General features: G+C 52.5%; 21 protein-coding genes across 38 annotated transcripts in view; 9 read left to right on the forward strand and 12 right to left on the reverse strand.

The window, feature by feature from the left end:
• Nucleotides 1-8903: 8903 nt before the first annotated feature.
• Nucleotides 8904-19416, forward strand: LOC117654444 (venom acid phosphatase Acph-1-like). Its single transcript, XM_034401079.1, has 7 exons — nucleotides 8904-9218; nucleotides 15475-15576; nucleotides 15647-15898; nucleotides 16189-16380; nucleotides 16829-16952; nucleotides 17375-17574; nucleotides 18541-19416. The coding sequence occupies exons 1-7, from the start codon at nucleotides 8919-8921 to the stop codon at nucleotides 18682-18684; spliced, it is 1314 nt and encodes a 437-aa protein (XP_034256970.1). The 5' UTR covers nucleotides 8904-8918; the 3' UTR covers nucleotides 18685-19416.
• Nucleotides 19417-19498: 82 nt separating this feature from the next.
• On the reverse strand, nucleotides 19499-20979 carry LOC117654445 (probable chitinase 10). Its single transcript, XM_034401080.1, has 3 exons — nucleotides 20861-20979; nucleotides 20166-20382; nucleotides 19499-19954 (listed from the first exon to the last, which is right to left on the reverse strand). Exons 1-3 carry the CDS (start codon nucleotides 20865-20867, stop codon nucleotides 19663-19665), a joined length of 516 nt encoding a protein of 171 aa, XP_034256971.1. The 5' UTR covers nucleotides 20868-20979; the 3' UTR covers nucleotides 19499-19662.
• A 980-nt stretch (nucleotides 20980-21959) lies between these two features.
• On the forward strand, nucleotides 21960-29362 carry LOC117654442 (mucin-2-like). 2 transcript variants are annotated; one of them, XM_034401074.1, is made up of 5 exons: nucleotides 21960-22088; nucleotides 22476-22683; nucleotides 22764-22999; nucleotides 23357-23616; nucleotides 23833-29362. In XM_034401074.1, the coding sequence occupies exons 1-5, from the start codon at nucleotides 22082-22084 to the stop codon at nucleotides 29266-29268; spliced, it is 6147 nt and encodes a 2048-aa protein (XP_034256965.1). In that variant the 5' UTR covers nucleotides 21960-22081; the 3' UTR covers nucleotides 29269-29362. The 2 variants fall into 2 exon arrangements, with proteins under 2 accessions (XP_034256965.1, XP_034256964.1); XM_034401073.1 differs by having other exon boundaries at nucleotides 23357-29362.
• Nucleotides 29363-39796, reverse strand: LOC117654443. 3 transcript variants are annotated; one of them, XM_034401076.1, is made up of 8 exons: nucleotides 39614-39796; nucleotides 37835-38070; nucleotides 35804-36043; nucleotides 32515-32811; nucleotides 31546-31698; nucleotides 31023-31206; nucleotides 30726-30892; nucleotides 29363-30408 (listed from the first exon to the last, which is right to left on the reverse strand). In XM_034401076.1, exons 1-8 carry the CDS (start codon nucleotides 39777-39779, stop codon nucleotides 30136-30138), a joined length of 1716 nt encoding a protein of 571 aa, XP_034256967.1. In that variant the 5' UTR covers nucleotides 39780-39796; the 3' UTR covers nucleotides 29363-30135. The 3 variants fall into 3 exon arrangements, with proteins under 3 accessions (XP_034256967.1, XP_034256969.1, XP_034256968.1); XM_034401077.1 differs by lacking the exon at nucleotides 32515-32811 and having other exon boundaries at nucleotides 30136-30408; nucleotides 39614-39794; XM_034401078.1 differs by lacking the exons at nucleotides 35804-36043; nucleotides 37835-38070; nucleotides 39614-39796 and adding an exon at nucleotides 34097-34551.
• A 4210-nt stretch (nucleotides 39797-44006) lies between these two features.
• LOC117649465 (acylphosphatase-2) lies at nucleotides 44007-46226 on the reverse strand. Its single transcript, XM_034392305.1, has 3 exons — nucleotides 45920-46226; nucleotides 45624-45750; nucleotides 44007-44307 (listed from the first exon to the last, which is right to left on the reverse strand). Exons 1-3 carry the CDS (start codon nucleotides 46020-46022, stop codon nucleotides 44193-44195), a joined length of 345 nt encoding a protein of 114 aa, XP_034248196.1. The 5' UTR covers nucleotides 46023-46226; the 3' UTR covers nucleotides 44007-44192.
• A 1551-nt stretch (nucleotides 46227-47777) lies between these two features.
• Nucleotides 47778-49599, reverse strand: LOC117648589 (protein dpy-30 homolog). Its single transcript, XM_034391160.1, has 4 exons — nucleotides 49448-49599; nucleotides 48828-48869; nucleotides 48347-48489; nucleotides 47778-48264 (listed from the first exon to the last, which is right to left on the reverse strand). The coding sequence occupies exons 2-4, from the start codon at nucleotides 48861-48863 to the stop codon at nucleotides 48150-48152; spliced, it is 294 nt and encodes a 97-aa protein (XP_034247051.1). The 5' UTR covers nucleotides 48864-48869; nucleotides 49448-49599; the 3' UTR covers nucleotides 47778-48149.
• Nucleotides 49600-49667: 68 nt separating this feature from the next.
• On the forward strand, nucleotides 49668-53672 carry LOC117653526. The gene is made up of 10 exons (XM_034399264.1): nucleotides 49668-49765; nucleotides 50096-50303; nucleotides 50388-50603; nucleotides 50684-51178; nucleotides 51278-51532; nucleotides 51621-51735; nucleotides 51815-52041; nucleotides 52131-52378; nucleotides 52470-52750; nucleotides 52850-53672. The coding sequence occupies exons 2-10, from the start codon at nucleotides 50121-50123 to the stop codon at nucleotides 52999-53001; spliced, it is 2172 nt and encodes a 723-aa protein (XP_034255155.1). The 5' UTR covers nucleotides 49668-49765; nucleotides 50096-50120; the 3' UTR covers nucleotides 53002-53672.
• A 71-nt stretch (nucleotides 53673-53743) lies between these two features.
• LOC117653533 (protein LTV1 homolog) lies at nucleotides 53744-56448 on the reverse strand. Of its 2 annotated transcripts, none has more exons than XM_034399283.1 (10): nucleotides 56288-56448; nucleotides 56008-56154; nucleotides 55566-55775; nucleotides 55385-55475; nucleotides 55145-55301; nucleotides 54862-55057; nucleotides 54649-54777; nucleotides 54383-54565; nucleotides 54049-54291; nucleotides 53744-53972 (listed from the first exon to the last, which is right to left on the reverse strand). In XM_034399283.1, the coding sequence occupies exons 1-10, from the start codon at nucleotides 56288-56290 to the stop codon at nucleotides 53859-53861; spliced, it is 1473 nt and encodes a 490-aa protein (XP_034255174.1). In that variant the 5' UTR covers nucleotides 56291-56448; the 3' UTR covers nucleotides 53744-53858. The 2 variants fall into 2 exon arrangements, with proteins under 2 accessions (XP_034255174.1, XP_034255167.1); XM_034399276.1 differs by having other exon boundaries at nucleotides 54862-55060.
• A 239-nt stretch (nucleotides 56449-56687) lies between these two features.
• Nucleotides 56688-57959, forward strand: LOC117653560 (transcription termination factor 4, mitochondrial-like). The gene is made up of 2 exons (XM_034399335.1): nucleotides 56688-56840; nucleotides 56930-57959. The coding sequence occupies exon 2, from the start codon at nucleotides 56942-56944 to the stop codon at nucleotides 57854-57856; it is 915 nt and encodes a 304-aa protein (XP_034255226.1). The 5' UTR covers nucleotides 56688-56840; nucleotides 56930-56941; the 3' UTR covers nucleotides 57857-57959.
• A 330-nt stretch (nucleotides 57960-58289) lies between these two features.
• On the forward strand, nucleotides 58290-59894 carry LOC117653578 (vacuolar protein sorting-associated protein 28 homolog). The gene is made up of 5 exons (XM_034399369.1): nucleotides 58290-58513; nucleotides 58603-58666; nucleotides 58734-58929; nucleotides 59000-59101; nucleotides 59179-59894. Exons 1-5 carry the CDS (start codon nucleotides 58504-58506, stop codon nucleotides 59446-59448), a joined length of 642 nt encoding a protein of 213 aa, XP_034255260.1. The 5' UTR covers nucleotides 58290-58503; the 3' UTR covers nucleotides 59449-59894.
• A 165-nt stretch (nucleotides 59895-60059) lies between these two features.
• LOC117653566 (ubiquitin-conjugating enzyme E2 J1-like) lies at nucleotides 60060-62636 on the reverse strand. The gene is made up of 5 exons (XM_034399348.1): nucleotides 62310-62636; nucleotides 61976-62181; nucleotides 61693-61883; nucleotides 61508-61622; nucleotides 60060-61429 (listed from the first exon to the last, which is right to left on the reverse strand). Exons 1-5 carry the CDS (start codon nucleotides 62347-62349, stop codon nucleotides 61136-61138), a joined length of 846 nt encoding a protein of 281 aa, XP_034255239.1. The 5' UTR covers nucleotides 62350-62636; the 3' UTR covers nucleotides 60060-61135.
• A 165-nt stretch (nucleotides 62637-62801) lies between these two features.
• Nucleotides 62802-65989, forward strand: LOC117653544 (probable ATP-dependent RNA helicase DDX28). Of its 2 annotated transcripts, none has more exons than XM_034399308.1 (13): nucleotides 62802-63010; nucleotides 63091-63200; nucleotides 63293-63425; nucleotides 63505-63641; nucleotides 63775-63954; nucleotides 64031-64234; nucleotides 64314-64461; nucleotides 64547-64653; nucleotides 64740-64859; nucleotides 64982-65139; nucleotides 65270-65453; nucleotides 65557-65709; nucleotides 65809-65989. In XM_034399308.1, exons 2-13 carry the CDS (start codon nucleotides 63126-63128, stop codon nucleotides 65905-65907), a joined length of 1698 nt encoding a protein of 565 aa, XP_034255199.1. In that variant the 5' UTR covers nucleotides 62802-63010; nucleotides 63091-63125; the 3' UTR covers nucleotides 65908-65989. The 2 variants fall into 2 exon arrangements, with proteins under 2 accessions (XP_034255199.1, XP_034255189.1); XM_034399298.1 differs by having other exon boundaries at nucleotides 62809-63010; nucleotides 63293-63421.
• On the reverse strand, nucleotides 65904-67286 carry LOC117653573 (radial spoke head protein 9 homolog). Its single transcript, XM_034399358.1, has 5 exons — nucleotides 66928-67286; nucleotides 66706-66847; nucleotides 66478-66633; nucleotides 66250-66349; nucleotides 65904-66178 (listed from the first exon to the last, which is right to left on the reverse strand). Exons 1-5 carry the CDS (start codon nucleotides 67152-67154, stop codon nucleotides 65994-65996), a joined length of 810 nt encoding a protein of 269 aa, XP_034255249.1. The 5' UTR covers nucleotides 67155-67286; the 3' UTR covers nucleotides 65904-65993.
• A 103-nt stretch (nucleotides 67287-67389) lies between these two features.
• On the forward strand, nucleotides 67390-94583 carry LOC117653509 (E3 ubiquitin-protein ligase HECTD1). 4 transcript variants are annotated; one of them, XM_034399243.1, is made up of 26 exons: nucleotides 67390-67557; nucleotides 68531-68582; nucleotides 69076-69215; nucleotides 80036-80270; nucleotides 80595-81172; nucleotides 81688-82052; nucleotides 82137-82482; nucleotides 82589-82730; nucleotides 83944-84114; nucleotides 84192-84426; nucleotides 84780-84782; nucleotides 85692-85867; nucleotides 85948-86115; nucleotides 86192-86554; nucleotides 86637-86765; nucleotides 86845-88530; nucleotides 88612-89293; nucleotides 89479-89648; nucleotides 89774-89902; nucleotides 89992-90261; nucleotides 90369-90499; nucleotides 90583-90833; nucleotides 90914-91121; nucleotides 91454-92468; nucleotides 92788-93029; nucleotides 93288-94583. In XM_034399243.1, the coding sequence occupies exons 3-26, from the start codon at nucleotides 69076-69078 to the stop codon at nucleotides 93568-93570; spliced, it is 8118 nt and encodes a 2705-aa protein (XP_034255134.1). In that variant the 5' UTR covers nucleotides 67390-67557; nucleotides 68531-68582; the 3' UTR covers nucleotides 93571-94583. The 4 variants fall into 4 exon arrangements, with proteins under 4 accessions (XP_034255134.1, XP_034255114.1, XP_034255124.1 ...); XM_034399223.1 differs by lacking the exon at nucleotides 84780-84782 and adding an exon at nucleotides 85083-85118; XM_034399233.1 differs by lacking the exon at nucleotides 84780-84782 and adding an exon at nucleotides 85083-85118 and having other exon boundaries at nucleotides 89479-89636.
• Nucleotides 94584-95030: 447 nt separating this feature from the next.
• LOC117653551 (galectin-4-like) lies at nucleotides 95031-97935 on the reverse strand. Its single transcript, XM_034399322.1, has 4 exons — nucleotides 97793-97935; nucleotides 96801-96860; nucleotides 95627-96364; nucleotides 95031-95433 (listed from the first exon to the last, which is right to left on the reverse strand). The coding sequence occupies exons 2-4, from the start codon at nucleotides 96828-96830 to the stop codon at nucleotides 95197-95199; spliced, it is 1005 nt and encodes a 334-aa protein (XP_034255213.1). The 5' UTR covers nucleotides 96831-96860; nucleotides 97793-97935; the 3' UTR covers nucleotides 95031-95196.
• A 2420-nt stretch (nucleotides 97936-100355) lies between these two features.
• LOC117654123 (uncharacterized MFS-type transporter C09D4.1-like) lies at nucleotides 100356-105101 on the reverse strand. 2 transcript variants are annotated; one of them, XM_034400317.1, is made up of 8 exons: nucleotides 104546-105101; nucleotides 103422-103646; nucleotides 102700-102841; nucleotides 102177-102391; nucleotides 101987-102090; nucleotides 101540-101650; nucleotides 101021-101299; nucleotides 100356-100958 (listed from the first exon to the last, which is right to left on the reverse strand). In XM_034400317.1, exons 1-8 carry the CDS (start codon nucleotides 105065-105067, stop codon nucleotides 100943-100945), a joined length of 1614 nt encoding a protein of 537 aa, XP_034256208.1. In that variant the 5' UTR covers nucleotides 105068-105101; the 3' UTR covers nucleotides 100356-100942. The 2 variants fall into 2 exon arrangements, with proteins under 2 accessions (XP_034256208.1, XP_034256207.1); XM_034400316.1 differs by having other exon boundaries at nucleotides 100356-101299; nucleotides 104546-105097.
• Nucleotides 105102-106101: 1000 nt separating this feature from the next.
• Nucleotides 106102-108821, reverse strand: LOC117649187 (circadian clock-controlled protein-like). Its single transcript, XM_034391691.1, has 6 exons — nucleotides 108695-108821; nucleotides 108337-108426; nucleotides 107961-108099; nucleotides 107757-107890; nucleotides 106772-106921; nucleotides 106102-106463 (listed from the first exon to the last, which is right to left on the reverse strand). The coding sequence occupies exons 1-6, from the start codon at nucleotides 108774-108776 to the stop codon at nucleotides 106315-106317; spliced, it is 744 nt and encodes a 247-aa protein (XP_034247582.1). The 5' UTR covers nucleotides 108777-108821; the 3' UTR covers nucleotides 106102-106314.
• A 609-nt stretch (nucleotides 108822-109430) lies between these two features.
• On the reverse strand, nucleotides 109431-120717 carry LOC117651009 (ral GTPase-activating protein subunit beta). Of its 8 annotated transcripts, none has more exons than XR_004588078.1 (28): nucleotides 119994-120230; nucleotides 119713-119914; nucleotides 119540-119566; nucleotides 118867-119031; nucleotides 118565-118798; nucleotides 118218-118478; nucleotides 117601-117807; nucleotides 117033-117134; nucleotides 116759-116908; nucleotides 116385-116677; nucleotides 116078-116308; nucleotides 115830-115983; nucleotides 115630-115752; nucleotides 114462-114614; nucleotides 113439-113579; nucleotides 113125-113351; nucleotides 112941-113048; nucleotides 112644-112854; nucleotides 112327-112558; nucleotides 111939-112236; nucleotides 111675-111845; nucleotides 111467-111599; nucleotides 111156-111392; nucleotides 110761-111090; nucleotides 110531-110681; nucleotides 110302-110418; nucleotides 109999-110206; nucleotides 109431-109893 (listed from the first exon to the last, which is right to left on the reverse strand). XR_004588078.1 is itself a non-coding variant. In XM_034394722.1 (28 exons), the coding sequence occupies exons 1-28, from the start codon at nucleotides 120527-120529 to the stop codon at nucleotides 110089-110091; spliced, it is 5049 nt and encodes a 1682-aa protein (XP_034250613.1). In that variant the 5' UTR covers nucleotides 120530-120717; the 3' UTR covers nucleotides 110065-110088. The 8 variants fall into 8 exon arrangements, 6 of the variants coding, with proteins under 6 accessions (XP_034250605.1, XP_034250613.1, XP_034250621.1 ...); XM_034394722.1 differs by lacking the exon at nucleotides 109431-109893 and adding an exon at nucleotides 120494-120717 and having other exon boundaries at nucleotides 110065-110206; XM_034394714.1 differs by having other exon boundaries at nucleotides 109431-110206.
• A 62-nt stretch (nucleotides 120718-120779) lies between these two features.
• On the forward strand, nucleotides 120780-122476 carry LOC117654386 (ethylmalonyl-CoA decarboxylase-like). The gene is made up of 5 exons (XM_034400989.1): nucleotides 120780-121050; nucleotides 121142-121322; nucleotides 121408-121641; nucleotides 121730-121959; nucleotides 122040-122476. Exons 1-5 carry the CDS (start codon nucleotides 120979-120981, stop codon nucleotides 122268-122270), a joined length of 948 nt encoding a protein of 315 aa, XP_034256880.1. The 5' UTR covers nucleotides 120780-120978; the 3' UTR covers nucleotides 122271-122476.
• Nucleotides 122461-123931, reverse strand: LOC117654388 (fas apoptotic inhibitory molecule 1). Its single transcript, XM_034400991.1, has 5 exons — nucleotides 123853-123931; nucleotides 123407-123493; nucleotides 123166-123310; nucleotides 122940-122989; nucleotides 122461-122857 (listed from the first exon to the last, which is right to left on the reverse strand). Exons 2-5 carry the CDS (start codon nucleotides 123470-123472, stop codon nucleotides 122708-122710), a joined length of 411 nt encoding a protein of 136 aa, XP_034256882.1. The 5' UTR covers nucleotides 123473-123493; nucleotides 123853-123931; the 3' UTR covers nucleotides 122461-122707.
• A 3797-nt stretch (nucleotides 123932-127728) lies between these two features.
• Nucleotides 127729-130468, forward strand: part of LOC117654385 (protein turtle-like) — a 90772-nt gene continuing 88032 nt past the window's right edge. For both annotated transcript variants that reach the window (XM_034400987.1, XM_034400986.1), the window contains exon 1: nucleotides 127729-128242. The gene's annotated coding sequence lies outside the window, so the exon portion shown is untranslated. The remainder of the gene's footprint in view (nucleotides 128243-130468) is intronic.

A 130468-nucleotide genomic window follows, 5' to 3' on the forward strand; every position in this document is an offset into this window, starting at 1 on the left:
GAAAAATGTAATGAAATGGTGAGATTCGATCCCCGGACCCCGTCAATGGGATCTCACGACTTTACACTCTCGGCCGCCACGGCCCATGATATGTGGAGCGGCGTGAGGTGGGTTCTTAACGCTACAGGACTCGACCGACACGGTCAAAATTTCGCAAGAAGTTGGGGGAGTCGAACCGCCGACCCTTGCACTCGGAATCGACGCCTCTACTCTCTGGACCACCACGTCCCACGCTCGGCGTGGGTTCTCGTTCACGGGTTTGAACCGCACTGGGTGAGGCAGTAAAATTAAATGGAAATATTTGTTAGGAGTCGAACCTCCGGCATGGGGCCTGTTGCCCACGGCTCCGCTCTGATGGCCTAAAACCCCCCACCCATAGGATAGCAAGTCGAAAAAACTTTAGTGACGCTGGTATTCGAACGCCGGCCTGCGGTTCCTCGGTCCCATGTCTCTAACCTCTCGGCTATCACAGCAGCTGTAAAACTCGAGGGAAGCTTTGTTCCTATCACAGGTGTAGCCGTGGGCAACAGGCCCACATGCCGGAGGTTCGACTCCTAACAAATATTTCCATTTAATTTTACTGCCTCACCCAGTGCGGTTCAAACCCGTGAACGAGAACCCACGCCGAGCGTGGGACGTGGTGGTCCAGAGAGTAGAGGCGTCGATTCCGAGTGCAAGGGTCGGCGGTTCGACTCCCCCAATTCTTGCGAAATTTTGACCGGGTCGGTCGAGTCCTGTAGCGTTAAGAACCCACCTCACGCCGCTCCACATATCAGGGGGCCGTGGCGGCCGAGAGTGTAAAGTCGTGAGATCCCATTGACGGGGTCCGGGATCGAATCTCACCATTTCATTACATTTTTCGACTGCCTTCCTCCCACTGCAACTCAAACCCGTCGTACAACACTCGGCCGGACGTACAGCGTGATAGCGTAGTGGTCAGAGTCACATTCACCTGGCCACTCCGCTGTGGGTGTCTAAAAAGCAATCCGCTTCGCGGGTTGGCCTCGGCACTGGAGCGATGGAGTATTCGATCCATCAATCCAGACCACCCGGTGTGTGGTTGCGGGTGGTGCCTCCTCGATTTGTCGGGGAGGCGATGATAAGTCCTTTGAAGCTGGCCTAAAACGCTGTATGTTCGGTACGGGAGCGCCGGACAGTGGGGGTACCATGGGGTACACAACCAACCCTACGAAAACAAGAAGCTCCCACCAAACCTCTTCTCTGTCTGTTTTCTCTATTTTCTATCTCTGTCACCCCACGATCGCCGGCTGCCCCCATAAGGCGGTCCTTCATGTGTAAGAAGGCAATAGCGGTCCTACAGAAGCTGAACTATGCGGTAGCAGTTTAAAGCCTGGACACACCGGTTCCCATCCGAACACCGAAGTTAAGCAGGCGGCTCGAACCCCCATTGCGGGGGGGAGAGGGGCGTAGGGTTCAAATTTTTTACGTTTTATTTTAAACCAAACTTTATATGACTCCCTCGTGGGGGACCATGTGTTGTTTGTCGAGTGTTGAGGGGGGAGGGGGGTGAGGCGGTGGTAAGGTCGGACAAAAAGAGGTCGTAGAAAAATATAACAGCGGGAAGGAGGTCGGACGAATTTCGGCAGGTCGGACAAAAAGAGGTCGTACAAACGATGTAGACCCCCAAATTCCCATGAGGGTACAGGACTTGAACTGAACGTGTGACCCCACTAATGGATTCCTCGTTCGGAGAGCAATCCATTGGTGGGGTCACACGCTCGGTTCTAGTCCTATTTGGCGACTCTGGAGCTCAAAACGCGACTAGAGTTTTGGCCGCCTCGACTGTGCGCTGTGCCGCCCGACAGGAGAGTCGCGCGTATTGCCTACCCCGGACTTCACAGGCGGGAGGGTCTTCAGCTATCTCAGTGTAACCCGTGCCCTGGATGTTCCCCTTTCAATGGGGTGAAGCAGCGTTTTCCATTATCTGTGGCTGGTCCCCCCTCCTCTCCTTCTCTCTCTCTCTCTCTCTCTCTCTCTCTCTCTCTCTCTCTCTCTCTCTCTCTCTCTCTCTCTCTCTCTCTCTCTTACAGAAACAGTGGCGGCGGCAGCTAGTAGATTTGTGTTCTGTGTGACCCAGGCGGTAGGGGTGATATCGCATCCGACGTGTCCTTTACAGAACACCTGCTGCTCGCTCCAACGCATTCTCCTTTCACTAGACTCTGTCTCTCTGTCTCTCTCTATCTCTCTGTCTGTCTGTCTGTCTCCGTCGCTCTGTCTCCCTCTTTCCAGCCGGGCCTTGCATCAGCAGCAGTGGTGTGTGCATGTGTGTGGTTTGTTTGAATATTTCATGATAAGCTTGTCAGAAGCACTCGAAAGCCGGCATCTGCTTCGCGCTCCAGTCTACCTCCTTCTCTCTCTTCCGTCGTGGATCCTGGAGTCTGATCCGCGTCACCGCATCGTCTCTCTCTCTTTCTCTTTCTCTTTCTCTCTCTCTCTCTCTCTCTCTCTCTCTCTCTCTCTCTCTCTCTCTCTCTCCCCTCCCCTCCAACCCTGGGGGGGTCGAGCCGGGTTTGGAGCCGGGAAAACCGGGAAAGGGTTTTGGGAACGGGCGGGCCGGGCCCTTTCCCCCAAAAAACCCAAACCAGAGACTTGGGGCGGGTTGGCCCGACCGGGCCCCCCTTCCTTCCCTCGCCGGGGGCCCCCGGCCCTTTTAAAACAGGTGGGGCCAAGGGGGCTTAAATCCCGGACGCGTTTTGAGCTCCAGAGTCGCTAAACGGGACTCGAATCGAACGTATGACCCCACCGATGGATTCCTCGTTCGGAGAGCAATCCATTGGTGGGGTTACACGTTTCGTTCGAGTCCTGTTTAGCGACTCTGGAGCTCAAAACACGTCCGGGATTTTGGCCGCCTCCACCGGTCTTCCGGCCCACTGTGTGCCCGCCGCCTAAACCAGCCAAATCAGTGTTGCCACATGAGTGGGAGAGGATCCCCACGACGCAGCGGGGTCGCAAGGGTTGCCAACCTCAGCCTGCCCGGCTTCGTTCTCGAGGAGTTGCCTCGTGGGCAGGCTGAGGTTGGCAACCCTTTCGCCGCATCGCGGGATTTTTCGGCTTCTTGTGTAGGCAAGGCTTGGCGGACAGACGGATAGACAAGACAGACAGACAGACAGACAGACAGACAGACAGACAGACAGACAGACAGACAGAAGACAGAGCCTCTTTAGCATATTTTTCTAAGTAAATAAATAAGGTAAGGGTGGAAATAAAGACTCCGGACAAGCGGCGTGAGGAAGGGCAGGGCGGCACACTGTGAGCGAGAAGCTAAACAACTCCGACCGCCCAATAATAGTAGCGGACGGGCCAAGCTAAGCTGCATAGCCCGCAGCCTACCCGCAGCTAGCTAGCGCCAGCCGCAAAGTTTCTTTCAACTTACAAAGGTGGAGCGGAACAAAGAGGAAGAAGGGGGAGAAGTGGCCCTTTTTACGAGATCTTTCGGCCCTCGCAACAAAAGCCTCCCGGTAACGAAATTAGTGCCCTCCTGCATCCCGTGAAGGGCTCATCGCTCTCTCTCTCTCTCTCTCTCTCTCTCTCTCTCTCTCTCTCTCTCTCTCTCCACACGCACACATTGTCTCACTCACACAGCGCGTCCCGGGCCGGGACGGTTTGTTGGAGTCTAAATCGCCTCCTCTCCAGCAGGAGAGGTATCGCTCCGTCCTTCTCGCACCCCTGTGAGGCGCCCTGTGAGTGCGAGGGAGACAGCGCGACGAAAGCTCCTCTCGCAACATGAGCCTGCTGGACGCTTGGCGCACGTAATGCAGTGTCTAGGAGTGGCCCAGGGACCAGCGAGAGAGAGGCAGGACACACGGGACAGCATTTGTCGTCCAAAAGAGTTTAGAGGTCACAGCCATCCATCACAAACGCGAGGTCGGTGCAACAGAGCCAGCCGAGGCCGGGCGAGGCCGAGCAAAGCCGAGGCCACGCGGAGGGCCGAGGCGGAGACTGTGAGACTGTCGCGGCCAGAGGCGTGGCAGAGGCCGGAGGGATCTGCAAAGGATTCACCGAGTCCTTGGCGAGCATAATGTCCAGGACGGTCCGGGATGCCCCCCATCCATCAAACGACAGGCAGAGATAGACAGTTACACGGGCCCCGGCCGGCCTGCCCATGGCCTGGCCCGCCCCTTGGTCCGACCAAGACAGGCGCTTGACACTTCGGACCCGGATTCAATCCCGGGTTTTTCCTCCTCTTTTCTTCACTTTCTGAGTGGCCCCGGTGAGTTGCACCGTGGGCCAGAAGACCGGTGGAGGCGGGCAAACCTCTTGAAGCGTTTTGAGCTCTCAGCACGTTACTTGCATAAGTACTGACAAAATGAGCAAAAAGTCAATAACGTGCTGAGAGTGCAGAGTCGCTAAAAAAGGACTCGAACCGAACGTGTGACCCCACCAATGGATTGCTCTCCGAACGAGGAATCCATTGGTGGGGTCACACGTTCGGTTCGAGGTTTTGGCCGCCTTCACCGGTCGTCTGGCCCACTGTGAGTTGGTCGGAAACCATGATGTGGCCAGACGGTGCAAACAGGCAGGCGGCGCGGTCGCCAAACAGCTTGCGCGGTCTGGCCTGCTCACTCATGCCGTCGCTCTGTCTCTCTCGCACTCGCGGGGCGCTCCGTATGGGTGCGAGAGAGACAGAGCGACGACAGGGAAGCGACGCGCGCACCACTTTGGCGGGGGCGGCCGCCACTGAACTACGCAAACAAGTGGACGCGGGACGACGACGTACTCCGGCAGACAGTGTCTCTCTCGCACTCATGGGGCGCGCCGCAAGGGCCGCAAAGGCGCGAGAGAGACAGAGAGGGCAGAGCGAGACGCAGCGGCTAGAGGCAGGACGCGCGCACCCTCGGTGAAATTAGCGCTCCGAGGTAAACAGGCTAACTCGCCCTTCCGCACAATCTCGCACACACACACACACACACTCACACACTCTCACACACTCACAGACACAGACGGGACCTCACTTGAGCGCACACACACACACACACACACACACTGCACTGACTTCCGGCGTCGCGTGTACGGTCCTGTACACACGTCTCATCGTCGCACCTCTCCCTCAGGCATCCTAGGAGACCGGGCTAAATCGAAAAAGTACAACGGGTCAAGGCTTAAAACCTAAGTAGATAATTTTTTTCTTACTTTTTTTCTCTTAATTTTTGAATGTTTGCTGCACCGTAGCAGATGTCCAAACAACAACGACTTTCCCCTTCTGCCATTTCTTTTTCTTTTTCTAGTGACCGGGGAAGGCACCGGCACCGGCCGACGACGCGAGACGGACCGCTGCTGGCTTAGGTGCACCACAATGAGCAAACACACACCAACACACACAAACACGTCGACAGCTGTCCAGGTGACGCTGTGCAAACGGTGCGAACGGACAGCCAGTGCGGCTCCGTCTCCCTCGCACCCTCACGGGGAGCCCCGTGAGTGCGACAGAGACAGAGCGACGACACGACCCTTCTGCACCGCCCCGGCCATACCCCGCGCCGCCAGAGGCTCTGGCCGGCCGGGGCATCGCCGGCGAGGTCCAGCGCGTGGGGTATTGACGCAGCTTCCGCGGGCACGGCAGCGCGACGGACTTAATAGGTCAATTTGGATCCTATGGGAAAACGGTCGTCTGCGTCGTTGGTGTTCTGAGTAACGGCTGGGAAGGGGAAGGGGGCAATCTATAGACTGGGGGAAAATTTCATCTCAGTTAACACTACAAAAAATCAACCAAATTCAAGTTGGGTTCCACTTTACTGTTTTACCAGGGCAGTGTTTCAATTTGCGGTCGTGACATACACCACAGAGTCGGAATTTTGTCCGGAACAAAGTTGGCGAAAATGGTGGAGAGCTCGCAAGGGAGCCTACTGTGCTTGCCAGGCACGGAGGCCGGCGATGTTACCGGCCGAGCCGAGCCGAGCCGAGCCGAGCGGGAACGAGATGAGAAATTCCAGCGCCATCATCGCCGCGGGGGACGGAGGGACCCTCCTTGACCTTCTGTCTCTTTTCCGCATTTTCACTTTCCTTTTCCCTCTCCCTCGCGCCTCCATTTTCCGTTTATTTCTTTGATAAGAACGCAGCGGCTAGAAGTCCAAGGGGAAACACGTGTCAAAAATCATGCCTGTCAAAAACTTATAACACGAGAACAAGTTATCACCCATTTCCTTTTGGTGCCATCTTTTTCGTAGACGTTGATTCCGGTCTTTCAAATCTTGAAATTCTCAGGGGTTTTGAGCTCCAGAGTCACTAAATGGGACTCGAACCAAACGTGTGACCCCCACCAATGGATTGCTCTCCGAACGAGGAATCCATTGGAGGGGTCACACGTTTTGTTTGAGGCCTGTTTAGCGACTCTGGAGCTCAAAACGCGTCTAGAGTTTCGGCTGCCTCCACTGGTCTTCTGGCCCACTGTGCACTGGTCAACTGGACTGCAGGGAATCGTGAGAGAAAGAGTGGAGCTTCTGTCGGGGATCGAGTGCAGGTGCGTTCGCCGATTGCTCACCTCAAGGGTCGTATCACATCGGGCCGAGGCCTACGAATGGCTGCCATCTATGGAGTGAGCCGGTCCGGGCCGAGCCGAGCCGAGCCGGGCCGGAACGAACGAGCAGACGATAAATCGAACTCGAAATCGCGATGTGTTACGCAGGTTGGTTCCAAAAATGGGGCGTTTTTTCTTGGCTCCGTCTACTGGTGAGCCATTGCCCGGGGGCTGGACGGGCCGCCTGCCTGCCTGCCTGCCCCCTCGTCGGGGCATTCCCTGTGGGGCGAGACTGAACGGGGAGCACAAATCTCGATCTGTTGCGCGCTGCTCGCGCAATAATGGAATCCTCGTGTCGGACCGTGAAAAGTCGCGCACACGACTTTAGACAACACGGAAAATTCAGTACCTGGTTTTCGGCAGGAAACTCTCTGGAAATCGTTTATGTCTTGGCTGTCCCTGCGAAAACCAGAAACCGTAGTCGTAAAACTGCGGCCGGATAATCAGTCGAAAAATCAACCGGAAAATCACTGGAAAATTGACCGAAAAATCGATCAGAAAATCAACCGGAAATCGACCGCAAAATCAACTGCAAAATCGACCGGAAAATCAGTTGGAAAAGCAACAGGAAAATCGGCCTTGTTGGCATGAGCGTCGTTCGGCGGGCCGCAGGATGCCGTGCACGCAAGTACGGTCGCTGCGGCACCAATCAACTCACTGGAAATAATTGAACGAAAGTCAAATCCCGAAACCTGCCGGCACGCCCCGCCTGGCTCCGCCTGGCCGGCCACAGTCGCTCTAGGACATGCCGCCCATGTAATTGTCTGTTTAGTTTTGTTCCCCGCTGTTAAATCCTCAACTGCGTGTTCCACAAATGTTGCGTACTTCTCTCGCCGTCTTTTGTTTTTACTTCTTTTCCGTTGATTGGCTCAGCGTTTGATCGTGTGCGCCGCAGAATCTCTCTGTCGAAACGGATCCGGAAAACTGCCGCAAAAGCAGGACACGGCTTTTCCGGGCCCGTCGGTCGCCGACTTTTCCGGTTCAGTCCGGAATTTCTTCGGCGATCGTCGAAAGGCACCCGCCAATTTGGATGGCATGCCGCGGTTTGGACGGCCGCTGAAGGTGACTGGGAACGAGGCGCGCGCCGCGCACGCCGCGCACGGGGAGCACAGCCATTCAGCGATTCTGGGAGGGAGGTCTCTCTCTCTCTCTCTCTCTCTCTCTCTCTCTCTCTCTCTCTCTCTCTTCTCTCTCTCTCTCTCTCTCTCTCTCACACACACACACACTCTCTCTCTCTCTCGGGACGTGAGAGCGAGTGGGAGTGACACACACACACACACACACACACACACAGACAGAGAGACAGAGACAGACAGAGAGAGACAGAGAGAGAGACAGAGACAGACAGAGAGAGACAGAGAGACAGAGAGACAGAGATCCAGGGAATCAGTCTGCTGGCAGGCGTTCGAGACACCTCACACCGTTCTGGCCAGGGAGCGACGTTTTTGACGAGTCATGACTCGAGTTAAACACGACGACTAACTTGTGGAACTCGTAATCGTTCCTTGCACGCGCCTCGCCCCGGCAGGCCCGGCAGGCCCGGCAGTCGAATTTAGACTTTCGTCCCGTCTCTTCCCTTGAATTTGAGAGTCTGGCGCGGTTCAAGGCCCGCAGATCAAGCCCGACAAAAAGAAAAATATTTTTAAAAAATGCACGCGCTGCCAAAGTATCTAATCAGATGAAAACAAAAATTTCGAAGCCTTGCTGGGGGGCCGGTCCAACATTGACCCCAATTTTGGCACACTAAGGGGCCGATTGGCGCCAAGCAACGCCCTTAGCGTTATCGCGCAGCCATCGGTAAAGCAAGGCCTTCGCCCGCCTTGGAGCAGAGACGGCCGAGGCCCACCCTTCCCTTGCGTCTTTGAGAACGCACACGCCGTGGGCACGCCGACTGCAGCTTGTTGTTACTGTTGTTTGTTGATGTTATTTTCGTCGTCGTCGGCTGCACCAGTGGCCGATAGATGTTGCAGCATAACACGGCGACCGAAGGTGCGACCCGCAGCATGCGGGGGTGGTCCGCGCGCGCTGCCCTTTCACCCTCGCGTGTGTGTGTGTGTGTGTGTGTGTGTGTCTGTGTGTTGGTGAGTGAGTGCATGTGTGTGGTTTGCCGCACACGTCTCGCTCGTGTTATCACATTGGACCACACACTCACACACACACACACACACACATACACACACGAGCCCCCCCCTTTTTTCATACACACGTACACACATTCGACACTCACACTATCACAAACGCCCCGACACAGACACCTGGTGGTGGTGGGGGTTGCCGAATGGCGTTGGTTGTGGCTGTGCACGGCGTGGCCGGTGGCGGCCGGTGGCGGCCGCGGACCCCTACAGTGGCCCGCATGGCGGCCAGCGCGGCCAGTCGTACAGGCATGGCCCGCGAGTCGACAGCAACCTCCTCGAGCGCGGCTCTGTCCCCGGCGGCGTCGTCGTCGTCGGCCTCGGCGTGCTCGATGTCGCCCGGACGGCGGGGCCGCGGCGGCGCGCTGGCCGCCGTCGTGCTGGTCCTGCTGCTGCTGGGCGTGCTGCAGGCCGCGCAGGCCGCCGCCAGGATCCGCGACCTGGACGACGCCCTCGTCGGCGACATCAAGGACCTGAAGGACATCCGCGACAACCGGGTCCGGCCCGAGCAGGGCGGCCACAGCAAAGACGAGCTGCTGCTGGTGCACGTGGTGAGTGCGTGCGCTCTCGCGCCCAAACTTCCATTCATTCGCGCCCAAACTTCCATTCATTCGTGCCCAGACTTCCATTCATTCGCGCCCAAACTTCCATTCATTCGCGCCCAAACTTCCATTCATTCGCGCCCAAACTTCCATTCATTCGCGCCCAAACTTCCATTCATTCGCGCCCAGACTTCCATTCATTCGCGCCCAAACTTCCATTCATTCGCGCCCAAACTTCCATTCATTCGCGCCCAAACTCCCATTCATTCGCGCCCAAACTTCCATTCATTCGCGGACAAACTTCCATCAAACTTCCATTCATTCGCGGACAAACTTCCATCAAACTTCCATTCATTCGCGCCCAAACTTCCATTCATTCGCGCCCAAACTTCCATTCATTCGCGCCCAAACTTCCATTCATTCGCGGACAAACTTCCATCAAACTTCCATTCATTCGCGGACAAAAGTCCATTAAGTGGCGGACAAACTTCCATTCATTCGCGGACAAACTTCCAGTCATTTACTAAACTTGAATTCACTCACTTCGCTCTACTGACCAGACTTCCACTCATTAATCAGCTAAGGTCCCACTCACTGACCTGACCAAACCTCCTCTGATTGGCCAAACTTCCATTCATTAACCAAACAACTTTTCATTGGTAATACTTCTATTCATTAACCAAACTTCAATTCATTAACGAAACTTGCAATCATCGCGATTCAACAATTCATACATCAAACTTACCTTACCATTATTAATTCATCATGTGGCCGCATGTGGTCTGCGCTGGACCTTTTTCATTTGCCGGATTACCACCGATCGTGAAACTCGCCCCTTTCGTCGTCCAAACTTAACCGTGTTGAGCCACTCCGACGCGCTGTCTCTGTCTTGCCCGCGGCGTCCGCGCACCTTCCATCCCTGCTGCTCCCTGCCTGCTCGGTCGCATGGCCCAGGCATGGCCCGCTCACCGGTGCAGCCGTCACTCAAAGCCAAGGCCCGCGCGAGTCTCTGTCGCACTCGCGGGGCGGGCCGCGGCGCGCGGTGGGTGCGACAGAGACGGAGGCCGCGCCCGGCCACGGTCCAGTAGAGGCCCATTGTGCTGGACGTGAGTGGGCGGGCCGGGGCGGGCCGGGGCGGCCGGAGGCAGCGGGTACTTTGCGGCTGGATTCCGACTCACTGTGTGTTTTGCGCTCCGCCTTTTCGAACCGACGACGGCTTCATTCGCGGACTGTGGCGAATCGAGAGGATCGAAAGAATCGAGAGGATCGAGCATAAAGGATGAACCGCGAGATTTGAGCCAACCTTGCACATTCCTGCGCGTGCGCGCGTTCATGCGTGCGCTGTGTGTGTGTGTGTGTGTGTGTGTTGTGTGTGTGTGTGTGTGTGTGTTCGTGTGCATGTGTCCATGTACGTGTGTGTGTGTGTGTGTGTGTGTGACAGGTATTATCACTCTCGTGATAGTGAGAGTGTGAACCCGTCCCTAATTAGATTCTCGGAGTAGTTCATGTCTAGAGATTGTGACGTCTGGCCAAAGTTCGGCGCGTTGTCGAGAGTTTCAGTATTGTGCTCGTTTTTAGGTTGGGGAAGTCACGCGCGCGCTTCGAACCGAGTGAGAGAGGATGGGGAGCCTCTGTCGTGGCGATTGGGTTAGGCCCATAACTAGCAGTGTCGGTACGGAGCCGACTGGGGGAAAGAGAGACAGAGAGAGGAGAACTGTCCCCCGATAACAAGAAGGAGAGGGAGAGGAACAAGGAAGAAGAGGGACGAAAACGATGCGCCATGCACAAACTATTCAGTTGTTCGAACAGCCCATTGACAGGCAGACGACTCGCCCGCGCGTCTGTCTGTCTGTCTATCTGTTTGTCTGTCTGTCTGTCTGTCTGTCTGTCTGTCTGTCTGTCTGTTTGTCTGTCTGTCTGTCTGTCTGTCCGCCTGCCCGATCGGGTAAACACGAATGTAGTCCAGTACACTACCCCTGATGGGGCACCACGGGTTCTCGCAGGTAGTTGGTTAGTGTACCTCAGTCAACCACGAGCGCGCGCGGCGAAGGACGACTTGCACTTTTTGCAGCCTGCACTGTGCGACTCCAAATTCGGGACGAGTCATTCCAATAATAATTTTGCAGCGTTAAAATTCACACGATCGGGGGAAAAAAGTGAAAATTAATCAAAGCCCTGGCGGAATTAAACGGATGGTATCAAAATTGAGGGCATCATGAGATTTTGGTTCTTCGGTCGAAACCCGCGTACTTAGCAAAATTCGATTTTAGAATCTGCGTCGAATTTCACTCTTATTGCCACACGCCACCAAACAAACACAAACACAAACAAACAAAAACACACGCGTGTTGTTCTGTTCCTTCTTTTACCAGTCTACCTGACGGCGCGCTGTTGTTGGCCCGCTTGACTCGCGGCTCCGCTCGGCGGGCTTGGCCGGTCGCTCAGCGGGCTCGTTGGAGGTTCGTGCCCCCCGCTATCGTGCACGCTAATTCCTCCCCCGCGGGCGTGATGGTTCGATGTCTCGATGCCTGTCTCGATGCCTGTCTCGATGGCGCGGCGATCGCGCCGACAGTTTCCACGGAGAATCGGCGCGATAAAGATATCGGCTACAGGGGCGTCCCGCGACTCGCCCTCCTGATGACGGACGTGGCGCGTGCCGGCCGGCAGTCGCGCCAACCTACTGCACTGCGAAAAAAAGAGAGAAAAAAGGGGGAAAAAGAAAAAAAAGGAGAAAAGCAGAAACGGAGAAGAAAGAAAAAGATCGGATTGTGTATCAGCCGATTCGGGCCCGCTCGTATTTTCGGAGAGTTGCTGCCATTTTCGTCGTGACGGCGCGGCACACTGTATTGTGCGTTTTAATGTGACAAAAAAGGACCGCAATGCGCGCTTATCGACGCTCGGAATCAAAACAGGGTGCGAAGAAGCGGACGAAAAAAGAAAAAGATGACCAGGAAAAACCTGGTAGTAGGCTCTAGAGATAAGGAAGTAATCGAAGTCATGCACCAACTCAAATAGTTCATCACGACCAACCAGACTACATCCTGAAAATAAGTGCCTGAAAACAACACTCGCAGCTCGTTACTTATTTTAGTCGGTAAATTTCTTAAAAATTCGTAAGCGGTTCTTCACAAGACACAAGAAAACGTGATACGATTGCACAAATAACTTGTAAAACTAAAGAACAAGCTGAGCAAAAAATCCGTTTTAACGCGCTGAAAGAAAGGTGGTTCTTGGCGGCACTCAGACAAAAGCTTGTCATTCGTTACTGCGATTCGAGATTGAGGGATTTCCTCTTCTCAGAGTCATGATCAGCACTTGGCTTGCCAACACCTGCCGTCGCCCCACCTGACTTGACAGGCGAGGTGTTTGCGTTCAGGTGCTCTGCTCTTCTTTGTCGTTCTTTGCGGCGCGGAGTGAGTACACACAGACACTCCGTGTGCACCTCGGTGTGCACTCTGTGTGCCGTCGGGGCAATTAGAAGCTACACTGCCAAGTCGCAATGCGCGCAGCGAGCTCGTCTGTCTGTCTGTCTGTCTGTCCATCTAATTGGTAACATCGAATCACCGAAACGACGGCCAGCCGAGGAAACCGCACGGGTGCACGCACCACACACACACACACACACACACACACACACACACACACACACACACACACACACACACACACACACACACACACACACACACACACACACACACACACACGTGCGCAAGCACGTGCGCGATACAGACTTGTCCAAAATGTGTGAGAAAGAGAATGTGCATGTGTGTGTGCGTGAGTGTCGGAGTATCTCGTTCAGTCCAGCCGCAGCCGACAGTCGTCTTTTGCACGTTGCCTAGACACCGCGTCGTCTGGCGATGACGCAACGTCACGACGTAAACTTTGACATCTCCCCCTCCTCTCACCCCTCCGCCGCTCGACAGTCGTCGACACCCCCACGCCCGTGTCTCGTGATAAGCGGCTCGAACCGTGTCCGGCAGCTCAATGAGTTTGCATCACTCCACGCGACGCGCCCGCCGCGACTACAGCCCCCCCCCCCCTCCCCCTCGGGGGTTCCCGCCGCACCAAGCAGCACCAAGCAGCACCCCGACCCCGGCAACGCCAGTGCAACGCCACTGTCTGAAAACCGAGACAGCCCGGCAGACTGCTTCCGAGTAAAAGTGGCTTTTTTTGGGGTGTGTCTCGCTCGCTGTTCTCACGCACTGCTGGCCAGAGACACCAGAGGACCGCAGCGGCGCCAAATTTCTTGACGCGTTTTGAGCTCCAGAGTCGCTGATTGGGACTCGAACCGAACCTGTGACCCCCACCAATGGACTACTCTCCGAACGAGGATTCGATTGGTGGGGTCACACGTTCGCTTCGAGTCCTGTTTAGCGACTCTGGAGCTCAAAATTCGTCTCGAGTTTGGGCCGCGCGGTCTTCTGGCAAATCCACTGTGTCGCTTGGCGTTCCGCAGGGCGGCAGAGAAAGATAGACAGACCGTGGCGGAATCGGCGGGCAGAGCGTCTGGCACGACGGGGCGCGATATTGGGTCCAAACGCGGAAGCAGAACGAAAGAGGGGGGGAGGGCACGTGCCTCAGCGACGAAAGTGTACCATGGCCAGGGGTGTGGACCACCGCCTGAAAAAATGGACAAACACAGTTCGAGAGAAACGAAACTAGCAGGGAAAGTGGCAGGGCAAAGGGGAAGCTGATGGGGGATGGTGGGTGGGGGAGGGGTGCTGGAGAAAGGCGTCGCAACGCGTCGCGCATACCTGCGTGGAACATCACCCCGCACACACACACGAACAACGCTCTCACACACACACTCACACACAGAGAGATATGACCGCACAGCACGGGCGACCGCACGCGGTGAATGTGTGGTATTTGGATTCTGGCCATTCTGGCTCGCGCTAGTTCGGACTGGTCCGGGGCTGGGCGTGCCACCGGGGCGCGGCGCGGCGGGGCGGGGCGGGGCGCAGCGGGGCGTGGCGCGGCGGGGCGGGGCACCGCTGGACCAGACAGAACACGCGAGTGCTCGCGACCGGAGGTCACGCCCTGCTCTGGACGGTGGCTCAACTGCGCACCTAACTGAACCACCCCCTTTTCCGAATCCCCTCCCCCCAATCCCACCTAACTGGACTTTCCCTCAGCAAAGTCCCAAAACCCTTGTCTGTCTTCAATATCCACGTGACTAGCGGTGCTCCAACCACTCCGACCCAACTAAAAGACCTAACCCTTTTGAAAGTCCACTGCGCCCCTGCACAGTAAATGTCTTACGGTGAAAGGCTGCACCTACATAATATGGTGGAGATTTTCTCCATAATACCAACGAAATTCGTGAAAATCTCCATAAGGTACAGTGAATTCTCGATGGCATGTTACGAAGTCAGCTGCACCACCATAATATGGAACATTTTCACCATAATATGGAGAATCTTCACTGTAGAACATTTAGAGTGTGGCATGCCTTGTGCAATTCAAGTCGCAGAGGCGAGGCGATTTCTTCACCCTGACTGGTGGCGTCGCCGCGCCGCCGTCTGCGGAATTGAAAAATTATTGCGAATATGAAAACACCCCAAGATTATTGACCTGGGAATGGTCAGTGGAAAATAACGACACCAGCGCGGGGCAGTTTTGTTGTTGCTTTTTTAGTCGCCTTTTTCTTCGTCGCGAAAGAAAAAAAGAGCAAAAATCGGGGCAATCTAATTCGGGCCGTCGAAACGGGAGCCGTGCTGTAACCCGGTTGAAATTTTCCACAACGGTCGTGCACCAGTTTTTTCCGACAAGCGGGGGCCGGTGGGGGTTATCGCCGAGAGGACAATTGCAGGCAGGGCTGAGACGGCTGAGACAGAGACCGCTCGATGATGAGGGTTCAAAAGAGACAGAAGACCGCGGCGTGCCCGATCAATTTAGCTCGCCGGCTATTTCAGATTGCGATACGGGATTCTCGGGACGGATTTATTTTTAAGAAAGGCAGCAAGGGACTTCCTCGCGCCTCGACTCAGTTTAACGAGGCTAACTCGCTGCAATTATCATCAATTGCGGCCCGGCTCATTCGTCTAGACACGCAGCCGTCAAAATAGAGCAAATAAATCGAAACGCGCTATCGGCCTATCGAAGCGTTTCCCCACCAAAACGACGTCCCCGTTGGCTATCGCTATTCCTTGAAACTTTGATACAACCGTTTTCCTTTTCCCTTCCCAAATTATCACTTCCTCTAGCGATACACGCGGAATCAAATTTTCCATCACTCACTGTCGTTTTCTTCTCTGTGCAGATGTTCCGGCACGGTGACAGAACCCCGGACCCGCCCACCTACCCCACGGACCCCTACGGCAATTTCTCATACTTCCCCTTCGGCTGGGGAAACCTTACTCCGGTAAGTCCGAGGACCTCAGCAGCGCTCGCCAGCGCCGTTCTAACCTCCACTAACCTCAAAATGGTCCCAGGCCGGCCGCCGCACGGAGTTCCGTCTGGGCAAGTTCCTCCGGCAGCGCTACGAGGACTTCCTCGGCAGCTACCGGTCCGGCGTCGTGTACGCGCGCACCACGGACTGGCCGCGCACCAAGGACTCCATGGCCCTGGTGCTGGCCGGCCTGTTCCCGCCCGCCAAGCAGAACGTGTGGGGCCACGACGGCGAGGACCTGGGCTACCACTGGATGCCCATCCCCGCCGACACCAAGCCCAGGGACCAGGACAAGGTGCGTGCCCCGACAGCGGCGCGGCGCGGTGGAGGCGGTCAAAATCCCTTGACGCGTTTTGAGCTCCAGAGAAGCTAAGTGGGACGCGTGTGACCCCACCGATGGACTCCTCGTTCGGAGAGCAATCCATTGGTGGGGTCACGCGCTCGGTTCGAGTCCTGTTTAGCGTCTCTGCAGCTCAAAACGCGTCCAGAGTTTTGGCCGCCGGCGCCGGTCTTTTGGCCCACTGTGAACGCCGAGTCCGACTAACCTCAAAGCGCCGCCGTCCCTGACGCCATTGTCCGTTGCAGCTCCTCTACATGTGGGACGTGCCCTGCCCCGCGTATGACAAGGAGTTCCAGGACGTCCTGGCCTCCCAGACCTTCCAGAAGCAATTCCGCGGCAGCAACGAGCAGCTCATCAACTACCTGCAGAAGTACTCCGGGGCCCAGATCAACACGCCGGAGGACGTGTACAACATCTACCAGGCTCTGCTGGGTCAGGTGAGCAGTGCGGCGACGCGACGGAGGAGTCACGGGTTCGACCACCACCCCAGCAATCATGAATTTCGCATGCCTTGCCTAGCGAGAAACCGTTTGCTGAGAACGTCAGGGCGCGACTCGGAATCTATTTCTGGTCCGCTTTTCCTTCGAGACAAACATGCAACGGCATTCCGTCGGCAGTGCCACACCGCCAGTGCACGCCGCGGAGGTGTGACGTGTGATAACGGAGAGAGAGAGAGAGAGAGAGAGAGAGAGAGAGAGAGAGAGAGAGAGAATGCCACCCACGCGGATGCAGAGTGCCACCAGTTGCGCTCTCTCTCTCTTTCTCTCTCTCTCTCTCCCTCCCTCCCTTTCTCTCATCTCTCTCTCTTCTCTCTCTCTGTCCCTCCCCCTCCCTCTCCCTCTCCCACTCCGTTTTCGTTTTCAATTGAGTCTCGATGTTTCACAGAGCGGGTTCAACCTGACGCTGCCGCACTGGACCAAAGAGGTCTTCCCTGACAAGATGAAGCCCCTCACCGCCCTCTACTTCGAGGTGGACTCGTGGACCCGGAAAATGCAGCGCCTGCGGGCAGGTGAGACAGAGAAAAAGAAATAGGAATCGGGGCGGGCGCGAACTTCAAACTGCAGAGGAAATGTCAAACACACGGTTCGCGGCGAGGTAGGCAACCCAACGCGCTTTGGACGGGAGCGCGATGGAGTGCGTTGGGTTGCCTACCCTGTCGGCGAAGTTTGCCGGCGTTGCACAGTGGGCCACAAGACGGGCGGAGTCGGTCAAAGTTCTGGACGCGTTTTGAGCTACAGTGTCGCTAAACAGGACTCGAACCGAACGTGTGACCCCATCAATGGATTCCTCGTTCAAAGAGCAATCCGTTGGTGGGGCGACACGTTTCAATCGAGTCCCATTTAGCGACTCTGGAGCTCAAACCGCGCCTGCACCGGTCTTCTTGCCCACTGTGCACTGTGCGTTGCTCACCGTCGCGCTGTCCCACCACAGGCCCGCTGCTGAAGCGCATCCTGCACACGTCGGTGTCGCGCGCCGAGTTCCCGGACCGCAAGCTGTACCTGTACGCCGCGCACGACAACAACGTCTCCGCCTTGCTGCGCGCGCTGCAGGTGTGGCAGTCGTCGCTGCCGCCCTACGGCACGGCCATCATCGTGGAGGTCAGGAAGAAGGCCGGCCAGGTCGGAGTCCAGGTCAGTACAGTCGCCATTGTCCGACACCCGGAAGTGGGGCACGGCCGTCGCTCTGTTCCTCTCGCACCCCAACGGCACGGCCCGTGAGTGCGAGAGAGACAGAGCGGTGGCACTTGCGCGGCCGAAGCACTGTTGGGAATCGCCGGCCAGACGGTGTTTATCGGGACCCGCCTCAAAGATCACGTCGGGGAAAAAACAATGACCGGAGGCAAGGGTCGAACTCGCTACCTGTCGCGTCAGAGACACTTGTCTTATCCGCGTGGCTACGGCTCGCGATCGTTTGCCGGTGTGCACCGCCGCAGCGGCGGAGCGATGGCAGAAGGGAATGACCGGCTGGCGATACCCCACGAGCGGAGGGCAAGCGGCCCAGTGTCTCTGGCGCAAAGAGTAGCGGCGCCGCCTCGGCCGCTGTGGCGTGTACTACGCCTGCCTTCGTCGCTCCTCTCTCTCTCTCTCTCTCTCTCTCTCGCACATGAGTCCGACGGAGACAGCGACACAACGCCCGCCGGGTGGGCAACCTAATCGCCACTGGTGTGTGCATTGCAACCATCGCACAGTGGGCTAGAAGACCGGTGGAATCCTTGATGCATTTTGAGGTCTATAGTCTCTATGTGACTCGAACAGAACGTGTGACCCCACCCATGGATTCCTCGTTCGGAGAGCAATCCATTGGTGGGATCACACGTTCGGTTCGAGTCCCATTTGGCGACTCTGGAGCTCACAACGCGTCTAGAGTTTTGGCCGCTTCCACCGGTGTTCTGGCCCACTGTGCGCATACGTCGATTAATCGGCGTTGTTTCGATTGCCGATTACGGAGCATCGTATCGGTCGGCTTTTCCATTATTTTAGTAATCGGTCGATTTCGATTTTGACCAATAATCGCACAGGCCTAGATTCACCGAGGGCGAACCAAAGCCATGGTCTTTCCGCGGCACCTCTCTAACGTGCTCTTTCGCCTGTCTGCAGCTGTTCATGAGAAACTCGACGGCCACGGACGACCTGCACAGCCTGACGCTGCCGAACTGCGAGCACTTCTGCCCGCTGCACCGCTTCGTCAAGCTCACCGAGGAAGTCATCCCGGACGACTGGGAGGCGGAGTGCAAGAGCTAGGCGCAGCGGAGCCATGGCGTTGCCGAGCAGCGGAGTTAGTTTTAAGATTCAGGCTGTGAGATTCGCGGCGCTGTTAGAGGTTTCTTGTGGCCGACGACGACTATTTTGTACAGCCAAAAGAGAAATTGTTCTTGTTTTGCGTTTGGGATCAAACATTTTCGGTCGAACCGGCGGATTTGTACAGCTGGTTCCTCAAGAAACTTTTAACAGGGTTGGGGTGGGGTGGGGGGTCCGGTGAGATCGCCGCAAGTTAATTTTGTGTAAGGGGCAGCGAGGCTTCGGGGGCGTCCCATAGCGAGGTGTGGAAAACGATCCTTGTTTCCAGGCTATGTATGGATGAGCCGTGCAAAAAGTACCTCATCGTTTTCGGACGCCCCCGTGTCACTTCTACAGTATTCCGAGTTTTGACCGCGGGCCGGTCGCTGGTCAGATCCACATTCACGTCCACATTTTCATCGCGCCTCCCTTGTTGTGTTCGCTCTTCCCATTAGCGTAGAGGTCTGAAGACATTTCGGCTCTTCAAACTCATCGTCCACGCTAGCTGGATTCTAGCGTTGGTCCGAACGGTCAGGTCACCGAGTGACGCCTTAATCAAGTCATTGTGATTCATTCACAGCGTCACTTCAGTTTCATCCATGTCAACTATTTAATTTTAACTGGTCACAGTTACGATGGCCACTTACTTCCTTCTAGTTTTACGTTATTCTCGAATTATATTATTTATCAACCACACCGGGGCGTTTCACTTTAAACCCTTCCTTCCTCCGCACCAGTAAATCACAGAAAAAAAACAGGAAATTTAAAAGAATAAGGATCCAGAAGGACTTGACTGTTTTTTTTTAAATGCATGTCATTTACTGCAAATCACTACAATTTACTACAATGCATGCCATTTACTACGATTTACTACAAATACTACAAATAAATATTGTACAAAAAGTAAAAAAAACAGGCAATGGGATTGCAGCAACCTGGTTGTTATTCCTCGGATGCACTTGATGCTATGATGTACGTCGTGTCTTCGGGCGTTGTGTCGTCAGACGGTGTGTCCTCAGACGGCGTGTCCGCTGGTGTTGGCGGCGTCCGTGGTGGCCTGGTGACGTCGGGCTCCGGGGTGACGGTGACGTACTCGGTGGTGGTGGACGGCAGGCCCGGTCGCGGGTCGCAGTGGCTGAGCTCCGGCCAGTCGCAGTACTGCTTCTCGTAGTTGAAGTACAGCCCGGCGGGGCACGACATGACCGTCTCCCTGGGGCCGTCGCACACGATGAACCTGCGGAAAAACAACAACATTCAGATGACGAGTTTGTTGTTGTTGCTTTCGCCTTTATGCCGTTTCAGCTGCATGTGTTTGCCATGCATGTGCACTGAATGGGTCCGTGTTTTCTTCCCATTGTCAACAACTCCGATACTACAACGGCTCGAACAGAATCCGCACAATCCCAAGATTCAAAGGTAAAACTTGTAAAAGTGGGTTCACTCACCGGGTACAAGTGATAGGGTCGATGATCATGAGGTAGTCGTTCTTCTCGGGGCGCTCGGCGCACGAGGCCGGCATGGTGGGCGGGATGTCGGTGGGCTTGGTGTAGGGCGTCTCCGTGGTGGGCTCCACCACGGCCCAGGACCCTCGCCTTGGGAGGAGTCCGCCTGGCAGGGCGGACGCGGCGGCCACCAGGAGGCACAGGGTGACGAGGAGGTGTCCTGGGGGAAGCAGATACTATTAACAACAAGGCCCAGGCCTGCAGACAAGATGGCACCGAGGTTGTCTCTGAGGCTGCCTGGCCTCCAGGCGCCGAGGCCTGTTCGACCCTCAGGTCATACACTCTGACAACCTTGCAAACTAGTTAGGCCTTGCAAAGAAAAGCAGATCGTTATAACGAAGTATTTTGAGCATACATAGGCTTACAAAGAAATTACTGCGTAATTCACGAACGATTTCTTCGTGTAACAAAGTAAATTAGTTTGTACTATGTATGCTCAAAATACTTCGTAAGGTTCCAAGCCGGTAACACAGAGCCAACAAAATTATAAACGAAAGCTGGAACCTTAGCACAGACTGCAGGTCATTGTCCACGAAGCTAGAAGAAGAATCTCGAACTTCGGCTCAGGCTACAGGCCATTGCCGATAGACTTAGAAAAAAAATCTCGATCCGCAGCGCAGGCTGCGGGCCAGGCTTACCTGTCATGTTGAGGCGAGCTGCTTGACTGATACAGCCAGCAGGGCTCCTGAATCTGTATTTATGGCGCGATGCCTTATCTCTAGTTTCCGGCTAGGTGCGGCGAATATCGAAGGATTACAGTATTTGCGTCGCCAGAGAGACACTCCGTGAGTGTGTGTGAGTACGTGGGTGTGTGCGTGCGTGTGTTAGAGAGAGGGGGGAGTCAATGTGGGTGCTCGTGAGTTGGATGACGACTTACGTGAGTTCAATTTCCTATAGAGTACCCATGTGTAGCGAAACTAATATACAGACATGCAGTAGAAAGCATTTTGCGTAGTATCAAACAAGCGCATCTCGCCTTGGGCTTCAACAATTAAAATTTTCGTTTGCATTCATTTAAAGAATTTTTTTAAATACCCTTGTAAAACTTTTATTTTCTCGCTAGAAAAGGGTAGGGCCAACTTTGATCAACACTCAGCTGTTCCCCTTTGTTTCAATCACCTCGTGTTTTAATCCCTTAATCCTCCGACCTACACCCTGACAGATAAGACATCGATGACGTCGATGGCGGTTGTCAAAGACGAAACTCGTCCTGCTTGCTGCACGTCAATGATCGACCAAAATGGGCGTTCTTGGAACGGCCCCATTCAATGCCGTCAATCGCGGCAATCTCAATTAAGTGCGGACCCAGGAATAAAATTCACTTGAGACGTTCCCGGTCAGGAAAACAGTACGCAGACCACTGCTTCAGAATGCGGCGCTACCAAATCCGATCGTCTTCGGCAAGTAAGAGCCGTCGGGCATGGACCTAGGATGGGACGGGCAAGCAATGCCCAGGTCAAATAAACTAAAAGCCACAATCTTATTTCCTTTGACACAAGTGGTTTACAATTAAGGGGCTGCTCTCTTTTTGTTGAAATGAGGTAGCTAATATATTCGACCGATTTGCTGTCTTTATTTTTCCACAGTGATGTACCAGCAGAAACTGCCTGGACGGGAAAAGTGTGTGGCGTTGACTAACTCCCAGGGAGTCCTCGAAGCTTGTGGGGGCTGCATCCACCCTCCCTGGATAAGCCCTCGCGTGCAAGCGCACTATCGTCCACTTGCATTCGACTGCCTTCACTTCTGGTGGGTCACATTTTATCTCTGGCCAGGTGGTCGTTTAGTAATCTGCGCGGTTTGATAATGGAGAAGCGCCTCAAGTCGAATGACAGTTAGTGCCGGGCAGCCGCGTGGACAACATGACCGGTGAGTGTGGCGTTCACTCGGACAGGTGACGGCTTCGTGCTCGTCAGTGTCACACGATCCCACAGAGCAACTAACTTGACTTATTTGGCACGATCGAAAGATGGGCCACCAGCCGCACCGTTTCAAAAGGGTCCCAATAAAATAGCCTTGGTTTTCTGACATTTTTCCGAGAAAGTTGAAGTGCGCCGTTTTTCCTTCCCCGCTCACGGCAATCAAGCGCACCGCATACCGATACGCACAGATAGTGCGCACCTCTGCGCCCATTTCCTCTTTCGTTCCTCGTTTGATAAGTGTCGCACACTTTGTAGCGGACCGGCTATTCCCCGCTGGATGACGATGACCTGCCTGCCGAGGAGAGGCGCCTGAAACGTGTTTTGGCGTTCCCAGGCCAGTCGGTGTTGCTGTGCCTGCTCGCCCTCGCCGCCCTGGTCCAGGTCCAGGGCTCGCCACTGCAGCGGTTGAAGGCGGAGCTCTGCATCCCCGTACCGCAGTGCACAGCCAAGGAGCGCATCCCCATCCCCTGCGAGGGCTTCTGTGCCACCTTCTTCGAGTGCGAGGAGGCAGGCGCCACGGCGTACCAGACCACATGCCCGCTGTGCGTATCACCTTGGAAAGATTTTCGGTCGACTCAAATTAAAATTAATAGTCTAATCAAGCAAATGTTTTGTTTTGAAGGAGTTTTTTTGGAACGTGGTTTGACCCCGTCACGAGAAAATGTGCATCACACTGGACCAAGGATTGCGACTGGTACAAGAGGTTGACAACAGCGAGTCCAACAACGCCCGAACCCACGACAGAGGCGTCGACAAGCGCCCCAACCGAAGCCCCAACCGAAGCCCCAACCGAAGCTACGACCGAAGCCCCAACCGAAGCCCCGACTGATGCTCCGACAACTGAAGCCGTCACAACCGGTAAAACTAAAAACCACCATCATGACGAGGACGATGATGATGACAGTGATGAGGATAGTGATGAGGATAGTGATGAGGATAGTGATGAGGATAGTGATGAGGATAGTGATGAGGATAGTGATGAGGATAGTGATGAGGATAGTGATGAGGATAGTGATGAGAGTGATGAGGATAGTGATGAGGATAGTGATGAGGATAGTGATGAGGATAGTGATGATGATAGTGACGACGACGATGATGACGATGATAACGATGACGATGAACTATCCACCACGATGACAACCGAACGAACAACGAAAAGACCTGAGACAACAAGTCCAAAACCTTCTACTAATACTGAAACCTATGCACCCACAGATGAACCAACGCTCGCACCAACAGACGCTCCTACGGTACAGCCCGAACCGTTCAGTGCTAGGACGGATAGCCCATCAGACGGAACCACTGTAAACCCAACTGAGGCTCCAACCCAAGAGCCCTCGGAGTCAACATCCCAGGCAACTAGAAGACCAAGAACCGCACCAACAGACGGACCGACAACACAAGAACCCACAGGAACACCGAGCACAGAGCCGTCGGTCGGACCCACAAGCCCATCAACCGAGGCCCCGACTGAGGCACCGACTGAGGCACCGACTGAGGCCCCCACTCAGGCCCCGACTGAGCCCTCTACTGAGGCTCCAACTGAGGCCCCAACTGCCGGCCCAACTGAGGCACCGACTGAGGTCCCGACTGAGGCACCGACTGAGGCACCGACTGAGGCACCGACTGAGGCACCGACTGAGGCCCCAACAGACGCCCCGACTGAGGCCCCGACTGAGGCACCGACTGAGGCACCGACTGAGGCACCGACTGAGGCCCCCACTCAGGCCCCGACTGAGGCCCCCACTCAGGCCCCGACTGAGCCCTCTACTGAGGCTCCAACTGAGGCCCCAACTGCCGGCCCAACTGAGGCACCGACAGAGGTCCCGACTGAGGCACCGACTGAGGCACCGACTGAGGCACCGACTCAGGCACCGACTGAGGCCCCAACAGACGCCCCGACTGAGGTCCCGACTCAGGACCCTACTCCGGCCCCGACTCAGGCCCCGACTGACGCTCCGACTGACGCCCCGACTGACGCCCCAACTGACGCCCCAACTGAGACACCGACTGAGGTACCAACTGATACCCCGACTGAGGACCCGACTGACGACCCGACTGATGCTCCGACTGAGGCACCGACTGAGGCACCGACAGACGCCCCAACTGACGCCCCGTCTGAGATCCCGACTCAGGACCCTACTCAGGCCTCGACCCAGGCCCCGACTCAGGCCCCCACACAGGCCCCGACACAGGCCCCGACTGACGCCCCAACCGACGCCCCGACAGACGCCCCGACTGGTGCCCCCACTGAGCTTCCGACCGAAATTCCCGCTTCCTCTTCAAATGACGCAACCACGCAAAGCGGCACAACTGAACCTGCAAGTATCAGCACAGAAGAACCCACATTAGCCCCCACAGAAGCTTCAACGTCCGTCCCTAGCAGTGAGCCTACTGGAAAAACAACAGACGCACCGTCGGAAGCACCAAGCAGTGAGCCAACCCAAGGGCCGACAGACGCACCTACATCATCGGATTTGACAAGTATTAGTACAGAGGGACCCACATCTGCGGCTACAGAAGTTTCTACTTTGACAGACGCACCGACCGAAGCTACATCCTCCGCTTCCAGCAGTGAGCCAACCGACGAGCCCACAACCGTGCCCACAGAAGCTTCAACCTCTAGCAGGGAGCCAACTGAAGACCCGACATACGCACCAACAGAAGCTTCATCCTCCCCACCTAGCAGTGAGCCAACCGAAGGGCCCACAGACGCACCCACATCTCAAGACGTAAGCACTCAGAGCGACGTGACTGAGCCCGCAGGTATCAGTACAGAAGGGCCCACATCTGCGTCGACCGAAGCTTCGACTTCCGTCCCGAGCAGTGAGCCAACGGAGGGACCGACAGACGTTACATCTTCTGCTCCTAGCAGTGAGCCACCCACATCTGCGCCCACTGAAGCTTCACCTTCCGTTCCAAGCAGTGAGCCAACGGAAGGACCCACCTCAGCGCCTGCAGAAGCGTCAACTTCCGTCCCTACCGATGAGCCAACTTGGAAACCGACAGAAGGCCCATCCTCGGCTCCTAGCAGTCAGACACCGACATCTGCACCAACTGAAGCTTCAACTTCCGCTCCTAGCAGTCAGCCAACTGACGGACCGACAGAAGCTCCGTCCTCCACTCCTATCAATGACCCAACCGTAGACCCCACAGATACTCCTACATCCCAATATGTGACCACACAGAGCGATGTGACTGAACCTGTAAGTATCAGCACGAAAGGACCTACATCCGAGCCCACAGAAGCTTCAACTTCCGAACCCAGCAGTGAGCCAGCAAATGATCCGACAGAGATTCCAAGCAGTGAGCCCACTGAGGGGACGACGGAAGCACCAAGCAGTCAGCCAATTGCAGTACCGACAGAAGCTCCAACAGAAGGGCCGACAGAATCCCCTAGCAGTGAGCCAACCGGGAGACCAACGGAACCTCCATCGCCCGCTCCCAGCAGTTTGCCAACCGAAGGGCCGACAGAGGCACCTTCAGAAGCTCCAACCTCCGCTTCTAGCAGTGGACCTACAGAAATGCCAACAACTGTGCCCACAGAAGCTTCAACTTCTGTCTCTAGCGCTGAGCCTCAACCAGGACCCACAGACGCCCCCACCAGTGCCCCAACTGCAGGTCCAACAGAAGGTCCAAGCAGTGCGCCAACCGAAGGGCCGACAGAGTCACCGACTGAAGCTCCTCGCAGTGAGCCAACTGAAGGACCGACAGAAGCTCCGTCCGTCGCTCCTAGCAGCTTGCCAACAGCCGGACCGACAGAAGACCCAAGCAGTGCACCAACCGAAGGACCGACAGAAGCTCCAAGCAGTGCCCCAACTGACGGCCCGACAGAAGCTCCATCCCCCGCTCCTAGCAGCTTGCCAACAGAAGGACCGACACGAGGTCCAAGCACTGCGCTAACCGAAGGACCGACAGAAGCTCCTCGTAGTGAGCCAACTGAAGGACCGACAGAAAGTCCCAGCCGCTTGCCAACCGAAGGGCCGACAGACGCACCGACTGAAGCTCCTCGCAGTGAGCCAACTGACGCGCCGACAAAAGATCCATCCCCCGCTCCTAGCAGCTTGCCAACTGAAATACCTACAGAAGGTCCAAGCACTCCGCCAACCGAAAGACCCACAGAAACTCCAAGCAGTGTGCCAACTGACGGGCCGACAGAAGCTTCTACTAGTGAGTCAACAGAAGGACCGACAGAGGGCCCAAGCAGTGCCCCAACTGACGGGCCGACAGAAGCTTCGAGCAGTGCGTCGACTGACGGGCCGACAGAAGCTCCTGCCAGTGAACCTACCGAGGGACCGACACAGGGTCCCAGCAGTGTGCCAACAGCAGGACCGACAGATGCTCCAAGCAGTGCCCCAACTGACGGGCCATCAGAAGCGCCTAGCGGTGAGCCAACAGAGCGACCCACAGAAGTTCCAAGTAGTGTGCCTACTGAAGAACCGACAGAAGTTACTAGCAGTGCGCCAACTGCAGGACCGACCGAAGCACCAAGCATTGCGCCAACTGACGGGCCGACAGAAGATCCTAGCAGTGCGCCAACTGCAGGACCGACAGAAGCACCAAGCGGTGCGCCAACCGAAGGGCCGACAGACGCACCGACAGAAGCTCCTCGTAGTGAGCCAACTGAAGGAACGACAGAAGCTCCATCCCCCGCTCCTAGCAGCCTGCCAACTGAAGAACCGACCGATGGTCCAAGCAGTGCGCCATCCACAGGCCCGACAGAAGATCCTAGCAGTGCACCTACTGACGGACCCACAGAACCTCATAGCAGTGAGCCAACAGAGGGTCCAACCGAAGAGCCAACCACCGAGCCAACAGAAGGTCCAACAGGAGCTTCGTCCCCCGCTCCTAGCAGCTTGCCAACTAGAGGGCCGACAGAGGCCCCTAGCTCTGAGCCAACTGAAGGACCGACGGATGCCCCTATTAGTGCGCCAACTGGTGGACCGACAGAAACACCTACCTCTGTTTCCAGCAGTGTACCAACAGAAGAACCGACGGACTCAACCTCTTGGGCTCCAAGCACTGCGCCTACCGAAGCCCCTGTTTCCGTCCCAAGCAGTGAACCAACTCAAGGACCAACAAACGCGCCGACGGAAGCTCCAAGAAGTGAGCCAACCGAAGAGCCCACAGACGCACCAACATCCCAAGATGTGACTACTCAGAGCGACATCACTGAACCCGCAAGTATCAGTACCGAAGGACCCACATCAGCTCCTACTGAGCCACCAACTGTTGGACCTACCAATGAGCCAACTGAAGGACCCACATCCGCACCTACTATACCTTCAACTTCTGTTACTAGTAGTGAGCCAACTGAGGGACCTACATCTGTGCCCCCTAGAGCTTCAACTTCCGTCCCCAGCAGTGAGCCAACTGAAGGGCCCACACCTGATCCCACTGAACCTGCAACCTCTGTCCCAAGCAGTGAGCCAACCGAAAATCCTACAGACACACCAACACCGTCAGATGTGACCAAACAGAGCGATCCCACTGAACCTGCAAGTATCAGTACTGAAGGACCCACATCTGAACCTTCCACTGCTGTCCCAAGCAGTGAGCCAACTGAGGGACCTTCACCTGGACCCACTCAACCGCCCGCATCTCTCCCAAGCAGTGCGCCAACTGAAGGGCCCACATCTGCACCTACTGAACCTCAAACTTCCGTGCCTAGCAGTGACCCAACTGAAGGACCTACACCTGGACCCACTGATCCTTCAGCATCTGTCCCAAGCAGTGAGCCAACTGAAGGACCCACATCTGTGCCCACTGAACCTCAAACATCCGTGCCTAGCAGTGAGCCAACCGAAGGACCAACGCCTGGACCCACTGAACCTCCAACTTCAGTCCCTAGCAGTGAGCCAACTGAAGAACCTACACCCGGACCCACTGAACCTCCAGCATCTGTACCAAGCAGTGCGCCAACTGAAGGGCCCACATCTGCACCTACTGAACCTCAAACTTCCGTCCCCAGCAGTGAGCCAACTGAAGGACCTACGCCTGGACCCACTGAACCGCCAACTTCAGTCCCTACCAGTGAGCCAACTGAAGGACCCACAACCGGACCCACTGAAGCTTCAACATCTGTCCCAAGCAGTGAGCCAACTGAAGGACCTACACCTGGACCCACTGAACCTTTCACTGTTGTCCCAAGCAGTGAGCCAACTGAAGGACCTACGCCTGGACCCACTGAACCTCCAACTTTAATCCCAAGCAGTGAGACAACTGAAGGACCTACACCTGGGCCCACTCAACCGCCCACATCTGTCCCAAGCAGTGCGCCAAGTGAAGGACCCACTTCCGCGCCTTCTGAAGCCCCTACTTCCGTCCCGAGCAGTGAGCCAACTCAAGGACCAACAAACGCACCGACAGAGGGTCCAAGAAGTGAGCCAACCGAAGAGCCCACTGACGCACCAACATCTCAGGATGTGACCAGTCAGAGTGACTCCACGGAGCCCGCAAGTATCAGTACGGAAGGACCCACATCTGCGCCCACTGAACCTTCAACTGCTGTGACTAGCAGTGAGCCAGCCAGTGATCCAACAGAGACGCCCACTGAAGCTCCAACAACAGAGACCAGTGTTCCGCCAATTTCCACCAAGCCATCTTGGCCCCCAATGCCTGCACCTGCAAAGTGTTCTATTGGCTTGGGCGACATCATGCTGCCTGACCCGAAGGACTGTGGGCGCTACATTCGCTGTAACGGCGGATTTTCGTGGAACATGCCCTGTGCTCCAGGCACCAGGTTCAGTTACGCCAAACAGACGTGTGACCATATTTGGGCTGTCCATTGTGACGTTACGCCGCAACCCACCCCCTCGACTCCACACCCCACCACGCGGCCCACTCCAACATCCACCACTAAGCCCACTCCAGCAGCTACCACTAAACCCACTCCAGCACCAACGAGGGCGCCGAGCACAGCGAAGCCATCCTGGCCCCCAATGCCAGCTCCCACTAAATGCACAGCCACGATGGGGGACATCATGCTGCCCGACCCCAAGGACTGCAGCAAGTACGTCCGCTGCTACGCCGGATTCACTTGGAACATGCCTTGTCCTCCTGGCACTCGGTTCAGTTACGCCAAGCAGACTTGTGACCACATTTGGGCAGTTAAATGCAACACATGATGCAGAGAGTGGCGTTTTCGTTGCGGGATCCATGTCTGACCTTCCATGTATTCTATATAGGCGTGTAATAAATAACTTACCAAATGTAAACCTATATTTTTATTGCAACTTGTAGTGTTTTCTTGTGCCTGTTGCAAACTGAGTGGTAGTTACCGTCACTTCTATGTGACGCAAACAGAATTCTCAATTTCATTTTGAATTGCAGATTGGATTTAATTCTCTTTTTTTACATGACGTTAGACACACATTTCGGGAAAAAAATTTAGCTCAATTCAAGGCATATTAACATACAAACTTAGCAATGAATAACAATCTGAGATTGTTGTTATAGCTGTTCTATTTAATACTCTTTGGAAAATGTCACTAACATTCTTGCGCATCTAGCAACTAGTCAAGTACGCGTTTATTCCTATAACTTATTTCACACATTGTAAGTGGTTATTATGTTGACTCACATTTCCTTTATTACAAGCAATATTTAGACGAATAACTTATTATCGTAATCATTCACACCATATGTACAGGTTCATACACTCACAGCGGCCGGGCGAAGATGTGATCAAGCCGACGACGCTTGGATTGGCAGCATTGGACAGGAGAGCTCACGGCAAGGCACAAAGTAGGCTTCGGGAACCTAAGTCCTTTGTTTCCACATTGATTCCATAGCGAGTAAAATCTGATCATAGATTTTCCAGCACACATTTTGAAGCGTCAAAGTTTTTCGCGGAGAGGATAGCGGCTTTTAAAATGCTCCATAAGTTTAGACTTTCCGCAAAATTTAGGCACTCAGAAAACATGTCGATTTTTCACGCTGGGCCGAGATAAAATTTTCGACTTTCGTACAATACCCTAAGAGTAAGAGATCCTTCAGACAGGTGACTCGGGAATGTCTTTGTACGAAGCGGGCAGCTGGGCGGGCAACTGGACGCGCAGGTTGTGGTGGTGGGGGTGGCTCATGCCGTGGCTCAGCCCGTGCGACAGGCAGGGCTGCAGGGGCTGTTCCTTGGAGCTCTTTCGCGAGGACGGCGGGCTGGGCGAGTGGTTCTGCTGGTGGTTGTTGTCCAGCAGGGTGGTCTTGTGCGAGCCGGGGGGCCGCTTCCCCAAGGCGTGCTGCCGCATCAGCTTCTTGCGGCGTCGGTTCTGGAAAGCAACGCCGCGTTCAACTTGACCCGCAGTGTACGTAGAGCACGCAATCCAGTCCACGGCGCACCGTGGGCCAGAAGACCGGTGGAGGCGGCCAAAACTCGAGACGCGTTTTGAGCTCCAGATTCGCAAAACGCGACTCGAACAGACCTTGTGACCCCACCAACGGATTGCTCTGCGAACGAGGAATCAATTGGTCGGGTCACACGGCCGGTTCGTGTCCCACTGAGTGACTCTGGAGCTCAAGACGCGTCCGGAATTTAGACCGCCTCCACCGGTGGCCCACTGCAGCAGCACTGCAGCGGCCGCCTGACCTGGAAGAAGAGCCGCAGGTAGTAGATGGGGAACTCGACGCACTGACCGCCCTCCTCCTCGGCGTCGATGTACACGCCGCGGACCAGGATTGAGTTGGCGCTGTTGAGCAGCACCAGGAGCAGGAATGGCAGCAGGTGGCTGATCCAGTAGCTCGCCACGGGGTTTCCTGCCACAGAATCACACAATTCACTTCCCAGCAACAAAAAACAGAGGCATCGACCGGGGCTCGAACCATGGTCTTCACGCACGAGGGACGACAGCGTAGTGCGCACGGCTACGGAATCAAGGTGACGCACCTGGCAGCAAGTAGTGGTTCAGCAGGTTCCAGACGCCCCGCCACACGTTGACCGTGCCCACGAAGGAGAACAAGTGGTACATGTCGACGACCAGCACGCGGCAGCACCCGGACATCCGCTGCACCACGGACATCATGCAGGGCTGCAGGCTGAACGCCACGATGGTGATGCAGTAGCCGAGCGTCTGCAACGTCGAGAGAGGTTAGCCAGAGGCTCGCAGGCTCAGCCCGGTGGCTGACTCACGTAGCACGGTGGGCCAGAGGACCGGTGGAGGCGGCCAAAACTCCAGAAGTGTTTTGAGCTCCAGAGTCGCTAAATGGGACTCGAACAGAACGTGTGGCCCTACCGGGCCCCACCGATGGATTCCTCGTCCGGAGAGCATTCCATTGGTGGGATCACACGGTCAGTTCGAGTCCCATGTAGCGACTCTGGAGCTCAGAACGCGTCTGAATTTTTGGCCGTCTCCACCGGTCCTCTAGCCCACTGTGCGCAAGCAAAGGCTAAGGCTTGGGCCGAGGCTTACCAGCGAGCCCCAGGCGGACCAGGCGTAGTGGCGCGGGAACAGGTAGATGTCGAAGATGCACCAGCCGCCGCGCCACACGAACACCACCAGGGTGTGCACCACCAGCACGGAGAACAGGCAGTCCAGGATGTACAGCAGCGTCTGCCGCGAGCTCTGGAAAGCAGGGTCCAATTAAGCTGAGCCCTTGTTTGCACTCGTTGGCGCGTCGCCGCCTCGCCACTGCATTGCCTGGCATGGCCTGGCATCGCACGCCTCGCGTGACCGCGCGGCAGAGTTTTGGCGTTTTGGCGACTTGGCCGAAGTGTTTACGCTTGGCAGTGTGCACTCCTTGTCCGTGATTAGTGGCCAGACTTGCACTCGTGTTTTGCCGCAGATAGAATCCTTTTTCCTCGATGGTCACTGCGTCAGTGCTCTCGTCCTTATCGCTATGACGCATGCAGGACGACAGCGATCTTCTTTATCTCTCGCACGCATGCGGCGGCCCATTTCGTCGGCCTTGGCATTGATCCTCTCGTTCACCATGGTGCGTGCATGCTGGCTCGCTCATGACCATAATCGATCACCATGGTGCATGCATACTGGTTCGCTCATGACCATCATAGTTCACCACGGTGCATGCCTGCTGGTTCGCCACCATAGTGTGGGTTCACCCATATCGTTCACCATGATACCTGCATGTAGTTCGCCATTCACCACGGTGCGTGCATCTGGGTCGCTCATATCGTTCGCCTTGTTGCGTGCATGCATGCGGTTCGCCCATATCGATCACCATGGAACATGCACGCTGGTTCGCCCTTAGCGTTCACCATGGTGCGTGCATGCTGTTTCGCCCTTAGTATTCACCATGGTGCGTGCATACAACTGGTTCGCCCTTAGCGTTCACCATGGTGCGTGCATGCTGGTTCACTCATGACCATCATCGTTCACCGTGCTGCGTTCGCTCGAGACCACGAGGGCTGCCGCACTCACGGTGTGGAACATGGTGGGCACTTGGAAGTAGTTCTCGTGGTTGTCGGTCACGATGACGAAGGGCGGCGCGGAGATGTTCCGGAGCGCGCGCATGCAGCCCAGCGCCACGACGGGCACGGCCGTGAGCGCCGCCACGGTGGCGGGGTTCAGCCCCGTGTGCTCGTCCAGCGCCTTCCAGACGCCGCGGAACGAGTTGACGCAGCCGAAGCTGAAGAGGGCGGTGTACACGCGCGAAAGCACGTAGTACATGAGGCGGTGCTTGTCGGGGTGCAGGTGCCTCTCCAGTGGATGCTGCACCTGTGTGCCGCGCCGGGTATGAGAAATTGCGGTGAGTCACTTTGTCAATCGGTTTTTTTTCCTCGGTTGGCACTACTGTCCAGAGGAGTTGACGCCCGCGCCGCGCCCGCCTCCCACTAACGGGGTTGCCCCCGCCCCGCCCCGCCGTCCCTCAGCTGTCTGCAGGGCAGCCGCCTCGGGAAAGGAATGGAGCCAGGTTGAATGGGGCCCCGCAGGCAGAGCGAAGCCAAGGGCACTATTTTGAGGCTTCGGTCCGGCCCCTTGTCCGAAACCCAGCTTCCTCCATTTTCCTGCCCAACTTGACTTTGAACTCAAGGCTTTTGTACACCTAGTTGGCGGGCGGTTCGCGAACGGATTCCTGGTGGGGGTGAAGTTCTTTCGAGTTTCGAAGACCATCACACGTTCAGAACAAAGACAAGGTAGCAGGTGACGCGAATCGAACTCGCGACCCACGTGCCACTGCCCCACATCGCACAGTGGGCCAGAAGACTGGATAAGGCTTCAAAACTTCTAGGCGCGTTTTGAACTCCAGAGTCGCTAAACAGGACTCAAACTAGACATGTGCGCCGCGCCGCCGCTGCGCCGCCGCCGACAAATTTTACCGCGCCGCCGCCGCTGACCAAAAATTTGCGGCGCGCCGCCGCGCCGCCGCCGATGATTTTACCGGCGGCGGCGTCGGCGTCGCGACCTTAAATGCCCTAAATATTTGCATTTCCATCAGCAGCGAGCGCCCAGGGATAGACAACCCGACGAGCACGTTCTCCGCCGCGAGAACAAAATCTTATTGGAGTGTTTAAATTGCTTAATTTTTACCTTTGTAACGAAACTAAAAGAACTAGTCCATCAAATTGTGTTTTCCTTTCATGGGCATGTTTTTAAATTGAGAAATTAGACCAAATTTAAGTCAACCACGCCGCCCGCGCCGCCGCCGCCGCCGCCGATCAAGACATCGGCGCAGACGCCGGCGTCGCCGCCGCCGCCGGCTAAATTTCGGCCAAACGCCGCCGCCGATGAAAATGCGGTCGGCGCACATGTCTAACTCAAACCGAACGTGTGACCCCAGCAATGGATTCCTCTTCTGGAGAGCAATCCAATGGTGGGGTCACTAGTTCGGTTCGAGTCCCTCAGAACGCGTCTGGGATTTTCACCACCTCCACCGGCTCTCTGGCCCACTGTGCCGCGCTCTCGGCAAACGTTGGTTCAGTGTTCAGATGCGCAAACTTGAATCCGAGAGGGACGTGATTAGTGCTTGCGCACAGACACACACACACACACACACACACACCATGGTGAAGAGGGTGTGGCAGCCCGCGCCGATGGCGACGGACACCAGGTTGCTGAGGTTGGGCTGGTCGGGGAACACGTAGTGGTCCATGAGGGCCCAGGTGCCGCGCCAGTAGCTGACGACGGCCGGCGCCATGAGGAACATGGAGACGAGCATGTCGAGGCCGTGCAGCAGGGCGTAGTGGCCGCGCGACGTGCCGCGCAGCCCGTCCGAGATGCCCACGATGCTGCCCCTCATGGTGAAGGACTGGCGGCGGCGTCGCGGCGGCGAGGACGCCGAGGACGCCGTCGGCCCGTTGGCCGGCTCGTTCGGCCACATGTCTGCGGAGCCTGCGGAGCCTGCGGACCCTTCTACAGCGTCCGCATAACACGCGCGCACACCCGCACACACATCACGACGCGGACCTGGAGCTGGACCTGGACGCGGACCTGGACGCGGACCTGCGGCGCAGCGAGCGCAGGCTCTCCATGTCCCCGCGGCACTGGCACTGACCAGCTCGCCTGACCCCCGAGGGGGCCCGGGCGGCCCCACCGTCCCGGCCCCACCGGCCCCACCGGGCTCCCGGACGTCAACGGCCACCCCCTCCCCGCCGAGGAGGCCGCCGTCAGACCAGACTGCATTTCGAAGCAGCCGCTACCTGATTTAACGAAGACATTGTTGCGCACAGTGGGTCATAAGACCGGCGCAGGCTGCCGCAACTCTAGACGCGTTTCGATCTCCAGAGTCGCTACACAGGACTCGAACCGAACGTGTGACCCCACCGATGGGTTGGTCTCCGAACAAGGAATCGATTGGTGGGATCACACGTTCGGTTCGTGTCCCATTCAGCGATTCTGGAGCTCAAAGCGCGTCCGGGACTTTGACCGCCTCCACCGGCCTCCTGGCCCGTTCTCGGCCTCTGCGGGGGGCGCCGGGCAGGCAGGCCGCACGCGCGCACGTCTGCTGGCCGCGTGGCCCACCTGGCACCACCTGGCACCACCTGGCACCACCTGGCACCACCTGGCACCACCTGGCGCCGGCCGAGCGGAGAGACGCGGCGCACCGGGCCCGTGGTGGTCCGCTAGTCCGACTATTGGTGGGGCGGTGGGGGCGGTGTGCAGCATGGTCGTGGCCACCTATGGGGGACACCCCACGAGTTCTAGAGAGACAGAGCGACGTAAACGACTCTCGGAATCAGTCGGCAGGTCGGCCAGGTGCGTTGGCCGCCGACCGAGCGCAGGCCAGGCCAGCGCGGTGTGGGCAGTGCCGCGACAAAGGACGTTGCTTTTGTTGCTGGCCGCTTGTTGTTGCTGCAGCTGAGTTGAGCAGACTATAGAGCGTGCTGATTGCCGGCCGAGCCGAGATGTGTCCGCGCGGGCTGCGCGCGCTCGGACCGTCCGGCGTCCCCCGGGGGACTCCCCCCACCCCCACCCCTCCCCCTTCGCGACGCGTGGGCCGACAACGTCACAACACACTGCAGCAGACGTCCCGGCCAATGTTTACGGCCGAATTCGGAAAGGTGGGGACGCATTCATATCTGCGGCAAATTTTTCGAGAAAATCGTCCTCTGGATTCGAACCCTAGTGGTCTATTACTTTTGACAAATGTTTATGCGAACTCACTGATCAAAATATTTACGCAAACGGTGATTTTCAGCCATGATATTCAAATGAAGACTTCAATTTTAACTCTCGAAAACGGCTCTATATTTTGGGTGGCTGTACTCACGTCGGACCGGAAGCGGAAGCTGAAGGAGAAGACGTAGTCCGGGCCGTCCTGCGCGACGACCAGCGGCGGCGCCATGGTGTTGCGCCAGGAGCGCAGCGCGAACAGCGAGGCGGCGGACATGGCCCACACCAGGCCCACCACGGCCGGGCTGGTGCCCAGCAGGTCCAGCAGGAACCACAGCCCGCGCCAGTGCGTCACGCACGCCACCATGAACACGTACGTGTAGCACCGCGTCAGCACCTGCAAGACAGTCAAATGGGGCCGTGTTTCGAAACCTAAGTCAAAACAACCATAACCGAAGTCAAAACAATCAAGACAGGCCATAACCGAAGTCAAAACGGGCAAAACGGACCACAACCTAAGTCAAAACGGTCAAAGTGGATGACAACCTTAGTCAAAACGGACTTCACTTTGACTCTCCAGTCAAAACGGACTTTACGTTGACTCCAGTCAAAACGGACCCTATTTTGACACATTCAAAATGGACGTGGTCCATATATGAGCCCAGTTAAAATGTACTGCATTTTGACTGAGTCAAATGGGATCATATTTATTTAGAGGTTTGTTTTGATGATGCCAGTTTGACTGCGTATTCTTCCCCAGGGACAAGGGTTGGACGGCAGGTAAGTTTATTGTGTGTGTGTGTGTGTGTGTGTGTGTGTGTGTGTGTGTGTGTGTGTGTGTGTGTGTGTGACGGACTAGGATAATAAATAGCGCAGGGAAATGGGGCACAAGGTCAGCGGCGGGGCGCCGCCCGCTGCGCGTCTTCCTCTGCACTGAGTACTGCCCGCAGCGCGGCAACAAAAACAAAAACCGCAGCAGCAGCAGCGACAGCAGCAGGTGCAGTTGCACCAGCACACTGTAGTGTTGCGGCTGCCGGCAGCAGCGGCAAGCGCAGCGGCACAGGAAGCAATCAATTAATATCGATATGCCTAATGAGGGCAGGGCTGGGCAAGGCAGCCCCAGGCAGGCAGGGCAGGGCAGCCCGGCCGCAGTGGCCTAGGCCAGGCTGTGCCATGGCTGGGCCGGCTAGGCTGGCCGTGCTAGGCTACGCCTGGCTACGCCCCGGTCCCTGCTGCGAGGGTTTCCTGCTGAGGCCCTGAGGCACAGCGGCGACAAACAAAAAGAACCGCGGCTGGGAAAAGCGCATGCTTTTCCAGACGGAACACAGAGGACGCGGTCGAAATCCCGGACGCGTTTTGAGCTCCAGAGTCGCTAAATGGGGCTCGAACCGAACGTGTGACCCCACCAATGGGTTGCTCTCCGAACGAGGAATCCATTGGTGGGGTCACACGCTCGGTTTCTACCTCTTTATAGTAAGTGTTACTTGGTTTCTGTGCTTTTCTTTTTTTTTTGCGTGCAGCTCCATGGCCATGCGCGGGGTAATCCCTCGGCCGTGATTATAAGTCGGATAGTCAGAAGTAATCCCGTCTGGTGATAAAAACACAGGCAAACAATCAGGCCGGTTACGACCGCGACGCGTCCTTTTATCTAATTGTGTGGACGTTGGTGGGCGGGTCGCGTCGGCGTGTCCAAGGCGCCTGGAACCAGCGGTCCCTCGCGTGGGTCGTTTTACAGTGCATGAGGGTGAGCGAAACGAAGCGACTCTCGCGAAAGGAATTATTGCGTTCGAAAGTGAAGAAAATGGACAGTTGATTTTGGAGTGCGACTGTACGTGGGGATTCGCGACGCGATTCGCGAGCGGCACTTGAGCGGGCTCACTGGCGCGTGGGGAGGCCACAGATCAAGAGGGTTCCTTCTAAATACCAATTACTTGATTCCACTTCGCCTGGTCGGCCTGGTCAGTCGCCGTCAGTCGCGCACAGAGCTGCGCACGTGCGGGGATTCCCGAACGACTTACGGTGCTCTGCCCGAACTCTGCGTCCAATCATCAGAGAAGGGGCGATAGCCAACGAGACTGCCAAAAAAGGAACGGTCACCACTCGTCGGCTACCTTGCTGCCTTGACCAGTGGCGGGTCCAGAGGGTGGACGTGGAACACCCCCCCCCCTCCCCCCTCTTTCTCTCTGACCTTGACGAAGTTGCGGGTGGGCTCCGGGTAGCGCCTGCAGTCGAAGGTGGTCATGAAGAGGTCCCTGGAGAGCGCCAGCCCCGAGTGCAGCACGGCGCCGAACGCGGCTAGGGCCCAGTCCGGGATGCCCGGGTACAGCTGGAACATCTCGAAGAGCCCCCGCCAGGTGGAGATGACCAGGGGGGCCACCACGTGCAACGAGAGCAGGCTGTCCACCACGCGGAGGATGTCCGGGCCTGCCAAAATGACGCGTTGTTATTTTGCGGTGTCTTGCGTCGCGTTTTGAGCTCCAGAGTCGCTAAATGGGACTCGAACCGAACGTGTGACCCCACCAATGGATTGCTCTCCGAACGAGGATTCCATTGGTGGGGTCCCACGTTCGGTTCGAGTCCTGTGTAGCGACTCTGGAGCTCAAAACGCGTCTGGAGTTTTGGCCGCCTCCACCGGTCTTCTGGCCAATCCACTGTGTTCCGGTTCCCCTGGTGGATCGTTCGGACCGGATCCGGACGGACGCGTTGCGTCCAAAATGTTTCAAATAGGACCGTTTGCGGACTGCGTCCCTGCCACGTCCATCGGCGTCCATAAAGGTCCATAAAGGTCCTAAAAGGGTCCGTGTGGGTCGGGTGGCGTCCGTGGGGCGTCCGCACTGGGTCCTTAAGGGTCGGTGTGGCGTCCACACTGCGTCTGTTTGGGCCTGTGAGGCGTCCGTACTGCGTCCGTTGGAACCCGTGGAGCGTCCGTACTGCGTCCGTTGAAACCCGTGGAGCGTCCGTACTGCGTCCGTCGAAACCCGTGGAGCGTCCGTACTGCGTCCGTCGAAACCCGTGGAGCGTCCGTACTGCGTCCGTTGGGGTCCGTAGAGCGTCCGTGATGCGTCCGTTGGGGTCCGGGGTTGGCGTCCATCCTTCGTCCACAAAGGTCCAGCCAGGGTCCGAAGGGGTTCTTATGGACGCTTATGGACGCCAACGGACTTACTTCAGACTTTGTATGCATGGACCCACAAGGACGCACTTCGGACCCTGGTTGCGACCACTCGTTGGAAAGGTCTTACCAAGACCCGTTCAAATCTGCAATAAAAAAAAATTGTTGGTCACCCCCCTTTTTTGAAGATACAGTTTTCTAAACTCTATCCGGAGAAAAGGGGGGTGACCAACAATTTTTTTTTATTGCAGATTTGAACGGGTCTTGGTAAGACCTTTCCAACGAGTGGTCGCAACCAGGGTCCGAAGTGCGTCCTTGTGGGTCCATGCATACAAAGTCTGAAGTAAGTCCGTTGGCGTCCATAAGCGTCCATAAGAACCCCTTCGGACCCTGGCTGGACCTTTGTGGACGAAGGATGGACGCCAACCCCGGACCCCAACGGACGCATCACGGACGCTCTACGGACCCCAACGGACGCAGTACGGACGCTCCACGGGTTTCGACGGACGCAGTACGGACGCTCCACGGGTTTCGACGGACGCAGTACGGACGCTCCACGGGTTTCGACGGACGCAGTACGGACGCTCCACGGGTTCCAACGGACGCAGTACGGACGCCTCACAGGCCCAAACAGACGCAGTGTGGACGCCACACCGACCCTTAAGGACCCAGTGCGGACGCCCCACGGACGCCACCCGACCCACACGGACCCTTTTAGGACCTTTATGGACCTTTATGGACGCCGAAGGACGTGGCAGGGACGCAGTCCGCAAACGGTCCTATTTGAAACATTTTGGACGCCACACGGACGCGCGCGTCCGTCCGGATCCGGTCCGAACGATCCACCAGGGTCCTCACCCTTGCCCGGCAGCGGAATGAGTTCATCGTCGGCGTCCTGGGCGTGCGCCTTGTCCTCGCGGTCGTCGTCGTCGTCCTTGAGGGGCGCGCGTTCGGCGGCGTCCTCGGCGGCGTCCTCGGTGGCGTCCTCGGCGGCGGCAGGTGTGGAGGACACGCGGGAGGACATGGTGTCCCGGCCGGCGGCGCGAGCGGAGTGCTCGACGCAGGTGAGTCTGTGTGTGTGTGTGGCTCGCCTCCGCCCATGTCTCGCAACATCCCAGCACCTTGCTAGGCTCTGGTGCCTGATTAAATCAGCCACAGCAAAGAGTCTCCTTGCGTGCAATACAAAACTATCACTTTTATTTTTACATTTTTTGGAAGGAAAGGGGGAACTTGTTGGAGTTGTTTCTCTGTGTTCATGATGGCTATCGACGCCTATCGATCGGGCGGGAAGGTAAACTCGCCGAGCGCCGCCGCCTGTCCCAGGCCCTGGCCCTTCCGGCGAATGCTGCCCGCGTCGCTCTGTCTCTCTCGCACTCGCCCCGTGCAGGTGCGAGAGAGACAGAGCGAGGGCAAGGGCCGACGGGGCCGTGGGGCTTGAGGGGCCCCGTCCTGGCCCCGTCCTGGCCCCGTCCTGGCCCCGTCCTGGCCCCGTCCTGCTGACGGCCTGACGGGCCCCTTCGGCCCTTCGGCCACACAAAGCATCCTCCATGTTTAGTCCAAGGCCCAAGGCCGGGCCTCCGCCTGACCTTGACGAGCAAGCGGAGCAAGCGGCACACTTTAAATGTCATTCCTCTGATCGAGTTAACGCGCGCTCGCCACGCAGTCCGCGCACATTTACCTTCCCACGTCGCCGGACTTACTCTACTCAGCCCGTAGCGTGGCGGGTAGCGCGCGCGCGAGCGGGCCGGGAGGACGCGCGTTCGACTCCCCGCGAAGCCCTCTATTTCTCCCCCATCAAACCGGCCTTCCGCGAGACGCTGAGTCGACTTCCTTCGGTGACACGTGTCGCGTCGTGTGCCTCGCTGTCTGCTCGCTGTCTCGGCGTTGCTTTTGCTGATTCGAACAAATGTGGGTCTTCCAGGTCCAACGAGACGGCCATCAGTCTGTGCCCCTCGAGCTGGCTTGGCCGGGACGGACCGCGACGGACAGCCCGTCGGGCCGGGCCAACCAAGGGCCAACGAGGAAAACACTGTGCCAACTTAGATTCAACAAAGCGTTCGGCGTTTGCAGAGTGGATATTTCGAAGGACTTCTCCCCGAGTGTGCCTGTTCCTTCTCCTCCTCCTCCTGGAGGCAGGCCGTGGAGAGGCAGGCCGTGGAGAGGCAGGCCGTGGAGAGGCAGGCCGTGGAGAGGCAGGCCGTGGAGAGGCAGGCCGTGGAGGCAGGCCGTGGAGGCAGGCCGTGGAGGCAGGCCGTGGAGAGGCAGGCCGTGGAGAGGCAGGCCGTGGAGAGGCAGGCCGTGGAGAGGCAGGCCGTGGAGAGGCAGGCCGTGGAGAGGCAGGCCGTGGAGAGGCAGGCCGTGGAGAGGCAGGCCGTGGAGAGGCAGGCCGTGGAGAGGCAGGCCGTGGAGAGGCAGGCCGTGGAGAGGCAGGCCGTGGAGAGGCAGGCCGTGGAGAGGCAGGCCGTGGAGAGGCAGGCCGTGGAGAGGCAGGCCGTGGAGAGGCAGGCCGTGGAGAGGCAGGCCGTGGAGAGGCAGGCCGTGGAGAGGCAGGCCGTGGAGAGGCAGGCCGTGGAGAGGCAGGCCGTGGAGAGGCAGGCCGTGGAGAGGCAGGCCGTGGAGGCAGGCCGTGGAGGCAGGCCGTGGAGGCAGGCTGTGGGTGGAGGCAGGCCACGTGCTAACAAGGATGTGCAGGGAGCTGGAAACGGCAACCTTCGCGGCTGGAATCCAACACCCTCACACAATTTGCGCCACCCTTTCATGCCTAATCTCGCTTGTTGAGTGGCCGCCTTTATGGAGGGGGCGGTGGCGGGGGGACGACCAAGATATCCCGGGTATAGTATTTGAACCATTCGTCTGTTTCCCGAGGAAGAACCCAAACCCACACCTATACTTACCCCTCCCCCTTCACTCCCCCCCCCCCCCACACACACACATACACGTTCGGGGGGCGCTGCCGCTGCCATATGGACAGCAGCAGAATTAACCCCTCCCCCCCTCTCCTCTCCGACTGCCAACGATGCGCGACAATTTCCCGCCAAATTGCTGGAATTGTCGTCTGCTAAGTGCCGACCGGACAGACAAGTACGGCGGACGGCCCACGGCCAAGGACTGCCGAGGGCTGCTGCCCTGACTCTCTCGCACTCGTAGGGAGTCCCGCATGGTCTCGCAGGGGTGCGAGAGAGACAGAGCGCCGCCGCGCCCACGCAGCGAGGACGGCGCGAATTCGAAAATCGGGCAGGAAAGAGGGATTTGGATTAGACCGGTCGGCCGAGGCCCCTTGAAGGTTGCACTGCTTGCGCGGCGTCTGGGGCTCGATGCTCAGTGGGCCAGAAGACCGGTGGAGGCGGCCGAAACCCTTGGCGCGTTTTGAGCCCCAGAGTCGCTAAATGGGACTCGCACAGAACGTGTGACCCCACCAATGGATTGCTCTCCGAACGAGGAGTCCATTGGTGGGGTCACACGTTCGGTTCGCGTCCTGCTTAGCGACTCTGCAGCTAAAAACGCGTCTATAGTTTAGGCCGCCGGCGCCGGTCTTCTGGCCCACTGTGCGATGCACTGTCTCTCCCTAGTCGCTGGCACACCCTAAGATATGGTCCGAGCGTTTCGGGCCTCATGGATTCCCAGGACCCCCAATAAAACTGTCACGCTGTCTGGCGGAGCTGAGACCGGCCTCACTGCAAAAAAAATCCGCCGCCGTCTCAACGAGCACGTCGCTAAGCCGTTTCCGCTAATCCCGATCCACGTGCGGAGTGGCGGGGCGGGGTGGGGCTGGCGGGACGGGGCGGGGCGGGGCGGGGCCGGCCGGGCGGAGCGAGCGGCATGAAGGCCTTAAGGATTGTGTTCCAGCACGGCGCGCATGCAGGCGGCCGGCCGAAAGGCCAGAAAGGCATTTCAGAACCATTTCTATTGCCAGTTAGGGATAATGGTTGCCATTATTCCCTTTTGTTCACTCAATGGGATAAGCGGAGATCAGTGTAACGTTATTGATGCACTCTAGTCAAGGCTGTCGTTGTTTCACGTGTTCCACCCGTTTCACCGCCTGCAGCGTTGGCAGTGAGGTTCCAGTCTGTGGCCACAGCGTTGCAGAACCTCTCTCGTGTGGGTTTGGCCGGGTTTGGCCTTGCACAGTGGGCCAGAAGGCCAGTGGAGGCGGCCAAAAGCCTACACGCGTTTTGAGCTCCAGAGTCGCTGAACAGGACTCAAACGCAACGTGTGACCCCACCAATAGATTCCTCGTTCGGAGAGCAAGCCATTGGTGGGGTCACACGTTCGGTCCGAGTCCCATTTGTTGACTCTGGAGCTCAAAACGCGTCTCCCTCCGACTAGACTTGTAGCGCCTGTGAGGTAGGCCACGGTGTCGGCCCGTAACACACCGTTGTGGAGACGGTGGCCTACCTCGCGCCTGTCGTCTTCAGGGGGCGAGGTAGGCCACCGTCTCCACAACGGTGTGTTACGGGCCGAGACCGTGGCCTACCTCGCAGGCGCTACAAGTCCGGGAAAGCCCTGCACGGCTGCGTGGCGGGCTGCGTGGCGGGCTGCGTGGCGGGCTGCGTGGCGGGCTGCGTGGCGGGCTGCGTGGCGGGCTGCGTGGCGGGCTGCGTGGCGGGCTGCGTGGCGGGCTGCGTGGCGGGCTGCGTGGCGGGCTGCGTGGCGGGCTGCGTGGCGGGCTGCGTGGCGGGCTGCGTGGCGGGCTGCGTGGCGGGCTGGCCTACCCTGCCCATGGCGGGCGCTGCGCTCGCCGGCACTGCCGCAGGTTTGGCTCGCGCTTTGCACAACGCTTCCAGCACACTGATTCCGAGCGCTACCATCGCTATGTGTCTATCTCGCACTCATGGAGCGCGCCTTGTAGGTGCGAGAGAGACAGAGCGACGAAAACGACCCTCGGAATCAGTCTGCAGTACGGGGCGGTCCACTGCAAGACGCGGCATTTGGTGGTGCATCCGCTGATTCTTCTCGAAGCGAGATAAGATAGGCGTCGCGAGCAATATTCCTCTGCGTGGAGGAAGGGGGAGCTTAACTCCATCGCACTTTCGAAGACGGGGCGCACTCGGCGCAGTCCCCACCCCGCGGCCTTGGCCTGCACGACTCCAGTGCTGCACTGCACGCCGCCTTGGCACCGGCTCCTCCCTCGCACTCACGTGACTGGCGCGGCTTTCCGCAAGGGTGCGAGAGAGACGGAATGACGAGCGGCCCAATGATGCGGTCGGTCCTGCCGCAGGATGGCGGGTTCACCAGGAAAAGCACACGCGTGTGGGTTGGAAAGTATATATTTGCTCTATGTCAACAAAAATATCTTTGTACATACATTATCGCTATAGCACGACGGTCACTTTTCTTAATACGATCATGTCCCACGCAAATCACACACTCACTCACTCAGACACACAGACAGACAGACGTAAACACACACGAACACACGGGTGGATGTTTGGGCGGCTTAGAAGCGGATGGTGAAGCCCCGGAACTCGGGCCGCCTCAGGTACTCCAGGTTGAGCAGGTCGCAGCGCTCTATCCTGCAGCCGGGGCTCCCGGTCTTGGACAGCCACGAGATCCTGGAACAAGTCGACATGGCGTTTGATTTACAGCGTGATGGTTGGCTGCAGTGGGCCACCCCGGACGCACAGTGGGTTGGCGGCCAAAAATCTAGACGCGTTTTGAGCTGTGGAGTCGCTACATGGGACTCGAATCGATCGTGTGACCTCACCAATGGATTGCTCTCCGAGCGAGGAATCCAGTGGTGGTGTCACACGTTCTATTCGAGTCCCATTTAGCGACTCTGGAGCTCAAAACGCGTGTAGAGTTTTAGCCGCCGCCGGCCTTCTGGTCCACTGAGGGACGGGCGGGCGCGCGTGCCGCCAGGCGGACGCAAGTGTGAGGCAATACAGCACGGGCCCAGCTGATGGTGCCGGTGCACGGTGCAGGCGCCCTGCACCGCCCTGCCGGACGCAAGCGCTGCAAGCGCTGCAAGGGCAGCTGGTGCATTCCTAACCTCAACACGGTCCACAAATAACGCTGGCGACGCCCCCGCCCTGGCCGCCCCGCCCCGCCCCGACCCGTCTTGGCCCAGCGTCGGGTAGCAATGTAAACACAGTCCGGCGGCGCCCATCGACAGCCCGCCAAAGTGACGGCATCGCTCTGTCTCTCTCGGACCGCTGCGGAGAGCCCCGTGAGTGCGACAGAGACGGAGCGACGGAAACGACAAGGCGCGAAGTGTTGGCGCGGGGCGAGGGTTGGCCGGGCCGCGCCTCCCACACTGTGAATCGGCATCGGCCCGGTCAAAGCCCCAAAGTCCGCCGCGGTCGCGCTCGCTAGCGCTGGCCTAGACAAAGGGCCAGGCTGCCCGGCAGCAGGTTCATTCCGAAAGTGATTTTGTCACCCCGTCTCTCTCTCTCTCTCTCTCTCTCTCTCTCTCTCTCTCTCTCTCTCTCTCTCTCTCTCTCTCTCTCTCTCTCTCTTTCCCACTCGATTGGCCGCCCGAAGGGGTGCGAGAGAGACGGGAGAGCATGCGCGGCATCGTCCTACTGGCGCTGCTGGCGCGCGCCCAACGGAGGCGGTCCGAGAGTGAGAGGGCCTCCTCCTCCTCCTCCTGAGGGAAGCAGAGCAGCAGGGCGAACAGGGCACCCTCCCCATTGTTGTATTATTTTAAGGGACGCCAGACGCGTCTCGCGGCTCCGTCGGCCGGCCGGTCTCTGCACCCGCGCACTTTCAATCATTTTCGCGCCTACACCCTGGGAAAACAAGGTCCAACCGGCGCGCATTCTTTCTCGGTTTCAATGGCCCGCCTGTCTTGATAGGGAGGGTCGCACACACGGTCTTCGATTTCGGTCTGACTTTCTCTCTTTTCTTCCCGTTGGTGCAAATGACTTACATTTGTTCGACGTATCTCTTCTCCCCCTGCATCTTGCCCAGGATGGTCCCCTTCTTGGAGTTCTTGACCCAGCCGCCGAGGCCCAGCTCCAGGCAGCGTTCCCTGCAGTACTTCGTGAAGTACACCCCTTCAACAGAAAACGGGACCCTCGGTTTTGGTTTGCACTGCAGAGCTTGCCGCTGTCTCTCTCGCACCCTTGCGGCACGCCCCATGAGTGCGAGGGAGACAGAAAGTCTCGCCACTCTGGCGACGGTGGCGACACCCAGAGGGTATCCGAGGATACCCCCTCCCCTCACCTTGCACTTGGCCGTACACTTCAAACTCGACCGACACGATGGCCGAGTGCCCCAGCTCGCGGGGCGGCTTGGCGGGGTCCACGTCCTGAATGTCCTGGATCATGGTGTCGCTGCGCCCGGCGCCTCGCCTCGCCACGCCCTGGAGGCTCTGGAGGTCGGCAGTGACTCGGACGCGAAGCGCGAAGGTTGCAGGCCCCGCACTGTACTCGCGGACAGTGTGGCGTCCAAGGATCAGGATCGCACTGGTCGGACTGGTCCACTTCACCCTACGGGCGCCTCCACGTGACTGGCGCCCTGCCCTACGCCCCGCCGGCCCCTGCCGGCCCGACTTGGCAAACACCGGGCCCTCGGGCCACTGCGGCGGCGTCTCACAGTGGGCCAGAAGACCGGTGGCGGCGGCCAAAACTCGAGACGCGTTTTCGGCTCCAGAGTCGCTAAATGCGACTTGAACCGATCGTGTGACCCCAACAATGGATAGCTCTCCGAATGAGGAATCCATTGGTGGGGTCACACGTTCGGTTCGAGTCTCATTTAGGGACTCTGAAGCTCAAAACGCGTCTAGAGTTTTGGCCGCCTCCACCGGTCTTCTGGCCCACTGTGCGTCTACAGGCTCTCTCTCTCTCTCGCACTCATGGGGCGTCCCGAAGAGCAGTGAGAGAGACAGAAACGGCGTCTGGTCGCTGCTGCTCGCCGAACAGGCGGACGGCGGACGGAGGGGGTGAGGCGGGACTTCGCGAACGCACCCCGGTGCCGCCTAGTGCCGCCCGGTTGGCAGGGGGAGGAACACGGGGGCTTCCTGGCGAGACAAACCGCCAATAAAATACAGACCCTTCAACGCGCGCTGATTTCAAGGCGTACACCCGTGTCGACGAGACAATGACGTCACTCGATGCGAGCCAGAGTAACGTGGACCACCGAGGCACAGTGGGCCAGAAGACCGGAGGAGGCGGCCAAAACTCCAGACACGTTTTGAGCTCCAGAGTCGCTAAACAGGACTTGAACCGAACGTGTGACTCCACCAATGGATTCCTCGTTCGGAGAGCAATCCATTGGTGGGGTCGCATATGTTCAGTGCGTGTCCTGTTTCACGGCTCCCGAGCTCAAAACGCGCCTAGAGTTTCGGCCGCCTCCACCGGTCTTCTGGCCCACTGTGCGAGGAGAAGGAGGTCCGCCCACTCGAACCAAGTGTAGAGAACTCCACACTTCCTGGCGTGGAGTGCGGAGTTCTCCCCACTTGGTTTCACAGTGCCTCGAGGAGTCCCCCCATCATCTCGGCCGCCTCGTCCTCGTTGGTCTGCGGCTGGAGTTGGGCTCCCGTCATACAGTTTTGACGCGTTGATGTGACAAGCGTGACAGGCTGCTCGCGGCACGTCAGAGGGTCCCCTGTCACACGCGCCAAGCCCAGCCAGGCCGCGGAACGAGGCGAGCATCAAGGTTTCAAACACTGCTGGATTTTTCTTTGCAATAACTTGCAAGTTGCGGTTGCATCACAACGCACGACACCTGAATATAAAATGCGTTGACTCAAGTCTCAACCCCGTCGCACGAGTCGCACGGGCGTCCACGGCAGGTGTCCTCGTTGACAACATTTCTGCCATTTGGTTTTGCTTTGCTACTTTCCCCCGTCTGCTGACCCGAAGACCTGACAGGGTCTATTTGCGGCTCGTCTTTTCGTCGTGTAGTTCCCCTCTCGCCCTTTGAGATGGCAAGTCATTACAGCGCGGCCAGCTTCAGCGCACTTCAGTGCTTCAAGGGCGATTACTCTGCAAAAAAAAAAAAATCGACCAAATTTGCGAAAGTCGATGGGGGAGCGCCCTGCTCCATTCCACAGAGGACGATTAGGTGAATAAAGAAAAGGTCGAGTTGCTCAACATTTTACTTCCTGAGAAAACTATATCTAAGTCACATGCAAACTCCAAAGTAGAAAACATAACAGTCACTTTAATACAATTTTCTTCCTGAAGGAAAGTTTAATTCATTCAATTAAGCATGAACAAAAATCAGAACATGGAGGAGTTTTGAGGTAGTGAGGGAATAAACCACACTTTCAATCATAGAATGATTTTTTAAAACAAATCAAACCAGAATGAATGAACAAGGACAAGTGGTAATAAGCATTACAAAACTTCTGAATGATTTGTACAAGGTAAAAAGCTTTCTCTAGTAGTCCTGGTCCTCTGATACACAGCCAATTGTATGGTACATAAATATGGAAAATCATAAAATGGCTTCATGTTGCTGATGTGGATGGTTGGGCTGACACAGCTGAAGCTGATGATGCAGACTCAAATTGGGCCTTATTCTTCATTAAATAGGAGGCTAGGAAGCTTATAGGATCTGCTGGCCTGAAAATAAATGGAAATAGAATGTTTCACATAAACAGTAAAACCCTCCTGATTCAAATCAAATAAACCATAAGTTACTTACCTTTCTTTAGAGAGGGTAGTTAAGCCTCGAATTAAAATGGGCACAACTGTCTGGTCCAGGTACTGTCGAGTAGGCAGGGATGAGAGGTCAATGCGAGTTTTCTTTGGTGCTTCACCCATGTTAGAGTCCTCTGCCTCTGTTTTCTGGTAAATAATGAAGGTAAACAGAAAAAAAGGTAAGTTTACAGTTGAAATGAGTGAGTTGTCAGGGGAGGGATTGAAATGCAGTCACAAAAAGAAAACAGGTTTTGCCGTGAATATAAATTACATGGGTTCAAAATGTTTTAAATCCAAAACCAAAATTAGAAAAGCTGTATGCAAATATGAACGCACCACCACCTGCTTCAGGCAAAATTTAAATTGTTAACAAGGCACTGATGTACTGACATCTTAAATGTGAGATGTTTGGAAGTTAAAAAATTCAGAAGCAATAAATTCTGATCATAAAGAAATAGAGAAGAAATAAAGAAAGAAGAAGTTACCAGTTTCTGTGAAGTGTCTTCTTTTTCCTCCATCATTAAAAGCTAAAAAAAAGAACAAAGCAAGTTGAAAGTGATTTAAATTCACTGACAACACAAACTAGATAATACTCAATACCACAGCCATCAAGAATATTACCATCACCTAATCACTTGCGAGACATATGATAGAGACTACTTATATCAAGAGCGTTTACGTTGCCAAACGAATACAAACTGGTTCACTGCTTTTGGGCTCGTACAAGATTGCCTATCGGACTGAGATATTTAGCTGTTCATGCAAAGACGCAGAAAGCGATTACAAAAAGTATATGCAGAAAGCTACCAATGCCAAAGGCCAAAACCAATACAGACACCATAACCTTTCCCAAAATGACAGCTTTACATTATTTAAAAAACTTCTGATTAGTCTAATTACTGAGATCAAATATATAAAAATTAAGCTCCAACTTTCGGAGATTTATTTGAAATACCGCTAAATACTGATAAAGACTGACAATCGAAGAATGAGAATGCCATTGACTGTCTCAATGGTGACATGCTTAGTTTCTTTTGACAAACGTATCGCCACACGGAGACTTTCTATAATACATTTCACGTCAAAGTCGTGAATTAATACGTACGAGGTAGTACAGACGTGAGACTGTTACACCTTATTTCACTTTCGCCACAAAAGTTCGGCTTTTCAGGTATCCACAAACTTATTTCCAGTCCAGTCAAAAGCTGCGTTGTTGTGTTTTTGTTGTTTTTCTTGTTGTTTTTGTATGACAAATTAGAAGGTACAAACTACAAGTTTCTCATACCCAGCCGCCTACGGTAAATTTTTTGTTTTGTTTTGTTTGGGTTCTGCTGATTATGGCGTCCGCATCAAATCTCTCCTCAGACTACCTGTTGAATGTGTCAGCTCAATTCTGCTTTTTATGATTATTCTGATCCCACTGGTGAGATATCCCGTAGAAATTGATCCCACTTCAAAGTAACGTTCCATTTCTTTGATTGTTTGTGGCCTTAAACTCGGTGAATCCCTTTAGTTAACCTCAGACCTCAATCGAATTCCTCACATTCCAATGAGTCTGGATGTGGTTATTGTTGGTGGTGACATTATTTATCCAATGAATCGTGCCTTGTTTCTATTCTCGATTCGTATTTACAATTTTAGTTTTGGAACACCCTTTACTGTTTATATTGTTATACCCCAACAGATTGAAAGATTTGTGGAAAATCAAGCACAAAACTACTTTCTCACCATAGTATTCCATTGTATTTTTCAGGTAAAGGAAGTATTGTGCCATCCAGATGGGAGCTGACCATGAGTTCCTTCCACTATGTGATGTGCTATTTAACATTATCTCTCTTGCGGGCTACTTTTGCGATGTCGTGTTCGATCTCGTGATGAGCTATGCCCTTTACTGCCGAGGAGATATTCAGTGGTTTGCTTTGTCTTTGTCTTTCATTCTTGTTTCATTGCTTGCAAGTCAGGTGTGTGCAATTTTTCAATATTTCTGTTTGAAAGCATTTCTGTGTGCCACAATGGAGATATTTTTTATTTCTTTTCTTTTCTAGGTTGTGTCAGTGAGGTGGTACCTTCGTGCATCATGGCGAAATGGGATATTAGAGAAAGGCGATGTCAGCACATCGACTGCTGAGTCGGGCACTCTATCAGAGGGGAAAAGAATCATTAGATATTTGGTGATTACCCTTCATTTTCTACAATTTGGTGTGTTGTGGAGATATTTTAAACTTTTTATTCCAATTGACTTACGATTTGTCAAACATGAGGTAAGTTTCACTCTTTTTATTTTTGCATCTATAAAAATTTGGTTAGAAAATGTTTTATTTTCAAAAATGTGTTTCTGCAGGTTCGAGAGCTTTGCCTCTTACGACTTGTTCATGCCTTTGTGGAAGCTGCACCAATGCTTCTCCTCCAACTCTATTTACTGTGGCAGAGTGATCAGCCAAAAGAATTCTCAGACTTGAATATGGTCTCGACTGTTCTCTCATTATTTTCTGTCTGTTGGGCTCTTGCTTCTTTCAGCAAGAATGTCCGCCTGCATAATATCCACAGACTGGTGCTCACATGGCTTGGAGTTATTTTCCAATTTTTTTGGAGACTCGGCACAGTGTGGTCAAGAATGACAGCCCTTGCAATTTATGCCACTTTGTATGGCTACTGGGTTCTTGTAGTCATTGGGCTACATTGGATGTGTATGTTTTTGTGGCTCATTTCGCCAAAGCATGCTTTCTATGGTGAACAGCTGCCTAGAGTTCGTAAACTTGTATTCTCAGCCCTGGTTGGATTCATATATGTGTTTGCATTCATAAATTTGCAAGAGTCTAACCATCGACAAAAAATGGTTTGTATTGTTTGTGTTTTGCTTTAATTCTTTTCTTTATCCTCATGTGATCTTGTCTTGTTTTAATGTTTGTGCTTTTCTTTTTGTGTGGTTCTTTAGGCTATTTTCTACATCATCATGTTTCTTGAAAATTCTCTGCTCGTAGCTGTCTGGCTTGTGGGGATTTGGTCTGATCCTCCATGGTACAAAACAACAGTGCCTCTCTTAGTTTTTTCAACCTTTTTTGGTGGACTCTCTTTTATGGCCCTGTATTATCGGTATTTCCATGTACGGAGACTCAATTATGATGCTCCCAGTTATCACAATGGCACTGTTAAGTCTGGCACCATTGGATCTTCACAAGGAAAGGATATGGTAAGTTTTGACATGCACAACAGAAGACTGAGTCTGATGCAGGAAAGTTGACTTGGCTCTCTTATGTTTATCTTTTTTCCTTTCGAAGGATGGTTCTTCTACAAGATACTCTAGTGGTGGAAGTGGCCAAGTCAGTTCCTCAAATGAAAAGAAAAATCAATATTCAAGGAGACTCACTGGAGCCAGGGGACTTCCTATTCCAGGTAACTTTTTACTATGGCTGCATTTAACAATTAAATAAATTAAAACAACAATTCATGCAATTTTTTTTTCTTTTGTAAGGTGTTTTTAACTGTAGGTTTGCTAATGCATCTGCAAGTTCAGTCGCTGCAGCAGCATTGAAGAGGAAGAAAAAGAAGCCTACAACTTTTGTACCGCCTCCCTCTATTGGCTCTGTAAGTGGCAGGAGCAGAGAGGATGGGGAGGGAGGTGATGATGACCGTTGTTTATTACAGCCTGATGCTATACCTTTCTGGTGCAGACCTCTCTCTCGACAATATAACCAGCAGGTACAACTGGACTTCAGTAACTGTAAATGAAGGCTGTGCGCAGAAAGGAGTCTTCCAATCAACTTGGTTTCTAACAATATCTGTTACAGGGTGGCTCAAGTGAAAATGAAAGTAGCTGTGCTCGAGCAGATATCCAACAAAAGCTGCAAGAAAAGAAACAGAAACAGTTAGCAGAACTGAGAGTTATTGAGGAGGAAATTTTACAAGGGAAACTTCAACGCCGCGAAACCGCCGGGCCAACCCCGCAGCCGGTTCGCCAACCAGCTCCTTACACAAAACGTCATCGGGCGCACACCCCAGAAATACTGCTAGCTCCACGCTTTTTACATTTGTATAGGTCAGTATTGTCGCCATCAATGGAACAAAAAGCAAGAAAGTAATTGCTTCTGGTCTCCTTGTGTTCATGTGTGTTGTGTTCATTTTCTTAGGCTTCCTGAGGCTGTCAACTTAGGCAATGTTCCAAATAACAACCACAGCCATGTGGTGCTGGCTATGCCCTCTTCGCCCGACTGTGGAGACAGATGTGCCAGTCCCATCGACGGTTTACCTCAGAGAGTGCCGCCTCAAAGAGCTCCATCAGACATGGAGTCACAGATCTCCTTGCCTCGTTCATACACTCTACCCAGACAGTTTAAGTATTATCGGCAGGGCAAAACTCGAAAGACCTTGAGGTCAGATCATTTTGTTGCCTCAACTAATTCAAGTGATGGTAAGTTCACGATGATTTATTCACAAAAATGTGGCCTGACTTTACTCACTAAATCTGTTTAAATAACAAAACAAATCTGTTTTTCCTCTTTCCCTCTAGGTGATGTAGATTCCGGTGATGAAAATGACTCAGAGGATAGCTCTCCACAAGAGAATGAAACAATGCCACAGCGCCCTGTTCTACGCCTACGACCACCACCGTTTCCTTTACGAGGCTACCAAGGACCTGCTAAACATGAAACTAAGTTATGATACAATACAATGACAGCCAGCTTTTCAAACTATTGCCAATGTAATTTTTGTACTTATTATTTTTTTATCTTACTTGTACAGTATTGTATGGATTAGCTGCAGAAGATACAGAGGCATCATCTATTTTCTGTTACTACTATTTTTGCAGCTTTTAGGTTTTATATGTTCACATGACATATTTTTTTAATGTCTTAAGCTCATTAACAACATCTTATTACTTTAGACTAATGAAGCTTCTGGCTGTGATCTTTTAATATTTTTTATATAAGTATATACACTTTATATATTGTTTCAAAGTGAAGGTAACTTAAGTGCCAGAATGAAATGTTCTTAGATCTGATTCAAAGAGGGTGTTAGCTGTTCTCAGTTTCTCAAGAGAAGGGTGCAGACTGTTCTTTGTATTTTCTCAAATGTGCAAGACTGATGATGTTTTACTTTTACTCTTCTCCACTTAGTTCATCTTCATCATCAGAAGTGAGAGTGACCAAAAACCCTTAATTCACAGTGGTTATGGTTATGTATGAAGAGCTATTTTTCTATCATTGTTCATTTTCTGTTTTAATTTTAGCTTTTAGGTTAGAGAAAATTTTGTTTGCCATGGTTGTGAAAGTATACAACAAATATTTATTTTTTTAAACAACACAAAATAAAAACTATGTATGATAACAGTATTTGACTGAAGTATTTGATTGAAGTGCAGTACTGATCATTGGTTTCCAGTAGGGAAAATAACAGGCACACAATTGGTCTCATCAAGAACAATTTTAATTAACAACCTATGTTTTATGCCAAAATAACCTTAGCAGCTTTCAAGAAAGTAATTGATTAACATTAAGAAATAAGATCACAAGTGAAGATTACAAAATTTTCATGGTAGGAATATTTTTCTTATTATTAAGAAGTATTTTCTCCTGTCTCTTCTTCTCATCTTTAAATGCAGCAGTGTTGGCTTTTCTTTCACATATCCTTTCCTGTAAGCAAGTTTAAGGAAGATTAAGAAATGGTGATGTCGCACAGACACATTTCATTCTAATAGCAACGGCTTACCCTTCTGTATTCTCTCAACAATCTCTTCCTTGTTCTCCTTTCTTCAGGGGTTTCATCCTTGGGCCGGATTGACAGGGTTGATAATGTGGAGATCACTGTCTCAGCCCTGTCACTAGCCTGTGGTAGACTTCCTTGTTCAGCTTCAAGCTTAGCTAGAGCTTTCGGAGTGAGCTTTGTATTGCCAGAATCAAACACACCTAATGGCATGCCTGTTTTGCCAGATATGCGAATTTTTCCAGGGTTCTAAAAAACAAGTTATTAAGAGATGTGAGAACAGAACCTTGTTATTAATAACAGGGCTGAAATGAAATGATTTGCTGAAAAGTAATCTCACCGAACTTCTTTCTGATATTAATTTTGGTCTGTTGTAAATATTGGAGTAAGTTGATAATATGGATTGGCAATCCCACTTTTCCTCATCATTGTCATCTTTTACTTCCAAATCACAAAGATCATCTTCTGAATCTGAATCCAGTGCTGTTGGAATATTGGTTCTTTCATAATCCTTTGAAATTTGCTGGAGACAAATATAACATCATATATACAAAGTGACCACAAAAATAAAGAAGCATAATGAAGCAGAAAAATTTAAGTATGTACCTCTGATGGGTCTCTTTGATCAAATTCTGCAACACATTCTAAAAGGCGCTCTGAAGTAGCAGGAACAAAACCCTCTATTTCTTCACAGTCCAATGCTCCAATTTCATTGTCATCATACTCTTCAAACATCTGAAAAGCAACAAAAGCAAGGATTGAGAATATTATATAGCTTATTGACTAAGGTAGTGCCTTAAAATTTAGCAGAACATGTACCTTTTCAAATCGGTGATCTAAGAGAGACAGCTGCTGATTACGTCTCATAACAGAACTAGTCATGGAATACTCAGTAAACCGTGACTTTGTTTCTTCATCTTCGAACTGACACATTCTTCCGCCAAGTTTACCAACTTTGTCTCGAGATTCACTGCCAACCTCAGAACCATCATCCTCTTCCTCATCACCAAATTCACTACTAAAGAAAACAATAATTTTAAAACTACAGATTTAAGATCAGGATGACTTTTAGTTGGCGCACACATTAGCACCTTCTGCTTACCTCATATTGAAGTCACTGTTAACACTACCATCCTCCTCATCTCCAGAGGCATTTGCAAGTTCCATGAAGTTATCCTCCAATTCATTTTCTGGGTCATCGTAGTTGAAATCTTCATCCATAGCTGCCACAATGTCAGGATCGAGATCCAGACGCAATCCTGAAGATAAGAACAGAAAGTATTAGATGTCAAATTTGATGAAATGTTGCGTCTTAGAAAAAGACAAGAAATGCAGAAAGTACCCGATTGGGGAGCAGCTTTGTTGAGAAGACCAACATCCTCTTCAACTTCCGAGGCAAACACAGAGGAGGGAAGTGTCAGTTGTTTAGGTTTCTGCAAAACACAACATTATTGAGTGAGGAACAAATATTAATTACCAGTCAGAACAGACACAAAAATTTAGAAATAGGTTCCTTAACACACCTCTACAATGTAAACTTCCTCATCAGAGCTTTCACCGTCATCCTGGGACTTCCCCTGTTTCTTCAACACCCGAGCATTTGCGTTGTTCCCAGTGTCCACCGGAATCCACTGCACAGTTTGCTTCGAAGTATCACGAAGGTGTTGAAGGTAATCATAATCGTCGTCATAGAATATCCCAAACTTGTGCTCCTCCTCCGAGTTAGCTTTGCCCTACAGAAGAAAAAATGCAAATTATTGTAAAATCAAAGAGAGTGTGGTAAAAATTACATGAGAAACGGCAGGGGTGGATTTAAAGCGGGGCAACAGCCCCCCCCCTTTGGCCCCTGGAGAGCCACCTCAAAGGTAGGAAGAGGGCAACACTTTGCCTCTGTCAGTAGGCAAAAGGCACTACTGAGTCCCTCCCACAGGCCAATTCGCCAGATGCCAAAACATCTAAACCCACCTTCTTCTTGGCCTGCTGCGCCCCTGCAGCCACCAAGACATGTTGGGGCGCGGTCTCGTCCGCGACCAGCGGGTCCTGCTGACTGCGATGCACGAGGTGGAAGGTCACCGCGTTCTTCTTGTCGATAAACTTTTTCTTGCCCTTCGGCTGAGAGAAGAGAAATAGAAATGAGACGAAAACAACTGAGACTGCCAATCCCTAAGACAATCATAACCTTTCCAGTCATGCGACACTGACGTCTCGACGACCGGAGAGATGTAAACAAACACGCAAAGCTTACCATTGTGCAGATTTGTCAGTTTTAGATGGTTACAGACAATGTGAAAAGGGAAACTTGGAGAGAAAGGATGTTCGACAACACAATAACAGTAGTGCAGACGCGTGCACGTTCACCGCTTTCTTTCTTCTTACTTCCACTTCTTCTGCTTCTGCTAGCCCCTCTCTTTTCTCCCTCTAAAACTCAAAACTTACCTACTCCGTTACTGAAAAAGCATAGTGGGTCAACAATTTGCGTATCAATACAAAATAATAACAATTTTTTACAAACATTTACATCACTATGACTGATGTAAACGGATCAGCATCATATAAGGTTATGTTGTCAAGTTTTCGGGAGGGAAAGGGAATTTTTCTTTCTCGCGTTGGTAGTGATGTGGGAGAGGTTATTGTTTTCGTTACAGACATCTTGAGAGCAGACATACATACGACGAGCATATGAATACATATTTGTGATAACTTGGACTGGAATGCAATAATTAAGTGGAATATGAAGTGGTATAGCACCTCTTATTTGAAAGTTGTTCCATTGAATCGTATGCATTCAATCTATTGAGGTAGCCATATAAATATCTGTTCTCATTTTTTGTAGGCACTGGAAATATAGTTTGATTGCGATTCTCAGTTCTGTTTTACTTTTGTGCAGGTCTACGGCAAAATGAATTCTGTTGGAAAGATTATTTCGAAGACATTTGTTAGGAGCTTGGTTGGTGTCCCTTCAAGAATTTCTACTGTAACCACAGTTTCATGTGGAAAATGTCTCTTGTCAAATTCACCTACTGCCTCAGGCTTTACTTCTGATAACGATTCAATCGTCAATGTTCTAAAAGAATATGGTATTGGCAACAAGAAGATGTTTCAAAAAGTTGCTCAGATGCCAGTGCTGTCAAGTGGAGGGCCTGACACATGGAATGACCTTTTAAAAACCTTGGTACCGTTTGGCTTCAGTCCTGCTGCAGTTGTTGAGATGGCGTTAAAACACCCCAGACTTCTGAAAATGACTCCAGAAAAAATAACAAATAGGTGGTACAGCTGGGTGCAATGCTTTCACCAAAATAATCTGGTTGAAGAACTTTTGACCACATATCCCATGTTCTTTTCTCTAACCAATTTCGAAGTTCAACAAAGATGTGATCAGCTGCGTGCTGTTATAGGCTCAAATAAATTTGTGGCAATTTTGTTAATGAAATGTCCTCAAATAATGTACCAAAGTGTCGATGAATTAAAAAATGTGTCAGATTATATAAGTATCAAGATGGTAGTTAGAAATGCAGCAGAATATTACAAGTCAACAGCACTGGGATGCACTCTGGAGGAAGTAAAAACAAGGCATGTGTTTTTGGAGAGATGTGGGAAATACAAGACTCCAAACCTGAAGCAAAGTGACAAAGTTCCTACTACTAATCCCTCTTTGTCAGAAATTTATGATACGCCTGATGATGAGTTTGCCATCAAGATTGCAGGGGTAACACTTGAGGAATTTATTGTATTCCAAACCATGTTCGATGAAGAAATGAAACAAGCTAAAAGTGCGGATTCCAATTCTGACAGTGATGAGTCTGATGATGATTGATTTATAGCCTTATTTGAAAAATAAAAATACTTCCACTTCATAACTTAATCTGTATAAGGTTGATCCCATTTCTGAAAATAAATAAATAGATTTTGTAAATAAAGATTCATGTTTTCCCCAGTAAATAACTGTTTCTGCAGTAAAAACTGCTGCAAACCTCGACGTCTCTAGCTGGGTCGGATGAGCGCGTTGTTCATAGCTGCCGCTTCCCTCACAGTAATGACAACACTACTCGAATGGTGAACACAAGTAAACACGTAGAAAAGAAGGAATCACTCCATGTAGTTTGGATTCCTTTCTGTTGGTAAACTTTGCTTTTTCTCATGTGAAGTGAATCATACTCTATTTGTGTTGTAACTACCAACAAAACCTCAAGAATTTTTTGACAGTTTTACATTGGCCATGTTGCAGTCCTGCGTGTTGTGACTCATCTGTCGTCTGTCACTTTTCTACAAACACCACCACAGACCACAGTAAATGTTTTTATCTGTTCTTTTACGTTTCAGTCCAAAGAACCTCAAGAACTTTCAATTTGATTAAGAAATATTTAGCTGTGGAGCTACCATCCCGTTTTCACCCAAATACTTGTGCACTGTCACCCACTTCTGCAGTTTGGTTAGTTCTTTGCTTACATATCATCAGAACTAATGGCTTCAGGTAAGCTAAACCAGGTACCTTTGCATTAATCTTATTGTTCTCCTTATTTGAATATTTTTGTCAACAACCAGTTGCTACGACTCTTTCAGATGCTAACCGTCCTGAGTTGATTGAAGAAGTCAAGCTTTTCCGCAATGCTCGGGAAAGAGAAAAGTAAGATGTAGTTCAGTTGCGAATACTTGTCTGAATATCCATAACTCTAAACTGTGTTATCTTTCAGGTATGATAATATGGCGGATCTATTTGCGGTGGTGAACACGCTACAGCACCTGGAGAAGGCCTTCTTACGCGACTGCGTAACTCCTAAGGAATATACTGCGGCGTGCACAAAACTGCTTGTCCAGTACAAAGCAGCATTCAAACAAGTACATGGAGATGAGTTTCCCAATATAGAAGCGTTTGTCAAGAAATATAGGGTAAGCAGACCAATTCTTTGTCACAAAGCCTATTGATTCTGCATGTATCATTTATTGGTTGGTTTTACAGTTGGACTGTCCTGCGGCCTTGGAGCGCATCAAAGAGGATAGACCAATTACCATCAAGGATGACAAAGGCAATACAAGTAAATGTATTGCAGATATTGTATCGGTGAGTAATATTTGTTGGGACATGGATTATGTTTTGAAATTACGTTCTACTCATGCCATGTTATTTTTATTCTGTAGCTGTTCATAACTATTATGGACAAACTGAGGCTGGAAATCAAAGCTATGGACGAGCTTCAGCCAGATTTGCGAGATTTGATGGATACCATGAACAGGTTGAGTTCCCTTCCTTCCAGTTTTGAGGGAAAGCAGAAAGTTTCAAGTTGGCTTGACACATTATCAAATATGCAGGCGTCTGATGAACTTTCAGACACTCAAGTTCGACAGCTCATTTTTGATTTAGAATCATCTTACAATGCTTTTAATAGATTCTTGCATGAGTCTTCATAATACCATCTTTGCTCTATCTTCCTTCTAATTGTGTCTTATGCTCTCATTAATTATTTCATACGATTAGAGTAAACTATCCTCATATTATCCACATGATGGTCCCAACTCTGTTTCCTTTTGACGTAAGAGAATTCCCGTTATTTTTAGCTGTCAAAGGACTTAGGAGTCATACATGTATATTGGACTTTATTAGCTGTTTTACTTGTTAGTTAATTTTTATTTGACTTAAAATCATTCAGTTATGTTCCTTTAAATCATTGTTATGGAATATTTCAGTCTTTTCCTCTTTTTTCTACTGAACAATTTGTTTCCATGCCTCAAAGTGATTTAATGTCGATCTGTGATTCTAGATTGGATCTATATTCAGCTAGATGTAAAATATGTTGCCTTATGCTGTCAGGCCCAGGCCCAGTCATTTCCATAATATATTTTCACAAATTACAAGATGCTTGTTTGTTGTTATTTTTTTCAAGGCGAGGATTTGATCCTGGTAATGTTGACCTTGTGAGAAGGGGTGTGCTGTCTAAATATTTGGGCAACTACCTACAAGGCATCAGAGATAATTTGGCACATCCCTGGACAGAGAATGGGATAAAGACAACAAAACTAGCTTTTGAGCCAATGCTTTGTGGAGTTTATTTATCAATATGATTTATTTTTGGACAAAGTAGGACTGATTTAACTGTACAAGGTTTCAAAAACTTTCTGGAATACAGAAATAAATGAAAAACTGCAAGGGCTCATTAACATAGAATAGAATAACTTTTTAACATTTCAAGTCAACAACAAGTCCCAAGACAGGGATAATAAACTTATTAACAGACTTCATTCTTTTTCAAACTTCAATAAACCACTACAGATATACATTTAACTTATAATTTTTCACAAATGTGAAATGTAAGGTACTACACAATGTACACAACTGGGTAACTTTCTTGTACGAGACATACATACAATTGGAATCATAAACAATTTATGGGTAAACAATACATTAGCAAGAAGATTACAGCGCAGAACCCCAATAAACAATACCTCAAAAGGATTTGGCTCTCATAACATTCACAGTCATTTAGGACACTTATGTGGACATACAGTACATTTTAAACAAATGCATAGCTAAGCATCAAAGCTCAAACATGAGATTAGGGCTAATTAGCCCTAATCTCATGGCTCAAATATCACTGTAAACACAGTAAAGAAAAACTTAACTTCATTGCCAACGAACAAAAAATTAAGAAAAGAAAACTGTGTTTCCTGGCTTTTCTCACCTTTCTTCTTGAAGAAAAAATCTACTAATCTTAATGTTGTAGGAAAACAATGGGTCTCGTTAGAGTTCATGCAAATTTGAAATTTATAAAAAGTCAAGAAACTCTTGCATAGACCCTGCAGGTGCATGATAGTGGGAATGCAAGCTAGAAATTTGATACAATTTTTTCAATAACATCTTTGGTTTTAAGCATTCTACCTTGCAGTGTATGGGGCTGCAGGGGTCCTTGCTGCTGTCAATTAGAACAGAAAAGCAGCAGATGCTGAAGCTTGCAACTTACAAGGAGAAAATGTACAGCTTTTTTCCAAAGCATAGAAGATGACTTACACACTAATGAACAAACATAAATGAGAAACCAAAATGAATAGATGGAGAACATGCAAATCACAAATAAAAGGAAACAAAAGTATCATCACCAATTTATATCAAAATGAGCCTACGTAGAACTAGTAGACCAATTGCCATCACTACTATCATTATAATAAGACTCCTGTGTTGGTCCAAAATACTAATGTTGGCAGTATGAGCAGGGGCTTGAAAATTCCCTGAATTGACAGAGGTGCTTGCTCCATCCAAAACATTAGCTCCAGCAGTCTCCAGAGGCGAGTGCAGTGCAGATGCTCTTTGTCTCAGAGAAGGCAGGGAAGTGTCCTCTGGGACAGTCGTTTCACCTTCAGTCTCTCCACTATTATTTGGTTCCTGCACTTCCTCTGCCTGAATCATACAGTAAAAATGATACCATCAATTTCTGAGAAAAAGTAATTGAATGTTCACTATTGAAAGAGGTTTTACCTTGAATGCAACACAATCTATCAAAGATTTCTCCTCCTCCGTGGCAGGTTTAGACACTCCTGTGGCAAGCTCATCTGTAATTTTTCCACATTCTGGGCAAACGTAAGACTGAGACCTGAACAGATGCACAAAATTAGTGGTTCTAGCAGGTGATTAAAAACGGCCACTATTGCAAAACTACATACTTGGCTGCTAGTTTCTTCCTCTCTTCTGGTGTGAAATCAAGGGAACCAATCGTTCCTATACCAGGGGTTGGCATAAATGCGATTAGAGCCAATAGGGCTGTTCTTATCGACCATGATGGTTGCCATGTTTCTGGGTGGTGCCCAGATATGCTCAAGCAAATTTTCTTATTCACTTCAAACCGACCATTGGGCTGAAAAAAGAGATGATTCAATAATGGTAGTCAATTGGCCAGCAAATCTAAAGCAAACGCAGAAAAAGTTTCCTTGAAACAGTGTTAAGTACCGTAAGCAGAATGATGTTGGGTGGTTTCATTGGGTACTCGGCGGGAAGAAGAATGCGGCCATGGTACACACCCTCAGCAAAGTCAGAGTCAGGAGGACCTCTGATTGTAAAATGCCATTCAAACAGGTTTTCGTCCAATGGATGGGCAGAATAATCTTCCGTAGCTTCCTGCAGTTCTGTGGCTTCTCGCATAAGTCTTTTCACAGCTGGAAAGTTCAAAATAAAAACAGGTAATAGTCTGACTTGAAATCACTAGAACAAACAAATAAAACTAGAGAAAATAAACTTATTAAACTTAAAGCAGAAAGAGAAGAATTTGTTAAATTGCACTTACAGGTGCTTTTAGTGTTATATTTCCCTTGATATTGGTCCATTATAATGAATTATCAATGGAGATTCCAGAGTCACTTGCTAAGCATTTAACTTGTCGAATCAGAGAAACCCACGTCAACTTCAAAACAAAATTCACAACTGAAAACTTTGTCTGCAGCTTTACCCTTATTTGCAGGTTCAGTCTGTCTGCTGCAGGTTTGGTTTCGGCGTTGTTACTACTGAAACTTACTACTCGGGTAGCAAAACAAAATTCATGAAACTTTCATTCCCGAAAACAGACTATTGCGTAAAGGGTATCCTGTTTAATATGAACTTATTGCGTGCTTCGGAGGAAACATTTAGTTGAAAATTTTAACTATTTTCCGTTGGCAATACACCATACCCTCTTGCTTCTGCACATAGAGCAACCGGTCGTTATATGCAGCCCAATAGCGGCAATTTCAAATGCCTTCAGCGCCAGCCCACTCCCCGAACCCTGCAAGTACCCCGTGGTTGCGTTCAGCAAGAGTTCGAGACGACCAGCCCTAAACGCAGCGCCGCATGAACATTTGCGAACCTGTGCGTAGCGCATTCGTGCGATGGCCGGCCGTAATTTTCCTGCTGTATGTGTATGCACGTTAAACACGTGTAAATACCTCCCTCGCCTATTCGCACTTTGTTTACGGGCAGCAGCAGACAGCAGAAAACACGAGCATTGAACAGGTTAGCATTTGCAAGAAATACCTAAAGTTTCTTTGAGTTGGCTGTTGCAAATGGCATTTATCCCTTCTTTCACGTAACAGTATTTGACGACAAGACACTGCTTTTCTAAAAGAGAATGCTGCGCCCCGTCACTGAGCGAACTTGCCGCGGTTGGTGCTCCACACTTGCTTTGAGGCAATCCTTTTCAACCGTAAGTGGGAAGGGGGAAGAGTAATCCCTCTTCATTGTCTACTTCCATTTCACATCAACCAGTTCTAATTTCACTTTCCGTTTCGTTTTCAGTCCAACCATGTCGTGCTCAACATGTACAGACCCAAAGTTCAGGATACGAAGGCAAGAAATTCATCAAAGCCTCGGAAAGTCAACCTCAGCAGCAAGTTAAGGAGTGAATTTGCGAAATACAAGGGAAAGGTGAGCAGATAAATCTGCATGATACTGTCTCTGTTTCCCTCAAGTGAAACATATTATTTACCTGTTTTATTTCCTATGTGTAGAACCAATAATATTATGTAAGAGGATGGAGTTTAATTTCTATGAAGGAATGAAGTATGGCAAATTTGAAAAGATCCCCCTGGCCTCCCAGGGTTGGCTGAATCGAGGCTCTAACGGGGACTTTTTTTCGCTCTATGAGGTTTGTAATCACCCCTTAGATTAGTGTGTTATCTTGTAGTCTAAACACACAAGTCCAGACATAGAATCTTCCATTTTCCAAACCTGATGCAAATTTTATGGTAACACATTTTCTCAATTTCTAACATTTGCAGGGATACATGTCTCCAAATGATGCCCATTTTGGTCATGTCCGGCTTCCATCTTCTATATCTGACATTCTCTCTTCTCCGGATGACAAAAGCAGTGTTTCAGGATTTTCACTTCTCAAAATTGAAGAAGATTTAGTCCAAAAATTAAATAAAATGAATATTACAAGGCCTGCAGATATCCAGGTATGTTTGTTCAAAGCACCTCGTTTAAAAAGAAACACTGTATGCTCACAGCAGCTTTACACCATGTTTCCAACAGATTGCAGCTATGCCACACATCCTTGCTGGCAAGAACTGTGTGGTGTCAGCACATACAGGATGTGGAAAAACCTTAGCCTACCTCTTACCACTTCTTCAAATGGTTTCAAAAAATGTTCAGAAGGAGGGTGGGGTAGGAGTTCCACATGACTCTCCCAAACTACTGATTGTAACTCCGAGTCGAGAATTGGCCTATCAGATTCATGTAAGATGTAATTTTATTTATTGTTCTAAAGATGACTTTGTCCTAAGGTTTGGTTCTGAACTTGTTTAATTTATTTTAGGATGTCATCCAAAAGCTTGTTGTGGGTTTGCCCCTGACCTCCAAATTATTTGTTGGTGGGTATAGTGACCAAGGTAGTGATGATTTACCACAGATTGTGGATATTGTTGTGGGAAGCTTGGGTACTATCAAGAAGAAGATAGCAAAAGGTACGTGACAAATATTTGGTGTGGCAGATTTTTGTCTCTTTAAATGTCAGCAATAAAGTTTTACTTTGTGCTTTATCTACTTTAGGAAACATTAATTTGCAAAGAATCCAGCACATTGTCATGGATGAAGCAGATCAATTAGTTGATGATCAGAACCGTGGTCAAATTAGAGGCATTCTCAAGAAAGTCTCTGTGAGTAACTAGAAAGCAATGTGATTTTATCAGCAAGGTTCTCTTTTATTTGAATCAAAACTAATTCTAAACTTAATACTGTCTAGATCAAGCAGGTCTCTGATGACGGCAGTGACTCAGAACATGATGACCAAGGAACTCAATTAATTCTCGTAAGCGCAACAATCCCTACCAACTTGGAGGATCTATTTGACAACATGGTTGATGTAAGTGTAATCATGAAACAAACCCTCTCTTTTCTCTTAAAAAAAAAAAATATACTTTTCTACTTTAATTTTCCCCAGTACTAAGTCCAGCTCCAAACATTAATAAATCTTGTTTTTTGCAGGTTGGATCTTTGGAGAGAATCACTACGTCATACATACACGATGTGATGAGGAACACACCACAATTGTTCCTTAAAGTTGGCAAAATACACAAAGGAAAAACCTTAATAGATTTAATAGAAAAGGATGTCAAGCATAACAATCCAGTTCTTATATTCAGGTTTGTATCTTGTCTTCCCAACATTTTTCAGTCAGTGCTTCAATAACTACCTTTTTTTTTGGGGGGGGGGGGGGGAGAGAGCTGATTTTGGGCAGAATGCTGTAATACCAAACGTATTTTTGTCTTTCAGCAATACTGTAAAAACAGCAGACTGGGTGTCATATCAACTGAATGATTGTGGATACCCTTGTAAAAATTTGACCAGCAGTGTAGACACTCAAATTAGGCAACATTTATTTGAAAGATTTCAACAAAAGAAGTTTAACATCCTCTCAACAACTCCTATAGTTGCTAGAGGTCTTGATACTGTGAGGGTGAGTGCAAGATTTTTTTCAGTCTCTTTCAATTTTTGAGATGGTTAAAGAAAATAATCACATTGTACTGGTATGTGTCACATGTTTTTTTTTTCTTTTACAGGTTAAGCATATTATTAACTTCGATTTTCCTCTGTATGTATCCGAGTACATTCATCAGATTGGTCGAGTTGGAAGAATTGGGAGCTCTGGATCATGTCACATCACAAACATAATAGCTCATCCAAGAGAGGTTGCTCTTGTCCAGAAAATTGAGGTATTTTGATTTCCCTTTTGTGCCTTGTTCTAATGTTGCAATGGATTGATTTTTACATGTATTTTATACACTGATTCTCGTCTTTTGATATATTTTCAGAAATCAATCCGACTCAATGAGAAACTTACTGCTGTTAATGCAAATATTCCTGGTATTGTGAGACATCGTAGGGAAAAATTAGAAGGAGTAGAAATGTAAGTTACATATTAAGCCATAGTGTACAGTTTCATAATTCTGTTACCATTTCCTAAAATTTTTAATAAAATTTGTATACTACTAACAAGTTATTTTTGTAGTTCTGAAGGCGGTAGCTCTGAAGTTACTGATTTATTAAACTTTACTCCATCCCCAAAATACACAAAGCCATGTTCTGGGGTTCGTAAGCGATGGTATACAGTGAAACCAAGCCACTCTAAATTTAGTACAATGCACACACTGCCCTGTGAACGTACTCGGAAACTCCATTTATCTGAAAGAACCATAGAGAGGCTCAGTAGGCTGCTAAGATTCTTCCACATTATCAAGTTGAACCTTACTTACCATTGAGTTCACTGGTGCTACTGTCTAGAAAGTCTCCTGAGCTTCTAGTGGCAGATTGCCCTTTTCGTCGAGTGTGTCTCCACCATGTACCATCTGATCCCTGAGGCATATTGAAATTAGTAAATAGTGGTTTCAAGTAAATACTTTATTCTAGATTTTTAAATTACTTCTTTTGGAGGCTTGTGTTCATAATTAACCAAGCCCTTTTTTTAATTTTAAAAAATCTACCTGTTGAAGGCTGAGCCCCTGAAATGTTGGGTTAATCTCTATCAGTCCTTCAATATTTAGAAAGAATGCACCTTTGGGTGCAATAGCACAGTCATCATGAAGGCTGTAAACGACAGCTGCCAATCGGTCTTCTTCCTTCAGAAGACACTCTCGTCCCTATTAGAACAACAGAGACAGGCTGATTTAGGATTCCCCACGAAGAAAATATTTTTTTATTAAGATGCTTACAGGTACTCCAAAGGTATCACCGGCATCTCTCCAGTCCACCACATGGCTGGGATCGCCGGTGAATCTCTGGGACACCCTCGGAGTCAACTTCAGGGCACATGGAGACGGCTCACTCAAAACGAACCAATCGCACTGGTTGGTGCTGCAAATGATGACAACAAAACCGTGCAAAGCCATAAACTGCACTTTGTCTTTGTCAAAGCACAGACTGAATCAAGGTACCTGTAAAAGAACGATCGTCCACCGATGGCATCAGACCTGTACCCAAACGACACGTAATAATCCTTCTCTAGGCCAAAGATTTTTCCGAAAAAATAAATGTCCTTGAAGTGGTTCTCCCCTTGCAAAACCAACAATGCGTTCTTCACGACGTACGCCTCTTCGGCGCTCAGCGTGTGCCCCGCCACGCTGGTGATGTCCAGGGCGTGCGACAGGTGGAGCACGTTCATCTCAAGTTGTCGTAGTCAGTGGCAGGCTGCGCCGGGACCGGGGTGAAGCAAAAAAGCTTTAGACGCGACTTCGACAAGTCTTGCCTTCCCTGCGCCACGCCGCCACGCTTCGAACGATGGCCGCCAAGCAGTTCCTGGTTCCGCCGCGTGGCGCTGGCGGCGCGACGCCAGTCGCTTGTTTGGGTCACGTGACGTGTCGTGACGTCACATCACATGTAGTAGTTTTTTTGACCAGTGCCATTGCTTTCGTCCGCAAGAGAAGTGCTCGACCGTTGGATCTGGATGTGTTGGAGTGAAATTTACAGAAATCGCGTGAGAGACTCGTGCTGCTCGGATGGTGTTGGCGTCCCCGTGAAAGTGTGCGGGCCAAGAAAATGAAGATGTGGATGTAACGGATCGGAAGGTACGAAGTTTGCTCGGGTCGAGTGGAAAATAGAGACGAGGAATGGTCGACCCCCACCAAGATGGATTATCTAACATGGACTTGGATTACCACTGGCGTTTTGATGGCTGTGCGATCGTTGTGGCGTTTCGTTCAGAGTTTCCCGTTCAATGGGGAGTCGGCGAAGTTTCGAGAGGGAACTGGGGTTGCACAAGTTGCAGACATTGTCGAGCCGTGTTGGGGCTGTGAGTCTGAGTGGAAATCAAAACAAACTCGAGGTTTGTGGTCCGCATTTGCTCTTCACGCGAGTGCTGTCCGGGCCTTCATTATGAATAAAGTCTAAGGACAGCCACAAAACAGATGTTAGCAACGGTGCTTGTTTCAAGTCATAAAGCATGCTGTGAAACTTCCTCCTATGGGTTCTTGCTCCCAGTCTGTGTACAAGTATTTAGAAGGAGCAAGAATTTTAGAGCCAATGTTCGTTTCTCACTGCCCAGTCTTTCGACTCTTATCCTAGTGTCAAGTCGCGTGTTGTTATTAGGTTTTGAAGCTGGATCTTGAGTTTGTCATCCTTGGTCAAACAATGAGAATGAGGTTATGTAGCTCTTTCATGTGGAACACTGGTTTTTAGGTCAATCACTTGAGTGACTATTAGGCCACTGCTGAGACTTTCTCGTCCTCGCTTATTTGAATTTCTAATTTTTTCTCCCAATATCTTTACTGTTGTCTTTTTTCTAAAATCATGAAATTTATAATTTTGCATAAATGTTGTCACCAGCTTGGAAGGTTGATTGTTTTCTTATGTTGAATTCTTCTCATCGATAGAAGTTTCATTCACCCATTCATTCAATTCTTATTGATGTTGATGCCATGTCCATAGTTTCAAAGTTGATATGATTAATGTGTCCTCCTCCTTCATTTTTTCTTTCAATTGTTGCCCTTCCCTTGTACAGTTAATTTTTATTTGGTGAATTAATAGTTATTTTTATTGCAGGGCATAGGTGTGGTACAGAGATCTTTGTGGAGTACCTCTCCCAACCACCAAGGTATGTTTCTAGATTATCTGTTTGATTTTGTGAATTGGTTTCAATGCTTGTTTTCATTCATTAACAGTTCAATGGATTAGATGATTTTAAAAATAAATTTGTTTCATGGTTTTTGATTATTTCCATCGGGACAAGGAAATATTTTGCTTAATATTATTGTTTTGCATTAGGGGTCAAGTCATCCCCCACATCTAGAAGGGTCTTGTTTATATTTAGAATCAGCTTGAATCCTGCTCCACTGCCAAGAGCACCAGAGGCAGTGAGCTCTGTCTTTGTTTGTAGCTTCAATCAGCTGGTTTAGCTTTCTGAGCAAATGTCAAGCCACCATTTTTGCTTCCCGTAAATTAATGTAAATTCCTCCAAGGCTTAAAACTTTTTGAACAAAACTTTTTTTTTTCATGCGGGAGTTGATTGTTTTCATTTAACGCTAGTCAGCGGTAAATGTTTGGTTTGTGCTCTGGTTTGTAAATGCTGGACTTGGTCTCTTTGTCAGATGGCGGAGGTAGACCCAGAGCTTCTGCTGGAATGGCTCAACATGGGGCAGGGCGATGAGCGGGACATGCAGCTCATCGCTCTGGAGCAGCTCTGCATGCTGCTGCTCATGTCGGACAATGTCGACCGCTGCTTTGAAAGGTGAGTGAGGATGTCAATGTTTCCGTCCAAGTGTCATCAGACACATCGCATCGCTGGCTTTCTGCCCAGCCCACAGGGATCCAATTGTGGCGACTGGTTTTGAGATAAGGCTGTGATATCAATGATGGTGGCAAAGGTGATGGGACTTGTCGTGGAGGAGCTGGCACTGGGGCGCTGTATGTGGAAGTGGTGGCGAGTTGGGAAGCGCGTGCGCCCTGGCAGTGGCCTGGCAGTGGCGGGGCTGTGCCCAAGTCTGCAAGTCTGCAGCTAGGCCAACCTTGGCGGCGTTTGCCTCGCTTGCCGAGTCTCCCCGTCTCTGGCGGCCGCTGGCGGCGCTCCAATGGACGCGATGCACGTCGCGCTCGTGGACGGACGGCCCGCCTGCCTTTGGCCTGCGTCGCCCCGTCTCTCTCGCACCCCCGCGGTCCTACGGGACGCCCAGGCGACGCCCCGTGAGTGCGACAGAGACGGAGCGACGGAACGGAACGACTGCTGCCTCTGCCAGCGCACCGCCCCGCCCCGTGCCTCACCGTGAGGTCCTCTCCGTGCCCCGCGGAGCGCGCTCTGTTGCTGTACGTTCCGCGGCGGAACTGTCTTGCGAGGCGTCTGTCTGTCTGTCTGCCTGCCTGTCTGTCCGTCAGTTAGTCCGTCGGTCGAAACCGTGGCGTGTGCAACCGGTGGACGGCGTCCAGGTGCAGGGGGGCGTGGGTTCGAATCCCCGTTACCGATTCTTTTCCACTTCCCGCGATCCTTCCGGGCCTGGCTTGGCTTTGCTTCGCTGCGCCGCGCGCCCACTGACTCATCGCCGAACCTTATCTCCGGGGCTAACGCCTGGCCAACGCGTTGACGCGCACCGCTTGCGTCGCGTTGTTGATCGAAGCCCCACCGATTCCACGACCATTTCGTCTTCTTTTTCCACTCTTTGCTCAAGGAAAGAGCGGAGGGACCGTTCTGAAAACCGCGTCGACCAACAGAGGGCCATGTTCCTCTGGTCCGGTGTTGCGCGTGGGCGGGGGAAGTCCGCATGCCTCCCCTCCCCCTCCCCTCCTGATTCGATGGAACTTTGGTCGATTTTCCGTTCATTTCCGTGCGTGGCTCGTCGATTCCAGAAGGCGCCTACACCGTGGTGCGTCAAACTCGCCTGAAGTGAGCCCGAAACTCGGCCGGCGCTCGCCGCTTTTCGGACGCGATTCGGGCTAAGAGGCGATGATCGCCGCGATGATCGCCGCGATGATCGCTGCCCCCACCCCCCTCGCTTGCTTCCTCGTGTTGGCGTCCTTCCTTATATAGAGCGCGCCGCGCGCCGGCTGCAGTGGGCTGCTGCCGGACTGCGTCGCCGCGTCTCTCTCGCACTCGCGGCCCGTCGCGTACCCGTAGGGGGCACCGCCGGGCCCGGGCCGGGGCGTGCGGCCGGCACGGCGCACGGTGGATTTGCCAGAAGACCGGCGGAGGCGGCCAAAACTCCAGACGCGTTTTGAGCTCCAGAGTCGCTAAACAGGCCTCGACCAAAACGTGTGACCCCTCCAATGGATTCATCGTTCGGAGAGCAATCCATTGGTGGGGTCACACGCTCGGTTCGAGTGCCATTTAGTGACTCTGGAAGTCAAAACGTGTCCGGGATTTTGACCGCCTCGGCCGGTCTTCTGGCCCACTGTGCGACGGCTGCCCTCGTGTTCCGCGTCTTATCTCACCCGACATTGACAGTGAACCGGAGTGGCCAGAGAAACGTCGAGTCGGAGGTGGCAAAGCCCTTTGATTTCCGTGTAAACTTTATTTGGGAAAAATATTTTTTGGCGAGGTAGTGCTTGCCTGCTTCCGGTTCCGCTGGCTGCGGCTGGCTGCGTCGCCGGAGTGATTCGGATCGACGTGTCGATCGATTACTCGATGGCGGGCTCCAGCCGCGCTGTTGTCAGCCGCCTGAATGCGCGACGCGACGCGGGCGTGGCCTGGCGTGGCGCTCCTAGCGCTTCTATCGCTCTATCCGCCCTCGTCGGCAATCGATGACTGTATCGCCGGCGAGCGAGCGCGAGAGGATAGAGCGACGGGGATAGAGGAGCCAGCCCGATAACGAACGAGCCAGGATCCGACGCCACCTGCAGACTGATTCCGAGAGTCGCTTTCGTCGCTCTGTCCCTCTCGCGCCCACAGGGGACGCGCCGTGAGTGCGAGAGAGACGGGACGACTCGCCGAATCAGTCGCTGCTGGTGATGGAAATGAAGCGGAGAGATGGTCGCGGAATCAAAGTCTGTGTTCGAGCGAAAACAAGTGACTGTATTTGTTCTGTTTGGGACAGTCTTGTTTACAACGGATAGAGACGAGCCTGCCGAATCTGCGACGCGGTCGCCGAAATGCACCGAATCCGGATATAACTGACGCAGTTGCCGTCGCACAGTGGTCCAGAAGACTGGTGGAGGCGGCCAAAATTCTAGACGCGTTTCGAGTTCCAGGTCGCTAAACAGGACTCGAACCGAACGGGATTCCTCGTTCGGAGAGCTATCCATTGGTGGGGTCACACGTTCGGTTCGAGTCGTGTCTAGCGACTCTGGAGCTCGGGATTTCGACCGCCTCCACCGGTCTTCTGGCCCACTGTGCGTTCGCTGGCCGTCGCGCGACGTGAGGGCGTCGAGTATTTCAGGCGCGTTGCTCCGCGCTCTGCCCGCCGCTTCTTGATTTATGCGGTCAAAATGTCAGATTCCCCCGCGCTCTCCTCTCTCTCTCTCTCTCTCTCTCTCTCTCTCTCTCTCTCTCTCTCTCTCTCTCTCTCTCTCTCTCTCTCTCTCTCTCTCTCTCTCTCTCTCTCTCTCTCTCTTTCGCACTCGCGCGGCGGAGACGGAGCGACGACAGCGCCGTTCGGAGACGGCTTGCTGACCTCGGCGTCGTTCGTCGCGGTACCGGGGCACAGCGGCTGGGCGCCGTGGCAGACTGATTCCGAGCTCTCCTTTGGTCGATCTGTCTCTCTCGCACTCGCGGCGCCTGGCGGGGCCTGGCTGGCCGGCAGGTGGCGATGACCCGCAGCCTTGAGGCGCCGGGGCCGCCACTGCCAAAAGCGCCATAAGCGCCCAAAGCGGGGCGGCGAGGGGAGGGGGGCGATTTGCGCGAGCAGGAAGCGCAGGCTGCGCGGTGCACGCGTTATTTCGGCCGCGGTGGCCGCGGTGCATCTCGGGGGGGGGGGGGGGGGGGGGACTCAAGGGCGTGACTGTGTGTTGGCTCGCACGTCCACGTGGTGACCACGTGCTTGCCACTTTGGGTGCCACACACACACACGCGCGCGGCCCACGCGTTGATTGGGATGCCAGCCTTTGTTCTGATCTCGTTGTCGGCCCGTCCGCCTGCCGCGCTGCCGCCGTGTGTTCGCGGTCTGTTTGTGTGCGAGTGAGTGTGTATGTGTACTCCGTACCTGCACCGTGCGCGGGTGGGGGAGGTGAAGTGGGTTGCTGCGTGGGTTGTGTGGGTGGAGGTGCTGGACCGGACCTCGGCTCGGGATTTTTAAAAAAATTGAAGTTTGAAAAGTCCTCTCTTTTAGGCAGGGTCCCCGCGTTGCTTCAGTTTTGCAGTCCCTTCCTGCTCGAAGTGCACCAGCAGCGAGCAGCATCTCCTTTAGTGCGGTTTACTGGAGCTTCATTCAGTGTCCTGCCTGTTCCGCTCCCCCGCCCGATTTTCTTTTTTTTTTTTTAGCGCTCCGCGTTGTCGTCTTGTCTCTACCTACTCCCCCACCCCGCCACGCCCCACCACGCCACGCCCCGCCGTGACGCCGCCGGGGCCCAACAGAACCGCGGGCGGACATTTCAGCGGCAGGGCGTAAAGCATTCATTGACCTTTGCGCTTCCCCGCTCTCTTGGCGTGCTCCGCCAGCCCCGCCGGCCCCGTCGGCTCCCAGACCAGGAGTACAGTCCACTGCAAGAGGCGACGCGCCCGTGTTTGTGTTTTATCCCGGCCCTGCCCGGCCCGCGCGGGCTTTATGGGCCGTACTTACTCTCGGTCGGTGGAACAGTGTGCCGTTATGCACGCGGCCGCACAGAGGATGGAGGCGGTCAAAATCCCAGACGCGTTTTGAGCGGCAGAGTCGCTAAATGGGACTCGAACCGAACGTTGTGACCCCACCAATGGATTGCTCTCTGAACGAGGAATCTTTTGGTGGGGTCACACGTTCGGTACGAGCCTATAGAGCGACTGTGGAGCTCGAAACGCGTCTAGAGTGTTGGCCGCCTCCACCGGGCTACTGGCAAAGCCACTGTGGGGCGCCGCAGCGCAAATGGCTCGATTCTGAATTTGGTTTCCAGTGTAGTACCCCCGCCAAGTTTACGCGTGCATTGTTTACACTCTCGGAAGGCTAATTTGGCCCCATCAGTCCGCCGCGGCAACGAATCCGCCCTAATTTATTTACGGTCTTTTAAATGTTTGAATGAATCTTTGGGGCTCTTTTTCGGGAGGGTCGGCTGGGCGGACACCGTATTTTATGTACGACCTTTTAAATGTTTTAATGACTCTTGGGGGCCCTTTTTTGGGGAGGGTTGGGGGACACCGCGCCCCGTGCGCTTCATACCCCACCGAGGCGGGAGGTGGCTGCTCAGGGAATCGATCACGGTTCGAAGGAGGAGCAAAGTGGACGCGTCTAACAGGATTTGAACCCGCGCCCGCGGAGGCATTGATTATTTGGGCGTGCTTAGCGCCGCCTGCCGCGACCCTGTCGTGACCCTAGCGCCCCTTATCTGAGTCACCTTTGTGTATCCTTGGCGCTGCTGTGGTTGGTGGTTTTTCGGGGGAGGGGGCGTTGGCGGCGTGCAGCCTAGCCTGGCTGGCCCGGCCGCCGTCGACCGGCGGTGTTCCCAGGCGTGCACAAGCAGTGCTCCACCACGCACGTTGCGTCACCGGTTGGCACTCCTGCCCGGCCAGACGGCCAGGCCGCTTGGCTGAAGGCCTAGAGCCCGCGGTCCGCGGACTGCGGCGCAGCCAGCCAGCTAGGGGGCTCCCAGCTGTAAGGTGGGCCGGGCTCAGCTGGCACGGTCTGTCTGTCCTCCCGCCGGGTCCGTCGCTCGGTTTGTCGACGGTGCCGCAAGACAGTCCGGCGCTGCGGGCTGGCGTGGGCTGCTAGCTGATCGTGACGCCGAGCGTGCAGCCGGATTGGCAGTGGCCATTCGCTTCCGCACCGGGCAGCGTTCCGCACGGGTGCGGAGATGACTGGCGGCGCTTCGAAGGACCGGCTGCCCGGATTTTTGTCACTTAGCTGTAACTTGGCGGCCGAGGTCTGTAACCGCCCACGTCGCCCAGGGAGGCGGGTAAGTCAAGACTCGCTCGTTTGGAACTCTGTCGCGGTTGAGACGTTTGTCGCAGAGTAGACGCCACACGTGTGCGCGGTGGAAAGATCGTGCGCGAGCCTAGCCGTCGCTGCCGGCAGTAGGGATCTAGGCGCGGCCTAGAGTCTCGCATGCGTGATCCTGGCCGCTGGTGCGTAGTTTGTCGCGAGCACGTCGGGGTTAGAGGGTGACCAATAGTAGGGTTGGAGCCGAACCTGCAGGTGTGTACCGGCACTCGGAGTGACGCTGTATAGGGCGGTATGGTACACGGTTCGACGGCCGGCAGAGGATGCGCGGGAAGCAGAGTCTGCGCCTGCCCAAAATGTTCTCGACACGGCTATACCGTAAAAGGTGGGCCGGGCTCAGCGGCCCGGTCTGTCCGTCCGTCCGTCCGTCCGTCCGTCCGGTTGGCGCGGTGGCGCAAGACGAGTCCGCGGCGCTGCGGGCTGCCTAGGGCTGCCTAGCTGTCGTGATGGAGGTCCAGCCGGATTGGCAGTGCTTCCCGTCTCTCTCGCACTCGGGCAGCGTTCCGCACGGGTGCGAGAGAGACAGCGCGGCGCTGCGAAGGACCGGCTGCCCGGAGTCACTCTGCTGTGCAACAATTTGGGCGGCCCGAGCGTAGCCGCGACGTAGCCCAGCGGGGCACAGTGGGCCAGAAGACCGGTGGAGGCGGGCGAAATTCTAGACGCGTTTTCGTCCAAGTCTCTAAAGTGGACTCGAACGAACGTGTGACCCACCAATGGATTCCCGTTCGGAGAGCAATCTGGTGGGGTCATACGTTCGATTCGAGTCCCATTTAGAGACTCTGGAGCTGAAAACGCGTCCAGAGTTTTGGCCGCCTGCGCCGGTCTTCTGGCCCACTGTGGGACGGCGCCTCGTCGCTCTCTCGCTCGCACTCACGGGGCGTCCCGTCGGCGTGCGAGAGAGACAGAAGCCCCCTGCGGGCCCTGCCGGCTGGCGGTGGCATTTGGGTGGCCGCCCGCCTGGAAAGGTGACCCGGGCGAGGGCGGGGAGGATGACGACGGTGACGACCAGGAAGACGCGGCGGTGACAGCGGGCACGCGTGCGCGGCCTGCCGTCTGGGTCCGAACGGCGGCGGTCTGTCTCTCTCGCACCGCCACGGGACGCCCCGTGAGTGCGAGAGAGACGGCGGCGAGCCTTTGTCCGGCCTGGCCTGGGGCCTGGCGGCCCGGCGGCCTGGCGGCGCGGCCTGCTGATAGGCCGGTCGATCCGTTGGGGAAGTACTGTAATGGCGCAGATAGCGCGGATATCGCGTCTCGCCCTTCCTCATTGAAACGCAAAAGCACTGCCGTTGTTGTTGTTGTTGTTGCCATTTGGCGCGTCGCGTTACTTGATGTTGTTGTTGTTGGTTTTTGCCACGCGTTGCGCCGGGCTCCTGGCGCTCCGACCAGGTCAATAAGGCTGGTGCATTATTTGTGTGCGGTCCCGCTGGCCGGCCGGGGGGCCCGGGGCCCGGGCCGGGTGGGGTTCCGAACGGGGCTTCGTGGCTCCGTCTCCCTCGCACCGCCGCGGGGCTACTGGGCCCCCAGTGGGTGCGAGGGAGACGGAGTGGCGCTGTTTGGGGTCCGGCCGTCTGGTGCGTGGAGTGGAGGCGCATGGCAGGCGTGGTAGGCCCTTCCCACGCCGGCCAACCCTTCAGGCCCTTCAGGCCCTTCAGCAGACTGAGAGGCGTTTTGGTCGCTCTGTCTCTCTCGCACTCACGGGCGCCCCGTTTGGGAGCGAGAGAGACGGGGGTAGGACAGCGACTCTCGGAGCCAGTCAGGCCCTACGCCCGCTTCGCCCTTCGCGAGCCTCGGCGTCCTTGCAAGGACTTGCGGTGTGGTGCGCGGGCTGGGAGTCGGAATTCCCCGGCGGCCAAGTCTTTTGCTCTCTTTCTGGCGCTAGTTTGGTCCGACCCACTTAGATTAGCGACGGTGTCGGGATAAGATAGTTGGCGCCGGGCTATGCGACGCTGCGCCGCTGTCCAGGTGCTCTCTCTGTCCCTCTCGCACTGCTGCCGGACGCCCCGCGAGCGTGAGGGAGACAGAGCGACCGGTGCACGTGGTGCACTCGACGCACAGTGGGCCAGAAGACCGGCGGAGGCGGCCGAAACTCTAGACGCGTTTTGAGCTCCGCTGTCGCTAAACAGGACTCGTACCGGACGTGTGACCCCACGAATGGATTCCTAGTTCAAAGAGCAATCCGTTGGTGGGGTCACACGTTCGGTTGGAGTCCTGTTTAGCGACTCTGCAGCTCAAAACGCGTCCGGGATTTCGACCGTCTCCACCGGCCTTCTGGCCCACTGTGCGACGGGAGACGAATCGTTTTCCTTGGAGAGCCAACTCGACTCAAAAAGTAGACTTTTATTGGATTGCCGGTGCCATTATTTGGGCCCGGCGCGCGCGAACACACTCACACACGTAACCGGAACTAGTTCGGCGCCGCCATGGCGCCGCCCATCCGCGTATTATGTCAGGAACTCGCAGTGCTAGGCGCCGCCGCGGCCGCCGCGCTGTTGCACGTGTGAGAGAGAGTGTGAGTCTGTGTGTGTGTGCGCGGGGAAGGGGATGAGAAAGTGAGACACAGACTCTGCTTGCATGGCCAAACAGGTGCACACGGCGGCGGTGCAAGGCCGGGGGAGGGGAGAGGGGATCGATTTAAGGGGGGGGGGGGGGCAGGAGGGATCTCTCTGGCCGTGTCTTAACGAAACACCGGTAACGAACTACACGACGGCGCCCGGATGGCGCGGTGGCGCCCGCCTCGCCTGGGAGCGGCCCGTGTTTTCTGGTTCACAGACGAGGGCGTGTACTCGCTCTCTCTCACACACACACACACACGGCGTACACGTTAGGCTGCGTACTGCGTGCACGTGCGCGCACACAGAAGTGCGCCGTTCGGAACTGCGCAGCCATAGGCAGCGCGTCGCAGCGCGTACTATGGGACGGGCTGACGGCGTCGTGCGATCGCGACTTTGAACGTGTGTGCATGTGTGTGTGTGTGTGGGAGGGCCCCGCCGCGCCACGCTCCGCCACGCCTAGGCTGTGCCGCTGCGCCGCGCCTCGGCGACTCGGTCAAGGCTACAAGTGTGTTGGTTGGTTGGGGACCATGGGATGGGACGACGCGTCGCCGCGGCCCACAGTGCACCACAGTGGGTCAGAAGACCGGTGGAGGCGGCCGAAACTCTAGACGCGTTTTGAGCTCCAGAGTCGCTTAACAGGACTTGAACCGAGCGTGTGACCCCACCAATAGATTGCTCTTCGACCGAGGAATCCATTGGTCGGGTCACACGTTCGGTTCGAGTCCCATTCAGCGACTCTGGAGCCCAAAACGCGTCCGGGATTTCGACCGCCTCCACCGGTCTTCTGGCCCACTGTGCGGCGGCGTCGCAGCCGATGCCTCGTGGTCTTGTTGTTGTTGTCGCGGCCGGTCGGGGAATTTGATCCGTTTCTTCAGTGAGTGGGAAAGTGGCTCGCTTGTACAGTGTGGCGGGCCTGCCGGGGCCTGCCGGGGCGTGCTGCACCACTGGCCGGGGCTCTGGCCCGTCAGTTGTCAGTTGCTTGTCAGTCGGCGGGGCGGGCGCGGGGCGGGCGCGGGGCGGGCGCGGCCCCGCGGCGGCACGTCAGCCCAGCCCGGCCCTTCGGCTCCAAGGTCACCGGGCCAGGGATTTTGATGTGGGCCACACGGGGGGAAGGAGAGGGAGAAGGCAGAAACATAAAAAGTCGGTCCGAATGGCGGGCTGGCTACCGCTGCCCCCGGGCGGAGTCGAACCCGCGGCCCTCAAGGCTGATCGCGACGGTGCGTGCGCGGTGCGGTGCCGCGGTGCCGTACCGGTGTGAGGCCAAGCGAGCCGCACGCATCCGCACGCACGCACGCGGGCCGCGGCACGCAGCGGACGCCGTAAAGAAAGGCCGCGCTTTGGACTGTGAGTCGCGTTTTCGTCGCTCTGTCTCGCTAGCACCGGCACGCGACGGCCCACGAGTCGCGAGAGACAGAGCGACGACGACTCTCGGAATGAGCCCGCGGCTGCGCGGCTTTACTTTATACTCGTTTCCCTCCTGCGCGTGACTCGCCTTGTTTCCCCCGTAAGGCTTTTTGTTTTGGTTTTGTCCCCGTGGCCTCTGCCATTTCCCTGCCCTAGCGGCGTAGCGGTGCCGCGGTGCCGGCCGCGTGCGTTGTAAAACTGGCCGCGCTGCTCCACTCCGCTCGGCGCGGCCCCGGCTCTGCCCCGCCACCGCCAGCCACGGCCCGGCTCGGCGCCGCGCTCTATCATTGATAGCTGCGGGGCACGGCCTTTGTCTCTCTCGCACTCCGACGCCGCGCCCCGTGGGTGCGACAGAGACGGCGCGAACGAGCCTCTCGGGCTGGACACTGGAAAGGGCACGGCGCGGCGGAGCGCCCAAGCGGGCATGTGTCGGGCCCGAAATGGCATACGATCATGTGTGGTCTAGCCCTTAATGGTAATGGTAGCGGGTAGGCAACGCGTGGGCTCCGGTGCGCGCGGCCGGGACGGGTTGCCTACGCGCCGGGCGTTCTCAGCCCAGCTCAGCACGGCACCCTGGCCGAGCACAGTGGGCCAGAAGACCGGTGCAGGCGGTCAAAATCCCGGACCTCGAAACGCGTCTAGAGTTTTGGCCGCCTCCACCGGCCTTCTGGGCCGCTGTGGCGGGGGTTGGGGGTTTTGTTTTCCCCGGTCGGGTGGCACCCAGGGTGCACGCCCTGCCCTCCGCACCGCGCCCCACCCCGCGGTGCCGTGGGCGTCGCGGCGTCGCGGCCCTCGCCGGGGAGGGTCTATGGCCACGGCGGCCACGGATATTAATAGCGCCGAGTCGAGGGAGATTGAGGTGCGAAATGCGAAATAGCGCCACTTGGAGCGTTGGCACATTGGCGGCATCCCGGGCGGACCGCGCGAAGCGGTACGAAGGGAAGGGAAGGGCGACGACCCGCGAGCCGCCAAAGCACCGCCGAAGCACGGCCATGGCACCGCCAGGACACCGTCAGGGCACCGTCAGGCCGCGAGGTGTGAGATCGGGAAACGATCCGACGGACGGATGGGCAAGCGGACGCCTGCGTCTGTCTGTCCGTCCGTCTGTCCGCCCGAGCGTGGTGCAAGCTGTCGTCGCAGCGAAATCGGAGGAAAGGTGCAGCCAAGCAGCCAAGGGCGCGTCCGCGCGCGCGCCGCGTCTGCAACTTGATCGTTGACTAATCAAGCGGGCTGCTGTCATGTCTTCACCGCGCGCGGCCTTTGGCCCGGCCCACTTCCGACCCGCGCCCGGTCGGCGCGGGTTCGATTCCCGGCCAGGGACGACTTTTTCTTTGTTGAAAGTGTAGAATTTTGACGTGAATTGTGGGATGGCTAGACAACGTGAATGCCAGTCGTCCGATTGGCGGCAACGTGTCTGTCTTGAATTCCGCCTCTTCCTTTGCCCGGCGGTAGTCTTTGTTCTTGTGCTTAGGTTTTGCTCGAAACTGTGAGTTTTTGTCTTCATCGAGGTCCATACTGACGGTGTGTCCTTTGCTTTTCCCCAGCTGCCCGCCGCGCACATTCCTGCCCGCGCTGTGCCGCATCTTCCTGGACGAGTGCGCCCCGGACAACGTGCTGGAGGTGACGGCCCGCGCCATCACCTACTACCTGGACGTGTCGGCGGAATGCACGCGCCGCATCGTCGCCATGGAGGGCGCCATCAAGGCCATCTGCAACCGCCTGGTGGTGGCCGAGCTGGCGTCCCGCACCAGCAAGGACCTGGCCGAGCAGTGCATCAAGGTGGGCTTCCCTCGCATTTGCATTGTTAATTTTTCACGTTTTGATAGGTTTTTTTTATTGGATTCATTTTTTGGCTGAGATTTAAAACAAAAAAATTCTGCCTATCATTCTTTTGTCACTTTCTTTCTCTTTTAATTTTGCCTGCAGGTATATTTTTTGCATCGCTTCGCAAATATTTTTTTCATCTTTTTTTCCCTGCATTTTTCTCCGCGGTCATTTTTGCGCTTCTCGGCCCATTTCCCTGTTTTTTTTTTATTTTTTTTTATTTTTGGATATTATTGTAATTTTTTGCTACTGGTACTGACTGTGTGGTTGAACCCCCAGGTGCTGGAGCTGATCTGCACCCGCGAGGCGGGCGCCGTGTTCGAGGCGGGCGGGCTGCGCTGCGTGCTGACGTTCATCCGCGAGCACGGCGGCCGCGTGCACAAGGACACGCTGCACTCGTCCATGGCCGTGGTGTCGCGGCTGTGCACCAAGATGGAGCCGCTGGACTCGACGCTGCCGTCGTGCGTCGAGTCGCTGTCCACGCTGCTCAAGCACGAGGACCAGCACGTGAGTGACGGGGCGCTGCGCTGCTTCGCCTCGCTGGCGGACCGCTTCACCAGGCGCAGCGTGGACCCCGCGCCGCTGGCCGAGCACGGCCTCGTCCACGAGCTGCTGGCCAAGCTGTCGGCCGCGGCCTGCACCACCACCACCGCCTCGGCCGGCCACGGCCACGGCCCCAGCGCCCCCGCGCCCACCGCCACGGCGGCCGCCATGCCCGAGAACAAGTCCTCGGCCTCCGTCTCCACCATCATCAGCCTGCTGTCCACGCTGTGCAGGGGCAGCCCCGGCATCACGCACGACCTGCTGCGCTCCGCGCTGCCCGACGCCATCGACAAGGCGCTCAAGGGCGACGAGAGGTGGGTGCGGGTTCGAACCCCCGTAGGGGCGCGCGAAAATTTCCAATTTTGCAACTGGCGTTTTCTCGTGTACGTTTACGGCTAGAGATAGGAAGGTTATGCATAAGGATGATCCTATCTCATTAAATTTTGGATGGGGTCGTTCGTATGAATAACTTTTCTATCTCTAGCCCTTTACGAGATACAGAATCAACGTTCCACAGTGGGCCAGAAGACCGACGTAGGTGGCTAAAACTCGAGACGAGTTTTGAGCTCCAGAGTCGCTAAATGGGACTCGAATCGAACGTGTGACCCCACCAATGAATCTCTCGTTTGGAGAGCAATCCATTGGTGGGGTCACACGTGCTGTGCGAGTCCCTTTTAGCGACTCTGGTGCTCAAAACGCGGCTAGAATTTTGGCCGCCTGGCCCACTGTTTGTTGGTTGCCAAAGTGCGCCGCCGTCGTCGTTTTCGTTGGGTTGGCTCTGCCCGGTTTGACGGTGTGGTGGCTTGCCTGCCTTGCTGGCTTGCTGCAGGTGCGCGCTGGACTGCATGCGCCTGGTGGACCTGCTGCTGGTGCTGCTGTTCGAGGGCAGGAAGGCCCTGAACCGCGTGGGGCCCTCCCAGCCCACCGCATCGGGCAGCGCCTCGGGCAGCGCCTCGGGGCAGCTGCTGCCGCGACTGCGTCGCCTGGACGGCGCCGGCGAGAAGACGCACCGGCAGCTCATTGACTGCATACGCAGCAAGGACACCGACGCGTTGGTGGACTCCATCGACTCGGGCGGAATCGAAGTCAACTTCATGGACGATGTCGGGCAGACTCTGCTCAACTGGGCATCTGCTTTCGGAACTCAGGAAATGGTCGAGTTCCTCTGTGATAGAGGTGCAGACGTGAACAAAGGTGCGTGAGATGCTCTTGTTGCGTTTTCCACGCTCTCGCCTACTGAAGGTGGTTTGTTTCATGCTTCTGTCTTCTGGTTTACAGGGCAGCGCTCGTCGTCACTTCACTATGCTGCCTGCTTTGGGAGACCAGCTATCGCCAAAGTGCTCCTGAAACACGGGGCGAATCCAGACCTGAGGGATGAGGATGGCAAGACTCCACTAGATAAAGCCCGAGAAAGAATCGATGAGGGGCACAGAGAGGTAGCCGCTATCCTGCAGTCGCCTGCTGAATGGATGATACCTACTGATAGAGAGAAGCGTACTGATTCCACAGAGTGCGAAGAAAGTGGAGAGCCTAAAGGAGATCCGGAGATGGCACCTTTATACCTTCGTAGACTTCTACCTGTTTTCTGCCATACATTTCAATCGACGATGCTTGCATCAGTCCGGTAAATTATACTACAATTACTGACAAATTTCTTCAAGAGATTTGTCTGTTTTCACCTCATCATTTACTCTCTGATTGTGTTTTCTCACTGATGTTTTCTATTGCAGGAAAGCTAGCTTAAGTTTAATCAAGAAAATGATTCATTATATTCAGACTGATCTTTTGATGGAGACCTGCAGTCTTGAATCACCAACTTACAATTTTGGAGCAACTCTTACAGAAGTGATTGCCACTGTCTTAGATAATGAGGTTTGTGCCATAATAATTCTTTTGCATGATTTTTCATTCTTTTTAGACATTATGCTTTGAGGTCAATTATCTCTAAACTAATGGTTAGTCTTACATATTGCCTAAATTTTTTCACCAGTTTACAACCACAATAATACTGAAGCACTGACTTGTGTTAGGATTTGGAAGGTGTGGAACATCCTCTTCATTATCTACTCATTGTCTCTGTACCATTTTTGAAGTCCTCATGTTTTGTTGAAGGGACCGTCATATTTTAGTTCTCAGGGAGGGTTGGGGTGCCGCTTCATCATATTCAAATTTGCTTTTGTTTTTTGTCTTGTGGTCTGTTAGTTAACCGACGATTGGTTGAATCATCAGTCACTTAGCCACAGTTTTGTCTTGCTGACTAATTGCCCTAGTCATATTTTTTCTTATCTTTAATAATTGTAAGTCATTTTACCCTTATCATTAGGAGATTCACTTGTGTACCACATTCCATTAGAAACTCTTAACAAGGCTCTGGGGTTTCAGATGTCCTATTGGTGGCCCTCTAATTCTTCATTGGGTATCAAAAGTTTCAATTGGGTTTCTAAGGTCAGTTGCTCTGGGATGCCAGGCTGTTAGTGTGGGTTTACGTGTGCTGGAAAAGACATACTGCATGCAGTTTGCACAATTTACACTTTTTTATTAGAAGATCTAACAATGTTGGTGCAAATGCAGATGATGTAAAACCAATTAATACATTTTAGTCTTAGCTTATCGTAGTTTTGTAGTTAATTGTGTGGCGTGAAGTGCTGGTCCATGTCTCTATGCTTCTTAACATTGAACAAAGCTTTAAAAAGCTATTGGGGTCATGAAATTTAAACAAACAAATAGCAGAAAGATCTGTGAAACTTGCTTCTTTCTCTTATGATTTAGATCTCTTAATATTTGTTGTCTTAGCTAAACTAACCAAACATCATTCTGAGCCAAAGCTAATATTGACACTGCTTGAATTTGTGAAATCTCTTGTAAACCTACAACACATAGATAATACTCTTGTCAATAATTTACAAGTATGATTTAGTTTGCCGTACATTATTGTAGCAACTTGTGTGTTGTTTAATAGATGTATTGTCTCACATCTGCCAGAAAATTGTTTGTCACAGTGGCTTGTGATGGTCTATGCTGTACTGTCTATTCTTCTTTTATGTTTGAGCTGGTTCCACTAATTATTCTATCCCTTTATTTGCAGGAGGACGAAGATGGGCATTTAGTGGTTCTCCAAATCATCCAAGATTTAATGGAGAAAGCTCAGGATGCTTTCCTTGATCACTTTGCACGCTTAGGAGTCTTTTCTAAAGTCCTTGCTCTTGTGGGACCAAGAGAGGGTCAGGATTCTGTAGTGTCTGCTGCCAAAGATGAGGTGAGATCCGTTGCCTAAATTTTAAGATGGACCTGGCTAAGTAGAAGATAAAATTTCTGAAGTTTACTTTGCTACAGGAGGAGTCAGAGGTTGACACATCTCAGGAAGATGCTCGGGAAATCTTAGCTGGGAAGGCGTACCACTGGCGAGACTGGTGCTTTTGCCGGGGACGGGACTGTCTCTACATTTGGTCCGATGCAGCTGCGTTGGAGCTCTCCAATGGAAGCAATGGCTGGTTCCGTTTCATATTGGATGGGAAGCTTGCCACCATGTACAGCAGTGGAAGTCCTGAGGCTGGAACTGACAGCACAGGTATGTTAAACAAATGCAACTTTTATGTAATATATAACAGATTCATCTGAGTGTAATCATGTAACAGACGAGTTGCAAGTACATGGTACACTATTTCTGACTTCTTGAGGGTTTTTTCCTGGGTTGATTTATCACCAGTGCAGTTCCATTTACAATTTGCTTTGCTGTAGTTTTTTTTTTTTTTGTTTTTGTTTCTCTGTACCTTTGTTTCTTTTGGTGGCAGTATTCCCTTTTTTCGGTGTTTTTGTTTGTCTTTTTGAAGTTAATAAGCTTAGTTTGATGAGATATCCATAGCCATGTGTTTGAGCCCTCATGAGTACACTTTCTTTTCTTGCTTTCTTCTGGTTCTTCAGATGGTGAGTGGAAATTCAGGCACTTCATAGCCTTCCCACATCACACATTAGTTATAATTGTAGAGCACCTCGCCTGGCTCTAATGTCTTGTGTCTCACCTAGGTACTTTGTCCAAGCACTCAATCATTTTCCCACTTGACCACTTAGAAGATCAGTATTCATTGCATGAAGGGTAGCTAATAAAAAATTTAGTTAGACAGAAAAAATTAAACAGATTGTTAGTGATCCTTGATAGCTGTCTACATCAAGTTGGTGTTACTCACTGGTGTTGCCTGCTATAATGTCTGTCCTCTGTGTTCATAGGGAAAGGGAAAAATACTGAAACAATGACTGCTGAAGGTAAGGTGTAAAAGTGATGGATTTTCGCTCTAAACCTTAACCTCTCCCTGACAAAAATAAGAAAGAAAAAAAAGAAGTGCAAAATTACTAACTTTCATTTTAAGCAGAAACATCCTGCTTGATCAATCCTTTGCGTTGTTTTTAACGTTTGGGTATGCTCCTGTGTGATATTAATCTATGACACTGAACTGGCATCTTGCGAACCACTCACAGTCGATGCAACTGTGAGCATGCAACACCAGCATCTGGTTGTCTTAATGTGAGACTTGCTTTTCCATTCACCTGTCTTTCTGCAGCATCTCTTCATTGTCTCTCCTGTCATGCTGCTTCATTCAACACTGCACACACATGCCTTCTTCTTCTAGCTTGTATTGTGCCCGGCTGTAGAGTAAGAAGCTTCTATCAACAACTGTGCACAACACTTGTCCTATATGTTAGTTGGTTCTCACCTGTGCTTTTTGTTTTATGATTTGTTTCTGTTCTTGTTATTCCCTAGGGAACAAGGAAACAAAGTTTGTCCAGTTGTGAATGATAATCTGCCATTTCCATAATGTGAGCTTCATTTCATTTCAGAAAATCGAGGAGAATTCTTAGAAAAGTTGCAGAGGGCACGATCTCAGGTGAAGCCCAATGCTCCTAGCCAACCCATTCTATCAAGACCAAGCACATGCCGTCTCATTGTAGGAAACTGGCAGCTTTCTGCTCGAAGGGAGGGGGAATTACATATTCACAACTCTGATGGACAGCAGGTTGGAAAAATGGATCAAATAATGGTCTTTTTCTGAAATGAAAGATGTAACATATGCTAATAAAATGTATGTCTTTTTAGCAAGCAACTATACTCCGAGAAGATTTACCTGGATTTATCTTTGAGTCAAACCGTGGTACTAAGCACTCCTTCACCGCTGAAACATCTCTTGGACCCGAATTTGCTGCTGGCTGGACCGGCAAGAAGGGTAAACGCTTGCGGTCTAAAATAGAAGCAATCAAGCAAAAGGTTTGCATCCTGTTCTAGTTCCTTAATGCATGTGTATTGAGTGGAATTGGGGATTGTGAATGGCTGTTTGTTTCAGGTCAAAGTTCAAGCACAAGACATCTACGACAAATACTTCAAGGCAGCGCAGGCGCAGCCTCGAGGTGTTGTAGCCAAATTAGGAAATATTGTTGCTCAGATCGAACGAGCGTGTCAGAAGCAACACATGAGTGGCAGAGAGAATGGCTCTGCATGGCGTGAGATGCTGGTGGCTGCATTGGACGAACTGTCTCTGCTGCTTCAGGAGGATGGTGTTGTATCGGCCTATGAACTTCATAGCTCTGGTTTAGTTCAAGCGCTGCTTGCTTTGTTGTCTACATCCTGCTGGGATGAAGGATTAAATCATAATAAGAGTGAAAAACTGCTTCGCCAACGTGAAAGAGTCTTCCGTAATTGCTTTAAGGTGAGCTGAGAACTATTTTTCCACCATTGAGTTCTACAAACTCTTTGGAAGTCTAATGTTTTATTATCCAACTTTTTCACAGGACAAGAAGGGAGAAAGTGGCAACAATTCTGCTGTGATAATGGTTCAGAAATTAATATCAGTCCTAGAGTCTATTGAACGACTTCCAGTGTATCTTTATGATACTCCTGGATCTGGATATGGTTTGCAGGTAAGGATTGTTCTTTCATTTCTGCACCAAGCCTCTTGTTGTATCTGTTTTTAACAACATGTACTTCTCTGACCCTCAGATTTTAACTAAGAGATTACGATTCCGCTTAGAGAAGGCTCCTGGTGAAAGCTGCTTGATTGACAGAACTGGCAGGAGTTTAAAGATGGAGCCTCTGAGCACTGTTGCGCAACTGGAACGTTACTTATTAAAAATGGTTGCAAAGCAGTGGTATGATCATGAGCGATCATCATTTTCCTTTGTACGCCGCCTGAAGGAGACCAGTAAAATCTCATTTCAACACGCTTATGACTTTGATGAGAATGGAGTTATCTACTGGGTTGGAACCAATGGCAAAACTTGCTCTGAGTGGGTCAACCCAGGCCAATATGGCCTCGTCACGGTCACATCATCCGACGGCAGAAATCTGCCATATGGCCGTCTCGAAGATATTTTAAGTCGCGAACCATCGGCTCTTAACTGTCACACAAATGATGACAAGAGAGCCTGGTTTTCTATTGACCTTGGCTTGTGGGTCCTTCCTAACTGCTACACTCTTCGGCATGCAAGAGGATATGGCCGTTCTGCCTTGCGGAACTGGCTGTTCCAGGTTTCCAAGGACGGCGTCACCTGGACCACTTTGCTGGCACACATTGACGACTGCTCCCTGAATGAACCTGGAAGCATGGCGTCATGGCCCTTGGAATGTCCGGCCGAGGAAACTCAAGGATGGCGGCACATAAGAATCCAGCAAACTGGCAAAAATGCGTCCGGTCAAACACACTACCTCAGCCTCTCTGGCTTTGAAATCTACGGCGTTGTCACAGGAGTGTGTGAGGATTTGGGCAAAGCTGCCAAAGAGGCAGAAGCAAACCTTCGCAAACAGCGCCGTCTTCTTAAAACTCAGGTTGTCAAACATTTGGTAGCAGGAGCCAGAGTTGTTCGTGGCCTGGACTGGAAGTGGAGGGATCAGGACGGCAATCCACCAGGGGAAGGAACAGTTACGGGAGAGCTGCACAATGGCTGGATTGATGTTACCTGGGACCAAGGTGGTTCTAACTCCTACAGGATGGGTGCTGAGGGAAAATTCGACTTAAAACTTGTCAATTCTGAGTGTAATGAACCTTTACCTTCGCCTTTACCTACAACAAGCTCTTCTTGTGGTTTGACCCAAACAACTCTCACATCCTTCGCTAGGCCTGTAACTGGCTCGTCACCAAAGAGTGCCAAGAACGCTGCAGAATCTGGAAAAGGTCTTACAACAAGTCGGAAATCCAGTTCCACCCCAAGTCTTCCAGATGCAACCGAGAATGCCAAGCCTTCTGTTGCAAGTACTGAACAGGCTGCATCAGCAGACAACCTCGCTGCCAAACAAGCAGCCGAAGCGATTGCTGAGTCTGTCCTCAACGTAGCGAGACAAGAAGCTATGGTTGCGGTTTCAACTGAAAACGAAAACAATGTTAATATGTCAGCAGCTGCAAATGAGCTGTCTGTTGTTGTTCAAACATTGCGAGAAACAGGCTTGGACATTTCAACTGCTACAGATCTTGCGACCATTGTTGAAACTTTAGCCTTGGAGGAAACTAGTCGTCAAAACTTGGAGAACAGTAATACTCTCAAAGAACTGAATAAGCAGCTCCGTCGACAGACAAGTTGTAGTAGTTGTGGTGATGATTCTTCACGTTCCCCTGCATCGCCTGCTCTTCCCTTAGACTCTTCTCAAGCAAAGACAAACCTCATGAACAAGTTGACTGTGAGGCCCAACAAGGTAATAATTCGCTGGTGTGATTTGCCTTCTATTTTTTAAATTATCTTATCTTACCATTTTTTCTTCCGTTTTCATTTCTAGCATCAAATTGCTTCATCGACAAATTCTGCTGCTGTGGTGGCTGTAGCTGCTGCAGCTGCTGCCTTGGATGACCACAGCCTCCTTTCTGCCGAAGCAGTGGAAGTGTTGGATAAAATGCGTGAAGGCAGTGACCTTCTACGCAACAACACCAACAGCTACCTGTCAGGAGAGCTGCTGCCTTCTGCTCTGCTGGGAGCTGCTCCTTCAGTGGCATCTCTTGGCCTTATGGCGTCCCCTGTAGCCCAGTCTGTGCGGATAAATGTTCCTGCTGCTGACAACGAGGCTGGAGCGGAGAAGCCTGGCCGTCACAAGCGAGGCACAGCACCTTCCACTGCTGATGGGAAGAAGGACAAAGACGAGGGTTCCAGTAAGGATAAGGACAAGGACCTGGCTTCCAGCCGTAACACTCAGAATGCCAACCCCATGAGTGTGAGTGTGCCTAACTTAACCTGTGCCGCCCATACTCAATCAGCGGAGCCTGTGAACCCAGTGGGACTTCTGGAGACGTTTGCCGCAATGGCAAGGCGGCGAGCCCCAGGCACTCTGGCTGGTGGACAGGGAGGCATGGGAGTATCTACCTCGCCCTCCTGTTCCAACCATGCACCTGGAAGCTCGCTGTTCCCACGAGGGCCCAGCTCTGTTTCGAGCTTAGTCCGGTTAGCGCTTTCCTCCAATTTCCCCGGTGAGTCTTTGCACCTTCTTGTTTTACTGCCTGTTTTCTGCCTTTAAATTATAACTCACATTGAGACTACAACAATGCTTCTGCTGACTGACATTGAATTAAACAAAATGTTTCCATGTGAAACATCACGTCCATCACCCTGTTCAACTCCTCAAGTAAAGCAAAAACTTCTCAATTGATTGCAGGTACCCTTCTCAGCACCGCCCAAAGTTATCCCAGCTTGACCGCAAGCAACCCACCAGGTGGTGCCAGTGTTGGTATTTCGACTGCAGCCGGAGCAGGACCGTGTCTTAGCCAGGCTCTCACCATGAGTCTCACTTCGACAAGTTCTGATTCCGAGCAGGTCAGTCTTGAGGTTAGTAGTTTTTTTTTTTTGTTTCTTTTCCCTCCTTTCATTTTTGGTTCTTTTGGTGTAGTTTCTGCTATCTAAAGATTCATTTATCTGAAGTTTCTGATCATTGTTAATATTGTTTTCATCAGGACTTTTTGGAGAGCTGTCGTGCTCCAACATTCCTAGCTGAGCTGGAAGATGATGATGAGATGCCTGAACCTGATGAAGATGAAAATGATGATGATGACAATGAAGATGATGATTATGAAGAGGTGTTGGTGAGTGTTTGACTTCCTTCAGTTATTTAGTCATTTTAGTTAATAAGAAGTTATTCTACTCAATTCTTGTTTCTTTATTTCTTCTGCAGGATGATGAGGCAACATATGAGAGTAGAAACGGATGTGTTGTGAGCAGTGGCAAACGACGAAGCTGGGATGACGAATTTGTTCTGAAACGGCAGTTCTCAGCTCTCATTCCTGCATTTGATCCTCGGCCCGGAAGGACAAATGTAAACCAGACTACAGACTTGGAAGTTCCTGAACCCGATGGGGAAGATATTGGAACACCTGGTGGGGAAGCTGAACAGATCCCTCAGCCCAAGCTCCAATTAGTACTGCGTGGACCCAACCTACCTGGGGTAAGCTAAAAAAAATGCTTGTTCAGTTTTGCTCTCTTTCAGTATGGGTCTTGATAGAGAACTGAGTACTTCTTGCCAGTAGTAGCTAATTTATTCTTGTATGTTAGGTTGCCGACGTTGAAGTTGAATTGCGAGATCCTACCTGGACCATCTTCCACGCAGTGCAAGAACTCATCCAGTTAGCTGATCTTGGCTCTCGACAAGAAAAGCTCAGAAGAATATGGGAACCTATCTATACGTAAGTGTTGTTCCATATGCTTTCTAAAATTATTACTATGGTTTGGAATTTTCAATTTAAGAGACATTTTATTTTGGTTACAGCATTGTCTACAGAGAGGCTAAGAAGGAGGATGGTAGTGAGAGGGATTCGAGTGAAAACACACAAGTGATCACCCTCTTTTCACGAAGCAATCTCCGGTCCACTTCGGGATCGACCCCCTCCACCCCTCTTGCTCCCCTGGGCTCCCCTTGTGGCACCATGGCCTGCAGCGTCGATGACGTCCTCCTCCTCCTTCGTCATCTCTATGTGATATGCATGAACCAGCCTTCTCAACCTCACTCACCCCTTTGCGGTAAGCGTCTCCCATCTTTCAGTAATTTTGTGAGTGGTTCCGAACAACAAATTAAAATTTTCTGTTGCTTTTCTCCACAGAAGGAGAAGGGGAAACTCAACCCACTCCCGAACTGTTCTCCTCCAAGAAGATCACCAACAAAGTGATGCAGCAGATTCAGGACCCTCTGGTCCTGTCGTCTGGAGCCCTGCCCTCGTGGTGCGAGGACCTGAACCACTCGTGCCCCTTCCTGTTCCCGTTCGAGACGCGGCAGCTCTACTTCAACTGCACCGCGTTCGGAGCTTCCAGGTACGGAGGGCTTGGCTTCGCTCTCTGTTGCACGCGTGTGGCGCGCAGTGGATTTGCCAGAAGACCGGTGGAGGCGGTCAAAACTCTGCACGCGTTTTGAGCTCCAGAGTCGGGAAATGGGACTCAAAGCGAACGTGTGACCCCACCAATGGATTCCTCGTTCGGAGAGCAATCAATTGGTGGGGTCACACGTTCGGTTCGAGTCCCATTTAGCGACTCCGGAGCTCGAAACGCGTCCGGGATTTTGACCGCGGCAAATCCACTGTGAAGGGTTGCGTGTGGGCGGCCGGCGCGAGAGAGGCCAAGACTGACGCGTGCCTTCGCATTTGCAGGTCCATCGTGTGGCTGCAGACGCAGCGCGACGTGACGCTGGAGCGGCAGCGCGCCCCGGGGCTGTCCCCGCGGCGCGACGACCCCCACGAGTTCCGCGTGGGGCGCCTCAAGCACGAGCGCGTCAAGGTGCCGCGCGGCGAGAAGCTGCTGAGCTGGGCGCTGCAGGTGATGCGGCTGCACGCGGACCGCAAGAGCATCCTGGAGGTGGAGTTCCAGGGCGAGGAGGGCACGGGGCTGGGCCCCACCCTCGAGTTCTACGCGCTGGTGGCGGCCGAGCTGCAGCGCAAGGACCTGGGCATGTGGCTGTGCGACGACGACGAGGCCGAGATGGAGCAGCCCGTGGACCTGGGCGAGGGCACCAAGCCGCCGGGCTTCTATGTGCGCCGCGCCGCCGGGCTGTTCCCCGCGCCCCTGCCGCAGGACTCGGCCGAGTGCGAGCGCGCCGTCACGTACTTCTGGTTCCTGGGCGTGTTCCTGGCCAAGGTCCTGCAGGACAACCGGCTGGTGGACCTGCCCCTGTCGACGCCCTTCCTCAAGCTCATGTGCCAAGGCGACGCGGCGGCGCGGCGCGTGCTGCGGCCGCACCACGCCGACGACCAGCCCGGCCTCCAGCCCGGCAACGCCGACGCCATGACCAGCTCGCTCATCTCCGAGGAGAGCGAGAAGGAGCTGGAGCTGGACCCGCCCAAGGCCGGCGGCGAGGGCGAGGACGCGCGGCCCTGGTTCAGCGGCATCCTGGGCAGGGAGGACCTCGCCGAGGTGGACCCCGTGCGCGGCAAGTTCATGGCGCAGCTGGGCGAGCTGGCGCAGCGCAAGGCGCGCATCCTGCAGGACAACGCGCTGTCCGTCGAGTCCCGCGCGCACCAGATGCAGAACCTGGCGCTGGCGCCGTCGCAGTCCTGCGGCACGGCGGTGCGCCTCGAGGACCTGGCCCTCACCATGACGTACCTGCCCTCGTCGCGCGTCTTCGGCTTCATGGCGGCCGAGCTCGTCGCCAGCGGCTACAACATCGAGGTGAGCTGCCGCCTGGCGCACAGTGGGCCAGAAGACCGGCGGAGGTGGCCGAAATTCTCGACGCGTTTTGAGTTCCAGAGTCGCTAGGAAGGACTCGAACCGAACGTGTGACCCCACCAAAGGATTGCTCTTCGAACGAGGAATTCGTTGGTGGGGTCACGTTCAGATTCTGTCTCATCAAACGACTGGAGCTCAAAACGCGTCTAGAATTTTGGCCGCTTCCACTGGCGCACTGTGCGGCGGCGCCTGGGCCAGGCCGGTTCTTCCGGTCTTTGAACACGCGACTAAATTGTCTGTCCACCCTCCCCTCCACCCACAGGTGTCGATCGACAACGTGGAGGAGTACTCCACCCTGACGGAGTCCTTCTGCCTGGAGAAGGGCATCGCCCGCCAGATGAACGCTTTCTCGAGGGGCTTCAACCAGGTATTCCCCATGGACAAGCTGCGGGCCTTCAGCCCCGAGGAGGTCCGCACCATGCTGTGCGGCGACCAGAACCCCCAGTGGACTCGCGAGGACCTGCTCAACTATACCGAGCCCAAGCTGGGCTACACTCGTGACAGGTGAGACGCAGCTCTGCGCTGTTGCCTCTTGCGTGCTTTACAGCTCCAGAGTCGTTAAACAGGACTCGAACCGAACGTGTGACTCCACCAATGGATTGCTTTCCGAACGAGGAATTCATTGGTGGGGGTCACGTTCTATTCGAGTCCGATTTAGCGACTCTGGAGCTCAAAACGCGTCCGGGATTTTGACCGCCTCCACTGGTCTTCTGGCCAACTGTACCTTTCTAACGACGTCCTTGCCTGTTGCTTCCCCCGCAGCCCCGGCTTCCAGCGGCTGGTGAACGTGCTGCTCAAGATGTTCCCCGAGGAGCGCAAGGCGTTCCTGCAGTTCACGACGGGCTGCTCGTCGCTGCCGCCGGGCGGCCTGGCCAACCTCTACCCCCGCCTCACGGTGGTGCGCAAGGTGGACGCCGGCGAGGGCAGCTACCCGTCCGTCAACACGTGCGTGCACTACCTCAAGCTGCCCGAGTACCCCTCGGAAGAGCTGCTGCGCGAGAGGCTGCTGGCCGCCACGCGCGAGAAGGGCTTCCACCTCAACTAGAGCGGCAGCCTGGACGGCCTGGACGGCCTGGACCCCGTGATTCCATTTCTAACAGATCTCAGAGTGTTTGGCGTTTGGCCGCACTGCCGCCTGCCGCTCTGTGCGGTGCGGCGTGCCGTTTGTAGAAATGCCATGGTGATAGCGATAGCGGCGTGTCGTGTTGTGTTTAAGGGATTGCGTTGTAGGGTAAATGATTGATGTAGTCCGGAACCGCACCGGCCGCGTTGTCGTGCGGTGATTGTCATCGTGTTTGGTGGTTTTATTTTTTGTGTCTTGTTTGTATTTTTTGAGTTCTGAGCCGCAATTTGTAAAGCAAGCCGAATCTCAACAAAGATGTTTCCCAAAGAATCAAAGTGTCAAGATATAGACTTATCTTATTGATTTTTAAACTCCTGATTTGTAGATTATGTCGATGCACAATGCTCATGTCTCGTTTCCTTTTTTTGACTTGTTTTTTTGTTGGTGGTCACATTGCATAGCAAAATACTACAACCCTTTATTTTTTTCCCTTTTCTTAAAGTAAAGGAATGCTTTGTGAGATTTTAGGCCGTGATATATAAACTGACGAAGTAATGTTAACTGTTACTGCATTCAGTATAATTATGTTTATTACCCTTTTCCTTAAGTCTTTGAAAAATACATGGTTGAAAATGTTACTAGTCTGTTTCCAATAGGCACTATCGCCAAAGATAGCACACTTTAAATGTGTGAGTGCTTTTCAGAGCAGCTTCTGCTGCACTGCCGTTGTGGAAAGATTTCATTTATGTGCCTTACTGCACATCAAACTCTGTGAATTCTGTTTAACAGATATTGTGATGTATGTGATGCTTGAATGGGAGCTACGTATAAGAAATAACTATTATTGTTGTATTGAAAATATGAAGAAGTTTACTTTGCCTAATGCGTAATGGACAAATTATGTTGTACATATTGTAATATCTAGAGTTTTATGAGCTTTTACTATTGTACTTGTTCATCAATGTTTGTGAGAAATAAATACTGCTGCTCATGGTTGTAGGGTTTTTTATCATCATGCCAATGGGACACAGGGGAACTTACATTTGTCTCGTGCATTCAATGTTTGTACTTTCTTTTTTTCTTTTTTTTTTTAGTTTTCAGTTCCATATTTGTCACTGACTAGAGTGTATGTTGGGAGATCATTACAGTAAATGCATATAAGTATAGAGAGAGAGTTACGTGTATGTGTTAAAATAAATATATAAATCTATATATATATATATATAGGAGAAGAGAAATACTTTGTAATATAATCTATCCTAAAAGAAGAAAAAAAATGTGATCACTTTAACAGCTACTAAGAAAGATCTTTATAATTATGTACTGTCAAATGCATAAGTTAAAAATACATGTAAAGAAAACAAATAATGTGTTTATTTTTCACCTCTGTAAATAATACCCCTTCCCCAGTCGTTTTTCAAGGAAAATGGAGAAACATGCCAGATTCTTAAAAGTTGGTTTATTAAATTACACAGCACATTTTTCCACAAGCTCATACAAAAATTAAAAAGTGTATACGGAGACTTCAGTCTTAAAGAGCGCGCTGTTCGCGCGGGTGGTTGGTCTGGGTCGTGTGGACCCTGGTCGACCCTCGATCTCGATCGCCGTCTAGTAGATGGGGTAGGGGTTCGCGAACACGAATTGGTTGCCCACGGCCTCGTAGGCGAGGGGGTGGAAGTAGTCCTCTGCCGGGGGTGGCAGGGGGACGAAGTTGAAGCCGTCGGTGCGGTGGCCCTCGAAGCTCACCTTGTTGATGTTCACCGAGCCCTCGATGCGGAAGTAGCTCACGGTCTCGAGGGGGTAGCGGTGGTCGAACTCAGTGAAGTGCTGGCCGTTGAAGGCAACCTGCAAGGCACGCCGGAGAGCGGTGAGTACAGTGGGCCGGAAGACCGGTGGAGGCGGCCGAAATTCTCGAAATGTTTTGAGCTCCAGAGTCGCTGAACAGGACTGGAACTGAGCGTGTGACCCCACCAATGGGTCCATCGTTCGGAGGGCAATCCATTGGTGGGGTCACACGCTCGGTTCGAGTGCCCCCTACCTTGTAGTTGTCCCGGTCCACCAGCACGAGCATCTCGAAGGCCTGGCCCAGGCGGACGGGGCACGGCCTGATCTGGGTGCCGTGCTCCCAGCCGCCGTGGCGCTTGCTGTTGAGCTCCACCAGCATCTCGCTGTGGTTGGGCCTGACGGACGCGTGGAAGGGGATGATGTTGCTCTCGGTGTCCGGGCCGTCCATCAGGTTGATGGAGAAGCGGTAGCAGTCGTGGGGGATGGTGCCGCGGATGCGGATCAGGCGGCCGGGGAAGATGGAGCCGATGTTCTGCAGCAGCGGCACCTCGGGGTTGTACACCACGTTGTCGGGCTCGTTGGGCATCCTCACGCCGGTGATGTTGTTGATGTGCACGTCACCCTCGGCGCCCACGTGCGTCACCATCTGCGGCGGCATGCGGTGGTGGAACTCGGCGAAGTGCTGCCCGTTGATGGCCACCTTGAACTTGTTGGGCCTGATGTTGATGAGCATCTGGAAGTGCTGGCCGCGATGCACGGGCAGGTGGTGCACGCGCTCCTCGTTCTCCCAGCCGCCGTCGCGGAACGTGTTGAACACCACGAGGCCCTCGGGGATGCGGTACGACACGTGCAGCGCGATGTTGTCGCCGTCGCTGGGGCCCGTCTGCAGGTTCAGCACGAAGCGGTCCGCGTCGGGCAGGATCACGCCGTAGATGGCGATGATGCGGTCCAGCTCCAGGCCCCGCTTCAGGGGGTGGATGAAGGGGACGGTCTGCGCGCCGAGGAAAACGAAACGTTAGGCAAGTTTGGGCGGGGCGGAGGAGGCGCGGCCGGATCCATGGCGTGCAATGCACAGTGGGCCGGAAGACCGGTGGAGGCGGTCGAAGTCGAAATACCGGACGTGTTTTGAGCTCCAGAGTCGCTAAATGGGACTCGAACCGAACGTGTGACCGTGACCCCACCAATGGATTCCTCGCTCGGAGAGCAATGCATTGGTGGGGTCACACGTTCGGTTTGAGTCCCATTTAGCGACTCTGGAGCTCAAAACGTGTTTTGGCCGCCTCCACCGGTCTTCTAGCCCACTGTGCAATGGGGTGGGGGTGGGGGGGAATCACCCCTGTATGTGGGCAAAAAGCACTACGTTACCCCCTTCGTACAAAAGCCCTGGATCCGCGCCTACCGGGTGTCGAACCCGCAATTCAACTTACGAAGAAGGAGCTGGGAAGGTACTGGATCATCTTGGCGACGGGTTTGTCAACGTCGGACGTCTGTAAGCAAAGAAAATGCCTCTGGTCAGACTCGGGGCGGGCCGGACGGGAGAGTTAGCGACCCTCGAGGTGACCGTTGGCCGATGGCCGTTCGACGGAGAGAGAGAGAGAGAGGGTTGTGTGTGTGTGTGTGTGTGTGTGTGTGTGTGTGTGTGTGTGTGTCACCGAGCCCTCTCGAAAGTCGGCGCAAGGTGACAGACGGGCCGTGTCTCTGTGACAGGTGCTGGCAGGTGTGCCGTGCCTATCTGGGCCCGGTCGGCCCGGCGATAGGGCTGATGGGCGTGGCTGTACTGATAACTCTTCACCGGCGAACCGCGTGAACCGGTTAACGACGGTTGCCATCCTGATCGATCCTGGTTCGCTCGGTCAAACGGTCGGACGGCTCCATTGATTGATTTTCCCTCTCGGAAAAGAACGCACAGTCGCGGGTATTCGAACCTGGGACTGCTGTGACATGCCATGTCATTAGCACTGTGCGGAGAAAGTCACAGCGAATCGAGTGCCGTTCCCTCGTGACCGCGGTTTCAAATACTGGGTTCTACGGCACTGAAGGGAACGCCCAACCTGGAGGGATCTCCAAGCCAAGAGGCGGAAGAATTCCCGCCACTTCTAGAAAGCGATGCTTACTGTGGGTAGGCAGGCTGTGGTTGGCAATCTTAACGACACTGTTGCATCATGGGAACTTTTTGGCAACACTGCACACTGATTATGCGGGGGTTGATATCCCCACCTCAAAAAACGGATCGGAAGTCGATGGAAGCACTCCGAAGCCGATTTTCGACTGAGGAAAGTTTTGGCTTTCGAGTGCAGAGCGGATGAACGGAACCCGCGGTAAAGTCCGGAGATCGGACTCGGAGTGCTTCAGTCTGGTTGCGACCCGTTTGTCGGTGTCGAAAAGCGAACCCCGTTCAAAGTGAGAGGACAGCACTCACCGGAACTTGGAAAAGGTGCGCTGCGGGCTGCTCGGGACGACGGCTGCGGTCCAAGTGGTGCCAACCCAGTAACGCCTGCCTAGATAAGGCCCTTCCCTTATATCGGCCTGTGTGCTCGCTGTGTGTGTGTGTGCGTTGAGCGTGTCTGTGTGCGGTGACGTGGCCAGGGGCGTTGCTGCATGTTGCCGGCGGCTCCATCGGCGTCCTCTTGGAAACGGACCAGACGGAAGCAGATGATGCACACTGCGAGGCGGAGAGAGTGAACGTGGCTGGATCCGCTGCACTTTCGATTGGCTTCACTCAGCTTTCGCCGCTCTGTCTCTCAGTGGTCCGAGTAGAAACCCGAGGCAAACGGTATGCACTTCTGCAAGACCGTGGACCCTCACGCCCTTGGAGGCCAGAGGGGGTGGGGGTTTAGGGTTTCCGGACCACATAGAGTCTTGAGTTGGAGCCTGTCTCTGTCCCCACCCCAGCCCTATTTTTGGAGTACTATATTTATTTATTGCTTTTAAAGTGAAGTTTAAAAAATAAGAGACTTTCAGAAAATGTGATGTCGGTGCTGGTTTCACCATCTTCTGGAGCGTTTTAAAACGAGGTAATGTCAAAAATGCCATTTCTTGACCTTCGTCTTGGTGGGCGGTTTGCCGCCGTCGGTGTCCGAAATCCGAAAATAAGAAAGGACCGTAAATTTCGAAAGGACGCGAGACAGGCGATACCGAGTGGGGCTTAGCGGCGGACACACTGCATTCCCCGCCCTTCCGCCGGGCCTCACAGTGGGCCCACGCCAGCACATCATAAACCACTTGACATTCGCTTGGGCTGGGAACACGTCCGGTCAGTTCGGTCCTCCAGTTTTTTTTTTTTTTTGTTTTTCGTTTTTTTTTTTTTTGTAAAATTGATATGCTTTATTGTCTCAATAGAATCCGCCTAGCCGATTTCTATGTATTTCCATTCTGTTGAAGCCAATGGCGGATCTAGAGGGGACAAAGTAGCCCTTTTTGCCTACTTACAGGGGCAAAGTATGGCTGTTGTTTTTTTTTGCCTACCATTCAGGTGGCTGTCTAGGTGTTGCCTCCCCCCACCCCCTGCCTCCTTACCCCCTTACTTTCCCCTCCCCCTGTATCCGCGCCCGCGTTGGCCACTGGACATTGCGTACAACACGAGTCGGCTCGACGGAAACTGAAGAGTCGGGTTTGGGATAATTCCAATGTAACTTTTCTAAGTGTCGTCGGTGGGACCTTGCCGCGCTATGCTGCGCTATAGATAGTCCCGCTATCGAGACATCGACACGAAAACAAGCAGGTGTCGTCAGATAAGTCGAGAGTCGGCTTTACGCCTACACTACACCCACGACCGACCGTCGGCCGCCAGTGCGTCTCTCGAAACGCGCACGCGCTTCCTGGTGCCGCCGAGTAGTAACAACGACAAGATTTATTTTTTAGATTTTAAGACAACGACAAGAAGTTCCCGAGGGGAGCCCCTGCCAAGTCGAGGGTAGGCAACCCGCTCGCTCCGGTGCGTCCGGGTTGCCTACCCCGCGCTTCACAGGGGTTACGGTCACCACGGCCAGATTGGGAAATGGGACTCGAACCGAACGCGTGACCCCATCAATGGGCTCCTCGTTCGGAGAGCAATCCATTGGTCACACGTTCGGTTCGAGTACTGCTTAGCGACTCTGGAGCTAAAAACGCGTCTAGAGTTTTGGCCGCCTCCACCGGTCTTCTGGCCCACTGTGAACCGGTCCACTCCGACCACGTCCTTTTTTCCGCGAAGGGCGGAGTGTACGTCGTCCGCGTTTCAAAGTCAAATACTCTTGACTCATACTCCCTCAGAGGCTGTCTCTGTCACTCGGTGCGCCCATGGTGCGCCCGGGGACAAGCACCGAGGCAGATTAGGGAAGCAGTCGGACTGAAGCAGTGACGTCCTGGGTGAGTGGTGACGTGCTCGCCGCGCTGCCGACGTCACTCTTCGAGTGTCTTCGTCCGGCTTCCTTCGAGGAACGTGCGATAATCCCACTGATACGGCGCCAGGAAATTGTTTTCACTCTAGGTGGATGAAAAATAAGTGTATAGCTTTAAAGACTAATTTTAATTACTAAGGAAGCGAATTTCTATTTCGGGAGTGCGCGGATTCCTGGAGGATCACTCGTGTAAATCACGTCAGAATGTCAGAAACCTGTCTGAAAACCTGATTAAAATTCGCGCACCTCTGAAAGCTGAAAACACCTCCTGGCATTCCGAAGAACTCAAACCATCAATATTAGAGTAATTTTTTAGAATTTCAGCTTTTAGAGGTGCGCGGACTTTGATCAGGATTTCAGACATGTTTCTGGCATTCTGACAAAATTTACAAGAGTGATATGAACTCCTCATCGTGATGACTTTGAGGAGCCTAACTGCTGCGTTTCCGTACGTAAAACTTTCGCGTAAACATTCCATGGGACTGGGATGGGAAACAGTTAATCTATGTGTGTCCGAACGCGACGTCAATATTGTTCATATGACCCTGCAAAGAAGAGGCCGCCCTGAAGGAGGAGGTTGTGAAATAAAATACAAAATCAAAACACGGGGGATAGTTTGTCTTAAAAATAGTCATAATCATTTAAATAGAAAATGCAAACAATAGCACGCGTATATCAAAGAAAGGCAGCTTACAGGAAAGACTCGGGAGTTTTGTGAGAACAGTCTTGTTCAGCGAATCAGCGAAATTCACATTTTCATCAAGTTAGCCTGGCATAGCGGCTCGCTCTGGGTGGTGGTGACAGAGCTCTGGGACATCAAGACTAATTCCGAGAGTCGTTTTCGTCGCTCTGCCTGTCTCGCACTGGCGGGGCGTTCCCTGTGGGTGCGAGAGAGACAGAGCGACGAAAACGACTCTCGGAGGTAGGCAACGGCACGCACTGCGTTTCGCCGTGTTGCCTACCCACCATCTCACAGGCGCTCCTGGGCTCAGCTCGAGGCCTTTAGACCAGACCAGTGTAGGCAGCTTGAGAGGGCAAAACATTTCTCAATGTATGAATGTCAAAAGGGCCGCCAACCTCCTGAGCTGTCTTCGAGTCCAGGTCTGTGCCTGGCTCTCGATAAGTCGCCAAGCGGGCAGACTGAGGTTGGCAACTCTCTCGACGCGGGTGCGTGGTGGTTGGCAATGGCTTCAGATGGACATGAGCCTGGACAGGGGGCGGGGTGCGTGCTGCGTGGTGGTTCGCAATGGCTTCAGATGGACATGAGCCTGGACAGGCGGCGGGGCGCGTGCTGCGCGGCCTGCCGCTTCAGCTCCGGCTTCACGAAGAGGAGGATGACGCAGGACACGAACAGGGGCACCGTCAGGAACACCATGGTCCACATGACGCCGGCCCTGTTCTTGATGTGGCCGCCGACGAAGATGAGCACCACGCCCGACAGCTGCACCACGCTGCACATCAAGGCCGCCGTCGTGCCCTCGGGCTCGGGGAACGTCACCTCGGCGCCGAACTCTAGGCCCACCGGCTGCACGGCCGTCATCGCGAACCTGCCGAGGGAGAGGCAACCTTCAGCTCTCTGTCCGTCTCACAGTGGAGGCGGTCAAAGTCCCGGACGCGTTTTGTGCTCCAGAGTCGCTAAATGGGAATCGAACCGAACGGGTGACCCCACCAAAGGACTGCTCTCCGAACGAGGAATCCATTGGTGGGGTCACACGGTCGGTTCGAGTCCTGTTTAGTGACGCTGGAGCCCAAAACGTGTTTTGACTTTTTGCCGCTGGCTGCCTTACCCGTAGACCACGGCGGTGAGGTAGACCCAGTGCATTTTGCCGGAAGGCAGCAGGAACGTGAAGGCCGCCCAGCCGACCAGGGACAGGACGTACAGCGCCATGGTGCAGGGCCTGGCGTGCCGTGGCGTGGACAGACAATGCACGACGGTAATGAGGAATGAATGGACCCAAAGGGGGCCCACAAAGGCGGAAGCCGGGGCGAACAGTGGGCCAGAAGACCGGTGGAGGCGGCCACAACTCCAGACGCGTTTTGAGCTCCAGAGTCGCCGCACAGGACTCGAACCGAACGTGTGACCCCACCAATGGATTGCTCTCCGAACGAGGAATCCATTGGTGGGGTCACACGTTCGCCTCGAGTCCCTTTTAGCGACTCTGGAGCTCAAAACGCGTCTGGAGTTTGGCCGCCTCCACCGGCCTTCTGGCAAATCCACTGTGAGGGTTCCCTACTTGAACTTGTGCGTCCTGTCGAGGAACACGCCGCACAGGAGCGCGCCCACGATGCCGGACAGGATCATCACCAGGCCGACGACGCCGATCTCCTTCTCACTGTTCTGCAGCACAAAGAAGAAAATTTTTACCAAATGGCTCGGGCGGGAGTCGAAGCCGCGGCGTGACGCTGTCGTCCTGTCGGCCTCACCGGGTGGTGCGGCAGCACGAGCTGGCTGAGCAGCGTGTTGATGGCGCAGTACACCCCCACGTTGAGCGACCAGGACAGCAGCAGCAGCATGAACTGCTTGTCGGCCAGCAGGCGCCGCAGCGACGTCCAGAACTCGTCCGTCTGCCCGTCGTCCTCGCGGTCACGCTGCAGCTGCTGCGCGGGGCTGGGGGGCAGCGGGGGCTCCTCCTGGAACACTGGGGCACGCCCAAGGGCACGCCGCCGGAGCAGTTAGGCCTGCCTGCAGTGGGCCTGGAGGCCGCACAGTGGGCCAGAAGACCGGCGGAGGCGGCCAAAATTCTAGACGCGTTTTGAGCTTCAGAGTCGCTAGACCGAGCTAGACTCGAATCGAGCGTATGATATGACCCCCACCAATGGATTCCTCGTTCGGAGTGCAATCCATTGGTGGGGTCGCACGTTCGGTTCGAGCCCCACTTAGCGACTCTGGAGCTCAAAACGCGTCTTGAGTTTTGGCCACCTCCACTGTGGGCTGGCTGCTACTCACGCGCCAGCTGCAGCACCAGCGACGCCGTGGTGCAGGCCGCCATCCCCAGGAACATGGAGCGCAGGTCCGCGCCGACCTGCGTCAGGTCCTCGCTGTTGGGCACCAGCAACGGGGGGATCCACAGTCCGGCCGCGTTCCCGATCTCGAAAACAGATTCCCCTTTCAGTGGCCCACACTGCCCGCACTGCCCTCACTGCACGCACTGCACAGTGGTCCAGAAGGCCGACGCCCATTTGCGCCGCGCGTCCTGGGTGACTTAGGGGGGCGAGAATAAATGCGTACGTGCAAGTGGCGGGATTAGCCGAGGGGTGACCCACTGTAAAATTTTATGTACAATGATTGTGTGAATGTGTAAGAATGTGCAAGATTTCTGGCGTTTTTGCCACACATGTTGCCTGGGCATTTTGTAGGGTGGCCCCGACCCCGTGAATCAAGCGCACTGATTGACCGGCCCCGGCGCAAATGGCTAGAAGACCGGTGGAAGCGGCCGAAATCTCGGACGCGTTTTGAGCTCCAGAGTCGCTAAACAGGACTCGAATGGAACGTGTGACCCCACCAAAGGATTGCTCTCCGAACGAGGAGTCCATTGGTGGGATCACACGGTCGGTTCGAGTCCTGTTTAGCGACGCTGGAGCTCAAAACGCGCACGAGATTTCGACTGCCTCCATCGGTCTTGGGGCAAATCCACTGTGCGCCTCGCTGTGCGCCGCGTTCGCACTCACCAGGATGCCGATGAAGCCCAGCGAGCAGGCGAGCGACACCTGGTCCGGGCCGAACCAGACGGACGCCAGCCTGGGCGGCAGGAACAGCATGAAGACCTGGCCGACGGCCACCACCACCTGGCCGGTCATGGTCACCCAGAAGCGGTCGCGGCCCACGGAGCCCACCTTGACCCACGAGCCCAGCGACGTCAGCCCTGCCGCCACGATCAGCGCCCAGCGCAGGCCCTGCAACAGGCGTGGGTTCGACGACCGTCAAACGCGGCTTTTCCCTTTTGTTTTCATACATTGCGAAAGGGTTGCCAACCCCATCCTCCCCACCAACTGCTTGAGAGCCAGGCTGAGGTTGGCAACCCCATCCTCCCCACCAACTGCTTGAGAGCCAGGCTGAGGTTGGCAACCCTTTTGACACGGGTGGAGGCATCGCGGGAATTTTAGCCCACTTGTGGACTCCAGCCCCACCTCCGCCGTGCCTCGCAGTCAAATGCCCTGCTTTTCCAACTCTTGTTTCTCGCCAAGTCCGCGCCAAGGTTGTCGAGAATAGCGTAACCACGCCTGGGGAAATGCTTTAAGGCTTTAATCAGTACTACTGCCTGCGTGAAACGAAAATCCCCGCACGTGTGAGACACTATCTCACCCAAACAGCCTCGCCTGAGGTCTAGCGGTAAGCCGAGTCTGGCCGAGTCGACGGGGTGCCGGAGCGTCGCCAAAGTCCGATGGTGGAAAAGACCCGTCGCTACTCCGCGCCGAGCTGCGCTGACCCCATGGAGAAACCCCAGGGCGCACAGGGAGCCAGAAGACCGGTGGAGGCGCTCAAAATCCCGGGCGGGTTTTGAACTTCAGTGTCGCTGAATGGGAGTCGAACCGAAGATTGCTCTCCAACGAGGAATCCATTGGTGGGGTCACACGTTCAGTTCCAGCCCTGTTCCACGACTCTGGAGCTCAAAACGCGTCGAGAATTTTGGCCGCCTCCACCGGTCTTCTGGCCTACAGTGGGACGGGGGGCTGTAAGATGGGCAGTCTTTTTTGACGGAAAAGAGAGCGTCGGAGAGCGTCCGTTTTCGAGGCCTTTCTTGACACGTTTGTCTCACAGTCGGGGCATATCGTCTACTAAACAGTGTACTCACGTGCTTGTCCAGGAACCAGGACGCGGGGATGAAGCACAGCATGTAGGCGATGAGGTAGGACATGCTGGTGAGGTCGACGTAGAAGGAGCTGACGCTGTAGTAGCGCTCGACGATGTTGGTGATGATGGAGTATTGCACCCACTGGAAGGTGTTGGTGATGCCGAGGAAGACGAAGATGGCCAGCATGAGCCAGCGGCGCTTGTACACCTTGATGCCGGTGTGCTCCGCCTGCTCCGCCCCCGACGCGAGCCCCGCGGCCGCCGCGGCCGCCGCCGCCCCCAGGCCGCTGGCCAGGGGGCTCCGCGGCGCGCGGGGCGCCGTCAAGCTGGACCGGGCGTCCTTGAGGTCCCACAGTGTGGTGGACGGCCGCCGGGGGTGGAACGGCGACCGGGGCGCGTAGGGGGACAGCCGCGTCTTGGCTAGCAGGGCAGCGTCCACGCCACCACCCCCGCCGGGCGCGGCCTCGGCGCCGCCGTCGAAGTTGTCCCACGACTTCCAGATGACGTCGATGGCCGTGCCCATCTTGGACTGCCGCTGGTCGTCCGGGCTGACGCCGCTGGCGGGGGCGCTGGCGGGGGCGGTCGTCGCGGACCGCGCCGGCCCCGAGTGCTGCCCCCGGGGGCCGTGGGTCGCCCTCGCCGCCTTCGCCGCGACGTCCGAGCCATCGGGTCCGTTCATGGCGGCCCGGCAGTCACATGCTGAACGGGCGCACCTGAGCAGGAGACACGCGTGCCTGTGAGGCTGGGATGCCCTTATCTCGCGCTTACCGCTCCGCCCTGCCCGCCCTGCCGCCCTGCCCGGCCCTGCCACCGCGCTATCTCAGGCAAGGCTCGGTGCAGGTATCTGGGCTGCTGCATCAGGGGCACCAATTGGCGCCTTTTTGCGCTGCCGTCCCGCCGGGCCGTCGGACCCTCGGCCGGACCCTCGGCAGCCCTCCCCGCGCACCGAGGGGCACCGCCACCGCACTGGCAAAGCCTTGGCCAGGCCTTGGCCAGGCCTTGGCCAGGCCGTGGCCTTACCCGAAACACAGCCGTCAAGGCAGCCCGACTGGTCCAGGGCGTCCAGGACCACGCCGACTACGTCGACTACGTGCAGCGCGCTGGGCAGGTCGGCCCTCCACTGGGTCCACTGGCCAGGCAGGCCAGGCAGGGCAGCAGGGCTGGCCGCGCGGACAGGACTAGCCCGCCGAGCCACTCCGAATCGCCGCGTCGTCGCCCTGTCTCTCTCGCACCTCCACGCGACGCCCCGTGCGTGCTGCGTGCAAGAGAGACAGGGCGACGAGGGTCTGCAGGCGAGCAGGGCTGGCCGGGGCTGCCCTGCAGCCAGATGGCTCAGATGGAGGCGAGGCGGTGAGGCCCGCGAGGCCCGCGAGGCCCGCGAGGCCCCAGACTCATCAGCTGGTTAGCCGGTTGCGCCAAGTGGGGCCGACAGGAGAAGACAGTGCAGGGGAGGTAGGCCCTCGCGAGCCTCGCGAGCAGGAAGCCAAAGACGGTCAAAGGCGTACGACAAACGGGAACAGAACTGCACCGACAGCCGCAGAAAAAAAACGAGGCGAATTGCAGTTTTATATTTGGTTTTATTGTGTTTGTATCAGTCCCGATCGTTTCCGTAGTTATCCCGCCACTCGACGGCCTGGCCAAGCCCTGGCCACGCCCTGGCCACGCCCTGGCCAAGCCCTTGCCAAGCCCTGGCCAAGCCCTGGCCAAGCCCTGGCCAAGCCCTGGCCACGCCCTGGCCACGCCCTGGCCAAAGGCACCCGACGTCCCCGCTCAGCTGTAGATCTCCTCGTAGGGCACGTCGTGGTACAGCTTGGTGAAGCTCTTCTTGAAGAACTGCCCCAGCGCGGCCCACATCTTCTCCTTGGAGTCGTCGAAGATCTCCTTCCAGTTCTCGTTGACGAATTTGTGGAAGTTGTCACCTGGAGGGAGCGGCAGCGGGTCAGCTCGGCTCTATGCTGGGTCCCACGGTGGATTTGCCAGAAGACCGGTGGAGGCTGCAAAAACTCGAGACGCGTTTTGAGCTCCAGAGTCGCTAAATGGGGCTTGAATCGAACGTGTGACCCCATCAATGGATTGCTCTCCGACCGAGGATTCCATTGGTGGGGTCACACGTTCGGTTCGAGTCCCAATTAGTGACTCTGGAGCTCAAAACGCGTCTAGAATTTTTGCAGCCCCCACCGGTCTTCTGGCCCACTGATTGCATTCCTATGGCCGAACGACGACTTACTGAGCTCCTTGTTGCCGTTGAAGAGGTTCTCCACCTTGGCCTCGAGTCCGCCCGGCACCAGGACGACCTTGACGTCCTCCAGCACCATGTACGTCTTGCCGTCCCTCGTCTCGCCCTTGCCCGAGAACGCTAAGTCCAGCGACACGTCCGCTGTGGAGGGCGAAAAAAGGGCGAGTGAGTTTGAAACGGTTCAAAATAAATAGACGGACACCATCAGTCCCGTCGGGATCTTGCACTTGGTTGAATTGGCTGCGCATCGGGCCGCCTTCGTGCAGCCGACGGCTCACTTCGGCGGGCCGTTAGGTGACCGTCGGGAGACCGTCAGGTGACCACATGGTACTGGGGCTGGGGCACCATCGGATGACCTTGGTGACCGCGGCGCGTGCTGCTCCGGGGAACAACCGAGTGCCCGCCAGGCGACCAGACCACCGGGTCAGCATAGGGTGACCAGCAGGTGACGATAGGGTGACCATAGGGCGACCATCAAGTGACCATCGGATGACCATCGGATCAGCTTAACGAGAAGGACCGGATGCGGCGGCCGCCACGCGTCGGCCCATTGAGGGCTTAAAGTAGACTCCGCTGACCGGACAGACAGACAGGCGGACGGACGGACGGACGGACGGGCGGACGGACAGACAGGCCGTCGGACGGACTCTCCTGGCCACAGGCCAATCGGCGATCGCCAAAGCAGCAGACAGCTTGGCGCGGCTTGGCGCTGCAGGGCGGTGCCATGGCGGTGCCCAGGCGGTGCCGAAGAGCGCTTTCGTCGCTCTGTCTCCGTCGTTCTAGTGGGGCGTGCCGGATCGGTGCGAGAGAGACAGAGCAGAGCGTGAGCGATGAAACGCCGTGCGGAATGAGTCGGTAGCGCCTGCTGGGTTCCGGGTAGGCAACCCGGTCGGTGCCTCGGCGAGAGGGTTGCCTACCCCGCTCTCCGCAGGCGCCCTGGGCCCTGGCGCTCGTGGGCTGCGCTCGTTGTACTTACTGTACTTGAGGGTGAAGTGGCCGGCACCCGACACGGGCATCATGAGCAGCTTGCCGCCCAACTCGTACTCGCCCTCGTTGACGATCTCGGGGACCTTCATGTTGACGCGCAAGCTGAACTTGTCCGGGTCGGCCCTGTCGGCAGCGGCGAGGGTCGTCATTGGGAGAGTGCATTCCGTTTCCTCTCTAATCGGCCGACACTTACTCGACCAGCACGATCTTGCTGTTGGTGAACAGTCCCTTCATGACGGCGTTCTTGGTGACCATCTTGAGGTCCTTGGTGGAGTAGTCCACCGTGCCGACCTCGATGGGGTCCAGCACGGGGATGTCGTACGCGGGAATACCTGTGCAAGCCACGCATTAGCTGTCTTCACAAGCTCTCACAAGTAAAAACAAAAACCATGTGGTACAAAAATAGCACACGCAAAAAAATGGCACGGGTGCCATTTTCTTTACTGCTGTGCTGCATTTTTCGTCCCAGTACGAAAAGTTAGCAGCGGAGCATGCAAAGTCCTTTATTTGGAGTTTCATATAATCTTTTCACATTATTTCTATTGCGCGCAGCAGAGAATTGACCTCACCCTTCACCATGACGGGGAAGAGCTTCTCCAGCGACTTGACCATGCACTCGTTGATGGTCGGGCCCTTGGGACACGCCGTCCAGACCCCGGCTGTAACGACAAACCAACATCGTTCTTACACTCAAAGGGAACCACCGCCACCCCTCCACCAATTGAGTCCTCGTTCGGAGAGCAATCCATTGATGGGGTCACACGTTCGGTTCGAATCCCATTCAGCGACTCTGGAGCTCAAAACGCGTCCGGGATTTCGGCCGCCTCCACCGGTCTTCTGGCCCACTGTGCGGCCGACTCCGGCGGAGGTGGGGGTGGCCTCGCAGTACTCGGAGGAGGCCGCCCGGAGGCTTCGCGCCGCACTTACTGAGGGCTCCCGCCTCCGCCGCCCAGGGCGCGGAGACGGCGAGCAGCGCGAAGAGCGCGAGGACGGTCTTGGCCTGGATCATGGTGGCGAGTGGATTGCTCGGCGCCCGCACGCGCCGCGTCGTATATGAAGCGCCGCCGGCGCCCCGTCCGCGCCCCGGCCGCCCAGAAAGAGCATTCCGAACGGTGCTTTCGTCGCTGTCTCTCTCGCACTCACGGAGCATTCCGCAGACGCGCGAGAAGGACAGAGCGGCGCCGCAGTGTTCCGGACCAGCCTGCACGCCGTCATCATGCCGGACGATTAAACATGAGGCTTTTACTGCTATTCCGCGAAGCACGACGCGTCAAGCTGCCTTTTGGACCAGCGGCCGATGAGGGGAACTCTTTCACCTGTTTCAAGGAAAATCGAGAGTTTCCTTTTTTTATGCCCAGCATTTTCTTCCAATGCTCATCGCTATTGTACCGTTTAGGAAGGCCACCCATTCGGCACGCCGCGGGGAATGCGTGCAAAACAAAGTTTAAACATAATGCCAAGCCTGGGAGTCGAACCCACGTCCTCTCTCCTTGCGGCCGCCTCCTCAGCGCTCTGAGCCACCGAGACGAGTATGTTGCGACCAAACTCCAATGGTAATGGGTTGTCTCTACTAAAACCCCATATCCTTTAACTTTTCAAGAAAACCAAAACATTGAATCGAAATACAAGACTGGGTGGCTTGAAGGGGGTTGAAAAAAGGACATTTATTTTGCAATAGGGTTTATTAAAACAGAGTACCTCAAAGAACAAAAGTACAGTTAAAACATGATCAATAATAATGAGAAATATACTTTAAAAAAATAATATTCATGCATTTTAATACAAGTATTATATAGAGCAAACTGACAGTTACAGGATAGAAGAATTTTAGATTACAAAAATCAGATTGCATTAAAAACAAAAGTGAAAAAAATACAAATTTTAACTGGTAAGTAGCAGTAGAACAACAGAATCCATAAGCAGTGGTGATGTCAACAGCTATGGCTAGCATTAATAATAGAGACTTCAAAGTGAATATAACAGTGCTCAGTCTTTAACAGATCAAAGTACTGTGCCAAGGAGAGAGAGAAAATATATACTAAAACCATTACAGTACACTTGACAACAATAATACAAAGGTGAAGCAAAAGGATAACAACACCCACAATCAAATAAATAAAAATATTCAATCAATCAATCAATCACGCAACCCCTCTCTTTGCATCTTGCGGAGCCCTGCATTAGAGACTCCTATTTGCAATTTGCAGCGTTTGTACACGCATAGAGAGTTTATGGATCTTTTCTCTGATAACAAAAACAACTCATGTGTAACACTAATACTTGCATTGGTCGATACAGAAAAATCACAGATTCTTTAAAAATCACAGTGGAGGATCATGGAAGAGGTAGGTTAGAAGCTCCGCTTCTGTCATGTGTGTACGGTACTTGCTCACTAACTCCTGTACTTTCAGGCGTCTTCTCACATGGGGAGGTTGGTAGCTAGAAATAGGAGGACAATGAAAATGAGACAATTAAGTAAAAGGCAAACCTTAAGGTTGCGTGACTGAATTCAACTACAAGTTCATGGTACTAACCTGTCATTGTCCAGTCTTCGCCTGCGACACATGTTTAAAGCTGTCTGTCTGACCAGAGGTCCCAAGGCACGTCGGCTAACAACCATACCGTCCACAAGAGGAGTTGCCAAACTCATACTGAAAACAGAGGTTGTGTTGCGTTACAAATACAATCTGAGCAAAATACACAGGCAGAAGAAAAGAAGGAAAAAAAAGGGATATGATGTTGAATTAAATTCTCTTCACTTACCGTCCCTGTGGACCTTGAAGTTTGACCCTCAACAGACCACTTGGAAGTGCATGAAGAAAAATGACAAAACAGTCCTTGTCAGCAGAAAGAGAGGAGTCACTGGGAATACTCGGCAATTCCAAACCTGTGCTGGTGTATGCCAGCAAGTCACCTGAAACAAGCCAGCAAGAGGTAAGTTTCTTGACAAATAAAAAATTCATATAATAAAGGTAGCAATCTGATCAACTTACTTAGAGGTACGTAAACATTATCCTCAAAGCTTTCCAACCAAATTATCATGACTTTGGTAGGGGCGTGAGGAGGCGGCCCCCCTCTCGAGGTGCCTGTCCGCCTCCTCCCACTATCACTCGAACCTGGAGGGCCCGTTTGGGTCTGGGGGAGGGCGCCTTTGTCCAAGTCGAGGGAGAAAGCCCTTGGCTTGTCCAGGTTAAGGGCGGTGTGTCTGTCGGTACCTTGGTCACGGCCTCGGTCGGGACCACCAGGCATCGCAGAACTTTTGAGGCTCCGGGCAACAGCATTCACTCCCCCACAGTCAGAGACACTTCGCTCGTACCACCCTCCTGGAAATCAAACTGAGTCAGAACAGGTGCAAGACCAAGAGAAAAGTTCTTGAAAGAAGTCTTACTCGAACTTGGCAGCTGCTGCTGTTGTTGGGAAGGAGCACTTGTGAGGCTGCAACTGCTGGTGTTTATGCTCATGTTCGGATCAGAACGCTCTGCATCAGTCCCATGAAAACCACTCCCCATATTGTTCGCTGTCGGAACAACAAAGGCTATTTCGGAACTAACGTCAGCCCAATAAAGAGCCTGAGTGTCTCCGTTGTACAGGCTTCCTCCATGGTCAGTGCTCACCCACTGTTCAACTGAAAATAGCACAAAGATTTAAGAGGAGACATGAGAAAAGAATAGAGATTTCCAATAAATGATAAACACTCACCAATTGGAGGAGGGTGCACTTTCCAGCTAGTGCTGATGTGCCCCGTCCAACCTGGGTGTTGGTGAACATCGACAGGCCAACCAAGACACAGAAGCATTTCCAGGAAATGAGCATCAACACTTGATTCAGAAAGCTACAAAAAGACAGATAGTTTCAAAAATTGCATAATTTTAAAAAAATGTTATAGGTAATTGAAAGGACCACTTACAACATTGTCTACAATTTCAGATGCAGTCTTCTGTCCAGCTCTCACATAAAATACATGAGCAGTGTCACATGTCCTCACACCAATGTTATCTAATGCTTCAAGATCAGCACAGAAGTTTGGGTTACAGGCATCCAAAGCTGTGAGAGGGGGCACTGGTGAAGTGACACAATCCTACAATTGCATAAAAAGTATAAGCAAGGATATTACTATTTTTTCAAAAACAACAACTCAGAAAAAAAGTAATTGTTAAAAAGTCCTATTAACCTGTAGGGAGTCAAGGGACAAGAAACCAAAATGAGACAAAAATAACCGGGCAGTCTGAAAGTCGTGCACAACCGGAGGTGGAGTGCATTCTTTCTCTAATCCCCCCGAAACACCAAAGGGCTCATCTTGACATGATGCGTTGCGTGATGCGGATGCGCTGAGTGGTGTGCTGTTTGCTCCCAAACTGCCTCCTGCTTCCAAAGATGCCTGCTTCTCTATTAACTGGGCCAAGCGAGTGTGTTCCATAGCTGTTGTTTCATTAGAGAGAAGGGAATCTAGACTGGGAATTGATTTGTCTCTGCAAAGAAACGAGGAAAAGACGTAAACATCTCTTAAACATTGGTAATTACGTTACCAATGAATAAAACACAACTCTTTGCTTGGTTACATTTTGCAATGTGGAATACGATCAACACTTTCTGGAAAATGTCTATGAGCGCTGGAATGATAAGTACTCTGATCTGCCATAGGCACAGGACGTCCTGGACTCATTCCGCATCCTGCCATTGACACTTTGTGAGGAAGGCCTGATTTGTGTCGAGGTAAATGTCTTAGCTGCATGGCCCAAGCGTGCCGCCCAAATGGACCCCGAATGAGAACTGTCACTGTAGGCTGGGGATCTGCAAAACCAAAACAGTAAAATTAAGTTCAGTCTTTTTAAAAAATCCTCAGCAAAGGAGAAGGTAAGAGCAGATAAAAATTAACCTTGATCGTTCCCTAGAGGCTCTTCCAATAGCGCTAGTACAGTGGAATTTTCTAGAACAAAGTACCGGAACCTCTGGACTGCAGCTGCTCTACTAGAAGCAGCAGGACCACCACCAGGTGTTGGCCAAGAGTTGCAGTGTCGCAGCAATGAGACTTCATCCAACAAAGATGATAGGGACTCTGCTCCACAGGGTGATGGAAAACATCCCACCTACAAGATAAAGCAGGAAATGCTACTTTCATCTCAAAGAAAACAACAGTCTCAATACAATTCAGAATTAGGAGGAAAAGGCAAACCTGTTCTAAAACAACTGTCAGTAGAGCTTCAGCAGAGTCTCGAACACGCATTGATGCAGGTTTCAGCTCCTTTTCATCTTTCATTTTGACAGGCTCTCCAGGCTTTCCCTGATAACAAGGACACTTATGAAAGTAGCAGAAGGGCATTTATGGAGAAATAGAGATACAAGAAGCCAAAACTTACAACAGACTTGGACCCAGAGATTCCCAACTCTACCACTTCCAGCACCGTTCCTAAGCATTCTTTATCTTTCAGCAAATATGGATGTGCCACAAGCCAAATTGCACAACACTGAAATGCAGCAACAATGGTCGAATGCAGATCTTTGGAGTGAGCTGGAGGAGGACGCCAGCATTGATAGACAATGTAATCACACAACCACTTCACAGCTCTTTTGCATTCCAACGAATCTGTATTTAAAGCAAATGCGATATATTTACATGTTTCTTGAGAAAAACCTAGCAGCTATTTTTAAAAAATCAGCTCCAAGTACAAACCAGTTTCTTTAATAGAGATGCGAGCCAGTCCTGACAGCAACTCCAAAGCAGCTAATGATACGTTTAGATCTGTCTTCCAGCTCGATATCAATCGATGGCAAACCAAATATGTTGCCCGTACAAACAAGGCATGAGCAGAATCTGTGGATTATTCACAATACAATTAAGAAAATGAACAAATTCTAAAATTGTCAGCTTGAGAACACAATGAGTCACCACCACATAAAATTTTGTACAGACTTTTGAAAAAGTTATAATGAAAAAAATAAAATTTTAAAAAATAGCAGCACCTTTTCCACAAAGCTCACATACACTTACTTAACAATGGCGTGCAACAAGAAACAAGCAGTTTAGAAGTCACATTTACAAATCTGTAGATGCTGTATATATAATGACCCATGAACAGGTTAGATCTAATAAGACTGCAGAGATTAGTCTGAAAGACAGATACTGTTGTAAAGTAATTTCTATTTTGGTGCATACACTGTCACTAATGTAATGTTAGATAATACAGCCGACCAACACCATCCCTTGGGGAGAAGAAACAGGCCCACACCACCACCTAAATGATTAAAAGAGGAACACAAATGCAAATAACAAAACCACTTTGAAGCAAAAAGGATGCAAAAGAACAAATTACACAACACAAAAACCATGCAAAAGAGAACAAATAAAACAAATGAGAAGAGGAATGTTTATGTGAACACTACTGTTACTGTTAGTAAATATCAATGAGACACTCTTGAAGTGTCCAAGAAATGTCTGAGAGTAGATAAATTAAAGGCTCTGAGGTGCAAAGCCACATTTGTGACGGCTCCTTATTAAATAATGATGGATGTTCAGATAGAACAGATAAAACTCAAAACACACAGAACTGATGCTCAGATTGTAAATAAGAAAAAAAGATTGAAGGAGACAGCAAACCAAAACATAACAATATTTTTTCTTTTTGCGTTTTTCGAAGATAAACAATGTAAAGCTTCAAGAGGCTAGCATACAAACAAAATAAAATGCTTCAATTACATTTGTTGATGCCGCAACAGGGAGGTTGGTCGAAACGCTCAAACCAACTCAAAGCACTACCAGGATCTCGATCACTTTCAGCACCATCCACTATCTCCTCACCATGGCTAGGGGTCAGGCTGGGAAGACTAAGGGAGCTCATAGTGTCAGAAGCTAAAAAAATAAAAATAAAAATGAGCATAAACAGAAAACAAAACAAACATTATGGTCTTGGAGTTCCTGAGGGCAAATTTACATACACATACCAAGCAAACTAAGCTAGAGCTCGAGCGTACGATTGAAAACAGCAGGAAAGGTTGGCACAGGAAATAATACTGACATGATGTTGCCACACAAAGGTGATCATTAACAGAAAAAAAAGGGGGAGGGGAAGCAAAATCTTCCATTTTAAATTACTTTTAACTACAAATTTCTTTGATTCCTTAAAACTAAGAAATTCAAGTAGAGGAAACATAAAATTTTATTTTGTGATTTAAAACAGACCAACATATACGCCAAGTCAAGAGAAAATTTTAATCAAAGGATAAAGAAATTCAGATTATGCATGCTATTCCTCCAACCAAGCTAAGACACATTGGATATCACTTAGATGAGCCCAGAGTTCAACTATCCCTCTTATTTGGCAGTGAGTTTCATAGCCACAGAAACACCATAAAAGCACCTTAATATTGAAATCCAAACAAACAGTGAAAAATTTATCAGACTTCAACAATATGCTCTTAAACAGAGGAAAGGCCATGTTTAAATTAATAATTAGGGAACCATCATGCCAAAATTGTTAAATTTTAATGTGTTACAATTAGTTTTAGACTCTTCCTTATTCGTCAGTTTTGCTTAACAAGTGATATGTCGAAGCAAAATTTTAATGTGAAGCTGTTGAAAGTCCAATCATGAACCTTGAACCAATCCTCCTCAGATAATGAATAATGAGTTTTAAAGTCGGGTTTCAGTATGCTGCATGAAATCAGCAACCACCACACCAAAACAGGCTAATTAGTAATGAATTATTATATCAGATGTCCCATACTATCAATGTTCTAGCCAAACAACATAATAATTCTCTCTAATGCAGAACAACTGTTTAAACACTACTGCAAATTTCACATGGATGTTTGCACATTCAATTGTAAAATTTCTGTCCAGGAATATTCTAAAGCATACTTCTTACCTGATGACAGAAGATTGCTTGCACTGTCACTAGTGGTTAGGCCGGAATTTCCTGCATCAGGCTGTGAAACTTGGTCTGATAGCTCAAATGCTGCAGAATCTTGAACACTTAACAATAATCCTCCTGTAAATATAACCCATTTTTAAGGTAGTGTTTTGAAAGCAATTTAAATTTTATTTTATAATACTATTTATACTAACCAAGGAGCATTTGCGTGTTTTGAGGATCTGATTCCACCTGCAAAGCATTGATAAGGAGGTTCATCAAGCGTGGTTTCAGCTGAGAGAAAGTCAAAGGAGTCCGGTCAGAACATCCCATTCCTGTGTTGGGGTTCAAATCCTTGATTGTAAGATTCTAAAAAAAGAGAAATAAGAGGATCATAAATTAATTGACTAAGAAAATACCCATTGTTATATAATCTCATGGCCTTTAGAAAACACAAGCATACCTGAAAATGTAATGGAAGCACAAGAACTGACAGAAGTAGGTGAATAGAAGCACGTCTGAGCTCAGTCCTGGATACTGTATTTGACCTTAATTTGAGTTCCTTGTCAGGGAGAACTTCTTCCAGTGCATCAATGACATACGGTAATAGGACCTGAACTCCATCAAGGTCCAGCCGGAATAAGTCTGCAGAGTTCAATAAGATGCTGGCCAGTACTTCACTGCACTCAGAACCCTGGAATGATACAGAAGAAAAATGTTAAAAAAACGAGAAGATTTTGTCAGAGTTAAGTCTTGGCAACTGGACTCACCTCTCCAACACGAAGACCTTGTTGAAGTGTAAGGTAGAATCTTGCAAGGTAAACAGGTAAGATCTCCTCCCCTGTTTTCTTTGCACAAAATATACGACAAAGAGCCCCCATAGCCTCTGCTCTGCCCGCTTGATAACGATCAGCCACTGTTGCTGACAAACTTTCAGTGTCATCTGAAAGTGAGAGAGACAGAGAGCCTGGCTGGGAGAGAGAGACAACAGAAGAACTCCCCTTCCGAGCTGTTGAATCCATCAGTACAGAATTCGGCCTCTTCGAGCTCCCTGTTTCAGATCCTGAGATAAGATAATATTATTCAAAGGGCTAACCGTTCTCAAATAAAATCTCAAGAGTATAAAAATGAATGATCCACTTACTTGTTGCATTGACTCGACTGGCATATGCAGATTCACAACCAATTTGAGCAGCCTCAAACAACCATTCACCAAATAAGTGGAGGATACTGTTACACTTGGGTCTGGATGGTGCTAGTGCATTACGGAATTCTGACCCTAAAGATACAATAGCTGAAAGAAGGAAAAAGAAAAAAATAAGAAACGAATGCAAACCACACAACAATGAGCACAAGAAACATGCTGTGAAGAAGAAACCATTTAACTACAGTGATATCTATGAAACATTGAAACTAACATGAAAGGCTTGAGGTAGATGACGGTCCTGAGTTTGGAGTGGGAGGGTTATGATGGGAAGCTCTGCTGCTTGTTAAGCCAATTAAAGCGGACTTTGGAATACCTGCAAAAAGGACACTATTCAGCAGAAGTTGACAAAGAGACAAAATGTACTACAACTTCCACAACCGAGGCCCCTCGCAAAAAAGAACTTAAGTTCACAACAAAGACTACAACTATGTAGTAATTCTAACACTCTAGAATAGTGAAAGAAACAAACAAAAAAAACAATACTCTTTAAGACAATACAGCCAGAATAATTCAGGGGAAAAACAACAAAACACTAAGAAGAAGGTTAGAAACAAAAACAATTAAGAGACTTGAGAGAAATCATAAGTGTTTCGAGGAAGCAGAAAGAAAAAACTAATCCATCATGCATTGGAATATAATAATAAAATAAAATGAAAAAGACAGGGGGAGTGGGAAATCAGGAATACTCTCCAAACAAAGAAATAAAAGAAAACCACAGTTTCCAGAAAAAAAGGGCAGCGGTACAAGAAAATACAGACAATCACAAAGCAGAAGCCTACCCTTTGTGACAGTAGAAGGGGTTACACTGAAACTTTTGGCGAGTCGTCTGGTAGGCACAGGAGTAGGTGTAGAAGAAAGGGGACTAGGACATGAGGTTTGAGAGCCTCCAGTGTGAAGAGAGGGGGAAGAGAAAGGTGATGAATAGCCATCTTTACGTTCCTTCTCTGACAGCAGTCCAAAATCCATGTGCATACAATGAGCTATCCCTAAAAAAACACATAAAATTTACAAATAAACGTTTTAAAAGATACCTCTGCCTATTTTAAATTGAAGCTACAAACAAAGATGTTTCTTGTTCTTTTAAAGCTATGTATCAAACTAGTAATAGTTCATAGCCAGATAAAATCTTGAATAAATCATAGTCACAAAAGTTTTGGAAGAGAAGCTTAAACGAAATGAAAGAACACAAAACATTGATTTTAAAAGAGTGCTAAGTTAGGCGGCACAGAACATTGACAAAAGCAACAAAAATAGCATTCTTCCACCAACAAAACACCAGTGAGCAACATATATCAATCATATCTGCTTGAGCATTTCAATAATTTCAATTGAAGATTTTTTTTTTGTTTTCCTATAAGTTGTGAAAGACATAAGACATGTAGAAAGAACAACTTACCAAGAAATGCATCAACCTGTCCTGCTACACCTCTGATGGCCTTAAGAAAGATGACAGGTAAAGCAGACAGACAGGGATGTTGACAGGGATCAACAACACTGTCTGAAGCCAGGGCATACTGTAGAAATTTTTGAGTATGTGATATGACTCCTGGTCGACACAACTGAGCAGGATTTCCCAAGGTATGCAGAAATCTAAACCAACTCTGTGAAATGCAATCAGGAGTCATATCTGCTGGAACAAGCTGTGCGTCTTCCTCAGCTGTAAGATGTTCAGAACAATTGCAAATTAAGACGTAAATGGAATGCTGAAACACACAAATTATATTCCTTAAGGCATGTACATACGTATTTTCAGTTCAGGAAATGTAGGGCCATACATAAATTGAATGAGTCTTGAAGTGAGGGCCAAGTTAACTCTGTTCCACTGTTCAACAAGGGCTACTCGATGTCTCCAATTGTGACACATTTCTCGAAGTGTCTTCCATAGTGGAGGTGATGGGAAACAACGAGCACAAGCCAAGAGCCACACCTCCAGAAGGACGCTGAGAACTCTTTCACAGAGCTGGTCACCAACATCATCTACAATAAAGACAGCATGAAATAAATGGAAAAAGGCACAGAAGCACTGATTTTAAGACTATGCTTACCCTTGACGGTGGGAGGTGCAAGCAATGTATCATTAATAGCAAGTAAAAACAGAAGAAGTGCCTCCCATGTGTCACGAGACAATGTTGTTGAGGTTTGAGCTATGTGTTGAAGTGTGCGCAGAACTCGGTGACAAAGCACTGCCTGGCGGTTTATTGTGTCAGCCCCTGAAAACAGTGATTCAATTACTAACAAATCTAAATTATTACTTACATTGTATCTGTCCATGAAAAGAACATAAAAGAAAACAAACAACACAAAATATAGCTGTATATTTCTAGAACTCAATGAACACAAAACCTAGGTGGCCTACAATAGGGGTAAATAACAAAAATAATTTTTTTGCTCTTCCTTCTTCTTTAACAAAACCAGAAAAAAAATGTACAAGCACCTTGTAATGGGATCAATACATTACCAAAAACAGATAAAAAAAGCATCTATTAATCATAAACAAGCCTAATACTCATCATGCACAGAGAGGCACACCTGAAAAAGGTAGCTTTGGTGGGAAACATTCAACACAATGTGCAACTAACAACAACCAAACTTCAACATATCCCAAGATCTATAAATTGAATTGGGTTGCTAAGCCTAATATGTGGAAGCATAACATAAACCCATGCCTCAAACACCTTCTCTAACAGAAAAGTAATTTCGTTTTTAAGTTCCTTTTACCTAAGTCCGAATACAGGAAGGTCCACGCTTGAAAACAGAAATCAAGGATAAGACAAGATTAATCCAGTAATACCTATTCAGGCCTCAGAATTTATTTTAATATGCTTCCCTGGCAGATATTTTACAGTGAGGCTTAAGTTTGTTGGCATCAGAAAGAAACTGCAGCAACTTACCTTCCCCTTTACGTGGAATAAATAAATTGTGAAAGTGAGCAATAATTCTTCGGGCGTATAAATCAGGGTCTTCAACAACTGGTTTTGGTACACTTATTTTCGGAGAAGGTTGAAGTGCAGAGAGCCACTCACAATAAACATTGACACAATCCCGAATGGTATCATGTTCACTGAGAGGAAGACTAAGGCCAAAACATATCACCTGTAAAGTGGGATGTAAATTAGCTGAATTCTCTATGAACTGGAAGAAATGTGAATGGACAAAGTCAAAGAGAACTTACTTCCATGCACCATTGTACTTCTCTGTCAGTAATCAGATTGCTCGGTTGCGGAGGCTGTGAAATACCAACATTGGAGGCCAGCTGACGGATGATTGCCAGGGCAACATCTTTACCAGCATTGCCGGGAAACTTTTCCAACACACTGTGCCCTTCTTCACTGCCATTGAGCAGCCGAGGGCTCAGGGAGGCCCACTCCCTGTACATGCCAGGGCGAGCTATACTGCCCTCGCAATCGGACTGAAACAAAGTGACAAATTGATGCTGCAGCTCAAAATCATATCAAGGCATACAACAGGTATGGACATACAACAGCTAAAAATAAAGGACGCACTTCTTTCTGTGCAATCAAAAATGTAAAGAGTGACAGGTACCACGTAAATGCAAAAATTACAAACACACAAGATAAAACTATATGAATGAAAATAGAAGCAACTTTAGTTATTTTGAAACAGAAATATCAAATCGCGAATATTTATTTAATAAAAGTAGAACACACTTACTTTCAGGTTAACCTTGTTCAACACACTCAAATTCATAGATAATGATTCAAAGGGACATTGTTGCAGGCTAAATAAAAACAAACAAATAAATTAACTCTTCTATCGACGCAAAGGTAGTGACACCAGGTCCTTCCATATCTAGTTGATCATTGCCAGCCGTCCTTAATTTCAACTTTCGGATAGTAAATAAAAGTAGCCTAACTTATTTGACACTTGAATTGCAATGTTGGGTTGGGACAGTGATGCCAACTACGAGATATGAGAAATTGTTCTTCTTGAAATTTCGTCTGCTTTTTTTGAACGGTCTGCTGTGTGCTGCTGTGTCACTTACAGAAACTGCTGCACCACGGTCCATGATTTGAATTTTTTCCATCGATTCTTAAATTTAGAAACCCATTAATGTTATATTTTCATTGAAATTGAAGTCTTGTTTACGAGTACGGCAAACAAGAAATCTTGTCAACTCTATGAAGTAACAAAAGGGCATGTCTTTACAACTGTTGCGGCGGGTTTCGTCTGCTTTGTTGCCTGTGACAGCTTTTATGAAATCCAATACAGTGGGTGTTAAATGTTCAAATGGTCAAATATTTCTTGATCAAATGTTTTATATTTGGTCAAAATATTTGTGAAAAACTTTTCTCTTTCCAGATGTCAACCCAGGGCAAGCCCTTTGGTGTGCCGTATTATGATGGGAACGAGGAAAATTTATCAGATATTGAGAGGTGGCTGTCAACTTTTGAAGGAGGACAAGTGATCTTATGTAAAAACGAAAAAAGTGGTGTAGCAGAAATAACACTTGACCACCCAAACAAAAGAAATGCCATGAGTGGTAAGACAGACCGTTTCATTTTTTTTTCCGCTTTCTATTTGTGCTGTATCATCTACATTCTCTCTATACTTTTTGTGTATTATAGGATTAATGATGGTTCAGTTAGGAGAGATTGTGAAAGCACTTGAAAACTGGACTGAGGGGAAAGGTGTCCTCCTTCGAGGAGAAGGCAGTATCTTTTGTTCAGGGGGAGATCTTGACTTTGCTAAAGCTTCAGCTGGTGCGGAGGGAGGATTTAAAATGGCTTGCTACATGCAAAATATTTTAAGTCGCCTGAAGGCGCTACCAATGCTAAGTGTAGCTCTAATACATGGTCAAGGTACTGTATTCAATGTCAGCTACTCCATTTGAAGTTGTAACTGACAAACGGACCACTTTCAATAATGGGTTAATTGTTCCATATACAGGAGCTCTGGGTGGTGGTGCTGAAATTGCTACTGCTTGTGATTGGAGACTGATGACTAAAGATTGTAGTGGCATTGGAATGGTTCACACTCGAATGGGCATTGTGCCTGCATGGGGAGCCAGCTCCAGACTCGCAGCCATCGTTGGACCTCGAATTGCATTAGAACTCATTTCATCCAGCAGAATAGTTTCGCCTCAAGAATCTCTTCAAATAGGCTTGGTTGATCATATTGTGAGTCCCATCAAGACTTATGCAAATGACATGCATTTTGAAAGAAAATGAGGTAATTAAATGTTTTCAATTGTGTTTAGGTGGATCCAGGCCCTGAAGGCAATGGCACACTAGATGCCACACAGTGGCTCCTGAACCATGTTCGGGCAGACTCTCAAGTAATACGTGCTGCAAAAGCCACCATGTCCAGTTTTGAGCACCACGTTGGATATACCAAATCATTAGAAGATGAGCGAAGACTTTTTGCCCCTCTTTGGGGTGGTCCAGCGAACCAATCGGCTTTGAACAGTCGTATCAAACATTTAAAGTAACTGACCACTTGGCAGCAGTGCCGTTGAAAACATTCATGTTGTAGATAAGAAATCCTGGCCCAGTCCAGAAAAAGTGCGATTGTGAGGTTTGGAGAAATGCATAAGTTATGTTGCCTGAATTTATTTTTATAAATGAAAAGTCCTTCTTCTTGTAACTTCATAAAAATAGGCTTTTATTTTTATTATTAAAATATAATTCAAAAGAATAGACTGCAGTAAAATTGTTCGAAACTTGCTCTGAATACACTTTGGGCATGGCGTTGAAAAGCCGTTTATAAGGCACGTCTACACCTCACACTAGCACCAATTAAAAGGAAAAAAACACAAACAATATTTATTTTATGAGCAATAAGACTCATCTGGGGAACCGATTTGAAAATCCGGATTGGATTTCGGCGCCGCCTGCTTATGAAAACGCTTTTAGGTAACAAGGGAAGTCAGTCCGAGGCCTCTGGGATGAGCCTGTCGTTGACGATGAGGCTGTGCACGATTCCCTCTCGCCTGTTGCCGCTGCTGACCGCCTTGATGAGGGCGGGCCAGCTGCCCAGGGTGAAGTGGGTCTCCGTCCCGTCGTCTACGAATTCACCCTGAAACGGAAAAAGCGCGTCTCGTCACGCGCCGAATTCAGACACAAAGTTCGCAATAAGACGCGAGTTCGTCTTTACTCACGGTGGCTTCCAGTTTTTTGCCGTTCGCCCAAATGTCCAGGGTGTCCTTTTCTGCAACAGAGAGACCTATCGGTGTTACAGTGCGGCAGGCAGCCCATCGACCAGCACACGGATTCCGAGAGTCGTTCTCGTACGTTCTCGTCGCTCTGTCTCTTTCGCACTCATGGGCACCCCGTGTAGGTGCGAGAGAGACAGCGCGACGAAATGACTCGCAGGACGTGGCGTACCCAGCACGACGCGGTACTGCTCGTCGTTGGGCAGGGTGGCGAGCCAGGTCCTCATGGCGCGCCCCTGGTTCTCGTTGAACTTGTGGTAGTTCTTGCCGTTCACCTCCAGCTCGTAGGAGTAGCTGAATCCTCCCACTGGCTCCACCTGCACGCAATCCAGTGGCAGCCCATTTCAACTTTTGATTTAAAGCTGACCCCCCCTCCTCTTTTCCTCTCCCCTTAACAAACACGAAATCTTCACCTTGATGACACAGCGCGCGTTGGACTTGCCGAGGAGGAACACTTCCGGTCCTACGAGCTTGAACATCCAATCTCGACGGAGAATCTCCTGGAAATCCAAGATGGAGCACATGACGTGGGTTCGAGTATCGTCACCGGGGATTTTTTTTTCGTTTGAGATTGTTTTAAGCGATGAATGAGCCGGCCTGGGGTCAGGCCGCGCAGTGGGCCAGAAAGCCGGTGGAGGCGGCCAAAACTCTAGACGCGTTTTGAGCCCCAGAGTCTCTAAATGGGACTCGAACCGAACGTGTGACCCCACCAATGGATTGCTCTCCGAACGAGGAATCCATTGGTGGGGTCACACGTTCGGTTCGAGTCCTGTTTAGCGACTCTGTGCCTCAAAACGCGTCTAGAGCTTCGGCCGCCTCCACCGGTTTCCTGGCCCACCGCGCGCCGGGTCAGGCTCACCTTGCCGTCGACGCGGATGACCCTCTTCCCCGTGGTGGTGCCGTGCTCGAACTCCACAGTGTGCACGCCGTCGCTGAGGGTTCCCCCAACCCCCTTCCCAGGGGGCCCGGGGGACCCCCCCGGGTCCGCCGGTTTGGAAGGGCAGGGAGGGGGTCCGGGCCGGCCCTCCCTTGGTACCCCGGGGCTGCAGGGGGGAAACCCGCACCCGTTCCCCGCACCGCTTGGAAGGCTGGAGTTTCCCCCCTCCACGGCGGGAGGGCGGTCGGCGGGGGTCCGCAGCCGGCATGCCTTGGGGGGACGTCGTGTCTGCACCTGGGGGACGTGGAGCGAGTGGGGGCAAATCGAAAACGCCTTCCTCGGGAATCCTTTTGGGAAAAGGCTGGGCCACGCGAACCCAAACGGCGGGTGGGCCGGGGGGTAGGACGGCCTCCAAAGCCGGGCGGGCGCATTGGAGGGTCATTTTCGCCCGGGGTCTCTCCCGCACCTTTAGGGGTCGCCCCATGAGCTCGATCCGACGCACTATGCACAAACCGACCCCCTCGGAACCCAGTCTGCGGCATGGGGACTGCAGGCGAATCCGTCGACGTGGAAGTCGGCCTGAAGCCGCCAGGCTCCCCGGCCGCCGGGCCAGGCAAGACCGGCTTGCTCAGCTTGCCTTGGCGGAACTTTTTTATTTTCCTCACTTTTTTTTAGGAAAACGGAATATCGCTCCATCCTGGCACCCGTCTCCGTATCTGACATTCTAATTCTTATTTAAATGCGGGAAAAGTTTTTTTTTATCTCGTTTTTTTTCTGTCCTTCCCTTATTCCCTTCGCCCGATGGCGACGGTTACATTCCCGGGGCAGCCCTGGAATCCTGGAATCCGTTGGCGGCAGAGGATGTTTCACTCCTGGAGACGCTTGGAAGAGTGTGACAGTGTTTGGATTGGCAGCTGGTTATTGGAGATTGGAGGCGTTGTCGGGCGCCGCTTCAGGTTGCCCCTGCCCTCTATGTCGCCGCGTTGCCGCCGGCGGGCGCATCTAGCCTCGCACCTAGCGCACTCGCTGGAACCCTGGAAACTGGGTCAAACTGTCAAAACGTGACGCCCTGGCAGCCCTGGCCGCCCTGGCCCACCCTCCTCCCGCCACCTGCCTGCCTATCAGTACGGAAATAATTCCATTTTATAGCCTTCGCTATACACTTCCAGTGAGAGCGTCGCGAATATTGGTGTCCGCACACTTTGCCGCACCTTTGCTGCTGGCCGGCCGAGCGCACTAGCCCGGCTATCTCCGAAGACAGGATCCGTGGTTCGACACCCGCCCAGTCGTCGCGTATTTTATTGACTGGCCGAAATGGGGGGTGGTAGATCGTCAATAAACCTCCACCTACTGCATAAAACTTGAATGAAAATTTTATGTCAATTTTTGGACATTGACACTACGCAACAAAGTTTCCTTGCCGACATGCGGAGGACGGCCCGACCGGTCGCTCTGTCTCTCTCGCACCCCCGCGGCCTTGCGGCTTCGTAGAGGCCCATGAGTGCGACAGAGACAGCGCGACGGAACGGGAACGACCCTCCCGAATCGCTTGGCGCCGCCATTATCCCATTAATAACCCGCGAGATAGTTATGTATGTTTTAGCGCCAACACTGGAAAATAGTTGACTGCCCGGAGGGCCCGACGGCCTCGCCGACGGCGGTGCGGTTGGGTTATCAGGACGCGTTCGGATTGACCGCGGTTCGAACACTGCGTCCGCTCCATATTTCTCTGGCCTTGTCATTTTTCCGGTGCGGTAGTTAAAACGTCGTGTAACCCATTTGGACGGGGGGCAGTAAACAAGCCGGAAAGGTGGGGGTATTTTGTGGGGGTGGGAGACTGGGGGGAGGGGGAGTTGTAGCCCGAGTCCTGCCATCAATCTTGTGACTATGCCCCAGCGTGGTGTCTGCGCCCCGCGAGTCCCATCCCTGCCCGTCCCTGCCCCACCTACCCCCACTTCGCATCCCTGCATACATACCCCCACCCATCATACTCACCCCCACCCCCTGCACCCTTTGGCACTCTGGCTTTGCGCGGGGAGGCGATCCTCCGGGGAGACAAGTTATATTTCAGAAACTCGCGTCGAACCTGTCAATAGCAGAGGCTAGGCGATCGCGGAAAGGCGCTGCACGAGTGAGTGTCTGTGTGTGTATGTGTGCGCGTGTGTGTTTGTACGTGTGCGTATATGTGCACGGGCCATTCCAGTTGAAGTATAACTTGGAAAGTGATTTATTCATTTATCGGTCCAATCACTCTGCACGGCCGCAACCGCTAGTTTAAAATTGAAACCACACTGTTTTCGCGTCATACGCGCAGACGTAGATTGGACTGGCGGTTTGAGGGTGGAGCCCGCGGACCGCCGTGGTTGGTCCGGGAGAGCCCGCGACACTGTCGGCGTGCCTCTGGGTAGGCAACTCATCGTTCAGCGAAGCGGCACAAAAAAAGGGGGAAAAAATCCACTCGACTTCTCTATTTGCATCCGGCGACATTGAGACATGTCTACAAGTCTCGCCCTTGTGCGGAGACGCGGGTTCAAGTCCCACCGCCCGCACTTTTTCCCCCAGCGGCATTTGACCGGGGAGGAGGGGGTGGGGGTCACGTGACTGTAAACGACGTCATTGTGGCGGTGACGTTTTTCGCAAAACGGACACTCCAATGGCAACGCTTTCGCCGACATCGCGTTGCCATGGCGACACGGACCCTAATCAACGCCCTCCCCCCCTCCTTACCCCCTTCCCTGCTTTCTCTATTTTTCTCCCCATCCGCGTCGTTTCGAGCGCTAGATAAAAACTTTTAATAGACCTCTCATTACTGCACCAGTCCTTCCCTCCCGACGATGCTGTTGATGCATAGTAATTTTAACAAGTTTGCGTGCATGGTTTGCTGGACGAGGGAAATAATGAAGAGAACATAAACATTCAGTCCATCGGAAAGGGAAGGGATTGTTGTTGTTGTTGTTGCCGCAGCTTGGCCACAGTAGTGCTTTAGTCAAATAACGACCTTCACTCCAACTTTACGCTGTTAGTCACGCGTAATGACCAACCAGCAACTCCTGTCCTTGAAAGCAACGCGTGGACGGCGTGGACCGATGCCTCCAAGAAAAATTCGGCCCCAGTGGAGTGCCATACCCAGTCAGCTGGCTGTGGGTCAATGGATTTGAAGCGACTGAGGCATTCCGTTGGACGACGTCGGGGTCGGTGTATCTTGTGGAGGAGTCTCGAGGTGAGACTTAATAACTTGGGACCCCTGCGTCGCGCCGTGCCGTGCCGTGCCGTACCGTGCGCCGGGCCGTGGTGAGCCGCAGAGGTGAGGAGGATGAGGAGGGCCCACATAGAATCATCATCTCCTTGCCCAGCATCCATTCGAGCCGGGCTAAGCCGAGCCGGAGCGAGCCGAGCCGGGGCAGCGCCGCGGTTCATCCAGACAGGTACCGGCAGATAGCCTGCAGGCCCTGCAGGCCCTGCAGGTACCGAAAGGGTTCTGGATGGCCAGTGATGCCAGGCGTGGCTGCGAGCTCCAGGGTCCGCCGCTACATCCTCCGGTTCCGGCTCGCTCCGGCCGGCTCGGCTGCGCTCGGCGCGCTGCGCTCGTCACGGCGGCCCGGCTCGGCTCGGCGGGGCTCGGCTGCGCTCGGCCCGCTCGGCTCGGCAACAACACCACGGCCGTGCTGGCCGTCCCGGCGTGCCTCTGCCTCACCGCCCAGCCCCACCCACCCACCGCGAGCCCCTCCGCTCCGCTCCGCGCGCCGCGCCGCTCCCGCAGCGGAGCCGAGCGACCGAGCCGCGCCAGCCCCCACCCCTCCCCCTGCCCACCCCCACCGCCGCCAGCGTGCCGTGGCGAGCCAGCGGAGTAGCAAGCATTCAGAGTTGGGTTCAGCCTCAGCCAGTCGATGGTCGGAGGAGAGGAGGTTAGGTACTCGCGTGCGTTTGGGGTGGAAGCGCGCCGCTCAGTCAGACAGGCAGCCGCAGAGTGACTGAAAGTGCATCGCGCCAGTCAAGTCCGTGTCAAGTCTCAGTCCGGCGTGGTGCGAGTCAAGCCAGTCAAGTCCTTCTAGTCATCCAAGTCTTGCCGCCGCCGCCGCCACCGCGCCGCCGCAGCTGCAGCCCGCAGCAGTCATTGTCCCCTCTCTTCCTCTTCCTCCTCCTCCTCGCCCTCCTCCTCCTCCGACTGCGGCTCCTCAACACCTGCCAGTGCCAAAGGGATTACGAAGTGCCGCCGCAGTGTGCCACAGTGTGCCACCGGGATACCGCGAGTGTGCAAGGGTGTCGTGTCAAGCGGCCGGCAGTGCTAGTGCTTCGCTAGTGCAACGCCAGTGCAACGCCACTGCATCGGATTCTGTATTGTCTGGATTGCATTCCAGCTCGGATCACACAGGTAAGCAAGACAACGACCCCTCCCCCCCCTCCTGGCGGCCTCTGGCACGGCCTCTGGCGGCATGCAGGCCTTCATCTGGGCCTTGATCGAGTCCGTCATCTTGTCTCCCTTGAGGCGCGCGCGCCGACAGTCTGTCTCTCTCGCACTCGTGGAACGTCTCGCCTCGGTGCGAGAGAGACAGAGCGACGGTCTGCAGGACCGCCGCTGCGTTCGGCCCTCTTTGTGCGTCGGCCAAATTTGGTGGGCGGCTGTTGAAGTTTGTCCCCCACTCCCTTTTCCTTGAGTAGGCGTGCCCGCGGCCAGGTACGCGCTGTGCAGTGGGCCAGAAGACCGGTGGGGGCGGCCAAAATTCGAGACGCGTTTTGAGCTGCAGAGTCGCTAAATGGGACTCGAACTGAACGTGTGACACCACCAATGGATCCCTCGTTCAAAGAGCAATCCATTGGTGGGGTCACACGTTCGGTTTAGTCTCATTAAGCGACTCTGGAGCTCAAAACGCGTCTCGAAGTTAGGCCGCCTCCACCGGTCTTCTGGCCCACTGTGCTGCGCGCTGGTCACGATGACTGGAGGCCTGCCCTAGGCCTGCCTGGAGGGCGGCGGCGGAGATGAAGAGAAGACAGCATCCCGTCTGTCTGCATCGCCTTAGACTAGGATCATCCCGCGCGGCCGGACCTCCTGGACCAGTCGGACTCCGAGGGCCTTTAGGGCCGACGCGGCACTCACACACTGCAGGGCGGCACTCACACACTGCAGGGGCCTCGGCCAGAGCGGATGAAATCCACCTCGACACGCTAACGCGTTCAACGAAAAAAATAAGTTGAAAACGTAATCTTTGAAAAATAAAATAAAAGTTCCGAGTGAACTGGCAGTGTGTCCGTGGGAATAAAAATTTTGGACGATTGTGAAGGTTGCCGACAAAGTGCGGAAACGATAAGGTGGGCAGTATTCGAATCTCCCGGAACTCCGGCTGTTCGGCGACCCCCCTAATAAAAACTCGCCGTGTGTGAGATTCGAACCGCGGCCCCGCCCCCTTTTCTACCGGGCGGGGTCACGGCGTCTCACGCCCCTTCCGACTGCGCCACCGAGGCGTCAGCGACCGTCTCGGAACTCCGTGGTGCACTTGACGGACGGGTTGACACGTTTGGGAAACATCCTCGCACGCCGTGGCGCCGTGGCACGCGGCGCGACGCGGCGCCGACAACCTGGGAAATTGAGGCGTAGAGGGGCCTCGCGTGACGTCGGGGTCCTGCTCTAATTTCGAGTGTGTGTGTGTGTGTGTGTGTGTGACCGTGTGAGTGAGCTATTAGTATGCGTCCGCACGTCTAGCTCCGCAAGGATAGCATAGCCGGCGCTCCGCACTGCAAGGGAAAGCGAGATAATGTTAAAAAAATAAAATAAACAAAAGACACACACCCACACGAAAAAAAAAAAAACAGCATACGCGTTTACTTGGAGTTCATTACAGCGGTGCGGTAAATTCTGTATAATGACTCGGAGGTGGGATCAATTAAACGAGGGGGATAGATTAAGAGGGGTGGGGGCGGGGAGGGGTTGCGAGAGAGAGGTAAGATGTAAGCTGACCGGAGTGCCCCGCCAGCCCTGCGGACGCCCTGCGGACGTGCGTCTCGGTTTTCAAATCGGCCTAACCCTTATCCCTTCCTGACCGTGCTGCCTGGCTGCCTGGCTGGCCGCCTGGCCGGGTGGCCGGCCCGCCGACAGCCAGCCCAGCCAGCCCAGCAGCCAGCCCCCTGACTCATTAGTCAACCGGACACGAAGTCAACTCGAAGAAGTCGAGAAACGCGACGCGAGAATCTGATCGACTTTGTCCGCGCGACGGGGCGAGGAGGGCGGAGGGCGCGACGTCTGTCTGTCCGTCTCTGTCGCACGGTGCCACACTCGTAAAAGGCTGGTCTTTGTGCAACGAACGCAGCCCACCGAGTCCGAGAGTCGTCTTTCGTCGCGCTGTCTCTCACGCACCCACGGCGCGTCCCGAAAAGGTGCGAGAGAGAGAGAGCGACGAAAGCGACTCTCGGTCTATGCAGTGCCGGGAGCAGGATTGTGTGTTGAACGCGTTGCGCAAGCCCTTCCCCTTCTTCCCACAGGACGCCGCCTCGCTCTCTCTCCCTCTCTCTCGCGCGCACGTCGGGGTGCGAGAGAGACCGCGCCACGCGTAGCGACGCGGCCTGCAGCAGGACCGGCAGGACCTCCAGGAGGAGGGGAGACGCT

The sequence above is a fragment of the Thrips palmi genome, unplaced genomic scaffold, assembly GCF_012932325.1.
Source record: "Thrips palmi isolate BJ-2018 unplaced genomic scaffold, TpBJ-2018v1 HiC_scaffold_10, whole genome shotgun sequence".
NCBI lineage: Eukaryota > Metazoa > Arthropoda > Insecta > Thysanoptera > Thripidae > Thrips > Thrips palmi.

Excerpts from the sequence above, each read along its gene's own strand:
- LOC117654444 (XM_034401079.1), top strand. The coding sequence starts at position 8,919 with ATGGCCCGCGAGTCGACAGCAACCTCCTCGAGCGCGGCTCTGTCCCCG. Across the intron at positions 15,577-15,646 it reads GCTGGGGAAACCTTACTCCG|GCCGGCCGCCGCACGGAGTT; the intron begins GTAAGTCCGAGG and ends AAATGGTCCCAG. Across the intron at positions 15,899-16,188 it reads AGCCCAGGGACCAGGACAAG|CTCCTCTACATGTGGGACGT; the intron begins GTGCGTGCCCCG and ends TGTCCGTTGCAG.
- LOC117654445 (XM_034401080.1), bottom strand. Across the intron at positions 19,955-20,165 it reads GACCCTATCACTTGTACCCG|GTTCATCGTGTGCGACGGCC; the intron begins GTGAGTGAACCC and ends GTTTTTCCGCAG.
- LOC117654442 (XM_034401073.1), top strand. Across the intron at positions 22,684-22,763 it reads TACCAGACCACATGCCCGCT|GAGTTTTTTTGGAACGTGGT; the intron begins GTGCGTATCACC and ends TTTGTTTTGAAG. Across the intron at positions 23,000-23,356 it reads AACTGAAGCCGTCACAACCG|ATGAACCAACGCTCGCACCA; the intron begins GTAAAACTAAAA and ends ATGCACCCACAG.
- LOC117654443 (XM_034401076.1), bottom strand. The coding sequence starts at position 39,779 with ATGTCCTCCCGCGTGTCCTCCACACCTGCCGCCGCCGAGGACGCCACC. Across the intron at positions 36,044-37,834 it reads CCACCCGCAACTTCGTCAAG|GTGCTGACGCGGTGCTACAC; the intron begins GTCAGAGAGAAA and ends ACTGTCTTGCAG. Across the intron at positions 32,812-35,803 it reads GCTTCCGCTTCCGGTCCGAC|GTGCAGCATCCACTGGAGAG; the intron begins GTGAGTACAGCC and ends CGCGGCACACAG.
- LOC117649465 (XM_034392305.1), bottom strand. The coding sequence starts at position 46,022 with ATGATCCAGGACATTCAGGACGTGGACCCCGCCAAGCCGCCCCGCGAG. Across the intron at positions 45,751-45,919 it reads AGTGTACGGCCAAGTGCAAG|GGGTGTACTTCACGAAGTAC; the intron begins GTGAGGGGAGGG and ends TTTCTGTTGAAG. Across the intron at positions 44,308-45,623 it reads AAGAGATACGTCGAACAAAT|GATCTCGTGGCTGTCCAAGA; the intron begins GTAAGTCATTTG and ends GACTTGTTCCAG.
- LOC117648589 (XM_034391160.1), bottom strand. The coding sequence starts at position 48,863 with ATGATGGAGGAAAAAGAAGACACTTCACAGAAACTG. Across the intron at positions 48,490-48,827 it reads AAGACACTTCACAGAAACTG|AAAACAGAGGCAGAGGACTC; the intron begins GTAACTTCTTCT and ends ATTATTTACCAG. Across the intron at positions 48,265-48,346 it reads ACTACCCTCTCTAAAGAAAG|GCCAGCAGATCCTATAAGCT; the intron begins GTAAGTAACTTA and ends ATTTATTTTCAG.
- LOC117653526 (XM_034399264.1), top strand. The coding sequence starts at position 50,121 with ATGGGAGCTGACCATGAGTTCCTTCCACTATGTGATGTGCTATTTAAC. Across the intron at positions 51,179-51,277 it reads CTAACCATCGACAAAAAATG|GCTATTTTCTACATCATCAT; the intron begins GTTTGTATTGTT and ends GTGGTTCTTTAG. Across the intron at positions 52,751-52,849 it reads CTCAACTAATTCAAGTGATG|GTGATGTAGATTCCGGTGAT; the intron begins GTAAGTTCACGA and ends CTTTCCCTCTAG.
- LOC117653533 (XM_034399276.1), bottom strand. Across the intron at positions 55,776-56,007 it reads CGCAGCAGGCCAAGAAGAAG|GGCAAAGCTAACTCGGAGGA; the intron begins GTGGGTTTAGAT and ends TTTCTTCTGTAG. Across the intron at positions 54,292-54,382 it reads TAATATCAGAAAGAAGTTCG|AACCCTGGAAAAATTCGCAT; the intron begins GTGAGATTACTT and ends CTTGTTTTTTAG.
- LOC117653560 (XM_034399335.1), top strand. The coding sequence starts at position 56,942 with ATGAATTCTGTTGGAAAGATTATTTCGAAGACATTTGTTAGGAGCTTG.
- LOC117653578 (XM_034399369.1), top strand. Across the intron at positions 58,930-58,999 it reads CGTTTGTCAAGAAATATAGG|TTGGACTGTCCTGCGGCCTT; the intron begins GTAAGCAGACCA and ends TTGGTTTTACAG. Across the intron at positions 59,102-59,178 it reads GTATTGCAGATATTGTATCG|CTGTTCATAACTATTATGGA; the intron begins GTGAGTAATATT and ends TTTATTCTGTAG.
- LOC117653566 (XM_034399348.1), bottom strand. The coding sequence starts at position 62,349 with ATGGACCAATATCAAGGGAAATATAACACTAAAAGCACCT. Across the intron at positions 61,623-61,692 it reads AGGAAGAAACTAGCAGCCAA|GTCTCAGTCTTACGTTTGCC; the intron begins GTATGTAGTTTT and ends GCATCTGTTCAG. Across the intron at positions 61,430-61,507 it reads TAGATTGTGTTGCATTCAAG|GCAGAGGAAGTGCAGGAACC; the intron begins GTAAAACCTCTT and ends TGTATGATTCAG.
- LOC117653544 (XM_034399308.1), top strand. The coding sequence starts at position 63,126 with ATGCTGCGCCCCGTCACTGAGCGAACTTGCCGCGGTTGGTGCTCCACA. Across the intron at positions 63,201-63,292 it reads TGAGGCAATCCTTTTCAACC|TCCAACCATGTCGTGCTCAA; the intron begins GTAAGTGGGAAG and ends TTTCGTTTTCAG. Across the intron at positions 65,710-65,808 it reads CTCTTGTCCAGAAAATTGAG|AAATCAATCCGACTCAATGA; the intron begins GTATTTTGATTT and ends ATATATTTTCAG.
- LOC117653573 (XM_034399358.1), bottom strand. The coding sequence starts at position 67,154 with ATGAACGTGCTCCACCTGTCGCACGCCCTGGACATCACCAGCGTGGCG. Across the intron at positions 66,634-66,705 it reads GTGATACCTTTGGAGTACCT|GGACGAGAGTGTCTTCTGAA; the intron begins GTAAGCATCTTA and ends TTGTTCTAATAG. Across the intron at positions 66,350-66,477 it reads AGGGGCTCAGCCTTCAACAG|GGATCAGATGGTACATGGTG; the intron begins GTAGATTTTTTA and ends AATATGCCTCAG.
- LOC117653509 (XM_034399223.1), top strand. The coding sequence starts at position 69,076 with ATGGCGGAGGTAGACCCAGAGCTTCTGCTGGAATGGCTCAACATGGGG. Across the intron at positions 89,649-89,773 it reads CCGAGCAGGTCAGTCTTGAG|GACTTTTTGGAGAGCTGTCG; the intron begins GTTAGTAGTTTT and ends TGTTTTCATCAG. Across the intron at positions 92,469-92,787 it reads CCAGCGGCTACAACATCGAG|GTGTCGATCGACAACGTGGA; the intron begins GTGAGCTGCCGC and ends CTCCACCCACAG.
- LOC117653551 (XM_034399322.1), bottom strand. The coding sequence starts at position 96,830 with ATGATCCAGTACCTTCCCAGCTCCTTCTTC. Across the intron at positions 96,365-96,800 it reads ACCTTCCCAGCTCCTTCTTC|ACCGTCCCCTTCATCCACCC; the intron begins GTAAGTTGAATT and ends CTCGGCGCGCAG. Across the intron at positions 95,434-95,626 it reads TGGACCGGGACAACTACAAG|GTTGCCTTCAACGGCCAGCA; the intron begins GTAGGGGGCACT and ends CGTGCCTTGCAG.
- LOC117654123 (XM_034400317.1), bottom strand. The coding sequence starts at position 105,067 with ATGGGCACGGCCATCGACGTCATCTGGAAGTCGTGGGACAACTTCGAC. Across the intron at positions 101,651-101,986 it reads GACAGGACGCACAAGTTCAA|GCCCTGCACCATGGCGCTGT; the intron begins GTAGGGAACCCT and ends ACGGCACGCCAG. Across the intron at positions 101,300-101,539 it reads CTCACCGCCGTGGTCTACGG|GTTCGCGATGACGGCCGTGC; the intron begins GTAAGGCAGCCA and ends CTCCCTCGGCAG.
- LOC117649187 (XM_034391691.1), bottom strand. The coding sequence starts at position 108,776 with ATGATCCAGGCCAAGACCGTCCTCGCGCTCTTCGCGCTGCTCGCCGTC. Across the intron at positions 108,427-108,694 it reads GGCGGAGGCGGGAGCCCTCA|CCGGGGTCTGGACGGCGTGT; the intron begins GTAAGTGCGGCG and ends TTGTCGTTACAG. Across the intron at positions 107,891-107,960 it reads AGCAAGATCGTGCTGGTCGA|GGCCGACCCGGACAAGTTCA; the intron begins GTAAGTGTCGGC and ends CGCTGCCGACAG.
- LOC117651009 (XM_034394722.1), bottom strand. The coding sequence starts at position 120,529 with ATGAATTTGAGTGTGTTGAACAAGGTTAACCTGAAA. Across the intron at positions 117,808-118,217 it reads ACAGGTTGATGCATTTCTTG|GGATAGCTCATTGTATGCAC; the intron begins GTAAGTTGTTCT and ends GTGTTTTTTTAG. Across the intron at positions 112,237-112,326 it reads CGTATTCCACATTGCAAAAT|AGACAAATCAATTCCCAGTC; the intron begins GTAACCAAGCAA and ends GTTTCTTTGCAG.
- LOC117654386 (XM_034400989.1), top strand. The coding sequence starts at position 120,979 with ATGTCTTTACAACTGTTGCGGCGGGTTTCGTCTGCTTTGTTGCCTGTG. Across the intron at positions 121,642-121,729 it reads AGCTCTAATACATGGTCAAG|GAGCTCTGGGTGGTGGTGCT; the intron begins GTACTGTATTCA and ends TTCCATATACAG. Across the intron at positions 121,960-122,039 it reads TAGGCTTGGTTGATCATATT|GTGGATCCAGGCCCTGAAGG; the intron begins GTGAGTCCCATC and ends AATTGTGTTTAG.
- LOC117654388 (XM_034400991.1), bottom strand. The coding sequence starts at position 123,472 with ATGTTCAAGCTCGTAGGACCGGAAGTGTTCCTCCTCGGCAAGTCCAAC. Across the intron at positions 123,311-123,406 it reads ACGCGCGCTGTGTCATCAAG|GTGGAGCCAGTGGGAGGATT; the intron begins GTGAAGATTTCG and ends GATTGCGTGCAG. Across the intron at positions 122,990-123,165 it reads GCAGTACCGCGTCGTGCTGG|AAAAGGACACCCTGGACATT; the intron begins GTACGCCACGTC and ends TCTCTGTTGCAG.